This window comes from Enhydra lutris, unplaced genomic scaffold, assembly GCF_002288905.1.
Source record: "Enhydra lutris kenyoni isolate GAN:26980312 unplaced genomic scaffold, ASM228890v2 scaffoldscaffold10, whole genome shotgun sequence".
Taxonomy (NCBI): Eukaryota; Metazoa; Chordata; class Mammalia; order Carnivora; family Mustelidae; genus Enhydra; species Enhydra lutris.
Window position 1 is genome coordinate 39,815,044 of NW_019154094.1, and position 144,179 is coordinate 39,959,222.

Here is a 144,179-nt window from a genome sequence, read left to right on the forward strand (position 1 = left end):
ACCACAAACAACTTTTCATTTTTTGTTGACAGTTTCAAACACCTATTATGTACCAGACACTCTCTTAGGCACAGCAGACACAGCAGGAAACATGACAGCTCCTCTTCCCAGAGCTCACGTGCTGGTAGGGGAAAACAAATGATAAGCAGGCAGGCAAATAAATAACTTTGGACAGTATTTAGGAAGAAGAAAAGAAAGCCAAGCCTGGCACAGAAAGGGACTTGTAGGAGGGGAGCAGAGTGGACAAGGCTCCGGTCAGCCAGGGCGGTGTAAGTCATGGCAAGTCATTCCTCTGAGAAATTTGGGCTTATCTGAAATATATTGGAGGAATTGAAGATCCAGTATCATCTCTGCCACACATACTACATGTGTATTCTTGGAACACTTCTTGACTTCTGTCTCAGTTTCCCTCTCTATAAAGTTTTGTTGTAATGACTGAGTTAACACTGACAAAGCCCTTAGAACAGTGGCTGGCAAGCACTACACACAATGTAATAAACATGAGCTATTACTAACCCCAGTCGTTTATATACAGTGATTATCATGTATTTGGGCTTATCAGACCATCTTGTGTCATGTTTTCACCACATTTCTGAAGTCGTTTAACTTTCTTTTCTGTCTAGCGGTGGTTTGATCAAGTTTCCCTTAATCCCACTGTCTGACTTGAAAAATACTACATTGTTTCCACTCATGAATTAGCCCTAAAAATTTAAGAGATCTTTGACTTAAAATGTAAAATAGGTCAATGCCTCCCAAACTATACCTAGGGCCTCAGAATATCTTTCATATTCTGGCTTTCCTTTCCCACAGGCCATGGTACTGTGTAATACTGTCTTTCCACCCTGTATGGACCATACCACATTTTTCTTTTTCTTTTGGTTTGTCTTTGTTTAGATTTGCCAATGTGTTTACCAATTTCTTTGCTCAGAACTGCCTTTCGTATCTCACTCCTTTCCTCTGGGTTCTAGTCCCATCTTACTAAAGAACATCCTTTAGCAAGTGCCCTTAGCCTATCAAACTTTAAAAGAGTACAGCCCGGGTCTCTCGATCTATTATCTTGCATGGCAAACACACAAGTTTAAACACAACTATCCCCAAATTTATCACTATATTCTTTTACTTTGCAAGAAAAGCCCCAGCCCTGAACAGGGTAGGATTTTAAGAAACATATGATCATCTCTTTTCCACTTCTGGATAGCAATCAGCAGTAGTCCAAACTGTATGATCTTGAAACACATCTAGGCAAAATGTGTCTCTATGAAGCCTGTATTGCTAGATGCATAAGATGTCAGCTGTCACATATGCAACCTTAACCTACCTCCTCCTTCAGGTTTTCAGCCTTAGATAACACAATGACATGAACTGAAAATACAATAGAAATTGCTCTATAGAGATTTCATGGTTTCAGAAATTAATGCTGCCAAGTAAGAATGTTTTTAGCAGATACTCTTCAGAATTCAAACTGTTGTATTTAACAGCTTCATTCAATTACAAAACGTCCGAAGTGCATTCTGTGGTTCTGTATGTCTATACTGTTTGGCACAGAAAAGTCAGGACTACTTTAAATGCTACACACACACAAAATATATAAAATTCCTTAAAGATTGTGATGTGGTTCTTATGCAACCAAAATGAAGTAATAAACAATGCCATGTGAAGTCTGGGGTTTCACTTATGAAACTTAAAAGAGTTTCAAAGGTGTAATACTGGGACCAAAAATATCCTCTGCCTGCTGGTACTCCTGAGCCCACCTGGCCCTCCATTCAAATAAAGACATTCATGAGAGTATGACAACTTTCTCACCCCATCTGGCACCCAAAGCAGCTGGACTCTTCTCTGGACAGCACTAGAAAAATGAGAGCTCTAGAATCTTGCCAGAAAATGTATTCAGCCTGGCTATGGAATGCTATAAGAAGGTTCCCTAGCCATCTCCCTCAGAGAGCCTAAATACATTATTAGAATGCCCAAAGTATTTTGGCCTTTGTTTGCTGATAACCCTGCAGAACTGTCTGTTGTTAGTCCCTGTCAATAGTGGACCTATCAGGTTTGATAGCTAAACAAAAGTAGCAGCCATATGTAAGATTTTGCACTTGCTGTGAAATTCCCACAAAGAGCTCCAATATATTTCTTAATGACCACTATTTTAAAGCACAGACCAAATTCCCTTTAGAATTTAATATCCTAATGTCCTCTCTTTTGAAAAAAACCTGCCCATATATTTTGTTGAAGGCTAATGTTTCGAAAATTACATTTCTGGGAATCTAACTGAAGGAAGTAATTGTATTATTATTCATAACTTGGAAAAACTGGCAGTAAATTCAACATCCAGGAAAAGAACAGTGTAAATGTGGCACATGATCCAAATGGGTTCATGTCACAATAATGAAGAGTATTGATAATGTACTGTGAAAGTGTTCTGTGGCAAAGTGATGAAAGCACTGTGTGTGTATGCAGCATGGAGTCACTCCTGGCTGGGTCATATGTAATTCTGACTTGTCCAGCTTGTCTGACATAGTTGTGAAGTTAGCGGACACACAGGCACGGATTTGCATACGTTTACTTCAATGAGTATTTTAATATTTTATATTCTGAACCAAAAAAGTCACAAGAGGGGCGCCTGGGTGGCTCAGTGGGTTAAGCCGCTGCCTTCGGCTCAGGTCATGATCTCAGGGTCCTGGGATCGAGCCCCGCATCGGGCTCTCTGCTCAGCAGGGAGCCTGCTTCCTCCCCTCTCTCTACCTGCCTCTCTGCCTGCTTGTGATCTCTCTCTGTCAAATAAATAAATAAAATCTTTAAAAAAAAAAAAAAAAAAAAAGTCACAAGATACATGCACAGTTTCTGGGGATGAGGACATAGAGGATAAAGGAGGACTATGGTGATTAACCCCTTGGACTGATTTTTAAGCTCCTTATAGAGCTTATGGGGAAAACAAAATCCCTTTATTATGTATTTTCATAGGGTCATGTACCTCTGCTTTATTTCACTTACTAGAACGATAATCTGTGTAATTATTTAATTAATGTCCATCTGCCCATTTGGTCTATCAGTCCCATTAGGGCAGGGGGTGTGTAGGGAGTGTGTGTTCTGAACTATACTACCTGACATTTAGTCATGACAGCCACGGAAAGGCGGGGGAGGGAAAGAAGAGAAGGTAAAGGGGGAAAGGGAGAAAGAAAAAGGGAGAAGTAGCAAAAAGTTTATGAAGGATACAATGGTTCCAGGGGACAGCACGCACTATTAAATTAGGGGAACACATTTTCATTGCTTCCACTTAGAACACAGCAAGGCCAAGAATCAGTGAAATCAACAGGAAGGGGGCAGAGGGATGACTTGGCACATGGCAAGTCAGGATTCTCTAGCAGGACCAGCAGTGTGAGAGGGCACTGGCAAGGGTGACAGATGCCCAGCAGGAATGTGGCAGGAGAGCCCCAACATACTGAGGCATGGATTTGTTCCTGTATTTTCAGTAGCCTGAGGCCAGGTATACCTGGACATATGGGGAAGAGGCTGGGGAATTGTCCCCAGAAGGCCTAAGGGTAGCTGGGGATGTGAAGCCAGTAACAAAGAGATGTCAGTGCTGGTATGACCTATTTATTACCTCAATCGGCTATAGCTAAGGACATCTGATATGCCCCAAAACTAAAACCAAAGAAAGTTAAAAGAATGGTCATGAATTCAATGGTTGTGATGGTTTTCCCCCCTCTAATGTTCATAATTAGTTACTTTTATCATAAAAAGAAACACATAATAGGAAAAGGTGTTTCACTTGAAGAATTATTTTCTTTTAGCAGATGCTAAGAATTTTGTAATCCACTGTTTCTGCCTTTTCCCAAGTTCTAAGAAAACTCAAGAGTCAAATTTTGACTTCAACCACAGCAACGGTTAGTGAGATAATCTAGAGAATTGCCTTCTTCTCATTCTATAGGGCTGAGGGCCACCAGGAAAAAAAAAAAAAATCTCCAAAATCTTCTCTATTTTTTTTACTCCTGTTGACAAGAATCTTTACCGTGGTGGGGAGGAAAATTATTTCTTTAGCCTTCAGATTCTTCCAGCTGGTGTAACAAGTTGACATGAGACAGATTAGCAAGAGAAAATCAAATTTAATTTTATATGTATGGGAATCCCACATATATTGAGAGGTTCAAAGACAGAAAGGAATGGGATAGAGGCCTGGGGTTCCAAATTCACAGGGAAATAAGAAAAAGATCAGATGCTTTAGATGTAATTAGATGTTTATCTGAGAAAGGTTACACAGATAAAATTTTATCTCTGGTATTAATTCTAAATCTGTGAAAGATCCCCAGTTTAAATTCTTCCAGGTAGTTAAGGGAATTGGCAAAAAGTTTTTGGGCCTACAGGGTCTCAATTGCTTTAGCTGAATTACCACGTGCCAAAGGGGCACATTTTAGGGAGACCTGCTCTAAATCTCTACAACCACATGAGTTAGTTCTTAAATATACACTGTCATCTCTACACTGTTCACGTTGTCATGTGTATGAATTACTTTTTCAATGAGACCAGTGACTCTCAATGAGAGGTACAAAGAAGAGAGAAGGGATTAGAAGATGAAAGCATGGCCTGACAGATCAGATCAACCTGGAGGTCTCTTTCTGGATGACACAGCAGCTTACATTCACCCTCCCCAAACCATAAGCATTGCTGCCATTGTGGGATGACATACCCATAGGAGATGTTATACCCTCCCTAACCACCCTTAAGGGGAGTTAGGAGGTAAAAAGAATAACCAGTGATGAGGATCATTTTTTCACTAAAAGATGAACTTTGGAATCAAAAGCTTATTGGCTTCAATCCTGAATTTAACACTTACCCTATGTTCCTCACTTTCAAATAGATATAAAAATCCCTTTCTTTCAATATATGAGTATTAAATGTATTCTAAATGCTAATATATAGAGCTCAGTAAATGCCCTTTAGGCATTATTTTTCAAGGAGATTTGAGAGCTCCTCTACACAGGAGTTTCTCAATCTTGTCACCACTGACAATTTTAATGGACCAGATAATTCTTAATTGGGGCGGGGGGAGAGTTGTGCTATGGGCTAAGTTGTGTTCCCTGACCCTGCCACTCATATATTGAAGTTGTAAATCCCGGCACCTCAGAATGTGAATGCACTTGGAAACAGGGTTTTTAAAGTGATAATTACAGTAGAGTGAAATTGTATTACTGGGCCCTGATCCAGTATGATTGCTGTCCTTTTAAGAGGAGATTATGATACAAACATGTGCAAACAAAGAGGAAAGATCATCTAAGGACACAGTAAGAAGATGGCCATCTGCAAGCCATGGAGAGAGATCTCAGAAGAAACCAACCCTATTGACTGGTTGGACTGCTGCCCTCCAAGAACTGGGAGGGAAAAAAAAAATTCTTTTCTTTAAGCCACCCAGTCCATGGTGCTTTGTTACAGCAGCCTGAGCAAACGCTGCATGAGGGTTACCCCGTGTGTTGTAGTATGTTGAGAAGCATCCTTGGTCTCTACCCACTGATACTAGTGGCAATCCCCTAACACCACAGCTGTGACACCCCAAAATGTCTCCACACATTGCCAGATGTCTCCTAGGGGCAAAATCTTCCTCTCTGCCCTACTGAGAACCACCATTTCAGATGGCCTCTGGTCACCTGTTTTCCCAGTGCTCAGTGATATGGGAACCAAGGCAGAAAAAAAAAACTATTAAATTTCCTTACTACCTGTAGCCCATTGACAAGTCCTTTAAACAGGCAGAGTGGCATTCCTCTAGGAACTCAGCTGCTTCGATGTTAATACTTTGCTAAGGGCAAAAGACAGTCTTAGTCCGACCCCCAGGTTCCTGTAAATCTACTTTAACATATAAAAATTCCCTTGGTGGGGCGCCTGGGTGGCTCAGTGGGTTAAGCCTCTGCCTTCAGCTCAGGTCATGATCTCGGGGTCCTGGGATCGAGCCGGCATTGGGCTCTCTGCTCAGCAGGAAGCCTGCTTCCCCCTCTCTTTCTGCCTGCATCTCTGCCTACTTGTGATCTTGTGATCTCTGTCAGTCAAATAAATAAAATAAAATCTTAAAAAAAAAAAAAAAATTTCTCTTGGAAACTTCCTTTATCTCTACCCCCCCAAGATACAGGTTGGCAATCATCCTCCAAGCATTTGAGCCACCGATACACATCTGAAAAGTCTCATGACTGAGTTTTTACTAAACTAGCCCCTTTTCCTAACAACAGCTAGCCCCCTCAGGATCCTGGAAATCTTGTCAAAATACCTGGGAGGCTTATGCTATACCTAACCTCCTCCCCCAACTTGATAGTATATAATGGGCCACTCTTCCTGACCCCAGTGCAGTCTTTCTGCCCACAGGTCCTCTCCCCATACTTTAATGAAACCATCTTTTTACACCAAAGACGTCTGAAGAGTTCTTTTTTGGCCCTTGGCTTTGAACCCTAACATCATTCCTACATCACTCAGCACAGTGATGGCTACCTAACGAAGAAGATAATCAAATATTTTCTGAATAAAGTCACTTGCCTGACTCCCTATCATGGGTCTCACTACTCCCTTGCAAAATCCTTTTGTTGTGTTTAAAAGGAAGAAAAAGGAAAAGAAATAACAGGCCCAAAATGGAGTCACTTGCCCCCACAATAGCAACCAAAACTTAATTGCACTGCGGGAATGTGACCTTTACCCAGTCAAACTGGAATTTCCTGATCAGCATTACTGACATCATCTGCATCTAGTCTTCCCCCAAATGGTGAACTTGCCTACACCAATCCTTTCTTTTCTTTTGCTAATGGCTTCGGTCCTTCCTTCAACCTTGTTTCTGACTTTAAAAACTGTCCATTTTGTACAGCAACTTGGTGCTCCTTTCTACTTGTAGATGGGATGCTGCCTGATTCATGAATCCTTGAATAAAGCCAATTAGATGTTCACATTTACTTGTTTGGATTTTGTTTTTAACAGCTGCAATTAAAGTAATAATTACTTCCAGTTTAATTTATAGTAGGCTGTGCAATTTTTATTGGAACAGTTTTCATTTTGGCATAATTTCTGGCAATTCAGTGACGTAAATATCACATCAATGTTAAACCTTATTTTAGTTCATATTGCTCACTTACCTCATATCAGATCCTTTGAAAGATTCAGTGAGTGGTGCTTTTAGTTTCCTTAATGCACCACTCATAATTTAGCAGATGAAATGACTGTGACAAATTCTTATATAACCATTTGAAGCTCAGGGAACTCAAAAAGAAAATAAATGGCCATTTAAGTGTGGAAGCGCTGAACTCTAAGTCATAATGAGACTCCACACATTAACCAGAAACCCAAAAGCATACCAAAAAGCCAAAGTCAATGGAGACATTCTTTGGAAAGGGGAAGACACAAACGTCTCTCTGGTACATTCATAAATTTGTTTTCTTAGCACTGGCTCATGTGCTGTCATATCATTTGAACGGTGATGTGTTTGGGCCGGGAGTGATGTCGGGACAGGGGTGGAGAGGGCTGACTCTGGGATGCTGAAGAGTGGTCTTAGGAACTCTGGAAGAACTGGGAACTGGTGGACATTTTCACAGAGACAATTTCTGACCAAGTCTTTCCATTGATCTGTAGCTTGTACTCCACTATTCATAAGACACTATTTCCAGAATATTATTTTAAATTGATACAGTCTATTCATTTTCAAATTCATTTATTGCATTCTTTTTGTTTAATAGCTTGGAGTCAGAGTAGTAAAGATCTGATTTACCCAAGTGAAAAAGGAAAAAAAAGACTAATATCATTTTGAAGTGCCATTTCCAAAGAATATGCCCAATGTTTCAAAGTTAGTGTTTGTGACTTTTAGTTTCAATACCAACATCCTACTCCAAGTGACAAATGACTACATTAAAAACTCGGGCAATGACCATCACATAACTGCTGTGACAGGCATGCTGGCATCTGGGCATCAGGGGCTGATAAGCACCAAAGTGGTGCTGCCTTTCCAGAAATACAAAGGCTCTTAACTCCTCAGCTGTTCCTTGTGAGAGAGGTTGAAAAGAACCCTTTTCTCAAGTTAATTTCTACATGGAAGAGGAGAATGCTTTAAGGATATCCTGAAATTCAGAAACAAAACCACACAAAACTCTTTGTCAAGATCTCTGTGTACTCTGCAACGTAGGCAGACGTGCAGATGTCAATATTTTTAGACAGAGATGCTTTAGAGACAGTGAGTAATTGACCAAGTGAGGGTGTTTAGAACTTATTTTTCCCAGGAAAGGCAAAACGTATGAAAATCAGCTAACTATCATATTGAGAAGTCGACACTTGGGCATTTATGAATATGAAGTCTATGTGGCAACCCAAAGTGCCACACTCCAATCACCACACTGGAAAGGTCAGCAAAGCCCTCACTAATTCCTATTCCGCTTATTTCTCGGCTCAGTCTCAGCACCCTCTGCTGATCTGGTACGACGATTCTGTCTTGGACTCATTTCTGTGTCTTGAAGATCACTTCTGAAAACAGAAAATAGGAAAAAGCATCTCTGAAAATAATGATCATGATTATTCTACAGCAGCTTCTAGTTGACAAGTGCTTTCACATACACTAAACAGTTCTCTGCTCCACTGGCAAATCTATAGTAATTATTATTACTGTTATTATTATACACATTTTATAACTGAGAAAATAGTGACTAAGCAAAGATTACAGGCCGTAAGTGACAGAAGCACGAACTGAATGCCTTATGAATCAAAATCTAGAATAGCTTAACATAAAGAAAACTGGAAAAAAAAAAAAAGTGCTGGTATCCTAACAAGACAAAGTCAGTGTCTAACAAAATCATTCTCTTGAGCCTGTCTGAGAGCTGAGGTTGTAAGGTAATCAAGAAAACAAATTCCAAAGAAAGATAAGCCCCATGAAAGAAAGGTAGGCCACATAAATTCTGTCACTTTTGACACAGAACTGGGAGGAAGGTGGCTGTTGTACAACCAGGCAAGTGGACATGAGTGAACATTTTAATGAATTCTGAACTATGGGCTGGTACTGAAGGCCCCTGACACAAAGGATAGGCCACATGCATTGGCAAGCTCTTTTCCAGAAGCTTCCAACGGTGCTCATAAGAAAGACTGGGAGCAGGGTGGGAGACTGAGGAAAGCCCACTCTGGTGTCACAGGATAAAGCTGGTGAATGCGGGTGACAGGAATCAGGCAGAAAGCCCTACCTCTTCCAGGGACTCTTGTGTCCTATGAACTGAGAGCTTTCAGCTGCTGAGGGAAACTCACTGGCTCACAGGAACCAGGCAAAGATCTACTATCTCTATAGAAGGGACAGAATGTTTGAATGGGAAGTCTGCTTGAAAGGGAAGGATAGGAAATAATTTGCAAGAACACTGGCAAAGTTTCTTTGCTGCTGGGGAAATAGAAATAAAAATCTTTACCTCTGGAGGAAGGGCAGAAAATCATCTTGGGCTGGTGATCTCAAACAACACCAAGCAAAGACTACTTGGTAGTCTGACTACCAAGGGAGGTGGGAAAGATGGGAAGAGAAAGCTCCAACCCCGAGATCCAGGCACACAGGGCCTGCCCAAGACTGCAACTGGAACAAGACAACAAGAGAGCCCCAGCAGGCTCCCACCAGGAGCCAAGCACCAAGTAATAGGCAGTAGCAGTATACTGCTGAGGGAGAGGTGTAGACATGGAGAGTTGCACCTCTGGAATGCAGGCATGCAGACAAGGCTGAAAGGTAATGAGAACAAAATCAGAGAACAAAAGCTTCCCACAATCCAGCCCCCATACTAAGCACAAGGTAAAATCAGCCCACTGGTTGAGGAATTTGATGCCTCTGATACACTGATGGTCATGTTAGGAACCAGGAAATTCCAACCTGGGTCAACTTCCCACATTAATGGCCTAAGAGAAGAAGAAGCATGCTGTTTCCAGGCACAAACCCTATTTTTACCTCAGTATCTAAGGACCTCTGCAAGATGTCTAGCATCCACACAAGATGTACAACGCACAAAGAAGAAAAACCAAATAAAAAGTCCACTGTCAAGATATAAAGTAACCAAGAGACACAGACAGAATGACCCACATGTTGGAACCACCAGACTAAAACTTTAAGTAACTATGATTAATATGATAAAGGCTCTAGGGATAAGCTGGAGAATATACATGGAGAGATGGCTCCAGGGGTGGCTCTGAAGGACAAAGTTCATTATTGTCCCTCCCTCTCTGTAACTCCCAGAGTCTAAGAGGTTCCTCCCCCACTGTCAGCACTGTTACTCTTTCTCCCCCTCCACAAAACCAGCCTGTGCCTTTTTATTAGCTGTAACTGTACCTTTTCCTCAATTTCCTCAAAAAGTTTATTAAACTTTTCGGAGATTCCTTATGTTCCCCCTTTGACACATGTGGGCCATAGTAAGAAGACTCAGTGAGTACTGCACTCAGGCAAGTCATCACTAGCCTTCTGACTTAGGACAGGAGTTGGCAAACTCTTTGTGTAAAGGACCATATATTTTGGGCTCTGAGGGCCATACAGTCTGTTGTAACTACTCAGTTCTGTTATAATCGTGAAAAGAACCAGAGCCAACAGATAAACAAATGTGTGTGGCTATGTTCCAATAAACTTTATCAACAAACAGACAGCAGGCCAGATTTGGCCTATGGACCATAATTTGCTATCCCTGACCTAGAGCCATATCAGTCCAGAAAGTGAATCCAATAAGCCAAATCAGAATTAAGTGGGAATCCGCTAGAACACCCCCTCCCCACCCCCTGCCGGCCAAGCTGCTACCCAGAGGAGGTATCAATCTGGCCATTATACAGTTGCTGTTAGGAGAAAGAAAGAAGCATCATGCCCAGGAATAGTTAAGAAGGAACCCTGAGTTTCTGAAATAGGCAAATACATAACCTCAAAACCCTTTCTGTCCTAATCATTACCCAGAAAGTGGCCAAAAGGAAAGGATTCCTTTCTGGAGACAGCAGCATTCAGTGACCAAATTTCCTTACTAAGGTGTGTGGACTAGAAGGTGAGGGAGTTGACATTTTTAAAGGAGGCCATTCCAACACTCAGTAATATTATGCCTGCAGATTGTAGGGAGGATAAAAAGTCTAGCGAATCCCTTGACCATCAGCCCATTATTGATTCTAGTCATTTCCTTCAAAGAATGGGCCCTTAGTATTGATACGTACATGAATGACCCACATGGCTAACTCAGCACCATTCAGGTTTGTAGCCTCAAAACAGGAGATCTGCCAATCTGTGGCTTCATGACCACTTTTATGACCTGTTTAACCTTAATTACTTCTTTAAAGGCTCCATCTCCAAATATAGTCACATTGGAGGTTAGAGCTTCAACATATGAATTTTAGGGGTAAACAATTCAGTCCATAAGAGCCTCCATGGATCAGGCCATTCAGTTTTGAAAGAATCTAATAGCAAGCAAATAGCTATTTTTCAAAAAGGTGTATAACTTGTAGCTATGCTAGGCTGGACACAAGTCCAAAATCCCAAAGAGTGCCTCTAGGTTGAAGCTGCCTCCTTTCTCTGAGGCTCTAGTAAGGAAAATCATTAGTCTTAAGACTTGTAGCTATAAAGGGTGATTAGGGTTGTGGGAACTCAACTCACTTCTCTGTGTGTGGCTTTTCCCTATCAGAGAATTTGCTCTGGCATTAACTGGATATAGAATTATGAGTACATAACCCATCAATTCCTACATACATACAAATTTAAAAACAATAGTATAATGAATTAGCCCAAAGGGCCCCATCTAATGTTAAAGTCACATTAACTTCCCTTCCCCATTGTGAGTCTTACCCAAACCCCATTAAATCAATTCAGATGCTTCCTTTTCCCACAGGACAGGGTAGGATGGTGAATCTGGTACCTATATCCAATAGAACCACAAAATCCCTTCCCAAAGTTCAGCAGCACATCCAGACTGGTACGGATAGCCTTTACTCTCCCTTAGGGACAGGGGAACCTCAGCACCACTTTTTTTTTTTTTTTTCTTTTTAAGATTTATTTATTATCTGAGAGAGAGAGAGTGCAGGGAGGGGCAAAGGGAAAGGCAGTAAGAGTCCCAAGTGGACTCCACACTAAGCGCCAGGACTGACATGGGGCTCAATCTCATGACCCTGAGATCACGACCTGAACTAAAAGCGTCAGTTGTTTAACTGAGCAAGCCACCAAGCAGACCTAAGCTTCAATTCTAATCAACAAAACCAGAATAGCCAGAACAATTCTAAAAAAGAAAAATTTACATTGACAACACCAAATGCTGGTAAGGATGTAGGGCAAGAAAAAATTCTCATTCACTGTCAGTGGGAATGCAAAATGGCATAGCCACTCTGGACCAAAGTTTGGCAGTTTTTTACAAAATCAGATATAGTCTTACCATACAATCCAGCAATTGCACTCCTTGGTATTTCTCCAAGGGCACTGAAAACTTATACAAAATCCGTACTTTATTTTTAATTAGAATATAATTATGTATAGCACTTTAATCATAATCGCAAAAACCTGGAAGCAACCAAGATGTCCTTCAATAGGTGAATGGATAAAAGAACTATAATACTCCAGACCATGGAATATTATTCAGCACTAGAAAGAAATGAGCTATCAAGCCTCAAAAAGACATGGGACAATTTTAAATGAATATTAGTAAGTGAAATGAGCCAATTTGAAAAGCCTACATACTGCAGGGTTCCAAATAAACGACATTCTAGAAAACGCAAAACTATAAAGACAAAAAAATCAGTGGTTGTTGGAACTTGGAGAGAAGGAGAGATGAACAGGTGGAGCATAAAGGATTTTTAGGGCAGGGAAACTATTCTTTATACTATAATGGTGGACACGTCATTATACATTTGTTAAAACTGATACACTATAAAAAAAAGAATGAACTCTGATGTAAACTGGAAAAAGAAAGTTAGAGGCCTCATACTAGCTGATTTCATGACTTATTATAAAGCTGCAGTAATGAAGACAGGGTGTCACTGGTGAAAAGACAAACACATAAATCAATAGAGCAAAACAGTGATTCCTGAAATAGACCCACACATATATAACCAATGGATTTTTGATTAAGGTACCAAAATTATTAAATGGAGAAAGGACAGTTTCTTCAATAAATAAAGCAAATGGAGGCCCACATGTAAAAGAGAAAAACTGAACCTCAATCTATATTGTGTACCATTTATAAAAAACAACTTGAAATAAATTATAGATTTAAATGTAAATCCTAAAACTTCTAGAACATAATAGAAAAACCACTGGGTTAAGTATAGAATTCCTAGGTAGGACACAAAAAAAGCACCATATGTAAAAGAAAAGAAAAAATTGACAAACTAGATTTCATCAAAACTTAAAACTGTTCTTTGAAAGACACTATCAAGAAAATGAAAAGGCCAGCCATAAAGTAGGAGAAAATATTTGCAAAACATGTTTCTGCTAAAGAACTCATAAATCCCAAAAGTAAAAAACCACCCAATTTAATAAATGGGCAGAAAATTTGAGGAAGCACTTCATCAAAAGACACAGGAATGGCAAATATGCATGTGAGGGGAAGTTCAACATCATGAATCCTTAGGGAAATGCAAATTAAAATGACAGAAAAATACTACTATATCTTTATTAAAATGGCTTTAAAAATAAAGACAATGACAAAGTACTGGCCAAGAGATGGAGCAACTAAGAGGTCTCATATATTGCTGGTGGAATACAGCTGGGCAGTTTCTTACCAGTTGAACATACATGAACCATATGATGCCATTCCTAGATATTTACCCAAGAGAAATGAAAACCTATGTCCACACAAAATACTGCACTCAAATCCTTACAGCAATTTTATTCATAATCCCCTAAACCTGGAAACAACCCAAATATGCCCATCAGCTGTTGAATGGGTAAATAAAATGTGTTGCAAATGAACTCTCACGGGGTTAAGATGAAATTCAGATTAACAGAGAAAATTACTCCTTTCTGATTTTGTAAGAATATTAGAGAAACCTATTTCCTAAAATTTCCTCTTTAAGACACTATGAGATAGTTAAAATGATTCATAAGTGACAATCTTTATCCACTCACAGGTTCTTGAAGCCACAGAAGCTGTCACTAACAGCTAAATCCATTAATGAGTGTATTGAGAGCCAATAAACACTGACTGACATATTCTTTCACTCATATACTTACTGAGTGCCCAATATGGGCCACCCAGGCACTAGGCTACACACATGAAGATTCAAGGTCCAATGCACATGCTCTCTAGAAAGGCAGTCAAGTAAGTGCAGAGTGCTGGAGCAGAATCAGGGGCTTCTGAATGGAACTGTGGAGAAAGGAGTAACAATTGCCATCTAGATGAGGAAAGGGGAAAAGGCAATGAGGCAAAGCAAAGGCACAGAAGCAAGGTAATATGACTTCCTGAGGTGACTATGAGTAGTTTGGCTTAGATGAAACAAGGAGTTGTGGGGTGGAGAGGGGGTAGGCACATATGAAATTCCATGAGCCAGTAGGTAGGCTGGGGCCATGACAATAAGAGCCTTGGATGCTGGCAAGTCCCCAAAGGACTTTAAAGTCCAACAAAAAGAACACAGTGTGTTTCAGATCTCACCCGCAGAATGAACTGTAACGACTAGAGGCAGAGAGGCAGCTGGACAGCTGTTGCAGCAAGCTAGAGAGAAGAGCAAAAGGCCTGTAGTCAACTGCAGCACAAAGGGCTGATGGAGAGAGATATCACTAAGGTGCTGCGCTGGGTGGGGGCCCCAGGAGCAGCTTAGTGACACTTGGGAATGTGTTAAAAATGCAAACTATTAGGCCCCACCCCAAATGTACTGAATCAGACTCTTCGAATTCGGTAAAGCCCAATAATCTGTGTTTTAACAAGTCCTTCAGATGTCTGTGATGCATATTTAGATCTGAGCACCACCTACCCATATGACTTTGGCAGATGACTGAATATGAAAGGTCAGGGCGAATGAGAGGTTGAAAACGATTCCTGGGTGTCTGGCTTGAACAGTGAGGCAGACTACCACACTCCATTCACTGGGGGAGGGGACAGTGGAGGGCAAGCAGCTCTGGAGAGAAGGGACTTAGACTCTCTGGGGCAGAATATTATATATATAAAAAAATGAAGCCTAGAAATGTGAAATGATATACCAGGACCACTTCTCTTACTGTTTTCATTCTGTTTGATGTAAATATATTTTATAGCTCAAAACAGTAAGATGAACAAATATTTACAGACATAAGAACCCAAGATCAGTCTGCAGAAAATAGTTTTTGGGTTTTTTGCTGCTCATGAAAATACTGCTTTATATGGAGCACTGTGTTGCTAATAGAACCTCTCAATCATTTATGGAATTAAGAGAATGTGTTGGAACTGAAATAGTATGTTCCAGGACAAATATCTCAAATATGCCACTGTGGTACCATAAAACATGCCTATAAGCTTAAGATGTAAAGTGCCAAATTTTGTTTAAAAGTAAAGATATGGAGGCTTTTCCTGATTCTGCCTCTAAAGCTACATTATGGCATAAGCTTATCTGCACTGTTCTATGCTTAGCTTAAGTCAGGAGGCCTGGATTCTGATCTTGGCAGTGCCACTAACTAGCTGTGGACCTTGACCTAGTCAATATACCACTGTGGGGTCCAGCTTCCTTCTATAACATGAAGGGATTAGATGAGATGAACACTTAGATCTTTCTAGCTGTAATATTTATTATTTATGAGGATGAATCGATGGGATTGGTCTTCTCAGTGCTTTGTTATATGATGACTTTTTTTTTTAAAGGTTTTATTTATTTATTTAACAGAGAGAGAAATCACAAGTAGGCAGAGAGGCAGGCAGAGAGAGAGAGAGAAGGGGAAGCAGGGTCCCCGCTGAGCAGAGAGCCTGATGCGGGGCTCAATTCCAGGACCCTGAGATCATGACCTGAGCCAAAGGCAGAGGCTTAACCCATTGAGCCACCCAGGCACACTATATGATGACCTTTGGAGGCCATCATTATTGAGAATGCCTGGGGTGCAGAAACTCTGGCTACAAGGTGTCATAGCCATTGGTGTCAGATTTAGCTCAGCATGAACAGGGTGATTGCTGGTACAAGAGGAAATAGTTAGCTAAGCAGTGGCCTTCTTTCCCAAAATGCAAATTTAAATAATGCTCAGGTGAGAGTAATACAGCCAAAATCTCAAACTTTCATAAAACATTACTGTTTGAACCACCAAATAACTCATTGGCCTGATAAACCTCCTCATAATTCTTTCCCTGAATAAACACACTTCCTATTGTCCCAGTGATTCAGCTATGAAACTACAAAATCTCAGTACGGTAAACTTCTCCTTCTTTGTAAAGACAGTACACAGCTTAATGGTCCAAAGAGCTGACTTTTGACACACTGGTTACAATCTTAGCTCCATCACTGACCACTTAACTGCTGAGTGACCTTGGGATGGAAATTTACCTCTTTGAGTCTCAAAGAGGCTTTTAAAAAGGTGAAAAGGTCAACACTATCAAATCTGCTAAGAAGTCAAAGAAGGTCTTAACTTTGGATTTAGCAAGATGGAGTTCTTTGATGACCTTAGTGAAAATGAATTCAGATGAATGATGGAACTGGCTGAAAATGTGGAATAAGTGGGAGATAAGGAGGTGGAAAAAGCAGGTAGAGACCATCCATTAAGTAAAGGAAGGAGAGGGGTGCCTGGGTGACTCAGATGTTAGCCACCTGTCTTTGGTTCCTGTCACGAGCCCAGGGTCCTGGGATCAAGCCCTGCATCGGGCTCCCTGCTCAGAGGGAAGCCTGCTTCTCTCTCTCCCACTCCCCCTGCTTTCCTGTGTTCCCTCTCTTGCTGTGTGCCTCTCTCTGCCAAGCAAATAAAATCTTTAAAAAAAAAAAGAGAGAGAGAGAGAGAAAAGAAAGGAAAGAAAGATACAACAGTGGCTGCAGGATGAAATGGGAATGAGAGGAGACACTGAATGAAGTGTTATTTGTTGGCTGGTTGGTTTTAAGATGGAAAGATTTGAGCAGTCTGAGAAGCCAATGACAAAGATACAGTTGAGGGGGAACAGCTGCCAGACAAAGAAGGGATAAAGTTCCTAACAAATGGGTAGGAACAAGGAAGAATTAGCCTCTGATAACACATCCCTTTATTATAAAAGGAGGCAAATATAAAAAGAGGAATAAAATATGTACAAATATAGACAGATTTATACATTTGGTGTTGGAAAGATGAGGACTCCCACATAATGGCTTCTATTTTCTCTACAAAGGAAGAGAAAAGGTCTCCAGCTGGGGGTGCAGCCACTGGAAAGAGGTGAGGTTTCAAATAATCCTTGTGAAGAACCAGACAAAGAAATGACCACAGAAACAGTAAAACTGCTAGGCAGTTTGGAGGGCCCACTGAAGTGTAATCACAAAATTACAGTGGAACAAAGCTGCCCCATTGTACTGCAGATCACTCCTGCAGGTGGAGATTAATGAAAATGTAATATTCTTTGGCATTGTTCCTTTCTTCCTTACTTACCGGTAGGACCTGGAATAGGTCCCCTCCACCATTCTCATTTCCCAGACAAATTCCTAAATGCTAACAGGAAAAGGAATCAAACTGCTGCATTTATTCTACACTAAACATGACTGGGAACATCTAGGAAAGGACTGAAAGTTTTCTAAACTCTGAGTCAGTGCCTATGGCTAAACTGTAAATTTCTCGTTGGAACAATCTGTCTTTTGAAAACAACTTCTGACAAGTAAGCAGAATTATTACAGTGGGATTCCACTTCTAAGCAAAAATGTATAGAAACAAGTAGTAAACTGGAAATCTTTACCTTAATGTGTGTGAATTATTACCTTAAATCAGAAAGCACAAATACTCTTTTGTTTGAAAATCAACTGCATGGAATTATAATTTCTCAGAGTACACACTACTTCTTGATGATGAGAACTCACCTATGTGATGCTTCCCAGGCTTCCTCTTCTTCTAGAAGATCTCTTATGATATCTGAACTGGAACTAAAAGGACAGGTACATCAATATTGTCAGACAATAAAAAGACCATAACCACATGGTTCCATTATATGAAATTCTAGAAAACACAAACCAATCTCTAGTGATAGAAAGCAAACTAGCAGATCAGTGATTGTTTACCTGCAGGGGGCAGAGGGTGGGCAAGGAGGGATTACAAAGTGGCACAAGGAAACTCTGGGAGTGGACAGGTTCATCGTCTTGATTGTGAAGATGAATTCATAGCTGTATACATGTATCAAAACTCATCAAACTGTGTGCTTTAAATATTTGCAGTTTATTATACATCAATGTAAAAAAACTTAATAAACTAGCAATAATAAAGAAAAAATCATTAAAGTTTAAATAAATCCTTCAACATAAAACCTGCATTGAAATGGAATATAGTCACAAACCTTTTTAATCTCCCATGGCAACCAAAGATCAAACTGTGTTTAAAAAACTGCACTCTAGTAATGAGATTCACAAAGAGACATTAAGTTCCTAAGTGGCTTTTAGTCCCTTTGTAACCAAAGTAAGGTAAAATTTAATTAATTTGAACTGTGCTAATAATGGAATTTGTTATAATACAACCTGGCTTAAAGTGTCGTATAATCTTTGGTCTATCTGGGTAAAATAAGGTTATAGAGGACATGTATAATTTCTTAAAAAGAAAAAAGTGTTCCAAAGCTTTTAGCATCTTGTTCTTACCCAAATAATTCTTACCAAGTAAGTAAAAAGAAAAAAGAAACAAAGATGTACATCAATAGCAAAAAAGCATTTCTTTAGGTATCCAAGACAAAAAATGTGAAGGGCATTTCATGGGACAACTCAGAAACAGGAGTCACTACCCCAGGGTGGAGAAGGCTAAAACAAAGGAATAACTTTCTCCTGGATGAGAAACAATAGGATTGGCTATGTCTATGCCAATCATTTTTTTCTTTTTTTTTTTTTTTTAAGATTTTATTTATTCATTTGACAGAGATCACAAGTAGGCAGAGAGGCAGACAGGGAGAGAAAGGGAGGGAAGCAGGCTCCCAGCTGAGCAGAGAGCCCAATGCAGGGCTTGATCCCAGGACCCTGAGATCATGACCTGAGCCGAAAGCAGAGACTCAACCCACTGAGCCACCCAGGTGCCCCTATGCCAATCATTTTCTAATGATACTCAGATAACATAAGGTTAAAAATTATGGAGCTATAAAGCACCAATGAATCATTCTCAACTACTGACAAATCACTTTGAAGCAATGTTTGCCTGTAGTACATGAACAAAACAAGGCAACAACCATCAATCAACAACACTCCTCTGTGCCAAATATTTTACTCAAGGGGTAACCCCCAAACCCTAAGCCTCTCAAGGAGCTATATGCACGAGCCCTTCTGACTGTGGTTCGTTCATGTGTGCAATGGCCTCTGTGTGGCGATTCCATGTGCTGTGCAGGGGTAGTGACCCTCCAACACAGCTAGCTCAGTGGTTCTCAGGTATTTCAGGATAAGGATCCTCAGATGGAAGCAACAATGCATTCAGTATAGGAGGCTTGAGAAAATAAATAATAATAAAGTATTGTAAATTTAGTAAGTCTTCTAGTCTATATTTTACTCATTACAGTGGCACATGCAGGACAGTGAAAAAACAGTAGTACCTGGATTTGTGAGATACTCTTTAAAGATAATTCTTGTCTAAAGATAATTCTTGCTATGTATGTGCTCTTGCAGGCCCAGTGAATCATTCCTTCAAGCCCCTGGGTTGGGAAGATCTGATCTAAAGTATCAGAGTAACTAAGCATCTGCTACTCTTCTACATTTGAGGGTGCCCCCCCATGCAAATGCAAGTGCCCCATTAAATAATAACATTCATTTTAGTGGTAATTTGTACTTTACTGTAAACTGTCTTAAAACAAGCTTTCTTATTAAATAGCTAGCTAAATGTAGTATTAGGAGAGAAGGGAGAGAAGCAGAAGGTCCTTAAGGAGATACAAGGCAGATTTCACCAACTTTATGAATTTTCTAAGAGACAGACCCTCATAGCCACTTACTAGGGAGGGCTAATAGCTATGGCCACCCTCACCCCCACAGAAGCAGTCTACCCTTTCCACTCCCAACAGCCCAACCTTTGTTATTCCTTATTTCACTTTTAACTACTACAACTTTATAAAGAAAACTGAAGTTGTTTTCATGGACCTTTTTTTTTCCTCTTCTCTCTCCTGTTACACTGATACCATCACCCACTCTTCTTCACCTGGACAGAGCTACGGCAATGTTTCTCAACCTTTTTCTTTATCGTCCCCCACCTAAAGATCTTTTTTAGACTTTTTACTTTTCCATAATTGCCTTTCTATGAGATTTTAATACTGAAATATTATGTGTACCTGTTTATATATTGTATGTGTGTATATATATATATGCTTTATATAGAGAGTAAGTTGGTTTTTTGTGTTTTGTGGTGTGTGTGTGTGTGTGTGTGTGTGTGTGTTGGCCATCCAGCCTCCTTGCTGCCAAGAACCAAGTTCCATCCACTAGGGAGCTCCTATCAAGAAGCCATAAGCAAAGGGAATGGGAGTTAAAGGGTGGTCATGAGCTCTGGGTCCCGGTAGGTGTCACAGGGCTAGAAGAAATAAAGTGTGCTTCTTCCCAACATCCCTAACAACACAAACATACAGTTGTGGGTTTTTTTGTTGTTTTTGTTTGTTTGTTTGTTTTTAACAGAAAGGTTACAAAGCATCCCTCCTGTTCTAGCTAAGTAAGCAGGACAGCTGGGCCTGTCAACTAACCTAGTCGTCTTGTGGTCAATTTTCCTACAGGCTTTCAAATCACCAGTAGAAATCATTGATTTGTTAAAAGAAAATATTTGCAGTACATTAGTGACATAAACCTAAGCAGTTTTTGCTACACTACCTCAGTGAAAACAGATGGTAGAGGAGGTTCACAAAAAACACTTCTCAAAAATGGTCTGCAGTCTCCTCTTGCTCTGTGACTTCAATACCCCTGACTAGACATGCTGCCCAGCTAGCTCCCAACATCCTCAATTCTCGCCTCCTTTCCTTCCACCCCAGTTTAGTTACCAATCTGAATGACATAAATTTTACCTACAGTGATATTTTAGGATTATCTGCTATATCTGCTACTCTGATTCTAGTCACCACTAAGAAACTGAGAGTTGGAAGCCTGAATGGCTCAGTTCGGTGACCATCTGATTCTTGATTTTCTGCCCAGGTCATGATCTCAGGATCATGAGATCAGAACCCAGGTAGGCCTCTGAGCTGGGTACGGTGCCTGCTTAAAAAGATTCTCTCCCGGGGTGCCTGGGTGGCTCAGTGGGTTAAAGCCTCTGCCTTTGGCTTGGGTGATGATCCCAGGGTTCTGGGATAGAGCACCGCATTGGGCTCTCTGCTCAGCAGGGAGCCTGCTTCTCCCTCTCTCTCTGCCTGCCTCTCTGACTACTTGCGATTTCTACCTGTCAAATAACTAAATAAAATCTTAAAAAAAGATTCTCTCTCTTCCTTTTCCTCTGTCCCTTCCACATCTCCCAAAAAACAACTAAGAGTTGACGCTAATACAATTAAAACAGCAGAGAGACTTGTTCGTTCCTCTTTAAAGTAATGCACTCGCCAAATTCTACTTAAAAACCACATTCCTGAAATTACACATACAGTTTCACAAATAGGATTTTACAAAGAGACTACTGGGCACAATAGTCAGTATTACGAAAATTAACACTCAGATCTCTTCCTTGTGGATAGTAATTAATATTTTTGAAGTCTTAGTCATTTTACTATGCCTTGGAGATCAAAAATTCCTTTCATATACTTTCAAGACATCTAAAAAACCCTCCACAGGAGAAAATATTCACTCTGTTATACAAGGGGTCAGAGCATGTATGAGTCTACACAGCTATAGCTTTTAATTCTCAGACAACAACTTTTCAGAGTAAATCTCAGCTCCTCTACTATTTGGGTTTGAACATTCTGGTAGACCATGTTTTAAGAAGCTGGATGAACATGAGGTCAGGTACGTAAAAGTCACAGCTCCCTATATAAGGGTGTTTAAACTGTGTTCTCTGATGTTACCATTAGTCCAGGCTAGACCAGGAATTATTCTATAGACTAAATAGACATAAGAAGGACTCACAGACAAAAATATTAATCTTGAATTCTATGGAATTCCCAACCTCTGTTCAGAAAGATTCTAGTAGATCTATTTAAAACACCCATACTTAATTTTCATACCATTTAATCTTTATTTTCAGCTCAAACCTTCAGAAATATAAGCTAAACTGTTTTTGGCTTGTTGGTCTTGGACCTAACTGGACTTTCTATAACGTTTTACTCTTGTTATTCTCTTACCAAAAGTAGTAGCACAACATTTTAACAGGCAAAGGAAAACACATTTTGCATCTTTCTATTGCAGTATCTGATTTCATCGTACTAGTTAAGATTTTACCACCAAAGCTGAAAAGATACCTAATACCTCTCACAATGGTATATGACTGATAAGACTACCCAGAGAATAAGAAATCACAGATTTTAGTAACAAACAGTCGAGTTTCAGTGCTGTTCCTGTTACTTGATATGTAATACTGGGCAAGTTACTTAGTCTTTCCAAGTCTTAATATTCTCACCTATAAGGTCAGGATGGTAACACATGCAGTTCATGAGGATATTTTAAAGTTTAATCAATAAAACATGGAGAATGGTTAGCACAGAGCTTAGCACATAGTAAGTGTTCAATAAATAGTGCTTCCATTTTCATATAACAAATCTGGGTCTGAATTACATGAATAACTGCCTCAGCATTATGCTTCCATTTGCACTAGGAAACCGGATCACTATGTGCTCTATTTTAATCTCCGATTTCCACTGTTTCTATGACACCAGGGTGCAAATTCATCAGAACTTGTTTTTTATCCAGCATGGCAGGTACACAGGGTACAGTGGGGTAGAAAAAATGCAAACATCTGCTATAAAAAATCCTGTGGATTAAAGATTACTTACAAGTGGGATTTTGCTATTATCTAGTAGTTACTCCACCACCCTCCCCCACAGGCCCATCTCTTCTCATAATTATGGCATTAACTTGAGCATGCTTGAGTATATCAAACCCAAAAACAAAAACAAAAACCTCCTTAAGGATAGACCACTGGAGGACTGATAGAGAGCACACAGTGCCACCAGACAACAGTATCTAACTAAATGCTGCTGCCTCCCATGAATCCTTCCTCAGACCCTTATTTTTAGTAATCTGTTCTTATTCTACAGGATAAGCAGCAGTTTATATGCCCAATGTTAGCAGCAGGCTAACAATAAAACGTTAGAATAGTAAACATCCTATGTTCAAACAAGAAATCACTCAATGCTGACAATGACAAAAATGACCATTTTTTCGAGCAACTACTTCTACAAACCATTGTAATAATCAGCCATATAAGCAGCCTAGGTTTTATCCCCACAGATGGACAAAGGATCAGGGACATTAAAGTAAGTTAAAAACAACAACAACAACAACAACAACAAACAGGGATGTGAATGCAAAGCTCCTCTTCTTTTTACCACACTGTGCTGCTTCAACCAGTAGCAGCAGAATGAAAAATGCTATTAATCCACAAGAGTTAAAAAATACTACTTTCTCCTATACACTCATCAATAAGGTTTATCAGACAACCACCAATAAGGCTCATGGATAAAGCAGAGCTAAGTTTCACTGCTCTCCATTACATTTAGAAAAATATAAAATGAAGCTAGATTCAGATATAAGAATAACAACTTTTTTTTATCAAGTAATACGTGATAAATCCTTAAGAGATGAAAGCAAACCTTACTTAAAACTAAGATTATGTTTAATTTACAAAGCATTCACAATATATAACACCTCATTTGTTTTTTTTTTAGAATCACCCAGGGAGGTTAGCCCGGCAAAAAAACAAACAAACAAAAAAAAACCCACAAAAAAACTATCCTTCCATTTTATCAACAGGGCAAGTGAAACCCAGGGAAATTAATCCAATAATCAACTACATGCTGGGAACTACTCTAGTGTCAGAAAACCATGACTGAGATGAACTTCCACAAACAGGCAGGCACACCTGCCTGCTAGGTATGAGGATCTCACAGACACATACATTTCAAGGACTTGATGTCATAGTATCTTAGGTGAAGATGTATTCCCCCAAAACAATGTTGCATTCAACCAAAGGACAGTAGGCTCATTTACCACCTAGTTTAAGTTCTTCTGAAAACGCAAAAGGTCCGACAGAACTATTTGACATTCCCATATTTCTCTAAAAACTTTCAACAAATAAATATCACCACCTGAAACACAGGGAATCATTTAGCTTCCAGAGGTATTTTGAAGCTCATAAGTGACATATGGCTATAATAAAGGCTATAATAAAGTACAGTAAATACAGAAAAAGATTTTGTGGCAACATTAAATTCAATAAATGTCACATTCTTAAAAGTTAAAAGACAAAATGTATTGGCAACCTTCCAAAAGCAACCATGAAGATTTTTAAAAATACAAGATATCACTGAATTATAGTAATATACTTATAACTTACGTTACTGTTTACTTTAACTATTTTCTCTTGACCAGAAACATAAACTTATTTAGCAATTTTTCCAATAATCCCAATGCCTCCTAAATTACAAAATCTCTTTAATATCTTTTTCTTACCTTATTGCCTGCATCATCCAACTTCATTAACCAATTTATATTAACACTGAAGGTAACAAAGATTTCCAAACTTTAAAGAGTACAGACTTTTTTCCATTTAAAGTAGACTAATCTATTTACAGGGTTCAAAATCAAAATGACATAAAAAGATGTGCACTAGGAAATCTCACATTCTCCTCACTCCCCTACCAACCCATTCCCTTTTTTCTCCAAAATGTAATCACTTATTAGTTTTTTTATTCTTCTGGTGTTCTTTATGAAAAACCAAATAAATATAAGTTTAGACATCCCCCACCCGCCTTTTAGAAAGGAAACCACAGGCTACCTACGCTGTTTTGAACAACGGTCTTTTCACTTACAAATCTATCCTGGGAATCTCTCCCTTATTAAGCACACAGAGACTGTACTTTTTTTTGAACAACCACACAGTATTTCATTGTATGGCTGTTCAATCAACCAGCCCCAATGATTACCTGAGTAGTTTCCAGTCTTTTGTTATTATGTACACAATAAATAACCTTGTGTGTAAGTCACTGTGTATATGTGCAGGCGAAATCTGGAGAACAAATTCACTGAATACTGACTAAAAAGCAAAACAACAGTACTTTTGGTTGATCCCATCAGATTCTTCTCCTTCAGAATGGTATTAAGTAGCACCAGCCAGTAATAAATGAGATTGTCTGTTTCCTCACAGCCTTACAGCAGAGGATGCAAGAAAATGTTAAGATTTTTTGTCAACCTATCAGATGAGAATTGGATTTAATTTGTATTTCTCTTTCAGCAAACCATCTCTATTCATGACTTTTGCCCATTTTTCTCCTGGGTTTGTGGGTCCTTTCCTTATCAGTCAGTCCTTTCCTTATCAGATGCTCAAAAAGACTATCTACTCCTGAATATTTTCTTTAAAAAGGTACTATTAAGCCTCTATAAATGATAAGAAAAAGTATTAGCACGTCTTCGTTCATTGTCAAAAAATAGTTCTATTAAGTTATATATCAAAGTTGAATATTACTTCTTTAAAGCTACATATTTGACATTTTCTCGGTGGATGAGAAAGAATTTCAAAGCAATCATCATTATATTTATCTTAATTTTAATTCTAGCTGCAATTCAATATCAAATTTGTCTGATTCTTTCAAGTACCCTACACTATCCTCTATAATTAATGCAGGAATTCTGGCTAACCAAAATTAACTATCATTCTGAGCTGTACATGAGCAACTAAACATGCCAGAAAACAAAAGAAAACATCTATTCATTTGACTTTATCTGCTAACTAATCTCATTTGAAATTCTTTTTTTTTTTTTAAGATTTTATTTATTCATTTATTTGACAGAGAGAGAGCGCGTGCGCACAAGCAGGGGGAGCAGCAGGTAAAGGGAGAGGGAGAAACAGACTCCTCACTGAGCAAGGAGCCTGACACCGGGCTCAATCCCAGGACCCTGGGACCACAACCCGAGCAGAAGGCAGATGCTTAACCAACTAAGCCACTCAGATTCCCCTCTCATTTGAAATTCTTGACCACAAATCTGAAATGGACCATCCTTGCTACCAGGCAATCCTATAATACTTATCTGGCATATTCTAAGTCCCACTCTCAAAAGGACTCATACCTTCCCAAATCACCTATCAGGCACCCTACTCCCACTCTCAGCTGATGAAACTGCCTTAGCTACATTAAGAAAATAAAAACCACCAGGCAGACTTGCTGGTCATGCCTTGGTCAGATGCTTACTGAGTAAGCACTAAATTGCTAAAACTATTCACCTAATTGCTAAAGATACAAATTTAGGATTCATCTTTGATGCTGAGCTTTTCCTTGCTCACCATATACAAATCATCTGCAACTTCTGCAGCTCCTACCTCCAAAATATATCCCCAATCCCTCCCATTTCTATCTTCACTATCATTATGCAGATGTACCCCACTACAAACCCTAGAATGGATCACTACAAAAGCCTAACTAGTCTCCTTGTTTTCACTCTTGCTTCACCTCCAGCACCCTCTCCCCCAATCCATTCTCACATTTGGAGTTAAACTTTTTTTTTTCTTTAAGATTTTACTTGTTTATTTGACAGACAGAGATCACAAGTAGGCAGCGAGGCAGGCAGAGAGAGGGGGGAAGCAGGCTCCCTGCTGAGCAGAGAGCCTGATGCAGGACTCAATCCCAGGACCCTGAGATCATGACCTGAGCCGAAGGCAGAGGCTTAACCCACTGAGCCACCCAGGCGCCCTTGGAGTTAACCTTTAAAAATACATAAAACAGACCGTTTGGGATAAGAACAATATTGATAAATCATTTGGTCTCTAAATTGACATGCAGATTCAATTGAATCTCAACCAAAATTCCCTTTTTTTTTTTTTGTTATAGCAATAGACAAGTTGATTTTAAAGTTTATATGGAGATGCAAAGGACTAAAAGAGCCAAAACAATTTTGAAGGTCATCATAGGCACCTCTGGCCTCCAGCATCACCTCTTCATAACACACAAATAACTTTTCTGTGTGCCAAGAAGGGTTAGAAAACACTGTATTAAAGAGAGAAGCAGACCTTTAGGTCAATCTCTTTAAATTCTTCAAAAAAGTTAAGAAAGTACTGTGTGTTGGTTTTTTAAGAAAGAGAAATAAAAGGACTTTAGTTTAATTCCAGACATTGGAATCCTCTTGGCTGCCTCAAAAAACTCTATTTCAAAATATAATTAAACATGTATGCTTACGTTTTACTTACGAACTTAAGAAACAAAAGAAGACATCAACTCTGAGAGTCTAATGTAAGGGAAAATTTTTTTAATTGGCAAAATTTTCACTGCTACAACTAGATACTAAATCCAACTCTCAAGTTCAATGGGCAGGGGGGAGAAACCATGATGCTTCATTTTGTTTCTATTCTTTAGAGTGTCAGCAGTATAATGACTGATACAAATAAAAAAAAAATACTGGAAGATAACAAGATCATACTAACAGGTTATAATATTTACCTCCATAAGGAGAAATAAATGAAAAGACAAGCAACATTGCAAAGATGAGAATCTCCCCTATAACTTAAGAGGAAGCTTTCATCTCATTACAAATTTCTGTAATAACAGGGACCAAGGGGCTGGATATGAAGCTCATACTGAGACTAGCATGACTTCTGCACAGCTAGGCCAACTTCTACATCATCTACCCACCTGTCTACCCCGAGAAGGCACATTCAACTGTGCAAATGTGAGAAGCCAGGCCAATACTAATCACACAAACCACAGAAATCCAGTATTAAGTCAAAGTTGAGGCAATAAAACTCCAGTCTCATGATAAGTTCACAGAAGAGAAGAATCTGAAAACTACCTTATATTGCTGGAATTTAGGCAGTGGACATTGAACCTTCTTGCAACTCAGTTCCTAAAAAAATGAAGTGTCAGACTAAATGACCTAGTGCATGAGAAAGAATAATCCCTCCAAACTGTACTTACACCAAATTTTAATGTTCTGATACAGTTTTTTAATTTTGTATTCGTACTATTACCCATACTCCAATAACACATTCTAAATGGCTCTAATAAAATGCACTTATTAGGACAAGAGAAGCATACTATAGCACACATTAATGCAATATTAAAGGCTTCTATAACTGACTTCTGTAGGATTACTTTAAAAAAAAAAAGGCTTCTGCATTTGAGGCCTGTTACACTTTAACACTCAAATCTCTCTGAGATACAAGAACAATGTGCACTACTCATGTGGTAAAATCAAAGGAGAAAGCAAAATCAGCAATTTTATATGTACCCATGTTCCAGAATGTTTGTGTGGGAATAAAGAGAACATGTTCAAATTAACACTGCATGCCCTAACAAGGCAACCGTACAATCTAGCTTCTAAACCCAGACACTCTGGAGAGTAATATTATGGCTATTAATAATGATACCAGGACAAGAAATGAAAACTGGCCTATCTCAGGGAAATCAGAACATATGCTCATTCTTATCTAACTGATATTTTGAACAATTCCATTAAAATGTTACAAGCAAAGAAAGCAATGGTGCCTAAGACAAAAGTCCTGATGCAACTCCCGTTGTCATGGGCGGGGGTGGGAGGGGTGAGGGAGCGGGAGGCAAGATGGGGAACCTGGGCTGAGAATTACTGGCTTCCACTTTATTCATTGACTTTGGATAAGTCCCCTCATCTGTCCAGGCCTCCATTTCCTTACCTGTGGTATGAAGTTATTATAGTTAGTTACCTATATCACCTTCTAACTTGAAAATATTTGTATTCTACCCTAATATGTCTTTTCTCCAAATTCTGAAGGCCTCCAAGGAGACCTCATCTATCTGTTCCTGATTTAAAAGCAAAGGTAGTATGAAATGAGAAGGCAGAGGGGGGAAAAAACTTCTGACTTTAACTTCCAAGGTGACTGTAACAAATTATAAACTAGATCAACTGACTAAAAATATAAAATTCCAATGGCATGATATGTAAATTATATACTTCTGTTCCATCCAAATTCATTCACCAGAACAGGACTCTGATTTTAAATTTTATTTATTTGCTTGTTTTTGTTTTTGTTTTTGTTTTTTTACTGCAGAAGGCTCTTCCCTGGCTGTCCACAGTTGGGGGTCTGGGAAAGTTAATCCAAAATACTGACTGCATGCCTATTAACATTTAGAAGAAACTGGTAGTTCCTTCAAGGTCTCATACTTGCTCTTCTGAAAGCATTCTGAAAAATACACTATCAGCTACTCTATTTTTTTTTTTTATGAAAAACTGAATTCTGAGCCAGTCAAGCTTGTATTCTCAGTTTTATAGGTCAAGCTAAATACATCCAGAAGCATAACGAACAAGAATTCATATGTAGTTTATGAAATGTCTGAAAACTAAAAAAGGAAAACACCCTTTAAAAATGTCAACTTTATGCAAGTATTACCTTGTTATGCCAACCAAAACTCTCAACGCTACAGTCACAGTACCAAAACCTTGGGTGATGATCAGACACTGCTCCAAGCTATGGCAATGAAGGTATCATTTGATAAGTATGGAACCTGGAAGGAACTGCCAGTTTCTATAAGCATTTCAGATACACAAGTAATAATAATATAAAAACTCTCTCCTGATAAAGGAAATTGAAGGGCTCAAAGTAATTTTACAGAGGACTTCTGTATTATGGCAGTTCATGAATTTGATAAAAACAAACAAAAATATCTGCCACCTGGGATTGACTCAGAAGGCTGAAAAATCAAGAACTTATTATAAAACAACAACAAAGGTACTCTAAAGAATCTCCTATTACCCAATAAAAATGCATAATAAAAAAACTCCTTGCAAATGTGCTAACATCAACTGCCTGAGAGTAAAAAAAAAAAAAAAAAAAACCTTATTAATGAACAACAAATATCCTTTGGCAATGAGTACTGGAGAAAAGATAAAACTATTTCTCCTTTCACGTTGTTCTTGGAGGATCACTACTGAAAACAGTTTTACAAGTATATATTCACAAATAAAAATATGGTAACTAAAGGGGATGAGGCATATTGTAAATTGTACATGTTTTCTCTTATGATGAAATGCAAAGGCTGGGCTACATCTTTGGAGGGGAAATCATTCTACAGAATAAAAATATTAGCACAAGAAAGCAAACTGATTTAAAAAAAAAGACAATGGAAAGGAAAGTAGAATTCTTCCCTCAGGCCACATTTATGGATTAAATTTTAACATAGCAAAAAATAATAACACATTTATATAATGCATTAAAACAGGGTTTTATTAATTAATTTATATGACTAAATGTAACAAGTAATGTTAAATGAAAGGAAAAATGGAATAGTTCAATAACTAACCTTACTACAAGCCAGAAAGTGCCCAATTTGATGTCCTAATTATTTTTTTTAAAATAAACTTTTTATTTTAGGATAGTTTTACATTAACAGAAAAGTTGCAAAGATAGTACAAAACATTTCCATATTTCAATTTCTTCTACTATTACCAGCTACACTAGTCTGATTCATTAGTTCCAGCCAAGGAAGCAATATTAATGCATTATTATTAACTGAAGTCCTACACTTGAATTATATTTCTTTCAGCTCTAATTAATGTCTTTTTTGTTGTTGTTCCAGGATCCAGGTCACTACATTCCATTTAGTCCTCAGGTCTCCGGAGGCCCCTCTAGACTGACAATTTCTCAGACTTTCCTTGTTTTTGATGACCCTGTCAGTTGGAAGTGCTGGTCAGGTATTTTGTAGGACCCTCAAATGGAGTTTGTCTGATGTTTTTCTCACAATTTGACTGAGGTTATTGAAAGTGTCATTCCCACCACATCATATCAAGAACACATGCCATCAACATAACATCACTGTGGATGATGACCTTGATCTCCTGGCTGAGGTAGTGGCTGTCGGGTTTTTGTTTTCTCTTCTTTTCCCTTCCTTTTCTTCCCTTTCACCCCTCCATACTCCCTCCCCACACCTTCCTCCCTCCTCTATTTCTCTCTCTCTCTCTCTCTTCTTCTAACACTTTCTCTAGCACTGTCTTGCTTCCTGCCCCAGCTGGGGAATCAGCCATTTCTCCAAGAAGCAGTAGTTCCTTCTTTTGGGGATTGTTATGAGAAACCAAATCAGGGAACTAGGTGTGCTGGTTCAAACTGCAGTGCCCTTGCTTCTTGGCCCTGGCAGCTGACAGAGCAAGGAAATACATGTTTGTACATTAGCTCACTTCCTTACACAGATCTATAAATAGCTCTGTATGTATCCCTCTGAATTTACAGTAAACCGGCCATGAGTTCACCCTGTACCACAATGAAAGCTTTAACCTTGCTTTTCTGTAATCTCCCACTCCAACAACGTGACACCCATTTGCCACCCATTTTAAGAGAAGGGCATATAGGGGCACATGGGTGGCTCAGTCAGTTTAAGCATCTGCCTTCAGCTCAGGTTATGATCCCAGTGTCCTGGGATCGAGTCCCATATCGGGCTCCTGGCTCAGCGGGGAGTCTGCTTCTCCCTCTGCCTCTGCCTGCCGCTCCCCCTGCTTGTGCTCTCTTGCTCTCTCTCTCTGTCAAATAAATACATAAAATCTTAAAAAGAGAGAGAGAGAGAGAAAGAGAGAGAGAGAAGCACACATAGCTAACATGACAGAAAAAAATTATGCTCAACTACAGGTGCGTAAGATTTGATAAAAGTCTTCTAAAATAAGTCAGGGAGAAACTTCAACCCATATATGTTGGAGAAGTATTTAAGGCCCACACAACAATGCAAACCAAATAATACAGGTAAGTATACTTCAAAATACCACTTTCTACTTCTTAAACATAAATAAGAAACTGTGTGTAAAAATAATTTTTTTTAAATGATTACCATTAGATGTGCTGAGTAGTAGGTTTTTTTGTTTGTTTTTTTTTTAATATGTCCAAGGAGGGTTCAAAGTCATGCAATATTGTTACTTATCCCTAAGGTACTTCAAAAGACCTTCCCAAAAAAGACCAGCAGGCCTATTGTGCTACAGCCAGCAGAGTAACTTCAGAAGTGGGAGAGGACGTCCATACACACAAGGGTCATTAACAATACAGTTATCTCTATTAAGTAGAAACAAAGCGGATGGTAAGGAAATATATCTGACAATCAGAACTCCCACTTTTGTGTTTGTGATTTTCTACCTAAGGCCAAGAGATTTTTATTCAGTATGTTGGTAAACTTTAGTATGATGACAGATTATTTCATACTTCAGTTTACTATCACACAAGATGAAAAAGTAAACTCTTTCTCATCAACAAGCACATTTTCTCCCATCAGTTTGCAAGACGCATTTGTCTCAGAGCTTTTTAGATAATGTCCCTTTCTCCCCCTGACATTTCCTTCTCTATCACTTCTTCAATAGCCCCCAGACATCCTTATCTCTTCCACTCCTGGCAGCAATGGGCATGTGTGCTTGGCAAACAGATATGCAGAGGTACAGTTAGCTCTGGAATGCCTAGTCTGTAGGCATCCCTACACTCTTTTGGACTAGAGCTCTAGGCAAAAGCCTACAGCACCCCCATTTGTACTGATAAAGCATACATAAAACCAAACCATTTTCTTATCTTCAGTTGGAATCACTGCTTTGGCAGATCCCAATGGTACCCTGCCTGATCCCTTTACCCTTATCCCTTCAGTGTACGGGCTTGACTTACAACGGTCAGAGCCTTTGTTGGATTGTCCTCTCCCTGTTGGAGCCTGCTCTGTCACCAGCATGGGAGGCTGCAGGCAGCAGAGGGCAGACACAACTAAATAACTGGACTTCCTTACCCTTTGTCTGGGTTAACTCAGCTCCTAGTTCCAAGGAGTTTTGAAAAAACTCCAGTTGCTCACAGTGCTATCTGCTTTGATAACATAGCCCCTTCAATACTGTCCTCACCTTCCTGTCTCATGTGTTCACTCCCCATAGTGGTTCCTTCACCTTCCAGATTAACCATTTCCATTCCAATTCTTATCTCGGGGTTTTCTCAGGAAATCTAACCATTTCAATGCCTGCGTGTTTCCACTCTTTCAAGAATGTGAAGAGCAAGCAAGTTTGGTCACAGTAGCATTATCAGTCAGGAGAACTTGGATCTAGGGTAAACTATACCTGGATTTAAATCCTGATACTGCCACATACAACACATACCACCCTAAGCAACTTATTTAACTCCTTTAACCTTTCATCTCCACATCTTTACAATGTTTGCCTGTAAGCTAAGTGATATAACATAGGCAACACTCTTAGCTCTCAAGTAACATTTATCAAAATTACACACCCTACTGCCCACATTAATAAGGATTTACCAACATACGTCACTATTCCAGGGGGCTCTTGTCTAGGAACATGAAAGTTGTGAATAACTTTATTTTTGAATCCAAAAATTTAAAAGACCCCATCAGCTTTTCAATAGAAAGCATGATAAACCAGGATTCTTTGTACTCCTCACTGCTTAAAATTCCCATATTGCTGTATTCACCAATTTTCAACTTAGGTCTACCGAATCCTCACCAAGACCTGCAAAGAAAGACCTGCCTGAAACTAAACTTTGAAATCTCACACATCTCAACTTTGACCTTCCGGCTAGAAAGGACCACTCTGATCAGTGATAGAGGTAGTGTTTCCCCTTCCTTCAGTAAGTCAAAAGTTCTACTTGGTCTTATCAACAGGCTGATGATGCCAGTATTCAATATTCCTTAGATGAATGTCACAATACTATCTTTTCTCCTAAGATTGTGCCATCATTCTTCGGTTTACTCATAACTTATGAAAGGCTGAAATTTATCCCTTAAATTTTCCAATAAATAGTAATCAAGATTTCTTCACATTTCTGTGTTTTTTGTTGTTATTCTCTTGCTCTCAAGAACTCTGGACAGACAGCTTTTCCAAAAATGACTGAAAAGTGAAGAAAAGTTGCACCAACATATATCAAATACATGACCAATGGTTAATTTAAGCCATTCAGTCAAAGAGCCTGGTGTTCTGCGTCTATGTCTGGGTTGGACTTCCTACAAAGTTACTGCTAATTTAGCATCAGAGAGGAGGTAAGTTTTTGCCAGAAATTGTGAAAAGTTAAAATGTATTCATTCACACCTTATCTGACTCAGATTCTTTTATGACCGACACCCAGAATCTGCAAAAAGGTTCACCTACATTACCAAGTGAAGAAATTAGTTGGTCTTTCTAAGTACCAAAATCCCAGTTGCCACTTCATTAGCCCAAGTTCTCTAACACACCAAAGCAGAGATAACCTAGCTGGGTTGGTCCTGAACTGACTGACTGAATTACGTGAAAACCATACTCACCACCCTATGTAGCACTGGCTATCACTTTTTTGGGTCAATAAATCAGAAGTATAAATCTTTCCGTTAGAAAATTTCCTAGTATAAACAAACTTCTTTGATTATGGACAATGACTTTTCAATACATCTTTTAATTTTAATAATTTCAAAGCTACAGTAAGTGACTATGTATGCACATACGTGCTCACACACAAATTATTTTTTTTAAACACTGAAAGTATATTAGAGCCATCATACCCCTTTCACCCATAAGTGTGCACTTCTTCAGAACAACCACATTCAATAATATGACCACGATGAAATTATCAAAATCAGGAAATTAAATACTGACATAGTTACTATTATCTAATCTATAGATCTTATTCAAATTTCTCAATTAGGCCAAAACACAGTGTCTCTTTATAAATTCTTTTGCCTAGAACTAAATACATATTTTTAAAATAATTATCTGGAGAGTCTTCCAAAGAAAAGCATGACTACTATTCATCTCTGCATGAAGATAAAGCTTTCTCTAAAGGGTCATAATCAAAAGCATCTTTTTTTATAATGTAGCACTCAATAAAAATGCATTTTTTTTCTGCTTGCCAAAACTCAGGGAACAAAAGCTCTCTTTTTTTCATTAAGAAGAACAATAAGTTAATTTACAGAAATCTGGACAAGTCTCTTGAACTCCCGGAAATCATCTAACAAGAAGGTGTACAAAAATATAAACTTCTAATCAATTTGCTTATCATCTGTCTTCAGGTTGGCAACAGAGAATTAATACAGCATTCATAATTCAAATTCTAAAGAAGTATTTACTTAAGAGTTAAGAAACAAGTTAGCAACAAAATAGCTTCATCCTAATAATTATTTGGATTGAGGGCGCCTGGGTGGCTCAGTGGGTTAAGCCGCTGCCTTCGGCTCAGATCATGATCTCAGGGTCCTGGGATCGAGTCCCACATCGGGCTCTCTGCTCAGCAGGGATCCTGCTTCCCTCTCTCTCTCTCTGCCTGCCTCTCTGTCTACTTGTGATCTCTCTCTGTCAAATAAATAAATAAAAATCTTTAAAAAAAAAATAAAAAAATAATTATTTGGATTGAATATACCTACTGGGTCTTAACATAAGATTATTCTTAGTTGGGGTGCCTGGGTGGCTCAGTGGGTTAAGGCCTCTGCCTTCAGCTCGGGTTGTGATCCCAGGGTCCTGGGATCGAGCCCTGAATCGGGCTCTCTGCCCAGCAGGGAGCCTGCTTCCTCCCCTCTCTCTGCCTGCCTCTCTGCCTACTTGTGATCTCTGTCTGTCAAATAAATAAATAAACAAAATATTAAAAAAAAAAGATTATTCTTAATTGTCAGTCTGCCATATTATGTAAGTATGAATATTGTTCTAATACAAAGAAAACTAGTATTTTTATTCAACAGTCTAATAGTATGATCTGTACTCTGTATTAAAGCATGACTGCATGAGTTCAAAGCAATTCACAATATATTTGAACTCACATTAGACCTGAAAAAGCGTGACTTTTTCTCTTTAAAAAAAGTAAAAAAGCATAAAAAATTATAAAATACTATGATCCTTTTGTTTTAAAAAGGTTCACCTATCTATCCATCTGTCCGATGGATATCTCTCTATCTTCAGAAGGATCTACACACGAAAATGTTAACATGAAATTATTTCTGGTTGATAAAATTTGGAAATTTTATTCTTTTTGTTTACCTAAATTTTCTATTCTTCACAATAAACATGCATAACATCTAATTTAAAGGGGTTTTGAAAATTTGGGGTTTTACATTGAAAGCAACAAAACTATCATACAAAGGGAAAAATAAGAAATTTTTGTAAAAAATGAAAGGGATAAAGATAGAAACATTTTAATATACAGGGAATAAATATACTCCAGAAGGTTACCTCATGATCTGAAATGAACAAGTGGTAAAAGAACACAGGTAACTTACCAACTAGTACACTCATCAAAAATAACAGGGTTATGGAATTTTAGGGTTGGAAAATATCTCAATAAGGGTAATAACTTTCCATCTAATCCCTGAATATTATGGAAAGTAAAAGTTGGACCACATAAATAAAGACGACTTACCTCTAATAAGCTAAGAGTCTACTAAAAGCATTTGGTTGTGATGGGTCCTCTTCCCCTTTGAATTCTTTTCCTGGTTTCTATGGAGCTAATTACCCCAATCGACTAGGTATTTCTTTTGACTATTTAGGTTTTGTAGTCACTAAATAACACTGGCATTAATCAGTGGATCACTATTCTTCATGACAGTCTTCTGACAGGTTACCACCAACCAGTATTATGACATACTTTTTTTTTTTTTTAAGATTTTATTTATTTATTTGAGAGAGAGACAGTGAGAGAGAGCAGGAGCGAGGAGAAGGTCAGAGAGAGAAGCAGACTCCCCGCGTAGCCGGGAGCCCGATGTGGGACTCAATCCCGGGACTCCAGGATCATGACCTGAGCCGAAGGCAGTCGTCCAACCAACTGAGCCACCCAGGCGTCCCATGACATACTTTTTAAGTTTCCAACTAGGTGATGAAATTGTATTTGAAGTGAGTGAAACCTTATTCATATTCAAATACTGCATTTCAAAACACTGATGGCAAGGCAACACTGATGGCAAGATGAACCATTACTTAATGTCACTTAGAAAAAAATCAAGGTCAATTCAACTATGATATAAGACTTCCTGGGGCACCTGGGTGGCTCAGTCAGTTAAGTGACTGACTCTTGGTTTCAGCTTAGGTCAAGACCTCATGCATCATGAGACAGAGCCCCACACTGGGCTCCACCCAGCAGGGAGTCTGCTTAAAGATTCTCTTCCTCTGTACCTCTCCCCACTCACTCACTCACTCTCTCTTTCTCAATAAATAAATAAATCTTTTTTAAAAAGACTTCCTTTTCACTTAGAATTTTAAATTTACATATCCAGATAGTTCTATAAATATATGTAGATAAAAGTTTTTATTTTATACCACCATTGTGCATATATTAAAAAAAAAAAAAAAGAACAAACTGAAATAAACTGGTTAAAGTATTACCAAAATGTCTTCAGATTTAGAGCCGGCATCTTCTTCATCACATTCTGACTCATTATCTACGAAATGTGAGTTTTCCCTCACAAAGTAACCCTTTGTACTACCAAAGGCACCAGAGATAACAGCATTTCTTGAAAATACTTGACTACTGTCTCCAGGAATTTCTTCTAAGGCAAATTCACTTCCTAAATTTGTCTGTTTCCTCAATCACATCGCATATGACTAGAAGCAGTTTCTGTTCAAAGACATCAGAAAGGGGGCACCTGGGTGGCTCAGTGGGTTAAAGCCTCTGCCTTCGGCTCAGGTCATGATCCCAGGGTCCTGGGATCGAGCCCCACATCGGGCTCTCTGCTCAGCGGGGAGCCTGCTTCCCACTCTCTCTGTCTCTGCCTGCCTCTCTGCCTACTTGTGATCTCTGTATGTCAAATAAATAAATAAAAATCTTTAAATTAAAAAAAAAAAAGACATCAGAAAGCGTCTGACAAATTGATGTGGGACACCCTAACAATAACGTTTTCCAACATGTGAATCAGTCATGCTGTTATTACTTTGAAATTTCATCTATATATTCCAAGGGATTTAACTATTTCTCCTGCATTCAGTTGGTCATGTAAGAGAAAATCCTCTGCACATAGTTCATTAACAAAATTATAACAAGTCTTCAGACTTGTGGGTATCTTTCTTCCCTACGTCCTGTAAATCACTTGATTGTTTTTCAAGAATGGAATTGCAGCCATTCATCCAATGATGAATATTAACTTGTTAACATCAAACTTACACTCTGTTGCACTTTCTTCATACTTTTATCTTTTTTACTCTCATTACTTTGTGGAAGATATTTTAAATGACAAACCAATGTAACGCTAACAATGCATGTAACTCAAGTGAAATGACAGTCTGAAGATTCATGATGCTCACAAAGCAGTAATACATCATGACCAAAACTTGGTGGGCAGCAACTGTAAGACGCCATTGATTGTAATACACATCACAATTTCAGACATTAAAATGTAAAACAAAAAATGTTATGCTTTATAATCAATAAATCATTCACCAAATAAAGGTCTAGTACTAGCTGCAGACTAGTGGTAAACCACTGGCAGGAAATTTTTCTGAAAATGAGAGACAGACTCAATTCTTAAGGACTCTGATGGATAATTATAGGAATGACAAGATACTCAAATGACTATAATACAAGAAAGGATTTGATTTAGATAATTGCAATGGAATTCAGGGGCGCCTGGGTGGCTCAGTCAGTTAAGCGTCTGCCTTTGGCTCAGGTCATGATCCTGGGGTCCTGGGATAGAGGCCCATGCCGGGCTCCCTGCTAAGCAGGAAGCTTGCTTCTCCCTCTCCCCTGACTTGTGACCCCTCTCCTGCTGTCTCTCTCTCTGTGTGTCAAATAAATAAATAAGTCTTTAAAAAAAAGCTGCTATGGAATTCAGATTCACTGTTACATGAGTTCATAGAAGTAGAAAATACTTCCTGCTTAGTGGGAAGAATGAGAGAGAAAGATTAAAGGAAGGGCTGAAAGAGGCCATCCAAGAACCAACCTGAGGGACGACTGGCAAAGCAATGTCTTAGAGGAGGTAGATAAATTTACCATAAGAAATAATATGTCTCCTTTACAGCAGCATTATTACAATAGTCAAGATATGGAAGCAGCCCAAATGTCCATCAATTGATGAATGGATAAAGAAGGGGTGTGTGTGTGATGGAATACTATTCAGCTATAGAGAAGAAGGAAATCTTGTCATTTGCAACAACATGGGTGGAGCTATGAAGTATAATGCTAAGTGAAATAACTCAGTTAGAAAAAGACAAATACCATATGATTTCACTCCTATATGGAACTGAAGAAACAAAACAAATGAACAAAGCAAAAAAAGAGACAAACCAAGAAACAGGCTTTTAACTATAGAGAACAAACTGATGGTTACAAGAGGGTTGGCAGGTAGGGAGAGGAATGAAACAGGTGAAGGGGATTAAGACTACACTTAGCATGAGGAGCACTAAGCAGTGTACAGAATTATATACTATACTGTACACCTGAAACTAATATAATACCTTATGTTAACTATACTGGAGTTAAAATTAAAAATGTAATAAAAATTTTTTTAAAAATGTCTTTTTCTCACTGACAGGAAATATTTTTTAGAAATGTCTTAAGAAATATGTCTTTCTCTTATGGTAAACAGGAAAGAAGAGATCAGAAATTTAAAAAAAAAGTTATAAGGGCAAAGTAGAGCTGGAGGCAGGTCATATTAGCTGGCCTTGGTGAACTGCAGACACGGCATCTATTGAAGGTGAGGAAACACACAGACAATGGCGTGGAACAGGTGCCATGGGAAATGCAATAGAGAGTAACTAAGAAGACTATGCCTCACTAGTCAGCACCCAGCTGAGGCCAGATTACATGAATTTTGAATGGAACTAATTAGCCCAGGCTCACAGCTTTCTCTAACAAAATTCAGAACAGAAATAGGGAGGGGAAAAAAAAAAAAAGAAAAGAAAAGAGAAAGAATAAAAGATAACCTGTGGGGGAAAAAAAAAAAAAAGATAACCTGTGGGACTAACTCTATGATACAGCTGAAGATTCAGAATGAAGGAGATGCAATGTCCAGCCAGAGTCCCAATTTTTGCAGCATCACTGAAGGAAATGTAACTGATTTCATTTTTATAAAAGTAGAATAAACACCATTATCAAGACTCTCTATTACTTGAATTCATCTTTCCAACAGATCTGAAATAATAAGATGTTTTTATATGTTTTTCATAGATATGTGAAGACTTCAAAAATTGATTCCCAAATCACCCAGCAGTTCCTGATGCAAAGACACTCAACTCTAAGCCTGCTACTTTTCCTGCTACACCAGAGTGGCTTCTGCTGCATACTTACTCCTCTAGAGTCTACTCTTGAATCAGTTGCCCAGTGGTCTGTCCTGATATCAAACCAAATACCACTAGTAAAGGCTCACCTCACTCTTTACTACCCCTTTAACCATGGTTTTGAGGTATTATATAAGGAACACACTCCACCTTTTAAACTTAAAAGTCATCTTAGTTTGACAAAATGACAAGTAAATTTACAAATTCAAAGATTAGCATATTTAATATTTACAATGTATTTAACAGTTACTCAAACTTGAGGTATGAGTAATGGACACTGCTCACTTTCTCAAGGGTAAGCCAAGCAAATCCTCATATATGGTCTCTAAAGCTCTGCTTCCAAGGGGTGCAAGCAAACTCAATGATTCTTTTTCCTTGTAAGGCTGCAATTAGAAGCCACCCAAATGTCCATCAGCTAGTAAATGAATAATAAAATGTATACCCACACAATAGAGTAATATTCTGCAATGTAAAGGAATCTAGCACTGAAACATGCTACAACATGAACCTTAAAAATATTAAGCTAAATAACAGAAGCCAGTCACAAAGACCAAACACTGTATGACCTCACTGACATGAGCTGTCCAGAACAGGGAAATCTACAGAGACACAAAGTAGATGAGTAGCTGCCAGGGGCTGGAAAAGTTGGGGAGAAATGGGAAGTGACTGCTAATGGGTATGAGGGTTCTTTTTGGGGTGATGAAAATGTTCTAAAATTGTGGCAGTGGTTGTACAATTTTGTGACCATACTAAAAACTATCAAATGGTACACTTGCACAAGTGAGTTGTATGGTACGTAAATTACCTCTCAAAATACAGCTGTTAAAAATTTGTAATAAGTAGTTGCACTGGATATGGGTGTATGTGTGTATGTAGACACATACACGTGCAGAACTAATTAAAATGAGAAATAAAATATGAGGTTACATTAAAAAAATGTTTTTAGTGGTTTAATAATCCGCTCACATTTCACTGATGCCAATAAATCTGTCTGAGGCTAAGACCTCCAACAAACTCACCCTACTAAACTATCCTCTCGTCACCAAATACTTAAATATACATCTGGCTGCCATGCATTTCCTCCTCACTTTCTTCCATTCCCCCACTTCAAATTCAAACTCACCCTGGCATTCCCAGAGACTCACGAATTCTATGACTATGGTTAAAAATGAACTCTTACTCCCCTGCTCTGATTTTCCCCCATTTTTACCCTGCATTCCTACACGACTTGTATTTAAAAGCAAATACTGCCTACTGGACTTGGAGAACAGCCTGATGTAGAGAAACCTTGCAGCAGTATCATGCCCTCAGACAAAATGGGACAACACACAGGTCACTTACCCAACTTGAGATATGCTACTGACATTGGAAACATTAGGGGTGAGGGGAGAATATTTTCCCTTCCTAATATCCAACCTGGAATAATATGAAACAGTTTCCCAAGAATCCTAGGAAAGCAGAGGGTCTTTGGGTATACTCCTCTTACAAAAAAATTTCTTCTTAATTTGATGTTTCAGTTTAGACATAGATATATACAATGATATATACACATATCATTCTAGAGCATTGTTAATTTTTAAATGAAGAAATTATCAAAGATTAAATAATTTCTAAAACATATTTACATGCTGATGGTAGCATTTAAAATTGGTATAATTCACTCAGAAGGCAGCAACACCTACATGGTCAAAATATAGTTAAAAATAACTTATTAGAAACAAAAGGCTCTATATAGAGAGAGCTTTACCACAGTTTTAGGTATAAGTAGAACACTGAGGAAAATCTGGTCATTTATGGTACAAAACTAGAAGAGAACGCTGCACCGACTGAAAAACAGCTACAAAAGATGAGGGAGAAAAGATGAGATGATCGTACAAACGATTTATGATATAAAATGAAAAACACAAAAGTTATAAACACACACACATATCTATGCATACATTGTATACATACATACAATGATTTAACTCTATGTCTGTTATCTTTTAAAGACATGTCATCTTTTAAAAAAAATTTTTTTTTTTTTTTTTAGATTTTATTTATTTGTGAGAGATAGAGCAAGTGCACAAGCAAGGACAGTGGCAGGCAAAGGGAGAAGCAGGCTCCCCGCTGAGCAAGGAGCCCAATGCAGGACTTGATCCCAGGACTCCGGGATCATGACCTGAGCCAAAGGCAGACACTTAACTGACTGAGCCACCCAGGTGTCCCTTATAAACATCTTTTAAAAAATCATTTGGGAGAAAAAAAAAAATCATTTGGGGGGGGAAAAAATCATTTGGAAAAACAACTCACCTCTAAATCTCTCATTTTTAAAGCTTTCCCATCCGTTCTTACTTGGCTCAATTAAATTATTCTTTTTTGTTTTAGTCTCCTACGCATTGTCTTTCTGGTCATTTTTATTTTCTAGTGTAGCTGTCTTTATCTTCTTCACTCATTGTCAACAAACATCAATGCCTATCATGCTCCCTTTTCCAACTCCAGGAAAAATACATACGGCTACTGCAATACTCTCCCACATGCTTCCCTGCTTGCTGTTAGTGTGCAAGTTACAAAGCAGAAGAGGAGACTGAAGTGGAACAACAGTGAACTACCCTGAGTCTCAAAGTTATTTTCTAATAATTTTTGCCTATCTATCTTAACATGCACAGGAAATAGAAGTCTAAAACAATCAGGTAATACAGGTTTCTTACCTATTGAATGAGTCTGATTCTGATGAAGAAAGAGCTTCTTCTTGAATATCAGTACAACTGGAAGAATCATCTGGTCTATCAGGCTCCATTCTCCCTGGGGATTCCAGCTTTGATTGAGAGAAGTGGTTTGTTATGGGGGAAGTATCTGAGAATTTCACTTTTTTATCTTCCTGTTCTAAAAAGGAAAAAAAGAAAGAAAAAAAAAAAAACATTTAAGAGTACCAGAAAATCTATGACCTATTATTTCTTCAACATTTAATATTATTACTTATACTTAGTAAAATGGAAGTTTATCTAACATTGATTCCAAAACTCTAGCAACAGAGAATAAGAATCAACACTACCATGGGCCATCTATTTATACTGTCCACCCCAGGTATTTCCATTTTAATTTAATGTAAAAACAAAATTTCTGGGGCAGCCTAGGTGGCTCAGTTGGTTAAGAGTCTGCCTTCTGCTCAGGTCATTAGCCCAAGTCCCAGGATCAAGCCCATAAGATTGAGCATCTGCCTTCAAGTCAGGTCATGATCTCACAGTCCCAGGATTGAGCTTGTGTCATCAGGCTCCGTGTTCAGCAGGGCATCTGCTTCTCCCTTTCTGTCTGCCACTCCCCCTGCTTGTGCTTTCACTCACTCTCTCAAATAAACAAATAAATCTTTAAAAAATAAAATATAATAAAAAGTAAAAACAAAATTTCCTTTTAAAATCAGGAGTAGTGGGACGCCTGGGTGGCTCAGTTGGTTAGGCAGCTGCCTTCGGCTCAGGTCATGATCCCAGCGTCCTGGGATCGAGTCCCACATCGGGCTCCTTGCTCAGCGGGGAGCCTGCTTCTCCCTCTGCCTCTGCCTGCCATTCTGTCTGCCTGTGCTCACTCTCTCTCCCTCTCTCTCTCTCTGACAAATAAATAAATAAATAAATAATCTTTTTTTAAAAAAATAAATAAATAAAATCAGGAGTAGTGAACTGTGTCATTCTAATGAGGCTTCTATACAGTATCACTGAAGAATTCCTGCATATTTCACAGATGAGAAAAGATGGACAAACATATGAAGCACAACAAAAAAGGATTAAAAATTCAATTAATAAAAGAACCACGGGCTTGGGGCACTTCGGTGGCTGTTGGTTGAGCATCCAACTCTTGGTTTCGGCTCAAGTCATGATCTCATGGGTCCTGGGATCAAGGCCTGTGTTGGGCTCCCTGCTCAGCAGAGAGTCTGCTTAAAGATTTTCTCTCTCCCTTTGCCCCTCCTTCCACTCTCGTGCTCACTCTCTCTCAAATAAATAAATAAATCTTAAAAAAAAAAAAAGAACCATTATATTTGTCACTGACTACTATGTGGTAGTGAATCCATCTGGATATTTCTCTTAGTCCACTAAATAGGATCTAATATTCAATACAGAAAAAGAAAACTAATCAGACATAACTAGTATTTCTGTTTGATCTAATACATGTCATATTTCTATGTATCCCTTGTCATATTCTGAATTTCTGAGGTCTCTTGCTAAAAATAAAATAAAAATAAGGGAAGCTGGAGGCATACAGACAGTGTCTGCAAGAATATACATACAGGTATGACCAAATATTTGCAAATGTAAGTGCAGAAAATAATACCCATGAAGGATTCCTCAATGCCCAGGACTCTCCCTCATGACCCGTTCCAGGACTCTGCTAGGATTTCAGCTGCACTGTTTTTAAGATTCAGGAACTGAGTAAGTACTTAGCATGCAAACCACATGTGCTAGTAGTATAGAGCCCCCTTTCATAAGTTTCCTCACAGAGAAGCAGAGCTTTCACACATCACTCATCCAGTGTGCTTGCACAGGCAAGCAACCTTCAACAAAAGACACTAAAAAAACTGTCAAGGCTTTGTCATAAAGAGAAAATTTATGGAAAAAGAATAAGACAGCTTCTTCAAAAAGAAACCTTTCCGAGTCCATACAGTCAAGATTTCTCCAGAAATAAACAGTTTTTGTTATACTAAAGAACAGCATACATCACAAAAGTGTAATTTCTATAAATACACTCTTGATATCGGGCTTTTAATATGCCAAATCACTACCAAAATTGAATTGTACCCTCTAATGTTTATCTGGGAAAAGAAAAGAAGAAGCTAACCACAAAAACCACCCAGGAGCTTGACGATCTCTTATAAAAGAGACACCCCGGATCACATTAAGAAGAATCAATCACCCAGTAAACTCAGTGAACCCAGACAATTCAACACTCAGCTGGACAGGAGAATGCAATCAAGCTGACAAACCAGGGAGCAGGGATTCAACCTAAAACTATCTTTTATTTTTGCACCTGACTTATATTCTTTTCATACTTCTTCCCCTCTTATATAAGCCTCTCCAATATAAATTCCGTCTTGGGGGACAAGTATCGTACAACAATTAGTGCGCACTAAAAGTCAGTTATCTTTCGTATCTGTCCACAGATGTCAGAAAAGAACGTCAAACAGAGCAGACCACTCTGAAGCTCTGACATTAAGCATCCCGGAAGACATGCGACAAAAACAGATGAAGGATTTACTGGAGAGAACATGTATCTTCTTCACTTATATTGGCACTTCAATGACCAAGTTGATGCCAAAGAACAAAAATTACACTGGTTGTATGATGCTGTACAAAGCTCAACTTCCCAGTTAGTTGTGCTAGTCTGTCTGTCCTCCTATCTCCCACACTCTCCACCCTTCTCAGACACATGCATTCATGTACAACAACCTAGAAGCAGCAATCCTCTCTGAACCCCACAGACAGCAGTATTTATGGCCATTTACATATATAATGCACAGCCCTGAGTATAAGTAATCAATCATTTTCAAGAGACATTCAACTAGTAAGCAAAATGTTCTCCCAATCTGAGATATTAAGCCAGATTTTTTTCAGGAACTAAACTACTTTCTAAGAAAATCCTTCAACACGAACACATTCAAGTTGTTCACAAAGAGCATGAGGTACATACTCAGGCAGCAACCTACTAAATGTTACCAGGAGACTTGGGGCGGGGGGCAGTGGAAAAGAATGCACCAGCATGTAAAACAGTAACACTTAGGAATAAATCTAAACAAAGAGGTGAGAAACTGAAGTGCTGAAAACTACAAAACATTGTTGAAAGAAATTAAAGAAGACATAAATAAAGACATCCAGTTCATAAACTGGAAGACAATACTCTTCAAGATATCAAAAGTACCCAAAGCAATCTATAGCTTCAATTCCAAAGGTACTTTTGCAGAAATAGAAAAATTCATCCTAAAATTCACATGGAATCTCAAGGGACCCAAATAGTCAAAATAACCTTGAAAAGGAAGAATAAAGTTGGAATACTCATACACCTTGACTTTGAAATGTATAACAAAACTACAGTAATTAAAACAGTAGAGTACTGACATGAGAACAAACATACAGACCAGAGAGTAGAACAGAGGGTACAGAAATAAACCCTTACATATACAGTCAATTCATTTTCAACAATATCGAGAGCATCCTCTTTGGAAAGGATAGTCTTTTTAGAAACTGGTGCTTTATCTACACATAAAAGAATGAAGTTGGACCCTTACACCACTCACCAAAATTAACTCAAAAAGGATCACATACCTAAACATTAAAAGCTAAAGCAATAAAACTCCTAGAAGAAAACAAAGAGAAATATCTCCATGAACAATTTGGCAACAATTTCATGGATGTAACACCAAAAGCACAGGTAACAAAAGAAAAAAATGGATATATTGGACTTCATCAAAATTAAGCACCTTTGTGCAACAACAAAAAAAAAAACTATGAAGAAAGCAAAAAGACAACCAAGAAAATATTTACAAATATATGCAAATATATTTTGCATGGAAAAGGATTAATATCCAGAATATATAAAGAGTTCCTAAAAAAAAACTAACAAAAACCCCAAACAAACCAAATGAAAAATGAGCAGAGCATGAATAGACATTTTTCCAAAGAAAAACACATAGCCAGTAAGTATATGAAAAGATGTTCAACATTTTTAGTCATTAGGAAAATGTAAATCAAAACCATAAGATATTCACTTCACACCTACCTTGATGGCTATGGTTAAAAAAAAAATAGGAACGGGTGTGGCAAGGATATAGAGAAACTGTAATCATTAAGCACTGCTGGAGGGGTGTAAAATGGTACAGCCACTTTGGAAAGAGTTTTGTGGTTTTTCAAAAAGTAAACATAGAATTATCCTAAGAATCAGAAACTCCATCCTTAGGTATATACCCCAGAGAATGGAAAGCAGACACTTGAACATATATTTGAACACCAATCTTCATAGAGCATTATTCACAATAGCCAAAAGGTGAAACCCATTACAGATGAAGAAATAAACAAAACGTGGCATGTACACACAATGGAATATTATTTGGTTATAAAAGCAATGAAATTTTGATATTTGGTACAACAGGACCTTGAAAATATTATGCTTAGTGAAATAAGTTGATACAGAAGGACAAATATTAATATGATTCCACTTATATGAGGTACTTAATGTAAGCAAATTCACACAGAAAATAGAACAGAGATTACCAGAGTGTGGCTGGGAAAGGGCAAGAGAGTTACTATTTTTAATAGGTACAGAGCTTATGCTGGATGATGAAAAAGTTTTGGGTCTAGATGGTGGTGGCTGTTATAAAACATTCTGAATGTATTTAATGCTGCTGAATTGTACATTTATGAATGGTTAGAATGATAAATATTATATATAGTTTATCACAATAAAGGGAAAAAAAAGGAATTTTTATGTGCACTTTCCTCCATTGATTCTGTTTTGTTCATTGGCCCAAAGCCCTGACAAGAGAAATATGATATTAATCTCTAAACTTAAAATGGACCCAAATTAAGGACGTGCTGTATTTCACTATTTATTTTTAATATGAAAAGAAAGTAAAACAATGGGAATTTACCTGAAGTTTATAAGCTTCAGACTTTTTAGCAGAACATTCCATCCAAAATACCAGTGACCTATAACAAAAACTATTCTAAAATAACAATTATTTGTACAATATGGGGCACCTGGGTGGCTCAGTTGGTTAAGCAACTGCCTTCAGCTTGGGTCATGATCCCAGGGTCCTGGGATCAAGCCCCATGTCAGGCTCTTTACGCTGCAGGGAGCCTGCTTCTCCCTCTCCCTCTGCCTGCTACTCCGCCTGCTTGTGCTCTCTCTCTCCCTGTCAAATAAATAAATAAAAATAAAAATAAATTATTTGTATAATATTTGAAGATGTGCAGCAATAAATCCTACACCTAAAAAACTTCCTTAGGCTGAAACAACTAAGAATCTTCCTATTTACCATTAAACCAAAGATTTTAGAAACTTGTCATCAGGGCATCTCCCAATCATTTTTCCCACAGTAACAAACTTAGTTTACATTCAACAACAGCTGTATGTCTAAAAATACTTTTTTCCACTTCAGATATCTAATAAAAAGGTAAATTCCCATTGTTTTACTTTCTTTTCATATTAAAAACAAATAGCGAAATTCAGGGGCACCTGGGTGGTTAAGTGTCCAACTCTTAGTTTGGGCTGAGGTCATGATCTCAGGGTCATGAGATCAAGCCCTGTGTTGGGCTCTGTCCTCAGCAGGAAGTCTGCTTGAGATTCTCTCTCTCCCTCTTCCTCTGCCCCTCTCCCTGCTCTCACACATACACATGCTCTAAGTTAAATAAATAAAACCTTAAAATAAATAGTGAAATTCAACACATTTGTTTTTAGTTACTAATTGTAATTAGTCTCTTACCCACACAAATAGGTAATAGCTTTTCTGTAGATCCATCTTCTTCTTTTGTTACTTTTTTTTTTGATATTTCAACAGTTTTCTTGTATCCTTTTTTGGCCTGATCCACCAGAAGCCGAAATTCATTCTGATGTTTTTTACCTAAAATTCAAAAGATCTTCTCAGTAAAGCAAGGACTGTAAAAGCTGTATTTTTGTTATGCTGACATACTGAGTATCAAGACGTGTACAAACTTGCTCAAGACATTCTTGTTGGGGCGCCTGGTATCTCAGTTATATGTGGGTTAACCATCTGCCTTCAGCTCAGATGATGACCCCAGGGTCCTGAAATGAAGTCCCAAGTTGGGCTCCCTGCTCAGCTGGGAGTCTGCTTCTTCCTTTCCCTCTGCCCTCCACCCCCGCTTGCTCACTGGTACTCTCTCTCTCTCATAAATAAATAAAATCTTAAAAAAAATCCTTGGGAATCACTTGCAATAAATTTACAAACTGGAAAGCAGAAAAATACAGAGAGTTAGGGGTCATGGAAGCCTCTCTTTCTTATCTTCTCCTTTCCTCAGGTACAAACATGGAAACAAGATATTCCTAGTTTGCTACTATAGGTTTTCCCCCCAAACCTCATACTCTGAAAGGCTTTTGATAAAGCACGAAAGATACCACTTTCTTAAATATATCCAAAAGACACCATTCTAACACCCAAGAAACAAAAGAGTACTAACATGAAGAACACTATCTGAGTATAAAAGCAGAAGCCTCCAGGAAAGTTGGATTATAAAAACAAAAGATATCTATTTGGATTCCCTTTCTCCTTCGCATTTCTTGCAAAGATCCCTTTAATATCCCAAAAGATCCCTTTAACATCCACCTCTTACCCCCAATCCACCTTATCTCAGGATATCGTAATTACGCCAATCTTAAAAACACCTGCTACTCTTCAAACCCTTCAGATTGTTTTTCAGAGTCCATAGTCTCTGGGGGGGTGGGAGGTTGGGGGAACCAGGTGGTGGGTATTAGAGAGGGCACGGATTGCATGGAGCACTGGGTGTGGTACAAAAACAATGAATACTGTTATGCTGAAAATAAATTTTTAAAAAATGATTAAAAATAAATAAATAAATAAATAAAACATAACTCAGGTAAAACACTTTTATAAATAAAAAATCAATTTAACATAAAAAAACACCTGCTAGTTTAATAATCTGAAGATAACGTAAGCCTGATTCAATGTCACCATTATTAATGTACATTCATTTACTCAATAAAGAATAGCCACGCATTGTTAGAGCACAGCCTTTAGGACGTCTATTTGTGATCCTGAACTATAGTTCAGACAGCTGAGGTTGCACTTGACTTATCTACACCCTCATACACTTAAGTCATGGTTCAAAATGATGTCATAAACCCTGTAAAAATGTATTTTAGAGTCATACTGTAAATAATTCATGTTTTGAGACCATTTTCATCCAGTAACCAACACTTTCCCTGTGGCACAATATTAAGAATAAATGAGTGTAAGAAAAAATTTGTGCTTTTATTGAAAACTATGCCTTTCCTAGTGCTACCCTTCCAAGATTCCAGGCATTTGTTGCCTTTGAGCTATGTTACAGTTCTGTAAATTGTAGATAACTGATGGCAACGGAAAATGATTCTTGTCTACAGACATGCAAAATCCTGCAGGGCGAAGGGTCAAACTGACTTCCCTCCCCACTGTGGAAGAAGCCAGTCCTCCACTTGCACATTGATTTCAATATTCCTGACCTATAAATGTGACTATACTTTGGACATTAAGGAGATACTGCTCCTAATCCCAATATATTTATGTGTACAGTACATGTAAAACTCCCCATGAAACTGACATGTTGGCTTGGTTAAAATTCCAGCAAAAGAAATCTGGGCTGGCCATAAAAATTATTGGTAAAAGTTAGCTCTTCAGAAATAGGTGAGATCCTACCTAGGAAACAAGCCAGGTGATTTCTTTCAGGTCCTATTTAACTCTTTGTACTTGAGGATAATTATTTTATACTTCCTTCAGCTCCCCAGAGTCAGTGGGAGACCACCACCATCACTATATGGTTTCTGTTAGGCAAGGGTAACACAGCACTATGGGGTCTATGAAATTTGGTCAGATCTGGTCTAGGTCTTCTCCCAGGAAGATCGTTGCATACATGGAATTATGGGTGTAAGAATTACTTAAGAAACTTGCTCAAGTAATCTCATTAAGAGTTAAGAAGGCTTAATGACCTTCTCCTCTGAAGTAATAAAAGCCCTGGTTTAAAAGAGATTTTCTCTGTTTGATCTGATTACCCCTATAGCTAGTCTGGAAACCAAAAAGTAAATGGCAGCCACTCCTCTGGCTTTGGCCCAAAGAGTCCAATAACCTCTACACAAAAGATGAACAATGCTAAGAGATTATGACTAATAAAATTGTCCCCATTCATCTCTTCACCTCATTTTAGGAGCTGTGCCATCTGGCAAGGAGTACTTTAGAGTTTAAAATCTCAGTTCTGCTAATTAGATGCCCTGAATTTACCTCTTAAAAATATTAAGTGGCTGAGATAATTGTGGAAGCTGAAAAATAAGCCCCACATTCAACCAACTGATATTCTTCAAGATTTTTAATACTTGAATTCTATCACCCTTTCTGCCTCTCCAAGTCAAGCCCTTCACTCCTTCACCACCCCTTAACTACTTTTTTAGACAAGCTCCTACAGCCAAAGCATCTCTGGACCTGCCCGTGAACCCTACGGTACACAAGACCAAAGTCAGGCTGTCACAAGAATAGGACAGACTCATCCTCCAAAAGGATGATACTGAGATACTCACTCAACTACTTTAAGTCACAGAACAAGTCTGGAGTCAGTGTCTCCCAAAGTAAAATCTCATGCATTTTTTTCACCAACCACCTAGGACACCCAAGCATCTAAAACCTGGATGGAGAAGAGAGTAACAGTAATGGCTAACACTCACTAAGGGCATATTCATTTAGCACTGAACTGACCAGTTTCACTGTAAATTCATGACATAAGCCTAAAATGGGCACTCAACACTGCTGTACAAATTTCTCACCTTTCTCTAGCAAACACTGCTTTACTATTCTCCAAAATGACCATGTCACACTTTTCCAGACCTGCAACACTCCCTTCTCAGCTGGCCTCACACTACTTTGAAAACACAGAAACATTCTTTTTTTTTTTTTTTTTTTTTTTGAAAACACAGGAACATTCTAACCAGAGCCCTGTCATCTTCCAACTACCATCCCTTCATCTGTGCATATACGCTCTATCTTCCTTGTATTGAGAAGCAACTGTCCTTGCAGCAATTAAATGCCAACACCTGGCCATCTTGGAACCTGTGGAGGTCTGCTGGGAACAGGACTCCTAAAAGGACAAATAGCTCTGGAGGCTGTGGTCCAAGGCCATTTTTGCTGGCTATAAGCCAGGTCTCCGGAACCAGAGGGAACACGCAGCTCTTCTTAAAATTAAACGTATTTATGCTAGAGATGAATCTGAACTCTACCTAGGCAAGAGATGTGCTTATGTGTACAAAACAAAGAACACCACAGTGACTGCTGGTGGCAAGCCACACAAAACCAGAGGAATCAGAGGAAAGGTAACTCGTGCTCATGGAAACAGTGGCATGGTTCATGCCAAATTCCGAAGCAACTTTCCCGCTATGCCATTGGCCACAGAATCCGTGTGAGGCTGTACCCCTCAAGTATTTAAGGTAATTGGAAAGTAAATAAATAAATGTGTAGATCTATTCTCTTGGGGGAAAAAAAAAAAAGCCAAGCCCTAAATTACCCTCTGGATTCCATCACTAAGGTTGTCTCAAAAAGACAGCACCTGTGCTTACTTACCCTCTCTCTGTCTCACATCAACAATTTCCTCCTCTTATGCACCTTTCCCGCTGGCATACAAATACACCTGAGACTGTTCTGCTAGAAGTGAGAGTGTGGGTTATGAAAACAATTAGGTATAGACCAGCATTTTTTTTCTTAATGAAATAATAAGAGTAGTATGGAAAGTGCCAGAGTACATTAAAAATGGCAAGAGTAAGCAACTAAGATGTCCTTCAGTTGTTGAATGGATAAGCTATTAGTACATCCAGACAATGGAATATTATTCAGAACTAAAAAGAAAAGCACCATCAAGTCATGAAAAGACATGGAGAAACTTTAAATGCATATTGCCAAGTGACAGAAGATAATCTGAAAAGACTACGTATTACATGATGGCAAATATGTGACATTCTGGAAAAGGCAAAACTATGCAGGTAATAAAGAGATCAGTGGTTGCCAGGGGTTTGGTAGCAGAGGGTATGAACAGATGAAGCACAAAGGATTCTAAGGGCAGTGAAAATACTCTGCAGGATACCACAGTGATGCATGTCATTGTAACTCTCTCCAACACCAAGAATGAACCCTAAGTATGGACTTCAGGTGACTATGATGTGTCAATGTAGGGTTATCAACTATAACAAGTGTACCCTCTGGTGGGGGTTGTTGTTAATGGGAGAGGTCATGCATGTGTAGGCGTGGGGGATATATGGGAACTTTCTGTAACATTTCCCTGCTCTAAAAACATAAAGTCTTATTTAAAAAAGAGAGAGACAGAGAATAGGATGCAATATGGGTGGTTTGGATAAGCATAACTAACAGGCTTTGGAACATATTTATCCCACTAATATTTTTTTCAAAGTCGCTGAAATTTTGAGAGAAAAATGACAGAAGATAATTTTTTCTAACGTCGGGGCCATTTAAGGTTGGGGGAGGGGGAATGCAAACATCATGTGAAAACATCTCAATACAATCTTTTAAAAAATGAGAAGGGTAAATATTACTTTGTGAAACTTTTATTTCACAATAAATTATCTAATGAATTATATCTAAAATATAATCCTTGGGGTGCTGGGTTGGCTCAGTTAGTTAAGCATCTGCCTTTGGCTCAGGTCATATCCTGGGGTCCTGGGATTGAGCCCCATGTCTGACTCCCTGTTCAGTGGCGAGTCTGTTTCTCCCACTCCCTCTGCTACTCCCCCTGCTTGTGCTCTCTCTCTGACACATAAAAAAAAATATATTTAAAATAAATAAATATAATTCTCACCGTGGGCTGCAGTCAAAAAAGATCTGAAAGCCACTATGTTATCTCCCAACTTGAAAAACAAACAAAACCATCCCTTGACCAACACCCACCTCTAGCTATGCCCTCATTTTTCTCCTCTCCCTGATATAGTAAAACCTCCCTGAAAGGGCTGTCCACCTTAAGTCTCACTTCCTCACCTCCAATGTGTTTCAGCTGACATGGAGTGCTTCTGATGCCTCCTCCCTAATGAAACTATTCTTGCGGAAGTTAGCGTACCACTTGAGTTGTGAGATGTACTGATGCCTTCCATCTCTTACTCAACCATCTACAGTAGCATCTGACACAATTCATCATATCTCCTTTCTTGAAACACTTTGTTTTCCTAGATTTTCTGACACCACATCTCAAAGTTATACTCCTATCTCTAGGCCACTCCTTGAGTTTTCTCCGCTGCCTCCCCACCCATCCTCTACACTCTGAAACAGCAGAATTTCAAGTGCACTGGTTGACTGCTGAAGATCTCTGAGCCTCTTTCAGAGGGCAAATGAGGTTAAAACCTATTTTATTTGCCTTTTTTTTGTTACACTGACATATGTGTAACAAAAATATTGCACAGACAGTGCAATAGTAATGGTAGATAAAACCGTGAGTGTCTTAGCATAAGCCAAGGAAGTGACCCTGAACTGTACCAGTAATCAGTATATTCTACATGACCATATACCACCCATTTTAAAAAAGTCAATCTTACTTAAGAATATCCTTGATGAAGCAGTAAGAAAATTATTAATCTTATTAAATTTTGACCCTGGAGTACCTTTTTAATAACCTCAGAGGTAAAATGAGAACTATAACTATAGCACTTCTGCTACATACCCAAAGTGCCCTGCAGAAGCATCTGTGTTTATTTCAGTTGTGAGCTAAATTAGCCACTTTTTAAATGAACATTGTTTTTATTTGAAAGAACAGTAGACAAACTGTGATTATTCATACTTGGATAATATATTTTCTCAAAAATGAATGAGGGAAGGAAGTTGTCACTTCAGGAAAAACAAGTAACAGTATTTGCTGCCAAATATAAAAGAATAGCTTTCAAGGAAACTCAGAATTTTGGACAACTTGTATCCACCATTTTGTACAACTTCCCATTCTTAACTTTTCTGACAAGACTGGTGGTGAGAAAGGGAGACAAACTATACGAGACTCTTAATCTCAGGAAACAAACTAAGGGTTGCTGGAGTGGAGGGGGGGTGGGAGGGATGGGATGGCTGTGTGATGGACATTGGGGAGGGTATGTGCTATGGTGAGCACTGTGAATTGTGTAAGACTGATGAATAACAGACCTGTCCCCCTGAAACAAATAATATATGTTAATTAAAAAAAAAAGACTGGTGGTAAAACTAAGGAATGCTATTTTTTACATTATATAATATAAATGCAACATAAACATGCAAACATTTGCAACTCAATGAATCAGTATTTTCCAAATAACCAACAAATGATACTACAAAATCATTCACAGGTAAAAGGTCCATTCAAAGCACATGACAGACCAGTGGATTTTTATGCAATAGAGGACAGAAACTTCATTAACAGATTTCAAATTCCATTGTAAATAACCTTTCTGAAATAACACTTGCCAAGAATATCCATGATTACCTTAAAAATCTACTGAAATACTTCCCTCTTTTCAATTACCTATCTGCATCAGGCTGGTTATTTTTCATATACTTTAATAAAAAAAAAAACACATGGCAACAGTTTAAATGCAGAAGCTCATAGGAGACTCAGGATTTCCTCTATTAAGCAAGACATCAAAGAGATTTGCAGAAATAGAAAAGAATGCCACTCTTGTCACTAAGTTTTTAAAGTCAGACTTCCTGAGAAATAATTTACACATAGTAAAATTCATCAATTTTAAGCAAACAATCTGATGCATTTTTTAAAAAAATGTGCAGTCGGGGGTGCCTGGGTAGCTCAGTGGGTTAAAGCCCCTGTCTTCAGCTCAGGTCATGATCCCAGGGTCCTGGGATGGAGCCCCACATCGGGCTCTCTGCTCAGCAGGGAGCCTGCTTTCCCCTCTCCCTCTCTGCCTGCCTCTCTGCCTACTTGTGATCTCTGTCAAATAAATAAATAAATAATCTTAAAAAAATAAAATAAAATAAAATAAAAAATATGCAGTCATGTAACTATCAATGCAATCATGAAATAGAAGATTAGAAGAATTAGGTCACCTATGAGAGTTCCTTCGTGACCCCCTTTTCCTCCAGCCACAGCAGCTGGCAGTACCAATCTGGTTTCATTACTAATCTTTGCCTCTTCTAGAACTTCATATAAATGGAGTCATTCAGGATGCAGTTTGGCTTGTGTTTTAACACAATGTTGTTGACATCCCTCCATGTTGAATCCTATGTGTAGCGTTAATTCTTTTTTATTAAGTATTGTCCCATTGTATATGGATGTATCATAATGTATTTATGGATATTTAGGTTGTTCTTAGTTTAGGATAATATGAATAAGCTGCTATAATATTTGTCAATAATATCCTTCAAATTGTTCATTACAACTAATTAGTTTTTTTTTTTTATTTTTTTTTTTTAAAGATTTCATTTATTTATTTGACCCAGAGAGAGATTACAAGCAGGCAAAGAGGCTGGCAGAGAGAGAAAGTGGAGGGGAAGCAGGCTCCCCGCTGAGCAGAGAGCCCGATGCGGGGCTCGATCCCAGGACCCTGAGATCATGACCCGAGCCGAAGGCAGAGGCTTAACCCACTGAGCCACCCAGGTGCCTGATTAGTTTTATTTTTTGGAAATTATATCTCAACAAATCTGATTTGCTCCACATCCTGACCAACGGTTTGGTATTATCCTTTCTTGTTTTTTTTGTTTGTTTGTTTGTTTTTTTTCAGTTAAAATAACTACATAGTATTTTTTTTTTGGTAGTATTATTTCATTTAAAATTATATTTTCCTAAAGACTAATAAGATTAACCATATATTTTCATGTGGTTATTTGGTTTTTGAATACCTATTTTGCTGAAGAATGTTTAAATCTTTTGCTCTTGTAAAAAAAAGTATGGCCTATACTTTACTAAATTGTAAGAGTTCTAAAGAATATAGTACATATATAGCATATAGAACATAGACACTAGTACCTTGTCAAATATAAATTTTACAATATTTTCTCACAATCTTTAGCTTGATTTTTCATTTTCATATTTGCCTTTTAAAGAGTAAAGGTTTAATTCTACTGAAATATAATTTATCACATTTTCTTTAAGCTTTATCTTTTATGATTCAAACTATGAAAGATGATCATCTTGACTATAAATATAAAGTTTTACTCCTTCTGCTCAAATCTGTATCCTATTTATTTCTGCTTCTTCACAATGTTTAGGACCTACAGAACAATGCTAAACAAAAGAGCTAAGAATGGACACCTCTACCTCGTTTCTAATCAGAAAAAAAGTATTTACTATTTCATCATTAGTTATCATGTTAGTTGTAGGTTTCCTATAGATATTTTTATCAGATTGAAGAAATTCTATTTTAGTACGAGTTTTTAATATTAACGGGTGTTCAATGCTTATTCTGCATCTACTTAGAGAATCATTGAGTGTTTTTTTTTTCAGTCACTTGTTATAGTGAATTACAATGATTAATTTTCTAAAATTAAACCAATCTTGCCTTATTAGGATCCATCCCACTTGGTTATGATGTATAATCCTTTATATGTATTGCCAGATTTAATTTATTAAAATCTTGTTAAGGATTTTTGTATCCATGTTCATGAGGAATACTAGTAAGAACTTTTATTATACTGTCTTTGGTTTGTAGTTTCATGGAAACTTCATCCTCATAAAGTGGGGTAAGAAGTATTCCTTCCATTTAAATCTTCTAGCAGAATACGTATGGAATTGATATTACTACCTTCTTTACAAATTTCACGGAATTCACCAGTGAACGCATTAGGACCTGGCATTGCTTCACGGACTGCAAATTCAACTTGCTTATCTACTTCTTCTTGAATACAGTTCAGTAATTTGTGTCTTTCAAGGAAATGTCCATTTCATGTATTTTTTTAACTAGATACAGAGGTTTATTTTAGGGCTAAATGCATTAATTTAATACAACCTATCTAGTAAAGTTAGACTTTCTTTTAGATATGTAAATGGAGAGCAATAGATAGTTGTATATTTTCTTGCCTAAATCTAATCCACATTTTTTTCAGTATGGCGTTGTAAGGTAACATTCTTTTAGTGGTTTAAATTACTTTCTCTAAAAGCAGATTTTCCGGTTTCCTTATTTTTACAGGGCTTATTTTTGGCAATTCAGTGATCATTTGATAGTCTCAATCTCCTGTCTCAAGAAAAATCACATTGACTTCCCAAAAATTGATTAAGGAGGCTCCCATCACACTTTCTAACAAGAGAATAAAAGTGACTTTTGTTGTTCTGTGGTCCACAAATACTCAAGGCTTCTTTTCTTACTCTAGTAAAGCACAGGCCATGACACCTGTATCTAGGGCCTGTGTACTTCATTCCCCCCTCCCCAAACAGATCACTGTTGAACCTACACAAAGCCCAAGAACTAAAAGAAGAAAACAAAATTCTCTTAGCACAACTTAAACATATCACATGTGGAATACTCATTCAATAAATATTTATTAAATACCTGTTTGTCAGGCACTTAAATTCAAATTTAAACTAAAAATGCAACCAACCAAGCAATATAGCTACCAAACTGACAAAAATATTAAAGTGCTGACCCTGGAAAAGATATATACAAAGGCTTAATAAGGAAAAGGAAGTAACTTGGAAGTTGGTAATAATTGATAAAATGAAAAATATTTTTGACACAAATTTGGAAGCCACAAAAGTGCTGAAATTCTTCACAGAAGTGTTGTCAATGAGTGGCCTGAGGACAGGACAGAAAGTCAGGAACGTTTCCATTTTAATTCCATTTTATTTTCACAGAGATGCTTTGAGAGCAACTAATTAATATTTTGCAAAGTGCTTAGTGATAAGCTCAAAGAAGAATGTTGGAAATCAAAAAGCAGGCACACAGAATTACAAAAAAGGTCAATGAATAAAAACTCAATTAAAATTCAGTTGCTTAAGTTGCTTAACAAGTTTATATCAAACATTACTATAAATATTTACTTTAAAAAATTACTTAAGATGAAAATCTGCAACCCAAGTTCTCTGTAAATAAAGAAAATGTCACACAACTTACGATATTTACTGTGAATTTCATCTATTTCCTTTTCTGTTTGGTCCTTTGTAAAAACCATTATCTAAAATAATCCAAAAAAACTTAATTAAAAATTTAAAATATTACAGGAACAAAAATTAGTAATACAAACTTTAAAATCTCAAATGTGGATATTTAAAATAGGAGAAAATAATCTCTTTATCTCTGTTTTATATAAACCTAGGAAGAATAACTCCTGTGGATTTGCCTTGAATAGCATAATAAGTATACCTTTCATTCACTACTGTTTTCTCATCTATAGAAAATGCAACACTAATATACAGATTAAGGCTAAGATGAACTATTAACACAATGATCAATTAAATTTCTACTTTCAATATTTAATTTTTCACATTCATTAATACAAGTAACACTTGAAACCACAAGACTGAAAAAGCATTTAGCAGATCATTAATAAGGCAGATTTTCTTGCTTGTCTTCTACCTTTTCCAACCTAACTTCTCCAAGTCTACTGGAAAAAAGAACATATAAAGAAAATATGACAGTGTAAGATTTTAGTGTTTTAAATTTCTACTTCCACTTTTGAAAATCTTAGACTTAAAAGATCAGAAATCTACTTATAGGATTCGTTATAGTTTCCATCTTATAGTTAGTGCACAGATAATGATAAAGTCAATGAAAATCTCATTTTTTTTCTACTATCTGATTATAAACTTACTTCCCTAAGGTCGTAGCTTTCCTTACAGACACATTACCGATGGTCTAGGAAAAAAAGTCTACTTGGGAGAGCCCCAAACACTTCCTCCAGTGTCATAGGACACAATGACTATTTTCTTCTTTGGTATCCTTTCCTCAAGTTTTGGACCATCAAGCTAGAGGAAGGCAATAGTGAAGAATTTTAAGTCTCTGATTCCCTCAATAAGCTCAACAGATACTCAATCCTCATAAAGTTTTACAATTACTTAATTTCTCCATCAATATAATCATAGAATTGCAGAATGCCAGAGCTAAAGGAGGTTCTTAGAGATCATATAGTTCAATTCCTGAGTTTTACAGACGAAGATCCTAAGGGCCACAGATATTAAAGAGCTTATCAAACGCAACCAGCAGAGAAAGGACAAATATCAAGGTCACCTGATGTACAGACATATGCTTTTTCCATAGGACTATAATCGTATTTTGTCCTAGAAGATTGCTAAAGGACAGAATTCTGTTCTAAAAATAAGCTGCAATAACACATTAAATGGAAATGTGTCCCAGGATATTTCCTATTGAACAGATTTAAGTCTGGCAATCTTTTTAATTTTGGGGGGGGACTCAATTTTTCTTTCCATCATTTCTATGCAGATAATGAAACAGACCATCAACATACACTTTCATTGAGTTTACTAGCTTCAAGACGCATTCTAGTCTTCTCCATATTTTCAATTTCTTGAACTATTTCAGCAGCTGTTAAAATAAGGACATACAGCCAATGTTAATTACATGGTTTTCATCATTATACTATGGATATATAAGGTGTTAACTCTAAAGGTAAAAGGTGGGTATTCATGAACTCCCTGTCCTATTCTTATAATTTTTCTCTAAGTCCAAAGTTATTTCAAAATAAAAGATTACAAAAATAACATGGAATAAAACATTGAACTCTTACATCTTACACATGCAGAACAGTTGAAGACAACCGTAAGAGTAATTTTGCTCTTTCCTTTAAGTAAATAGGTATAAATAGCAGTCCCAATGGAATATGAAAATTAATTTGTTAATGTAAATCCAATTCTTAGCAGATATCCACTCAAACTCCAATATACGTAACATAAATACACACTTTTATATACAGAGCATTAAGACTATGGAGCAATAACAAAAAGTCTAACATACATGTAACAGAAATCCCAAAAGAGGAAGAAAAGGGAAGAGAAAAAAATATTTTCAAGACCTAATGGCCAGAATTTGCCAAATTTAATAAAAGACATCAAACCACAAATGTAAAAAACTCAAGGAACATTAAGCAGAATAAAAGCAAAAACAAAACAAAACAAAAATACAAGAATAGCACATATACACACTGACACACAGAGAAAAATCTGTGAGAGCCAGAGAAAAAGAGTATATTACATAAAGAAAAATCAAGCATTATATCATGCTTCTCATCAGAAACTATTCAAGCCAGAAGACAATGGAGTAATGAATTAAAAGCACAGAGGAAAAATCCTGACAATCCAGAATTCTCTATCAATGGAAATATTTTTCAAAAGTGAAGGAGGAATAAAGATTTTCTGCAACAAACAAAAACAGAGAGTGTATAATTAGCAGATCTATTCTATAAAAGCGTTAAAGGAAGTTGCTTAAGCAGAGGAAATATGAAAAAAGAAACTTATGTCTTCTTTATCTCTTCCTATAAGAGAAAATGAAGAATGCTAGAAATGGTAAAAATGAAGGTAAATACAAAATATATTTTTCTTTTTTTACCTCTCTAAAAGATAACTGTCCTTTTAAAGGAAAACAAGATTATTATGTTAACAGCATAGGTAAAAATGTAAAACTCATAACAACACCACCACAAAGAATTAGGGATTGGGACTACACTGTTGTTAGGTTCTTATACTACAAATGAAGCATATCATTTGAAGGTAGACTGTGACTACTTGAAGATGTCTATTACAAACCGCAGGTCAACCACTAAAACTTTCTAAAAAGAGAAAATAAACCCAAAGAAATAAAATGTATTAGTAAAAAAAAATACTCAGTCCAAAAGAGAACCAATAAATAAATAAATGGAATAAAAGCAGATAAAACAAGCAAAAAACAATTAGGAAGACTTTAACTGTAAAGCCAACTATTACCAATAATTACATTAAATGTAAATTATCTAAAAGCAATAGTAAGAGATAGAAAATGCATATTAGATTAAAAAAAATCAAGAACAAACTACATGCTTTCAGCAAAGAATCCTTTTTATTTTATTAAGATTTTACTTATTTTTTTGAGACAGAGAGAAAGGGAGCATGAGATGAGTATGGAGAAGGGCAGAGAGACAAGCACACTCCACGCTAAGTTGGGAGCTGATGTGGGGCTCTCTCTGAGGACCCTGAGATCATGACCTGAGCTGAAGTCAGATGCTTAACTGACTGGGCCACCCCAGTACCCCCAAAGTACCCATTTTAAATAAAAGACATAGGTTCAAAATAAAGGTATGGAGAGAGATGTGTCATGTAAATACTAATGAGAAGAAACAAAGAATAGCTATATTAATATCAGGCACAACAGACTTTAGAACAATGAATGCTGTCAGGGATGAAGAGGGAAATTACAGGGATGCCTGGGTGGCTCAGTTGGTTAAACGTCTGCCTTTGTCTCAGGTTATGATCCCAGGGTCCTGGGATGGAGCCCCACAGGAGCCTGCTTCTCCCTCTGCCTGCCACTCCCCATTTGTGCTCTCTTGCTCTCACTCTCTCTCTCTCTGACAAATAAATAAATAAAATCTTAAAAAAAAAAAAGAGGGAAATCATAGAATGATAAAGGGGTTAATTCACTAAGAAAACATTCCTACATGTGTTTGCACCTAGAACAGAAATAAAAAATTAACAAGAACTTCTAGTTCTGAAAATGGACTAGACTCATATCTCTTCTCATATTTTTCCTAAGTATAATTAAAACCCTTAGATGTAATATAATAACAGACAACTGTAAGAGAACTATGAAAGAAGGAGGAAGATGGACTGCCTAAGGGTCTCAGAATTTAAAGAACAACATGATGATGAGTTCCCTAGGCTTTCTCTTTATCTTCTATATATCCCAGATTGGGCACTGGTGAAACCTGCAACCCAGAATCATCAACCATCTCTCTCTCTCTTTCTCTCTCTCTCTCTCTCTCCTCTCTCTCTCTCTCACACACACACACACACACAAACTCCAAGAAACCAATTTTTGTTCTAGCAAAGGACTATGAAAGGAGAAGACCAATAAACTTTTTGATAATACCTGATCTAGTCCAACTAAACACTGCTGATGCTTCTTGCCCACCAAAGTATCATCAGAGAACAAGTGTAGAGTGTGGATTCTACCCCCTTAATTCCCCCAGCAGTAGCTGGAAGACTGGGGACAGCTTTTTTCTTTCAGGAACACTGTGCCAGTAAAGACCTAGTGAATAACCTAGATCTCTATCTCTTACCTGCCAGTAGCAGGTAGCATCCTCATCCCCTAACAGTGATTGGAGGGAGGATCTCAAAGAGAAAACCATCCTTTAAACCTGCACAGCAAATCCCTAACACATTCCTGACCCACTCACATGTGAAATATCCTAAAATTAATAGGCCAGGGATGCCTGGGTGGCTCAGTCGGTTAAGCGTCTGCCTTCGGCTCAGGTCATGATCCCAGGGTCCTGGGATCAAGTCCTGCATCAGGCTCCTTGTTCAGTGGGGAGACTGTTTCTCCCCCTGACTGCTGCTCCCTCTGCTCATGCTTGCGTGTGTGCTCTCTCTCTCTGACAAATAAATAAATAAAATCTTTGAAAAAAAATTAAATTAATAGGCCAAAAAGGTCTGAGAATTAAACCACAATATCAGTATTTCTGAGTGCCCCCCCAGGTAGCAATTAAATGAAGCAGACCTGAACAACACTGCAAGAGTTCTGAAAACTAAACTGTCATTAGAACCATAGTCCACAGGAGGAGGCCTGGATCTGAAGCTAAACCTTAACAGGGTGACTGCCTGCTATAGTAGAATATTTTAAAAGGAGCTAGAATCTCATATTACAGTCAAAATGTCCAGGACACAATAAAAACACTTATCAACTAAGAAGCAGGAAAATGACAACTTCAATGAGAAAAGGCAATCAACAAATGCTAACACTGAGATGACTCAAATCTTGAAACTATAAGAATTTTAAAGCTACCATCATAAAAATTTCAAGAGTACACTGCTATGGCATATGAGTATTATTCTTTGTATATTTTGGAATACTGTGTATCAAAACTGGTAAAAATTAATGCAATTAATATTTTTATGAAAATAACACTTTTAAAAATCCTAGTTTCAGTGGCATCTGTGTGGATCAGCTGGTTAAGGATCTGTCTTCAGCTCAGGTTATGGTCCCAGGGTCCTGGGATCAAGCCCACATTGGGCTCCCTACTCAGTGGAGAGACTGCTTCCCCTTCTCCCTCTGCTGCTCCCCTACTTGTGGACTCTCTCTTTCTCTCTCTCACTGTCTCTGTCAAATAAATAAAATCTTTTATTAAAAATCTTAAAAAAAAAAAAAAGAGTACACTGCTATATGGAATTTAAGAAACAAAACACAGGATGATAGGTGAAGAGAGGAAAAAAATAAAACAAGTCAAAACCAGAGAGTGAAACAAACCATAAGAGACTCTTCATCCTAAGAAATAAACTGAGGTTTGCTGGAGGGCAGGAGGGTGGAAGATGGAGTAAGTGGGTGAAGGACTTTAAGAAGGGCATATGATACAATGAGTGCTAGGTATTATATAAGACTGAGGAACCACAGGCTTGTATCTCTGAAACCAATAAAACATTATGTTAATTAATTGAATTTAAATTAAAAACTTTTTTAAATGCTTCAAGAATAATTAGGAGCACTCTCAAAACAAAAGAAAATAAAACTGCTACTGTATGTAATATTTTTATGACAGCCGGTGGTCCATTAAAAAGTATAGCTTTTTAAAGCAGTTTAAATGTTACATTTCAGTTACTAATGTCTTAGAAGGGACAACTGAGTAACAAGAATTAGAAACAAAGTGAAACAAATGAACCCCACTCTATTTCAGTAAAAAAAAATCAAGTCACAATGAAAAAGGTAAAAAGGAAATTATGACCACATATTTGACTATATACCCTCAGTCTAACTAAGGGAGGAGGGGAGAAGCAGCCTGGGAGAGAGAACTAGAAAATATCCTGAATTCTTTTTTATAGGTAGGTCTGTTTTGCCGTGGTGTAGTAGTATTGATGAAGCAATTTTAAAACTATTTTAATTGTGCAATAGAACTGAACAAATCAGTAAATGTGCTGATGCTACTAAAGGGAGGATTCTCTCTGTGGGGGGAAAAAGGGAAATATAAATATGTAAGAGAGAAAGGTAACGAACTCTGTCAGATTGGACTGTAAGCACAGGTTCAGTATGTCCTCATAATTTCTAATGCATATAAGTGTAAATGGATTTACATGTGTACTTACATATATAATACATAGGAATACATGCATCAGGAGATACCACTACATATCCAACAGAATGGCTAAAATTAAGAAGACTGGAAATACTAAGTGTTGGCAAGGAAGTGGAGCAAGTGGATCTCTCATACAATGAAGAATAGTGTAGCCATTTAAAAAACAGTTCAGCAGGATGCCCGAGTGGCTCAGTGACCTCTGCCTTCGGCTCAGATCATGATCTGAGGGTCCTGCGATCGAGCCCTGCATCAGGCTCTCTGCTCAGCAGGGAGCCTGCTTCCCCCACTCTCTCTGCCTGCCTCTCTGCCTACTTGTGACCTCTCTCTCTCTCTCTGTCAAATAAATAAATAAAATCTTAAAAAAAAAAACAGTTCAGCAATTTCCTTACTTTTAAGCATACACTTACTATATATATGTATATATATATAATAAGTGTACTCCTGGGTATTTATCCAAGAAAAATGAAAACATATGGCTATACAAAGATCTGTAATCCCATGTTCATCACAGCTTTATCCGTAATAGCCAAAAACTGGAACACTGCTTGACAATAAAAATGAGTGAATTACTGATAATGCAACATGGGTAAATTTCAAGAGCACTGCACTAAGTGAAAGAAGCCAGATACAAAAGACTACATAATGTACAATATGTATAACTCCATTTGACTGGCATTTTAGAAAAGGTAAAACTAGAGAAACATAAAAGATCAGTATACCTCAGGGCCTTAGTGTAAGGAAGAGGGAAATGACTACAAAAGGGCAGAAGAACATCTGGGGAAGAAAATGTTCTATATTTTGACTGAAATGATAGCTAGATAACTATGCATACATTTGTCAAAACTCATCTAACTATACACAGTAAAAAAATGCATTATAGAAGCACACGGGTGGCACAGTTGGTTGAGCATCCAACTCTTGGTTTCAGCTCAGGTCATGATCTCAGGGTCATGAAATCGAGCCCCTTGTGGTGCTCGGCACTCAGTGTCAACTCTGCTTCAGACTCTCTCTCCCTCTCCTTCTGCCCCTCCCCGCTGCACTCTCCCTACCTCTCAAATAAATAAATCTTTAAAAAATAATAGGATGATTATGTGCCAATTTTAAAATGCACACATAAAAAGTGAATAAATAACAAGGTGCTGGATATAAGACAATGTATAAAAATTAGCTACATTTTACATGCCAGTGACAAAAAAATAAAAATTGACATTTTAAAACAAGACACCAATTACCACTGCATCAAAAACATCAAATACCAAGGAATAAGTCTTTAAAAAAAGCCCTTCATACTGAAGACTATAAAAACATCACTGACAGAAATGAAAAACTAAAGGGATAAACCAAATTCATGGATTGAAAGACTCAAATAGTGTACCGGTATCAACTTTGATACCAAACTGATTACAGATTCAACATAGACCCAATCAAAATCCAAGCAGATTTTAGTTTCTTGATGAAATTTTACAGGCTTATTCTAAAATTTACATGGAAATGCAAAGGGCCTAGAAAAGCCAAGGCAATTTCAAAAAACAAAACTAGAGGAACTACATTGCCAGGCAGCAAGATCTATTATAAAGTACTCATAAGGGGCGCCTGGGTGGCTCAGGGGGTTAAAACCTCTGCCTTCGGCTCAGGTCATGATCTCGGGGTCCTGGGATGGAGCCCCACATCGGGCTCTCTGCTCAGCAGGGAGCCTGCTTCCCCCTCTCTCTCTGCCTGCCTCTCTGCCTCCTTGTGATCTGTCTGTCAAATAAATAAATAAAATCTTTTCTAAAAAATAAATAAATAAATAAATAAATAACTCATAAAATAATTAAGACAACACACTACTGACAAAAGGATTAACATGACTTAATGGAACAAAACAATGTCCAAGACCCACACATACACAGTTAGCTGATTCTCAATTAAGATGTACTGACAATTTCGTGGGGAAAGGACGGTTTTTCAATAAATGGTGCTGCATTAATTGGCTATCCATATGGAAAAACAGGAGAATCTTGCCCTTACCTCACAATATATGCTAATATAGATTCCAGGTAAAATCTAGGTCAAAATATAAAAGCAAAAACAATAAAACTTTTAGAAGAAAACAAAAGATCTTCCTAATCTTGTAGGAGGCAAGGACATAGAAAACTCTAACAAAAGGCAAAATGCAAAAGATTAAGTAATACAATTAAGAACTTATATGTTTTGAATGAAGTCAGAGGAGAGCCTGCTTCTCCCTCTGCCTCCCCCATCAACCCCTCTCGTTCTCTCTCTCAGACAAATAAATAAAAATCTTTAAAAAAAATTGTGCTAAACATTGTAAGTCATTGGGGAAATGCAAACTAAAACCATAATGAGATACTACCAAGAACCCACCAGAATAGCCAAAAAGGAAAAATGACAATACTGATGTTGTCAAGGATGTGAAAAAAACTGTAACTCTCTGAACCTCCTGATGAAAGTGCACATTAGTAGAAATGAAAACAAGGAAGAAAAAAAAGGAACTAAATGAGGGGGGAAAAAAGCACCCTCATACTGAGCTTTTTGCTATATTCATGAAAACTGAACAGCTGCAGAAATATAACAACAGTTTCACTACTAGATATATATACCCCCAAAATATGTGTGCATAGGTGCATCAAGAAATAAAAAATATTACTCACAGCAGCATTATTCTTAAGAGCCAAAGAATAGAAAAAAATCCAAATATCCATCAACCACTGAATGGAAAAATAGTATGAAATACGTATACAATGGAATACTCTACAGCAACAAAAATAAAAAAAAAAATCACACCTGCACATGAAAACATGGATGAATTTTCTAAACGTAATGTTGCACAAATGAAGCCACACTCAAAAGAATAGCTAAGCTATTTATTATTCCATTTACATAAAGATAAAATATAGGCAAAAGCAGGCAAAATGAATAATCCCTACTGTTAGAAGTCAAGATGGTGATCACCTATGAGAATGAAGGTGGTAGTGACTGGAGGTGAGGAGCACACGGGCTTTTGGGACACTGGTTCTGACCTGAAAAGTGGTAACAAAGGTATTTTCCCTCTGTGAAATATACTGTGATAATTCACCAAACAATACAATTTGTATATTTTTCTGTTTGCATATTATACTTGTATTTTAAAAATTAGGTAATTCTTGGGGCGCCTGGAAGGCTCAATGGTCAGAGTGGCCTCTGCCTTCGGCTCAGGTTATGATCCCGGGGTTCTGGGATCGAGCCCCACATTGGGCTCTCTGCTCAGTGGGGAACCTGCTTCTCCCTCTCTCTCTGCCTGCTTCTCTGCCTACTTGTGATCTCTGTCTGTCAAATAAATAAATAAAATCTTTTAAAAAAATTAAAAAATAAAAAATAAATTAAAAATTAGGTAATTCTTTATATACTAATAATTCAAAGAACTCCAAAATATGTGTGTGGCTAAATGAAACAGGACAAACCATTAAAGAGTGTATATATAATACTAACATTTTTACCAAACAATAATCAAGGACATATGTTTGTGTATAATTAATAATCGTAATGATAACATTTACTGAATGCTAATTACTTGCTAAGGTATGGGGCTATGCATTTTTCATTTATTCCTTTCAAAAACACTATGCAGTATGCAGTATTATAACCCTTTATTTTATAGATAAGAAAAGTGAGAGAATAAGTAACTTGCCCATAGTCTCCCAGTCATAAAGCTGCAAAACTGGGATTATAACCATGGCTCTCTAGATCAACTCTTCATGCCACATTATCTCTGGAAAGATACACAAAAGAAACCAGCAGCAGTGGTTACCTCTGAGAGAGAATAGTGACTGAGAGACTGGCTGGGAGAAAGGCTTATCAGAGTATAACTCTAAGTACCTTTTTTTTTTTAAAGATTTTATTTATTTATTTGTTAGAGAGAGAGAGAGAGAGAGCACGAGCACAGGCAGAGTGGCAGGCAGAGGCAGAGGGAGAAGCAGGCTCCCCGCCAAGCAAGGAGCCCGATGTGGGACTCAATCCCAGGACGCTGGGACCATGACCTGAGCCGAAGGCAGCCGCCTAACCAACTGAGCCACCCAGGCGTCCCCTAAGTACCTTTTGAAGAAATACATCTGCATGTCTCATCCATTATCAAAATTGTATTTATTAAAATTCTGTTCTATGACTTATAATCCCTGAGCTACACAAAACTGCTTTAACTAGAAAACAAGAACTCATTGCTTTATTAGTTTACCTGATTTAGGATGCAAAGCATCGCACTGGGCATTGTACATGTGTACAAATTCTTGGTGCCTTTTAATGAGCTGTTGTTTATTTCCTTGAACAGATAGTCCATGCTCTTTTAGCTTTTTCTTTAAATCACGATCTGAGAGCAAGTTATATACAGTTTTGGGCAGAGGCTTCCTTTTGTGAACAGAACTAAAAAGGGGGGAAAAAAAGAGATCACTTAAAGTTACTGTGAACTATCAAATGTTCTCCATATAAAACAGTTAATTGGCCTTCTGATGGAGTACCAGTGTGGGAAAATAGCGGAACCATTAAGATAAAAATGGGAAAGAGAAGAAGAATTAAATTTGCAAATAAGGTTGACAGTGTTAGACATGATGCATCTGAGGTGCCCACAGCACATTCAGATACCGGGGTCTAGGTGGCAGAAAAAGAGGTCTCAGAAAGAGGTCAGACCTAAAGATGCAGACTGGCAACCCATGGAAGGCCTGTGCACTAAATGCTGCGAGAATCTCACTTCAGAATCACACTTACATAGACTTCCTCAGTTCTCCATTGCTTTAAAGCATCTTTGTCCCAAAATGTGCCAGTGATTTCTATGCAAAATCTCTGCAAAAAACTGTTACCTCGGATGATCAGAGTACAAACACTATTGAGATTTAGAATACAGATTTAAGAATATAGCTGCTTTAGAAAAAGTGCCGATCCACAGGCAAAACTGCTTCCTTAAAGTGTAGGCAATCATTGTACAAAAGCTCTAGATTAAATAAAAGATGTGTTGGGATGGTTAGTTTTAACCAATTCATTACTGCCAATGAAAAAAGAATTCTGAAAGTTGACAGGAAGATAATATTCTTATGGCATCATCTTCAAAGAACATGACTGAAAACAATAGCAAGAAATACAAGAAGGTTTTGTTCTCTTCAACTTCAATTAATTATATTAACAAATATATAAGGATTACAAGTGTATTAGCAAAACCACCACCTGTCTCTTCATTTTATTTATATAACTTATACACTGACAAGCACTAAGCTACAATTTAATATAGCAAAGCCCTATGAAAAGACATTCTGCTCCCTCCAAAAAACCAGTTAAGAAACATTACTTCTTAAAATGGAACAGAAGTCAAGCTACTTAAGGGTATCAATGATTTGGACAATTTTAAAAACAGAACTCCTTAGTAAGCTTTAAACTATTGAATCTGATTATAAGCTGGCTCTCTGAGTACATTACTTGGCTCAAAACCATGGCAATTAGGTGCTTAATAAATACGCATTCAAAGTAGTCATTAAAATTCCAATATTCCAAAATTTAAATACCAAAGTTTCCAGTAAAAACTAATAAGCACTTGAAAGTAAACAGTTTATCCCAAAACAAAACAAACCCGAGATTTTACAAAGGACTTGCATATAACTAGTTCACCTTCAAGTCCATGCTACACAAACTGGAGTAAATCTTGGAATCACCAAGGGAGTTTATTAAATTGCAGATTCTTGGTCACATCTCCATACCATCCCCCAATTTTGATTACATTCAGAAGTGGAGACCTAAAAATCTATGTTAACAAGCTTCCATAGAGTAAATCTGAGGTAAATCGCCCAAAGACTACACTGAGAGAAATAATACAATTGAATATATGTAGAATGAAAACAACCAAACATTTTTCTACTAACCAACAGTACCATTCCCTAAATTATTTCTTTTATGCTTTATCAATAACGTCTAAAAGCCAGAGATAACTATTTATCGTAAAAAGACCTACAAACCCTCAAGAAAGTACATTTTTCTGAAAACTGCCCAGTGGGCTCTATGAGACAGGTAAGATTACAGCTAAATAAAATCACAGTGGGTAGCAAGAGCTAAAACATTTTGTAGGAGTTTGTACAAGCACACTGTGAGGGACAGTTCAGTAATTTTATCAAGGATAGACAATTAAACTCATGACTGTGAAATTCGAATGGGAAACTCAACAGTTTAATGGCATTTACCATGAAAAGCACCAACAGAAATCAACAATTTCTATCCAGAATTTTTAAATATGAAGCCTGACAGATGATTCCCAAAACGTGAAGATAACACTGATCCTTCATCCATGATTTAGTGAAAGTGCATTTAGGAGTCTTCAGAATCTGAAGACATCAAAAGGAAGAACAGTCTTTGAATCAACTCTGACACGATTCTACATAGAATGGGTTAAGGGTTGTCACCCTTATCAAAGAAATGGCCTGCCAGGGTGTTGTGGATAAAATTTTCTAAATGTCATAGTATATTTATGTGACCAGACCCCAGTTGAGAGTCACATGATCTCCTGACTAAGCCAGCCAGGCGCCCCAGGAAGAAACACTTCTAAGGAGAAATGCAGATCACCGGATTCTCATGGCGTATGGGAAATAACCCTCAGGATGAAGAAGCCAGAATGGAAGAGGTAGAAAATAGTTTATAAAGCATAAGAAGTACCTTGCTAAAGTAACTTAAAGGTTATGCTTAACTTTCTTACCTTCTGAGGCTTTCCTTCTTCTCCTCACGTGTTAAACAGCTGTCTAAGTGCTTATTAATGTGATTTTCTGGAATATTAACCCCGCAAACAGGACAATCCACTGTAATTTTTAAAAAGAGAGAGACTTTATTATTTACATAAAGGGCAAAAATAATGTATAACCTGTCATCTTTCAGCAATTAATATAAAAAATAGAATCCCAACCTTAACATGCACTTAGGAAAGCAGAAGAAAAAAAGAATGACACCTCAGGGCAACAGGACTGGGAGAGACTATTCACTGAATAATGGCTAAATTGTAGTAAGTCACATAATTAGAATCCAGGGCTTACATAAGAGATTGCAAAGAAGTCTGGAGATTCATTTATCAGAAAATGATTTGGTTAAGTCTTTTCTACTGAGGCGTGACTGACCTATAGAACTAATCTTAAGTTTTTCCATCTTAGGAGCCATTCATCTGCAGCACTATAGCAATCATAACAACATGAATAAAATAAACCTGCTGGGGACAGGAAGCTATGCAAAGATAAACTGAAACATTTGTTGGTTTGGGCCAACTACTATCAAAATTAACAATGGTTACAAATTTAATAACTTAGCTCTTATTTGTAATTACAAATGTAGTATTGCCTTTAGGAAACACAATCACTGTCAAACTGTTTGATGAAGATGCAGAGAATTGTGGAAGAATCTTGGGGCCCAGAGGCCACCATGACAATGGCAGGGATGAAGCAGGAGGTCAGGCCCTCCATCTCTACTTCAATGGAGCAGGACCAATTTTAGCGATTTTATGTGTTACAGTTCACGGTTAAGATTTTATTTGAAAAAATTGGTCTGTTGGGGAAAAAAGTTAACTATCAAGCTAAAAACACAACAAGAACTGTCAACTGATAGACTAACAAAATATATGGTAGGAAATGCAAGATTCACATATCCTTACAAAATTTTTTTTTTTACAATTTTATTTATTTATTTGAGAGAGAGAGAATGAGAGAGTGACATGAGCAGTGGCAAAGGGAGAAGCAGGCTCCACTGCTGAGCAGGGAGCCTGATGCAGGGCTCAATCCTGGGACCCTGGGATCATGACCTGAGCTGAAGGTAGACCCTTAACCAACTAAGCCACCAAGCGCCTCTCGTTACAAAATTTAAACCTTTGACTACTAATATGCTAACTTTAACCTAAGTTTAATAACCACTAATAGTGGGGCACCTGGGTGGCTCAGTCAGGTGAGCATCTGCCTTCAGCTCAGGTCATGATCTCAGGGTCCTGGAATAGAGTTTGCGTCACCAGGCTCCCTGCTTAGCAGGGACTGTGCTTCTCCTTCTCCCTCTGCCCTTCCCTGCCATTTGCGCTTTCTTGTGCATGCTCTCTCTCTCTCCCTCTCCCTCAGATAAATAAATAAAATCTTTTTTAAAAACTAAAATAAATAACCACTAACTGCCCTGCACTATGTGTGATGTGGGCGTACCAAAGATATCTTAGTGTCTGCCTAAAAGGTGCCCTGAACTTCACAGGTAAGAGGAGACATGGAAACATAAGTTAAACAAGCTAATTCATCAAAAAAGCAAACTATAGGGGTGCCTGGGTGGCTCAGGGGGTTAAAGCCTCTGCCTTCAGCTCAGGTCATGATCTCAGAGTCCTGGGATCGAGCCCCACATCGGGCTCTCTGCTCAGCAGGGAGCCTGCTTCCTCCTCTCTCTCTGCCTGCCTCTCTGCCTTCTTGTAATCTCGGTCTGTCAAATAAATAAATAAAATCTTAAAAAAAAAAAAAAAAAGGCAAACTATAAACAAAATAGCCCAGAAAAAAAGTGCTGTAACACTTTCATGATGTGAGATGTCAATATCATTTAACATAACTAAAGAATAATTAGGATCTTGGATAGAGTCTAAAAAGGTAAAACAGGGGTCAGCAAAATTTTTTTTTTTTTTTTAGAGAGAGAGAGCAAGAGCATGCACATGAGTGAGCACTGGGGGCAGTGGATATCTCAAGCACGCTCCCTGCTGAGCAAAGACCCCAACACAGGGTCCAATCTCACAACCCTGATATCATGACCTGAGCCAAAATCAAGACTTGGATGCTTAACATAATGAATCACCCAGTCGTCCCAGCAAACCTTTTTAGTTAAGGGCCAGCTAGTAGAGATTTTAGGCTCTGCAGGCTAGATGGTCTCTGTTATAACTACTAACCACTGCCATGGAGCATGAAAGCATTCATAAACAGTATGTCAACAAATGGGTGTGGCTATTTTCTAGTGAATCTTTACTTACAAAAATAGGTGTCAAGCCAAATTTGGCCTGTAGCTTGTAGTTTTTCCAATCTCTGGGTTTATTCAAGGAATAATGGGAAGATTAGGGTGGCTACTGCAGGAGGATTTTTGAGATGAAGAGGTAAAAAATAAGATCAGACATCTAGGGGAGGGGTCTAATTGTCTATGGCTATAAATGCCAGTCTGAACAGCTTGGAAGTTTCAAAGAGGAGTATAAGAAGATAAAAGGAGCTCTTTAAGATTAAACTGGAACTGATATGACAGATGAGGAGGGAAATTAAAAGCTGAAAATTAGAAAGCGACTGCCATAGTTAAAATATGAGCTAATTAAAATTGCTTCATTTTTCCAGCAATCAGCCTGAATTCCTATTCTGTAAGAGAGAAAGAGTATAAAAATATCTTGCAGCACTGCTTACATCAATTCCTGAGACTGTTATAATGTAAAATGTGGTTTGTCCTTTCCCATTCCATCCCCCTCATGATGCTTATTTATTCTCAGGTCATATGGGATGAAAAGATTTCCCTTAAGTAAGAAAATACATATATGAAAATAATTTCCTACCTTTCATAACCTGTTTCAAAGTTGATGTAGAGGGTGTCTCAGGAACATGACCATCTAAGGAACACGGAGCTGCCTTTTCTATGGAAGGTGTCTCCTTGGTCTTTGAAGAAGTGCTCACTTCTTTCTGAGGGATGAATTTAATCTCATTCTCTTTTATCAACAACTCTGATGTAGAACCACCAGTTTCTCTGATCAAGAAATTTTCCATTAACCTGCTTCCTTGCTTTAAAGAATGTCTGAAGGCTACAGGAGTGTGTGCTTTGGCAGCAAGGTTCTTTGAAGAGGAGGAAGCAGGAGATATGGGTGGTGACTCCAAGGCAAACTGCAAAAGATGATTCCTTGAAGCACAAAAAACACAATGGATAATGAAGATATCAAGTTATATACAATAAGTAAACTGACATAAGCTGTTCATCCAATTAACACTTGCTTCTGTGAAATACCAAACTTACTCCATAATGACAATGAAACCAGTATTTCTTCAAAGCAACAAATCTGACTTAAAAGGCAGTTAATCTTTTTTTTTTATTTAATTATTTTTATTAACATATAATGTATTATTATTTTTTTAAATTTTATTTTTATAAACATATAATATATTTTTATCCCCTTTTTAAATTTTATTTTTATAAACATATAATATATTTTTATCCCCTTTTTAAATTTTATTTTTTATAAACATATGATATATTTTTATCCCCACAGTTAATCTTTTATAAAGAAAAATGGAGATACTTTAGCATCTGGCCATAAAGAATACCTGGTGTGAGACTTATTCTCCAACCATATACAACTTTAAGATTTGAGCAAAACATACAAAACAAATGTTTATAGCATGGACTACCATCAATGCAAGGCTGTAGTCACTGAAAGAAAAGGGAAACATGAGGTGACCCAACATTCCCCTAAGAATTTCCCCTGGAAGCATCTTTTGGAGTCAGGTTTTGAAATGAAGTCCAAATAGAGACCAGAGGGAAGAGAGATGAGAGTTCTGAGCAAAGATGGCTAGGATTGAAGGGATAGGGTGCTGGACTGGCGGTACCCATAGAAAAAGAACCCCCCAAATCTGCACAAATTCTCATCCATTCCTGATCATCTCCAGGGCTGCAAAAGCCTAAGAGAGAAAACAAGAGAATCTCGTAAGAAGCACATGTTGAGAAGCTGAGATTCCCAAGGTCAGTGAAAAGTTGTTGGGAGTCTGAGCCCAGCCAAACTGGAAAGATATTGGTAAAGATCCCAGACATTCAGTGAAAACCCCACAAAGGCCGTATCTCAGGATAAAGGACCATACTCTGGAAATATAAAACATAAATAGACCAAACCAGCAAAAAACTAAATAAGGCCCTAACAGAATAAAAGTGAAGAGCTGGTGGGATGCCTGGATGACTCAGTCAGCTAACTGTCTGACTCTAGATTTCAGGTCAGGTCTTGATCTCACAGTACAGTGCGTTAAGCCTCACATTGGGCTCCATACCAGGCCTGGAGGCTACTTAAAAAAAAAAAAAAAAAAAAAAAAAAAGGAAAAGAAAAAAAAGTGAAGAGCTGGTAACTTAGCCACCTGTGAGAACAAAATCCAACATCTTTCAAAGGAAGATAATTCATAGCCTCTATAACATTTCATCAGAACACATTTAAAAATGACTAGACATACAAAGAAGCAAGAAATTAGCCACCAATTAAAAGATCAAATAGTCAATGGAAGTGGATCCAGAGGTGATCCAAAGAGTGGCATTAGAAGGACTTCAAAATTACTGTGATGAATATTAAAAAAAAAAAAGATGAAAAAAAAAAAGAATAAAAAGGTAGCATACTGTTAGGAGGAATTAAAATCCATCGCAAAAAGGATAAACAAAGAAAATAAAACCTAGGCATGTATTACTCAAACTGTTAAAAAAATAAAATAAAGAAATTCTTGTACATAACCAAAAAAAAATAAATAAATAAAAAGCCATGGTACCTCTAAGCATGGTTTCTCAACCTTGGCACTACAGACACTTTGAATCAGATACTTTTTTTGCTGTTCTGTGCATTGTAGGAACATCAGTAGTATACACCCCACTCTAGGTTGAGACAACCAAAATGTAACCAAATATTACCAAATGTCCCCTGGGGGAGGGGTAAAAGGAAAGTAAAATCACTCCCAGCTGAGAACCACTGCTCTAAGAAACAATAAAAACATTTACTTCTCAACAAAAACAATGAGAGCAAGAAGATAACAGAATGACATCATGACATATTTAAAAAGCAAAACTACCAGGAGTTCTATTTTCCATTGAAAATAATGCTCTAGGGAGCCTGGGTGGCTCAGTCCATTAACTGTCTCCCTTTGGCTCAGGTCATGATCCTGATCCTGATCATGTTGTCCTGGATCCTGGATGGAGTTCCCCATGGAGCCTGCTTCTCCCTCTGCCTCTGCTTCTCTCTCTCTGTCTCTCATGAATAAATAAAATCTTTTAAAAAAGAAAAAAAAATAGTGTTCTAAAATGAAAGCAAAATACACTCTCAAACTAAGAAAAGCTAAGAGAATTCCTCACCGGCAGACAAGAAATACTACAAGACATGTTCTTCAGCTTAAGGGAAACAATTCTAGAGGGAAGCACAAAAATGTCGGCAAGAATCAACAACTCCAGAAACGGTAAATATGTGATCAAAAACAAAACTACTGGGGCACGTGGGTGGCTCAGTGGGTTAAGCCACTGCCTTCGGCTCAGGTCATGATCTCAGGGTCCTGGGATCGAGCCCCGCATCGGGCTCTCTGCTCAGCAGGAGCCTGCTTCCTCCTCTCTCTCTGCCTGCCTCTCTGCCTGCTTGTGATCTCTCTCTGTCAAATAAATAAATAAAATCTTTAAAAAAAAAAAAAAACCCAAAACTACTGACTGTTTTCAACAACACTAACAATGTCTTACAGGATTTATAACACACATGGAAATAAAATACATACAAAAACATAGCAAAATAAGGGAGACTGAATAATATAAAAATACTGTAAAGTTCTTGAATTGCTCAGGACATAATAAAAGTACTAATTTATGGTACATTATCATTAGGATATATTTTATCATTTTTTTAGTAAGGACTTAAAAGAGTGACACTAAGATATAATGTAAAAACTAACAAAGGAAATTAAATAATAAAAATACTCTTAACATTGAAAAGAATGGGCAGGAATAAAGAAATAATTTTTTTTTTTTAAAGGAGCAAATGGAGAAAGAAAACAAAAAGCAACATGGCAAATTGTAATCACATTAAATGTAATGGATACATACTCCAAAATACAAAGATGGTCAGACTAGATTAAAAAATAAGATACAAAAGATATAACTATATACTGTTTGAAAGGAAACACTTTAATTTTGTTTTTAAGATTTTATTTATTTATTTATGAGAGAGAGAGAGAGAGCGCGCGTGTGCACAAGCAGAGAGAGTGGCAAGCAGAAGGAGAGGGAGAAGCAGACTCCCTGTTCACTAGGGAGCCTGATGTGGGACTCAATCCCAGGACCCTGGGATCATGACCTGAGATGAAGGCAGATGCTTAACAGTCTGAGCCACCCAGGCGTCCCAAAACACTTTAAATATAAAGACCCAGGAAGGTTAAAAATAAAAGGATGGGGGGACGCCTGGGTGGCTCAGTTGGTTAAGCAGCTGCCTTCAGCTCAGGTCGTGATCCCAGCGTCCTGGGATCGAGTCCCACATCGGGCTCCTTGCTCATCAGGGAGCCTGCTTCTCCCTGTCTCTGCCTGCCATTCTGTCTGCCTGTGCTTGCTCTCTCTCCCTCTCTCTCTGACAAATAAATAAATAAATAGAATCTTTAAAAAAAAAAATAAAATAAAATAAAAGGATGGGAACAGATGTACCACGAAAACACTAATGAAGAGAAAGCTGATATGGCAACATAAGTAACAGATAACATTAAGGCAAAAAATATCATGAGACATAGAAGGGGATATCTCATTTTGACAAAATGGTCAACTTAATTCAAAGCCATAAAAATCATAAATTATATTCACTTAGAAGCATAGCTTCAAAATATATAAAGCAAAAACTCACAGAACTAAAAGGAGGAACAGCCCATTCATAATATTGTTTGGTTTAAATAATAGTAAACACACCTTTCTAACTTACAAAACAGATAAAAATCAGTAAGAATACAGAATATCTGAACCAACCCAATTAATCAAATTGATGTACTTAACAAAAAGTATTACAACTGACAAATGCAGAATACATATCCTTTTCAAATATACATGGCCCATTTACCAGCATAGACCACATTCTGGGCCATAAAATAAATCTCAACAAATTTACAAGGGATGAAAAAATTCAGTGTATCTACTCTGACCACTGTGACTTCATGTGACACCCAGTAACAAAATAATTAGACAATCTCCAAACTTCTAAGAGACACATTAAGTGTGTGAAGCACCACACTTTCAAATAACCCTTTAGGTCAAAAACAATGCAAATTGGAAAATATCCTGAGTTGAATGACAACTTGGATGTTTGCTAAAACAACATATAGCTTAATAGAAAAACTGAAAATCAACACTCAAAGCTTCCAACTTAAAACATTAGGTAATGAAGAGCAAATAATGAAGTAAATAATAATAGATACTAATGAAATAGAAAATAAGCATTTAAGAGGATTTGAGCAAAGCCAAAAGTCGGTTCTTTGAAAAAAATTAACGAAACTAGTAAACTTCTACCAAGACTGAACAAGAAAAAACAAGTGAAAATAAAACTATGAAACAAAGAATTACAAGGAGACATCATTATGAATCCAAAAGAAATTAATATGAGGATACTATCAATAAAATCAAAATTTTAAATGAAATGGAGAAATTTCTTGAAAAAGACTACTCATCAAAAACTGCCAAAAGGAAGAAGAGAAAATCTGAAGAGTTGTATTATCTAGTAAAGAAACTGAGCTGTAATTAAAAACCTTCCTACAAAGAAAACTCCAGGTCCAGTTGGTTTTGCTGGTAAATTTTACCAAATAATTATGGAAGAAATAATATAATATCAGTGTTACACAAAATCATCCAGAAAATTAAAAAAATAATATTTCCCAGTTCATATTAAGCTAGCATAACCTTGATAACAAAATCTGACAAGTACATTGTAGGAAAATAACATTATAGTCTAATATAGACAAAAAAATCATAAATGAAATATTAACAAATAAAATCTGGACACAAATAAAAAAAATAATGCATTATAACCAAATGGGATTTATTCCAGGAACACGAGGTTGGTTTGCTATTTGAAAAATCAATCTAATTCACCACATTAGTAAAATAAAGGAGAAAACTATACAATCATTACAATAAATGCAGAAAAAGCATTTGATAAAAATTCAATATCCATTCATAATAAAAACACTTTAGAAAACCAGGAATGGAAAGAAACTTTTTTCTTTTTTTTTTTTTTAATTAAAGTAGGCTCTGTGCCCAGCATGGAGCCCAACACAGGGCTTGAACTCTCAAGCTTGAGATCAAGACCTGAGCAGAGATCAAGAGTCAGATGCTTAACTGAGAGAGCCACTCAGGCCCCCCAAAAGGAAACTTTCATAATCTGATAAAAGATAACTTCAAGAAAACTATGCTAATATTATAGTCACTAGTAAAACTTTGGATATCTCCCCCTAAGACTGAAAACAAGAAAAAGATATGTCTACCACCACTATTTCTCTTCAAATTATACTGGAGGCTCTAGCTTTTGTGGTAAGGCAGAAAAAAAAAAAAACAAAATACACACACACACACACACACACACACATACATATACACACAAACACACATATACACACATACACACACACACAAAAACAATGGGAAAAAAAGAAAACTTATTATTTGCAGGTGACATGATTATGTTCAAAATAATCTAAAGACTCCACATGCAACTAGAATAAGTGAATTTTTGCAAGACTCTGAACGTAATATCAGTTAACAAAAATTAATATCTATATGTTAGCAAAGAGAAAATGAAATTTTTTTTTTTTAGAATACATTTTTTTTTAATTTTATTTTTCATAAACATATAATATCTTTTTATCCCCAGGGGTACAGGTCTGTGAATCGCCAGGTTTACACACTTCACAGCACTCACCATAGCACATACCCTCCCCAATGTCCATAATCCCATCCCCCCAACCCCCCTCCCCCCATTAACCCTCAGTTTGTTTTGTGAGATTAAGAGTCACTTATGGTTTGTCTCCCTCCCAGAGAAAATGAAATTTTAAAATAAATACCACTTGAAATACCATCAAAAACTTTAAATACTTAAGAATAAATTTAACAAAAATGTGTAAAATTTATATCTTGAAAACCACCAAATTTGCTGAGGGAAATTTTATTTTATCCTATTTTTTAAAAGATTTTATTTATTTATTTGACAGAGATATAGAAAGCATAAGTAGGCAGCAAAGCAGGCAGAGGAAGGAGAAGCAGCTCCCTGCTAAGCAGGAAGCCCAATTCAGGGCTGGATCCCAGGACACTGGGATCATGACCTAAGCCAAAGAGAGATAGATGCTTAACCAACTGAGACATCCCGGAGCCCCTGCTAAGGGAAATTTTTAAAAAAGACCTCAGTAAAGAAATATCCTATGTACATGGATTAGAAAACTCAACAATGTTAACACACCCATTTTCTCCATATTTATTTATAGATTCAATAAAATGCCAAGCACAATAAAGGCAACTTTTGTGGGGGTGGAAATGATACATTCATTCTAAGATTATGGTCCATATACACAATGGAGTATTATGCCTCCACCAGAAAGGAAGAATACCCAACTTTTGTATCAACATGGACAAGACTGGAGGAGATTATGCTGGGTGAAATAAGTCAAGCAGAGAGAGTCAACTATCATATGGTTTCACTTACTTGTGGAGCATAAGGAATAACACGGACGCCATTGGGAAACGGAGAAGAAGGGAGTTGGGGGAAACTGGAGGGGGAGACGAACCATGAGAGACTGTGGACTCTGAGAAACAAACTGCGGGTTTTGGAAGGGAGGGGGTGGAGGGCTGGGTGAATCTGGGGGTGAGTATTAAGTAGGGCACGTATTGCATGGAGCACTGGGTGTGGTGCATAAACAATGAATTCTGGAACACTGAAAAGAAATAAAATTAAATTAAATTTTTAAAAAAAGAAAAAAAGAAATCAAAGGCCCCAAAATGAAAGTAGTCTTAAAGGAAACCAAGGTTGAGTACTCATACCACAGATGTTAAGAACTTAACGAGCACAGCTATTGCATTAAAGACACTGTAGTTTTAGCTGAAAGAGACAGAGAATGTGTCCAGAATGTCCAGAATTAGCCCAACACATGTAGTCACTTGATTTACAACAAAGGAGCCACTGCAATTTAGTGAGTCTTGATAAATGGTGCTGAAGCAACCAAGTATCTGTCGAGGAAAAAAAATGAATCCTGATTCTTAACCTCCATCATACATAAAAATTAACCTGAATAGGTTCACAGGCCTAAGTGTAAAAGCTAAAATTGTAACAATTCTAGGGGGGAAAAAATGGGAAAAATATCTATGACCTGAGACAGGCAAAGACTTTTTAGGCAAGATTTTTTTTTTAAAGTAGTAATCATAAAAAAGAGACAGAGAGAGAGAGAACGGACTTCGTCAAAATTAAAAAAATGTCTGTTCATCAAGACACCCTTTAGAAAATGAAAAGGTAAGCCAAACACAGGAAGAAAAAAATACATATATACGACCAAAATACATAAAAAACTACAAACTGATAAGAAAAAAATACCATTTCTAAAAATTGGGTCGAAATGTAACAGACCCAAAGATATAAGAAGAGTCAGTAAATACATGAAAAGGTACACTAGTCATCAGAAAGTGCAAATTAAAACCACAATGAGTTATCACTTCACATCCAATGAAATGTTTACAACTAAAAGGATTAATGTTACCAAATGCTAATCGGGACATAGAGCAACTGAAATTCTCATAAACTGCTGGTGGAGGTGGTCCAATCCAGCTGGAAAACTATGTGCCAATTTCTTATGATGTTTAATATACACCTAGCATTTAAGCCAGCAATTCCATTCATAGACATGTACCCAAAAGAAATGAAAACAGATGCACACAAAGATGAACACAAAGACTGGACACAAATGTTCACGGCAGCTTTTGTCACACTAGCCACAAAATGGAAATAATCCAAATTCATCAACAGATGAATAGATAAGCAGAAGGTTTTCAAATGACTTTACACAGATCCATCAGAGGAATCACTACCTACAGCAGCTATAGCCTTATAAAACGTATTTCTTTTTTTTTTTTTTTTATTTGACAGAGATCACAAGTAGGCAGAGAGGCAGGCAAAGAGAGAGAGGAGGAAGCAGGCTCCTTGCTGAGCAGAGAGCCCGACGCGGGGCTCGATCCCAGGACCCTGAGACCATGACCTCGATCCCAGGACCCTGAGACCATGACCTGAGCCGAAGGCAGAGGCTTTAACCCACTGAGCCACCCAGGCACCCCAAAACGTATTTCTTTAATAATAAGACTTGAAAGTTGAAATTACTCCTTGATCCATGGGCTGCAGAATGGATGCTGTGTTAGCAGGCACAAAAACAACATTAATCTCATACGTCTCCATTGGAGCTCTTGGGCGACCAGGTACATTGTCAATGAGCATAACCATGTTGTCCACAGATGTATTGTCATCCAGGCTCTGTTGTTCTATTTATAGAGCACAGGCAGAGTAGATTTAGCATAATTCTTCAGGGCCCCGGGATTATCTGTGTGGTAAATGAGCACCGGCTTCAACTTCAAGTCACCACCTACATTAGCCCCTCACAAGAGAGTCAGCCAATCCTTTGACGTGTTGAAGCCAGGCACTGACTTCTCTCTAGCTATGCAAGTCTAGATGGCCTCTTCTTCCAAAAGAAGACTGTTTTGTCTATTTTGAAAATCTGTTGTTTAGTGCAGCCGCCTTCATTCATGATCTCAGCAAGATCTTCTGGAGCACTTACTGCAGCTTCTGTATCAGTACTTGTGTCACCTTGTACTTTTATGTTAAGGAGACAGCTTCTTCCCTTAAGCCTCAGAAACACCCCTGCCAGCTTCACACTTCTCTTCTGCAGCTTGCTCACCTCTCTCAGCCTTCACAGAATGACAGAGTTAGGGACTTGCTCTCCACTAGGGTTTGGCTTAAGGGAATTTGTGGCTGGTGTGATCAATCCAGACCAGTCAAACTTTCTCCATATCAGCAGTGAGTCTGTTTGCTTTCTTATTATCCATGTGTTCACTGGAGTAACACATTCAATTTCCTTCAAAAACGTGGCTGTTTGATACAAGAAGCCTAGCTTTCGGCCTATCTCAGTTTTCAGCATGCCTTTTTTTTTTTTTTTTTTTTTAAAAGACTTATTTATTTATTTATTTATTTGAGAAAGAGAGAGAGAGATCAAAAGTAGTCAGAGAGGCAGGAGGAGGGAGGGGGGAAGCAGGCTCCTGCTGAGTAGAGAGCCTGACGCAGGGCTCGATCCCAGGACCCCAAGACCATGACCTGAGCTGAAGGCAGAGTCTTCACCCACTGAGCCAACCAGGCACCCCTCAGCATGCCTTCTTTACTAAACTGAATCATTTCTTGTTTTTGATCTAAAGGGAGACTTGTGACTTCTCCTCTCATTTGAACACTTAAATGGCTTGGAGGGTCATTTAACTGGCTTAATTTAAATACTGTTGTGTCTCAGGGAATATGGAGATCCAAGAAGAGGGAGAGAAATGGCCAGTGATTGGAATAGCAGAACACATACAACATTTGTCAATTAAGTTTGCAGTCATATGTGGCTGCAGTTTGCAGTGCCCCCAAAACAATCACAATAGTAACATCAAATATTACTGACCACAGATCACCATAACAATAAAGAAAAAGTCTGAAATATTTTAACAATTACCAAAATTTGACTCAGACGCAAAGTGAACAAATACTGTTGGAAAAATGATAATAATAGACTTCGCTCAATGCAGGGTGGCCAAAAACTTGTAATTTGTCAAAAAATTAAATATCTGCAAAGTGCAATAAAGCAAAGTACAATAAAACAAGGTATGATTGTACATGCTGAAAAAAAAGTGGGAGACAGGGGCACCTCAGTGGCTCAGTGGGTTAAGCGTCTGCATATAGCTCAGGTCATGATCCCAGGGTCCTGGGATCAAGCCCCATGTCAAGCTACTCCCTCAGCAGGAAGCCTGCTTCTTCTTCTCCCTCTGCCTGCTACTGCCCATTTGTGCTCTCTCTCTGTCAAATAAATAAATAAAATAAAATAAAAAAAAATAGGTGTCAGACAGTTGCACTATTGCACTGATAAAATTATGCCCCTCACCAAAACCGAAACTCATTAACGTCTTCATGTGCCTGCTACTTTCAGGGTACTTTCAGCAGTGGAAATAAAACAATGAACAAAATCACCTCTCCTCACAAACCTTATACTATAGTAAGGGAAAAGATGTGAGATGCTCACGACGTATATGAAAGTGCTACAGCAAAAAAATGAAGCCAGTGAAGCTGTGCATGAGGAGGGGATGAGCTTGATACTCCTTACAGAATGGTCACAGTAGGCCTCACCGAGAACAAGACCTATGAAAAACAGGGCCTGAAGAAACTGAAGGACTAAGCCATGTGACTATCTGGGGAAACAGTGTTTCACCAAGAAATAACAGTAAGTACAAAGTCTCTAGGGTTAGAGTATGATTGACATGTTTGAGAAACAGGCAAACAGGTGCCTGGCGCAGAATAAACGAGGGACAGAAAAGTGGGAGAGAAGTCAGAAAGGGACAGTGGACTGTCACTGAGGGGAGAGGACTCTGGCTTTTGCTCCAAATGAGATGGGATACCACCTCTGGACAATATTAAGTATGACCTGACTTCTTAAAGGACCCCTTTTTAAAGGATCACTTTGGTTGCTGGCCTCAGAAGAACTATCAGACGGCAAAAGTGGAAATAAGAAAGACCACCAGAGGGGCACTTGGGTGGCTCAGTGGGTTAAAACCTCTGCCTTCAGCTCAGGTCATGATCTCAGGGTCCTGGGATCAAGCCCCACACCTGGCTCTCTGCTCGGTGGGGAGCCTGCTTCCGCCTCTCTCTGCCTGCCTCTCTGCCTATTGTGATCTCTATCTGTCAAATAAATAATAAAATCTAAAAAAAAAAAGGAAGACCACCAGAAAGTGACCACAAAAGTCCAAGCTAACACTGGCTTGGGTAGGATAATTCGGGCAGGGTGATGAAAAGCTTCAGTTTCGGGAAGTCTGTTAGTGATAAAGCCAACAGGATTTATTGATGGAATGACAGATTAAGTGTGAAAGGAAAGAGTCAGGGATGACTTCAAGGTTTTTGGTCTGGACAAATGAAACGACAGAGCTGCCATTTAACAAGATGAGAAGACTGTGGGGACAATACATTTGGAGTAGGGGACTACAGGCAGCATAGAGAAATCAAGAATTCCTTTGAAGAGGTCCAAGCAGAGATGTGAGGCAAGCAGCTGGATATATAAGTGTGGAGTTCTGGGGTGAGATCTAGCTGAAGATATAAATTTGAAAGCCATGAATGGACATATGGTATTTAAAACCATGAGACTATTGCAATTCATATACCTTAAGTAATGAGCTATGTGAAAATATTAATTCCAAAATGGATACTTAAACTAAATTGGTAACCTTTCTTTCATTCCCATCACTCCTATAAATTTAGTTTAAAGAAAGTTGGTATTATAATGCCTAATAGCATTCATCATAGATGCTCAGATTTTGGGAGTGAATTACAGACCTTCAGAATAACTGTGACTCCATGAAGTACAGGAAAATCTTGCCCATTTATTAACTATACAATAACCTTACTTCTTCAGAATGCAGCCAAGAATCAAGAATCAAAATAGGTTTTTAGGTAGACATGGTCACGAAATCCATGCGATTAAGTCCATGGATTTCATTAATTAGTAAAAGTCCCTGCAAATGCTCTTCTGATCCAAAACATGCAAACAGCAGTCTAAGACCATTTGGTTAAACAGGCAGAGGCCCACCAAAGCACAAATTCTTATTAATACCTTAGGACATCAATCTATAATATAAGTGAAGACAATATAAGTGCAGGTAAACTACATATGATAATAATGACAGCAATCTTTTTTTAGGCTCCTTGTTCCAGGTATTATGCTGGGTATCTTTTAGTATAACTTTTCATTTCTAATCCTTAAAACAATCCCTGAAATTATCAATATTATTATTCCCACTTTTCAGATGGGGAATAGAGGCCAGAAAGGTTTAGTACTTTGATCACAGTCACATCACAACTAGAAGAGCTGGGACTAGAACCCAGTTGTGCTTGAATCCAAAGCCAGTATGCTCTAATCGATATCATAAGAAAAGGTATATTCTACATTCTTTTATAAGATGCTAAGGGAATTATCTATTACAATTATCATCTAAAATGTTTAAATTCTGGGACACCTAGGTGGTTCAGTTGGTTAAGCATCTGCCTTCGGCTCAGGTCATGATTCCAGGGTCCTGGGATCAAGTCTCCCATCCGGCTCCTTGCTCAGTGGGAAGCCTGCCTCTCCCTGCTGCTTACGTTCTCTCTCTCACTCTCTCTGACAAATAAATAAGTAAAATCATAAATAAATAAATAAATAAATAAGTAAAATGTTTAAATTCTAAACTTGGAGTAAGAACCTGGAGAAAAATTTGTACCTTGATGGGGATAAATCAAAGCAGTAAATGATGCTGTACACTCTCAATATGTAAAAATGACATTGAGGTAGACTGACTGCCACACAAAAACACAGAAAGAGTATTTTCTTACTTAGATCAAGAATGATGTTCCACTTAAACAAAAATATTCTAAATAGTTTTGTTCAACACCACCATTTCTGAAGAACATTATTTTATTTTAAAGATTTTATTTATTTATTTATCAGAGAAAGAGCGAGAGAGTGTGTGTGCACAAGCTGGCAGAGAGGCAGGCAGAGGGAGAAGCAGGCTCCCCGCTGAGCAGGGAGTCCAAGGTGGGACTCAATCTCAGGACCCCGAGATCATGACCTGAGCTGAAGGCAGACACTTAACAGACTAAGCCATCCAAGCATCCCTGAATGTCAGGCTTTTATCTGAAAAAATATCTGGAATTATTTCCAATACTCTTTTATTTCAGTTGAGAATATTAAAGTTTTTAAAATCATCATGTCTTAACATGGCAATAACAGATAAGAAAGAAACAAAATTGACAAACAACACAAACGTCTTATATTTTAGTCATAAAATTAAACTACTTCTTTCATCAATCCTAAACCAGATGTCAAACAAATACTGAAATTGACTAGCCTAAATTTCATCCCTACTAATTTTGCAAATAAGGTACAATAGCACTTTAGAGATGACAAATGTCCACTATAAGGCAATTCCAAGGCAAACAGAGGGAGAAAGAAATGATAAAATCCATCCCAAATCCACAAAGAATGTTTCTTACCCTGCCACACCCACTTTAATAAACAATTAAACAGCCCATTCCTTTTGGGAGGAGGCAGGAAAGGGGTGAGTTCTATCATTCCAAGGCCTCCCTTTAAGTTATCAAAAGGTCTATAAACCCAAAGATACTGATTACTTCTCTTCAACAAACGTGTGCTTGCTTTGTGACAGTCCCTTCCTCCTAGCAGGGAAGTCATTATACTTTCAGTACCAGCTAAGAAAAAAATAAGCCTTGAGATTCCATTTTACTGTCTCAGGAAAAATCAAACAATTAATAAAATCCTTTCTAGACACAAAAACTGCTAACAGATGCATGAAAAAATGCTCAACATCACTAGACATCAGGGAAACGCAAATGAAAACCACAATGAGACACCACTTCACGCTGGTCAGAATGGCTAAAATTAAGAACTCAGGCAACAAAAGATGTTGGCGAGGATGCAGAGAAAGGGGAACCCTTATACTGTTGGTGGGGATGCAAACTGGTGCAGCTACAGGGGAAGACAGTATTAAGTTTCCTCAAAAAGTTAAAAACAGAACTACCCTATGACCCAGCAATTGCAGTAAATTAGGTATTTATCTGAAGTATACAAACGTACTGTACTGATTTGAAGGGGCACAGGCACCATGATGTTTATAGCAGCAATGTCCACCATAGCCAAACTATGGAAAGAGCCCAGAAGTCTATCGACGGATGAATGGATAAAGAATATGTGAGATAGATACACACACACACACACACACACACACACACACACACACACAGGAATATTACTCAGCCATCAAAAAGAATGAAATCTTGCCATTTGCAACAATGTGGCTAGAACTAGAGGGTATTATGCTATGCAAAATAAGTCAGTCAGAGAAAGATAAACACCATATGATTTCACTCATATGTGGAATTTAAGAAACAAAAGAGATGAATATAGAGGAAGGGAAGGAAAAATAAAGTAAGAGGAAAACAGAGAGGGAGGCAAACCATAAGAGACTCTTAACTACAGGGAACAAACTGAGGGTTGCTGGAAGTGGGGCGGGTAGGTAGGCGGATGGGGTAACTGGGTGATGGCCATGAAGGAGGACACTTGATGTAATAAGCAGCACTGAATGTTATATGCAACTGATGAATCACTGAATTCTACCTCTGAAACTAATTATACAACATATGTTAATTAAATTGAATTTAAATTAAAAAATTTTTTAAATTTCTTTCTAAAGACATGGCTCCATCCTTTCTCATAGACTGCAAACTCTAACTGGTGAAAGACTTTAAAATAAGAAAAGCAAAAACTGTAATTGTAAGAATGGGAGACTCTCAGAGTTTCTTAATCTAGGAAATAGCATCCTTTTAGGATTCTGTTTAGGGAAATGACTAACCAAGCCAATTTCTAGAATGTCATAATAGGCAAGTTCAGAGGACTAAACCTGATCATTTTTAGGACACAACCCAATGAAATAAACGTGTGATTCTATTGGAAGAAACCTCTTTACATTTCAGAACCATTGTAATGTATCTCCCAAACTGTCCCCACAGCTAAGAAGTCATATACTTAAGGAGATGGGCACCTATTATCTAAACACAGTACCTTCATAATAAAAGTGCCTGATTGACTTGCACGATTAAAACTAAAAATAATTGAAGATACTGCTTGGTAAAATATGCCTTTTTATATCCCTTTGGGAGACCAGACTTACTTTTACCATCATGCTAAGAAATAAAGCTACATTTCTGAGCTGCATAAAGTACCAGCAATTAACCTATTTCACATGGCACACCATCTTATACATGCTGAGTAAATCAGATTAAGAATTAATGGGTTAATAAATAATAGCCATAGATACAATTATAGATAAGCGTGTACACGTGGGTTAGTATACACATATGTATACATGCATATGTTACTCAGCTCTGTCCACTGAGAGCTAGCAATGACATCTCAGTAACAATGATCATACCTAGCTCCAGATCCTGATCCTAAATACCATTCTCCAATAAAAGGAACTCCTTGAAAAAATGGATGATTCTAGGGGTAGGACAGGAAAAATAAAAGATGAAGCTGGAGGATCTTTGTAGTACCCAATAGTAAGTGCTCAAATCTGCATTTTAACTTTTGTTTTTCATGATGAGACTTTCTGTTAAGTAAAGGAAGAAAATATTATTACCATTAGATTGTCCATAAGTGATAAATGACTGTTGTCACTTCCTTTCTTTTACCCAAAATATCCAACCCTGCATTCTCTAATCCCCAAAGGTTCACAGAGTAAAGGGACTCATATAAAAGGCCAAAGCAATTAGGGGTTAGTCACAAAATTAAATCATACCGTGCAAAATTCAAGCTTTTTACCAGTTCATCTAATATGCGGTTATTTTTTAGGTCCGGCTCTGTGACTGTCTAGAAAGGAAAAACAACAGATGGAAAAAGGTCAGAAATAATAAAATAACTTGTCATAATCTTGTTTTGAAAATGTGTGACCCAACCTCCTGAGACTCCCCATCCCACTAAGTCTTCCAGGAAAGCCTCAAAATAAAGTTCATTTATCTCATACTAATATGGAATTTTAAAACAGTGAATCAGCATCTGCTGACTGAAAGTCTGATAAAAGTTCTCCACAGCCTCTGATAAAATCGTATACGCTCTGTACCAACTAAGATAAAACCTAACATGAGCAAGAATCGTTATTCAAAATACCATTCCAAAAAATTTCTCCTGAAAAAACAGAACAGAGATGATCTTTTAAGTGACCACATAGGGAGAGGCATTAGGTGCTACAAGAAAGGTAAAAACAAGGTTGGTGTTGGGGAATGCAACAGAAAAATGACAGATTCCGTAGTTATTTGGCATGAATGGTATTCAGTTCATCTCCTTAATGATATCATCTTGGCTATGGCAAGACACCAACTTGTAAAGAGATTAAACTTGGGAGCCAAACTGCATCATTTCTAATGTAGGGAAATAGTTCAGAGAAGTTCAATGACATCTTAACACCATGTACCTTCCAGAGGCACCGAACTAGAACCCAAACCCTTCAATTAGTCCCATTATCCTTTCTATTAGACCTCACTGCCTCTTTTTTCTTTATTCCTATTTATGTTTACTTGTCCTTTTACCTACCTTTTTGCCTACTTGAAATGCTTCAGAAACTCTAATATCAATTTTCCTACTGTTTTCCATGAAGGTCTAATTTGATAAAGAAGTAAGGGACCGTTATGAGACACCTGGGTGGCTCAGACAGTTAAGCGCTTGACTCTTGATTTCAGCTCAGGTCATGATCTCAGGATTGTGAAACCGAGCCCTGGATCAGGCTCCTTGCTCACTGTGGAGTTTGCTTGAGTTTCTCGCCTTCTCCCTCTGCTCTTTCCCCCGCTCACTCCCTCCCTCTTTCTTTTACTAAAAATAAATAAATAAATAAATATTTTTTAAAAAAGAAGAAGAAAAAGAAGTAAGGAACCAGTCAGGCTGGGCTCAACCCAATGGCCATGAATCTTTGGCTTCCACACAAATACTTAAATACCAACCCTATGCAAATGAATAATCCTACCATCAGATTTTCTACCCAGGGTGAAAAATTATAAAACATGAGAAGCCAAGCCATTAAACATAGATCATAAGACTTAAAAGTGCTACATCCTGATCTTAGAATTAATTTCTACTTCCTAAATACATTTAGGTTTTGAAATCTTTATGAAAAATTGAACAAAGCCCAGGTCTCTATTTATGTGTTTTAGAGGTTCTTTCTGAAAATGTCTTTTAGGTAGCTTAATTCAATTATACCTCTTCCCTTGAGCTTCTGTGTATACATGATACAGAAATTTGCACCAATCAATTAAGTTTACAAGAAAAAAACAGGAAAGAAAAACTTACCACACAACAAGTTGGACATTGTGTTTTATAGGACAGGAATTTTCTTATACAAAGAGAACAGTCTGCAAAAAAACAAATGCAACATAATAAATTAGTTAAGCTACATTAATAACATAGGAATCTGACTTCTAACAAAATCTGACTTAAGCCCTAGAACATTTCCATCATCTAAGGCATATCATTATAATCTCAAAATTCTAACACCTCTAGTCTACCTATGCATACTCGCAAAGTGACAAAGTAGCATTTTTAGGACAGGGAAAGATATCAAATAATAATAATTGTGAGTCCCTAGGATATCACAACTCCATAAAATGTAGGATGGATACTGTATATACATGTCAGATACCCCTATGCCTAACATTCTAAAATATAAATTTTGAAATAAGATATATACACGTTAAAAAATAATATATACCTAGGTTATCAATTAGGGATTTCTACATCCTAACTCTACAAATGATGTCGAACATCCCACATATAACAAGTACTTTGTGGCAAGCACTCAGAAAAGAAAAATATATAAGGGAAGATTCTTGACCTCAAGAAGCTAACAAAGTAGTGAGGTAATTTCAGTACCATTCATTGTAATAAATCCTAAGGACTTAAGCAGGAAATTGTCATTAACTAAATTCTTCACATCCAAGGCAGTATAAAATGATCTCCCAAAGGAGGGGAAAATGTGACTAAAGAGAATGCTCCCTTAATGGTAGCTAATTTGCTATCAGTCCAAATTCAGCTTAGTGAAGGGGCCTCACTAAAAAGGATTCAGTTTAGTTTAAGAGGAGGAGACAGTATGATTTTGGGTATAGATAACCAGGAAATGAACAAGTCCTGGCAGTCTCAGCATCCAGGGGGAAAAATGAAAGAACACGTTAAAGAGAAGATAAAATAGGCAATGGGTTAAGTTTTGTGGGGAAGCAAAGATGAATAAAGGGGAAATTCCGGTTTACAGGTTTACAGGTAAGGAGTTAGAAAGTCATCACCCCATCTCCATCTAATAACAAGTAAAAAGACTGAAAAATCAGCTCTTCCTAGCTCCATCAGAGAAGTTAGGTTACCAGACAAGCTGTTGCTCCAAAATTAGAGAGTGAGAAAGACTGGACACAGAGAATCAGAACTTACCAGAGCAGAAACCTCCAAAAGAACCAGAGAAAAAGCCTCTGCTAGAACCAGTGCTGGGGCAGGAAAACTTGAATTATAATTGGCAAATCAATGGAAGCTCAGCAGGGTGGAGTCTGAGAGTTAAAAACTCCAGGGGATCCAAGATATAGGGTAGGCCCACACATACATTAATTTCAGCTCCAAGGGTTCTACCCGGTACTCAAAGTGACAACCTGAAAAATCCCATGGTCCTTCTGTAGAGGGAAGGGGAAAGTAATCATTCTGCAATACATCAGAGCACTCTGTTCTTCTTAACAAGGCCTGCCCTCAAGAGAAACTTTACCAGACCCAAGTCTCTGGGGGTATTATCAGAGCCCAGCTAACCTCAGGAAGGGAAATAAGCAACTCCAGCTATTTCTACTCATCCTGTACCACCAAGGGGAAGAACAAACTTGAAGTTTGTTGTGAAGTTCACAGTCCAGGGCACAGGCTCACTAAATGATAGATATAATCATAGAACTACAGAACATGGCACTTCTGACATCTCATGGCCACGTTACTTTATAAAGATCTATTTATTACAGTTCCATTTCCCTAGTACATCATGACTGGTTATTAGGAAAAAACTACAAGGCATACTAAAAAGCAAGACATAGCTTGAAGAAACTGCACTCATCAGAATCATAGTCAAATATGGCACAAAAGCTGGAATGAAAAAGCCAGGAATTTAAAACAACTGGACAAAGTTGATGACATGGAAGAACAGATGGGTAATGTAAGCAGAGAGATGGGAATTCTAAGAAAGAATCAAAAAGAAATGCTAGAGATGAAAATCACTGCAAAAAGAATAATGAATACCTTTGATGGTATCAGTAGACTGGACACAGCTTAGGGAAAAAAATCACTGCACTTGAGAATATCTCAATAGAAACTATAAAAGTGAAAAGAAAAAGACTGGAAAAAAACAGAACAATATTTAAGAACATTTTGTAGCAGGACATTATACAAGGTGTGATATACATGTAATAGCAATACCAAAAGGAGAAGAAAGATGGGGAAAAAAACAAATATTTGAAGAAACAATGACTGAGAATTCCCCCCAAACAGAAAGCAAACCAGAGATCCAGGAAGCCAAGAGAACATAAAGCAGGAAAAATGCCCAAAAAACTCACAAAACCCTACAACCTGGTATATCATATTTGAGCTGCAAAAAATCAAAGATAAAGAAAATAATCTTGAAAAGAAGCTGGGGTGGGGGGTGGGGGGGACACCTTAGCTATAGATAACCAAAGAAAAGAATTAAATCCAACTTCTCAGAAACCATGCAAGCAAGAAAATAATGGAGTACTGAAAGAAAATACCCACCACCAACCTAGAATTTTATGTCCTGTGAAATAATCCTTTAAAAGTAAAAGAGAAACAGACCTGTTCAGACAAGTGAAAATGGAGGACTTTGCTCCCAGTAGACCTGCATCACAAGAAATCTTTTTAAAAGTCCTTCAGAGGGGCACCTGGGTGGCTCAGTGGGTTAAAGCCTCTGCCCCTGGCTTGGCTCATGATCCCAGGGTCCTGGATCGGGACCACATCGGGCTCTCTGCTCAGCAGGGAGCCTGCTTCCCCTTTCTCTCTCTCTCTCTGTCCACCTCTCTGCCTACTTGTGATCTCTGCCTGTCAAACAAATAAATAAAATCTTAAAAAAAAAAAAAAAGTTCTTCAGAGAGAAGGAAAACAAGTCAGAAACCTAGATCTATATAAACAAAGGAAAAGCACTGGAGAAGGAATAAGTATAGGTAGAATAAAAACTTTTATTTTTCTTATTCTTAATTGATCTAACAGGTAACAGTGTCTTCAGTTTCTTCATATATTTATTATATTCACACATATATAAACATACATACATATTTTCATTCTTTTTTTTTAAAGATTTTTTTTTTATTTATTTATTTGACAGAGAGAGATCACAAGTAGACAGAGAGACAGGCAGAGAGAGGGGGGGGGGGGGAGCAGGCTCCCTGCTGAGCAGAGAGCCCGATGCGGGACTCGATCCCAGGACCCTGAGATCATGACCTGAGGCGACGCAGCAGCTTAACCCACTGAGCCACCCAGGCTCCCCATATTTTCATTCTTATGTGTGCTTATGTGTAAGCGGAATGAGTGACATCAGTGATACAAAGTACTGGAGGGAGGAATTAGATGTAATCTGCTCTGGCTGCCACAACAAAATACCATATGCTGCTGCCTTAAAGAAAATAAATTTATTTTCTCACAGTTCTGGAGGCTAGAAGTTCGATATCAAGATGCCAATATGATCGGTTTGTGGTGAGGACTCTCTTCTTGGCTTGCAGATGGCTGCTACTCACAGTGTCCTCTCTTGGCAGAGGGGAGAGAACAAGCTATATATGTCTCTTCTTTCAAGGGCACTAACTTCCTCATCAGGGCCCCACCTTCATGGTCACAACTAAACCTAAATAACTCCCAAATACTCCCAAATACACTAGGGATTAGGGCTTATGAATTCTGGGAGGGACACAGTTCAGTCCACAGCATTCTGCTCCTTGCCCCCTGAAAATCCATGCCTTCTCCTGTGCAAAATGCACTCATTCCATACCACCAGTCCCAAAAGTCTTTAATTCATTCCAGCACTGACTCTAAAGTCTATAAAGCCCAAAATATCACCTAAATCAGATATAACTGAAACATGAGGTATGATTCATTCTGAGGCAAAATTTCTCCCCAGATTCATTCTCTTGACTATCAGTGTTATTCCCTTCACAGTATAAAAAAATCTCCTAAGCAATGCTGTAAATCAAGAATTCCCAAACCCGGCTACTTATCTGAATCACCCGGGAGAGATTATTGTTGGTTTTAATTTAGTTTCCCAGGCCCTACCCCCAGTCATATGGATTCAATGCATTTGGGCCAGTAAATTGCATCCATAATATGTGATTCTGATTGAACAACAATTTTTTTTTAATTAGCATGTTTTTTTGCTACTACATTTAACTATACAAAGTTGTCAGTTTTCAGTAAATCAAAAAAAGAACAAATACTGGCAATTACATGTGGTTTAATGTAACACTGTACACTTACTATGTGCTCTGTTTTAAGCATGTTTTATGTATTAACTCTTTTGATCCTTACAACAACCCTGAGGCTGGTACTAACTACTATCAGTCCTATTTTACAATAAGTAAAATGCAGTTCAGGGTTCACCCAATTCTACCAAGATCACAAAGGAAATAGGTGGCAAAGGCAAGTACCAGAGCTCATGCTCTTAACCTATTAATTATTTAAAACATATACAATTTGTTTATAAAACACATTTATTATATATACCTATATAATACAAATAAATATTATTTCACTAACAGGATCACATGTACCAGAGTATGCATAATGAGACTACTGCTTTCTCTTCTGCATAATCTTGAATGTGTTTTGTTTCACATAAAGAGAACCAGACACAGGCCCAAAGTAGATTAAGCTCTTGGGTTACTTTCAGTCTACTAATATGTACTGATGAACTGCAGACCAGCATGATGCATTCTCTAGTTAGCAACTATGATATTCCAATCAAAGTTAGAGCTGTTGAAGAGCTCTGGACTATGTATTCCTCAGTGGCTTTATTTAAATCACCTGTGAAGTCTATTTTTCCTCCCAAAATCCAACTATGAGCTTTAATTCTGTGGACAGGGTGGAGGAGAGTAGAATAAAACAGTGATGTAATGGGTAGCTTCAGTTGGTTAAGCATCAGACTCTTGATTTTGGCTCAGGTCATGACTGCAGAATCATGGGATCAAGCCCCACATCAGGCTCCAAGCTCACAGGGAGTCAGATGAGATTCTTTCCCTCTCCCTCTGCCCCTCCCCAGCTCACATCCTCTCTCTAATAAATAAATCTTAAAAAAAATAAAAAGTGGGGGGGTAGCTTCACAGAAACACCCAAGCCTTGGGGAAGGAAGCATTTCTAATCTCAAACAGGATACAGCCAGCTGCTAGCTTTCAAATATCGAAAGAGCCTAGCATCCTAACAGTAAAAAGCAAATTTCTAAAAGTTAAACCAATTATTTTTGTGTGTGATCTTAAAGCTTCTATGAGAAAATGAACCACTTCAAAAATTGTTCTCCAGTGTCGAGTTAAAATAAGAAAATCTAGTTCCCGGTTTGAAAGGAATAGGTCCTGGAAAGCTGAGAAAGCTGGTCTCTGCCTCCAGTTCTAGGGTTAAATGACCAGCTAGCTGCTAAGAAAGAACCATCCCTCCTGACAAGCAGCAGTCCAGCATTCCCATACATGCAGTTCTGCATAACTGTATGTCCCATCTGTATGTGCAGCTATCACTCTTCTCCCATCTTGCTCACAGTGCTGCCTCATAAGAATATAAAAGAAGAAAAACACAGTATTTGGGTCACCAATTCTAGTTGATCCAGAACAACAGCAGAACATGATTGCCCTACCTAGTTCCTATTAAGTTCTGTGGGCTTTTGTGTCATTAAAACAATACCATAGACCACAGAGCAACCTCTGGTCTTGCAGGAACTGTAACAAATGTGTTTAGTAGCAAAGGCCTATCAAATCATGAGAGGTACAATATGAAAAATAAGTACTCATAAAATAATTACTGAAAGTACCCTCCACTGACTTCCTCTTAAATAAAAAATTACATCAATGACAACTGTAAGTGACAAAGAAATAATGAAAAAAAAAAAAAAGAATGGAAGTACAGCCTAATTTTTTCAGCTAAGTAGAGTTCACAGAATTCATAAAAAGTAGTCTTTCATCTACAGAAGGGACACCCATCTCTGTCCATGAGAAAGTAACAGGGTCCAGAATTACGATCCTTCCATAAACAACTAAAACACTGGAGGGATATATGAAACACAACTATTTTCAGACTTCGGACAAAGGCAGAAATGAGAAAGTTCTATCACAGCCCAACCTTTGTCTGGAGGCATTTTCATGACCACAGTATATGGAGAAGAGCCAAGCAGCCCATCAGTCTTGCTAGGTGAAGCAGCAAAGATCAGAATGCAGGGCAATCCAGGTAGCTAGAATTTCTAGGGCTGAGTACCAGAGAGAAAGAGGCTGTCCCACACATACACAGTCAAATGATCTTTGACAAGGGCACCAAGGGTACACAGTGGGTAAAGGGCAGTCTCTTCAACAAATGCTGGTGGAAAAACTATATTTCCACAGGCAAAAGAACGAAGATTTGAAACTATAAAGCTCTTAGAAGAAAACAAAGGGGGAAAGCCTCATAACATCATCCTTGGGAATGATTTCCTAGATATGATAACAAAGGCCCTGGCAAAAAAAAAAAAAAAAAAAAAAAAAAAGTGGAAATAGTGGGACTTCATCAAATTAAAAAGCTTCTGCAAATAAAATTAACAAGTCAGGAAATGAGAGATGTTGGTGAGGATGCAGAGAAAGGGGAACCCTCTTACACTGTTGGTGGGAACGCAAGCTGGTGCAGCCACTCTGGAAAACAGCATGGAGGTTCCTCAAAAAGTTGAAAATAGAGCTACCCTACGACCCAGCAATCACACTACTGGGTATTTACCCCAAACATACAAATGTAGTCATCTGAAGGGGCATGTGCACCCGAATGTTTATAGCTGCAATGTCCGCAATAGCCAAACTATGGAAAGAACCTAGATGTCTATCAACAGATGAATGGATAAAGAAACACACACACACACACACACACACACACACACACACACACACACAATGGAATACTATGCAGCCATCAAAAGAAATGAAATCTTGCCATTTGCAATGGCATGGATGGAACTAGAGGGTATTATGCTGAGTGAAATAAATCAATCAGAGAAAGACAATTATATGATCTCTCTGATATGAGCAATTTGAGAGGCAGGGAGGGGAGTTGTGGGGAGTAGGGAAGGAAAAAATGAAACAAGATGGGAGTGGGAGGGAGACAAACCATAAGTGACTCTTAATCTCACAAAACAAACTGAGGGTTGCTGGGGGGTGGGGGGAAGGGATAGGGTGGTTGGGTAATGGACATTGGGGAGAGTATGTACTGTGGTGAGTGCTGTGAAATGTGTAAGCCTGATGATTCACAGACCTATACCCCTGGGGCAAATAATACATTATATGTTAATAAAAATAATTTTTTAAAAAAAGTTCCTGCAAAGGAAACAATGAACAAAGTAAAAAAAACAACCTATGAAATAGGAGAAAATAATCTGTAAACCATATACCTGAAAAGGAGTTAATATCCAAAATATTCAAGGAACACCTGTAACTCAACAACAACAAAAATACCCCAAAACAAGATTTGCAAAGGGCAAAGCATCTGAATAGACATTTCTCAAAAGACATACAGTTGGCCAACAAGTATATGAAAAGATGCTCAACATCACTAATCATCCGGGAAATGCAAATCAAAACCATAATGAGATATCACTTCACACCTGTTAGGATAGCCAATTATTAAAGAAAGCAGAAAATAAAGTTGGTAACACTGTAGAGAAATTAGAACACTTGTATACTGTTGATGGAAATGTAAAATGGTACAGTCACTATGGAAAACAGTATGGTGGTTTCTCAAAAGATTAAAATAGAATTACCATATGAGCCAATAATCCCACCTCTGGGTATTTACCCAAAAGAAATGAAAAAAGGATCTCAAACAGATATCTGCACTACCATGTTCAAAGCAGCATCATTCACAATAGCCAAAAGATGGGAGCAACCCAAGAGTCACCAACAATTGAATGGATAAAGAAAACGTGATACATACATACAATGGAATATTATTCAGCCTTTAAAAAGAAGGAAATCCTGCCACATGCTACCACATGGATGAATCTTGAGGACATTAAGATAAGTGAAAAAAACAATCACAAACAGACAAATACTACATAATTCCATTTTTATGAGATATCTAGTCAAATTCATAAAAGAAGAAAAAGGAATGGTTGTTGCCAGGACTTAGGTAAGGAGAAATGAGGAGTCTCTGTGCACTGGATATAAAACTTCAGTCACACAGAATAAAAAAAGTTCTAAAGATTTCTTATATAGCAATGAACATATAGTTAACAATACTATACATGCAACAATTTGTTAATATGGTAAATTTCTTCTTATGTGTTTTTTACCAACCCCTCAGCAGCCATCCCCCCAAAAAAACCCAGCCCTATAGAAAAAGCTACTCTAAATGCACACCAACAAAACTTAAAAACAAAACTTGACAGAATCAGTCTAATCCACAAGTGACTTACCCGCCTGCCACAACACAGCCTGACACGCCAATAAGTTATACAATAAAACTACCCAATCAAAAAGGTAAACACTATAATGGCAAGCATCTAATCAAAAATTACCAGTCATGCAAAGAAATAAGAAAATATGATTTATACACAAGAAAGGTTAAAAAAAAAATCAAGTCAACAGAAACAGACTTAGAAATGACACAGATAATGGATTAGCAGATAGGGAGGTTAAACTCACTATTAGAAATATGTTCAGTGGGGCGCCTGGGTGGCTCAGTGGGTTAAGCCTCTGCCTTTGGCTCAGGTCATGATCTCAGGGTCCTGGAATCAAGCCCCGCATCGGGCACTCTGCTCCTCAGGAAGCCTGCTTCCCCCTCTCCCTGTGCCTGCCTCTATGCCTACTTGTGATCTCTCTCTCTCTCTCTGTCAAATAAATAAATAAATAAATAAATAAAAAAGACTATGTTCAGTATGCTCAAAGCTTAAAACACACACATAAACCTAGTGAGAAAAGAAATGGAAAATATTTCTTAAATGAAACTTCTAGAAATGATCAATATAATATCTGAAATGAAAATTTCATTGGAAGAGACTAACAGCTAAGATACTACAGAATAAAGTGGATAGACCTGAAGGCATAGCAAAAGAATTATCCAAAACTAAGCACAGAAAGGGAGGGTGAGTGTGGGGAATAGGGGTAGAGACCAAAACAGAAAGAGAAAAAAGAAGAGTCTCAGTGTCTGTAGATAAATATCAAGCAGTAAAGTAAAAATAGTTAAGATCTAACAAAATTTAATTGGAGTCAATACTGGAGCATGGGATGGAGGTATGAACAGAAAAATACTCAAAAGAAACAATGGCTTACACCACACACGAAAATAGACTCAAATGGATGAAGGACCTCAATGTGAGAAAGGAATCCATGAAAATCCTTGAGGAGAACACAGGCAGCAACCTCTTTGACCTCAGCCACAGCAATTTCTTCCTAGGAACATCGCCAAAGGCAAGGGAAGCAAGGGCAAAAATGAACTATTGGGATTTCATCAACATCAAAAGCTTTTGCACAGCAAAGGAAACAGTTAACAAAACCAAAAGACAACTGACAGAATGGGAGAAGATATTTGCAAGCGACATATCAGATAAAGGGCTAGTGTCCAAAATCTATAAAGAACTTAGCAAACTCAACACCCAAAGAACAAATAATCCAATCAAGAAATGGGCAGAAGACATGAACAGACATTTCTGCAAAGAAGACATCCAGATGGCCAACAGACATATAAAAAAGTGCTCCACATCACTCAGCATCAGGGAAATACAAATCAAAACCACAATGGGATATCACTTCACAACAGTCAGAATGGCTAAAATTAAAAAGTCAGGAAATGACAGATGCTGACGAGGATGCGGAGAAAGGGGAACCCTCCTACACTGTTGGTGGGAATGCAGCTGGTGCAACCACTCTGGAAAACAGCATGGAGGTTCCTCAAAATGTTGAAAATAGAACTACCCTATGACCCAGCAATTGCACTGCTGGGTATTTACCCTAAAGATACGAACGTAGTGATCCGAAGGGGCACGTGCACCCGAATGTTTATAGCAGCAATGTCTACAATAGCCAACTATGGAAAGAACCTAGATGTCCATCAACAGACGAATGGATAAAGAAGATGTGGTATATATACACAATGGAATACTATGCAGCCATCAAAAGAAATGAAATCTTGCCATTTGCGACAACATGGATGGAACTAGAGGGTATCATGCTTAGTGAAATAAGTCAATCAGAGAAAGACAACTATCATATGATCTCCCTGATAGGAGGAAGTGGAGATGCAACATGGAGGGGTTAAGGGGGTAGGAGAAGAATAAATGAAACAAGATGGGATTGGGAGGGAGACAAACCATAAGTGACTCTTAATCGCACAAAACAAACTGAGGGTTGTTGGGGGGAGGGGGGATCAGGAGAGGGAGGTGTGGTTATGGACATTGGGGAGGGTATGTGCTATGGTGAGTGCTATGAAGTGTGTAAACATGGCGATTCACAGACCTGTACCCCTGGGGATAAAAATACATTATATGTTTATTTTAAAAAATTAATTAATTAATTTTTTAAAAAAAAGAAACAATGGCTAAAATCTTTCTAAATATGAACCCAAAGCTCAGGAACCCCAAACAAAACAAATACAAAGTAAACCAAACTAAAGCATATTACAAATTTCTCAAAACCAGTGATAAAAAAGAAAATATGAAAAGCAGCCATGGGGCGCCTGGGTGGCTCAGGGGGTTAAGCCTCTGCCTTCGGCTCAGGTCATGATCTTGGGGTCCTGGGATCCCGCATCAGGCTCTCTGCTCGGCAGGGAGCCTGCTTCCCCCTCTCTCTCTGCCTGCCTCTCTGCCTACTTGTGATCTCTCTCTGTCAAATAGATAAATAAAATCTTTAAAAAAAAAAAAAAAGAAAAGAAAAGAAAAGCAGCCAGGGAAAAAAGGTACATTATACACAGAAAGCTATAAATAAAAAGATCGCACCTGGTTTCATCTGAAACCAGTAAAGTCAGAATGACATTCTGAAAAGGAAAAAACATTAACCCTGAATTTATACCCATTGAAAACATCTTTCAAAAAAAAAAAAAATCTTTCAAAGGGCAATGAAGTAACTTTTTCAGACAAACAAAAGCTGAGAATTCTTTAGCAGCCTATGTATACTACAAGAAAAGTAGCGGAGAGTATAAAAATGATACCAGAAGTTAACTTTGATATGTACAAAGGAGAGTATCAGAAATGATAAACATGTGGGTTAAACCAAAAAAACATTTTTAATTGTTTAAAAGATAAATGGGTGTCTAAAGCAAATATAGAAACAATGTATTTTAGTGTCTATAATACATGTACACATAAAATGAATTACAATAAGATGACAGGAAGAGGGCAGAAGTACACATCTGTAACACAGTTCTACACTATTCAGGTAGCATGATACTGTTTGAAAGGAAGTTGTATTAAGTTAAAGAGGCATTTTTTTTTTAATTTATTTTATTTAACAGACAGAGATCACAAGGGAGAGAGGCAGAGAGGCAGGCAGAGAGAGAAGGGGAAGCAGGCTCCCTGCCCAGCAGAGAGCCCAACATGGGGCTCGATCCCAGGACCCTGGGATCATGACCTGAGCTGAAGGCAGAGAGGCTCAACCCACTGAGCCACCCAGGTGTCCCTAAAGAGGCATATTTTAAACTACCACTAAAATAATGAAACAGAGAAGGAAAGCTAGTAAGGCAACTGTGGAAAATTAACTTTAAAAATGTTCAACTATTTCTTAAAAAGGCAGAAAGAGAGCAAAGAATAGATGGACAAATAAAACACAAAATGGGAGTATATGTAAATCCAGCCTTATCAATAATTACTTTAACTTTCTGCAATAATGGAAATGTATCTACACATTTTAACACAGAAGCCACTAGCCACATGTGGCTATCCTGTGCCAATAAACTCAACCACTAAGATTAAACAGGTAAATTTAATGAAAGGAATAAAAGGTTGTTTTAGCAAACAAAAAGCAATTCTGTAACATTATGAAGGAAGAAATCTGCATCTCCATAATGCAGAAAACATACTTGACAAAATTCAACACATATTTATGATTTAAAAAAAAACAAACATCTCAGCTAATTAAGAAAGGAATTGCCTCAACTTGATAAATTTATGAAAATGTATCATGAATAACACTCTAACACAATATTTAAAAAACTAAATGATTTCCCCATAAATTAGGACTAAGAAAAGGATGTCTGCTCACATCACTTCTACTTAAAATTGTACTAGAAGTCTTAGCCTCTGTAAAACAAGAAAAAAATATGAGGCATGGAGATTAGGAAGTAAGAAATAAAGATATTTTTATTCTCGGATAACATGATTGTATATGTAAAAATTCTGAAGGAATCAACAAAAAAAGATGCTGGAATTAAAAAGTGAATTTACCCAAGATCACAAGATAAAAAATCAATTAAAAAATTGTATTTCTATGTTCATAGGCTGTGCAATGAAAGCTAAACCATCCTGTTGAGAGAAATTAAAACTACAAAATGGAGGAATATGCCAAGTTCATATATTGAAGACTCAACATTGTTAAGAAATCATTTCTACCCAGATTGATCTCTAAATTCAGAACAATCCCAATGTACATACCAGCAGGTTTTTTTATAGAAACTGACAATATGATTCTAAAATTTATATGAAAATACATATAAAATGCAAAGATCCTAAAAGGTCCAAATAATTTTGATAAAGAAAAACAAAATGGGAGGCCTTAAAATGTCTAACATCAAGATGTAGTACAAAGCTACAATAATTAAGACAACAAGGTATTGCAATGCACAGGGATAAACACAGAGAACAAGAGAACAGAAGAGTCCAGAAACAGATACACACATTATTGCCTGAGGCTATACTGACTAAGAAGAGCAGTACTCTATCATGGGATTGAAATGTACTATATCTTAACTATACTGGTTACATGGTATATATCTTTGTCAAAATTCACTGATGCTTGTATACTTTACTGTGCATTTAAAATGGATGTGTTTTATTATATGTAAATTACATCTAAATAAAAATTATTTTAATAAACATTTCAAAACAATCCCCTAAACTTATCTTTACTAATGTGAATCTAACCTAGAAAGGAACTAACAATTATTAAGGGCCTGCATCATGCCAGACACTGGGTTCTACACATTTAATTTTCACAATCATCTTCTAAAGTAGAAATTATTCATCAAATCTTTACATTTGAAGAAATGTTAACATTTGCAAATTCAACCAGCTGTAAGCTGGGGACTCAAGAGTCAAGCCTAAGTACACCCCTAATGCCCATGTTGCTACCACCACCACCCTCTTAGGTCTTTGCTATAGAAACTTCTATGCTACTACCATACACCAAAATAATTTTTTAAGCCTACCTTGATTTTTTTGTTTGTTTAATCTTCTAAGACAGATGAAAATAGCTCCTAAACAATGACAATGACAGGCTCACCACTACGTGTTAAATACCTTAAGCTACACAATTTAAAAAAAAAAAAAAATGATAGACTTGGAAAGCTAAGTACAAGCAAAGTTCAATTTAAGAGTCTTTCCAGCCTCACACAGCAAGGTAAGTGATAAATTGCCTGCAATACTCTTTACTGGTAGATTTCCCACTGGGATTTTTAAACTTCAAATGTTTTTAAACTTTGAATTATATATATTCATGTTAAGGTCTATATGATTGAACTACCTAAGTGTTAACCTGTTGCAAAACAAAAATTCTGAAATTTAACATCTAAAAGTACTAGACAAATAAATAACTACACATAGTGACCAAGATCTTTATTGCCTTAATGTTACGAGAGGCATAAAAATATCCAAGAGGGAACCCAAGAAAAGAATATGGGAGAAGATGTGATCTGAGAAGAACAAGAAAGGAAGAGATCTGCACATGGCCTGAGGACAGCTGACATCAGGAACACTCCCTGTCCTATGGACTTCCTTAATTCATAAGTCTTAACTGGGAACCACAGGAGATGATAGATCCAGGAAAACACACTTTTGCCATCTTTGCTTGTAATAGCAAGAAATAGTGCCACCAGACCTCTGCTGGCAATATTACTCCATCTTCCATCTCTGGTTCTTCACTTCCATCTCTGGTCCCAGAAACACCCCTTGGAGAGATGAGTGTGATGACTAAAAGGGAAATTGATCCTATCCTTCTACCACCATCTTCAAATCCAAAAGACAATCTTCATAATGTACAGATACTCCTCTTTTATATGCTGGAGTGGATGTTCCTCACAGATCAAAAAACTGTACTAGGAAAGCTCATGTTTGAAAGTTGCCTGAAGGGTGTCACTAGAGAGAAATGTAACCAGACATGCTGACTGCTTTCATTGTTGACACTGGACTAAATCTTGGGAGCTTGAATGATGGACATGTTATATTACACACAAGCTCAGGACGGTGTCATTGCAAGGCTTCATTTGAGTGTTGCCATAAGTCTCAAGTGCAGAGATTTATAATTTCCACTTATTACAAGGTAAATTTGAAATTGATTCATAAAAAATTATCTTTTTCCAGATTTCCAAGGACACAGGAATTTGTGAATAGTATTTTCACTTCTTAAACGCTTTTTTCCCTTCCTAATTCTACTCCCCAACATTATCTGTCAATGGAGTTTTGTGCATATCTGTTTGGGGTGTACGGATAAACAAACTGATATGCAAGTATTCTTATGGGCCCATACATTAGCTACAAATTTTCTATGCAGTGAACATGCTTATATAAAAATTATTTTTAATTTCTCCACCTAATTTGTTGAGGTAGTCCCAGTAGTTCCACTTCATTGGAATTAAGGATATCCAAAATTTGTATTTTAAGTCAAAAGCAGAGGTTTCCCCAAAATTGTATAGATTGTCATCAATCTTGTCCCTTGTTTGTCTATGAGACTTTCTCTAAAACAGTACAAACATTAAATGTCAGTGTTTTAATCTTTGACAATATGACATTACAAAGATTGCTTTTCTTTTGTTATTGCTCAGTTCAAACATCTTCATATATCCTTAAACCTTTCTACTCATTTGTTATTTCACTTTCTTCCACAGTTTTTTTTTTTTTCATATCCCTTGGAATATTAGTGTCTTTGTTCCTGGTTTCTAAGAGATCATTTATGACTAAGGATGTCAACCATTTGCCATACAATGCAAATCAAATACCATGTTTTCTAACCAACATTTTACAATGATGTTTTACTTTCTGGTTGTACAGAAGCTGCATATTGAAATATAGTAATTTTCTGCTTTAAAAAAATACATACCCAAGAGTAAGGCAACAGAAAATATCATCTGAAAACTTTGAGATAGAAGAGCTAAAGGTGAGAAATAAATACATGTACTCATCTGGGGTGTTAAATTAACACTACCTTATGTAAAAATCACATTTTTACTAACTCAGAACGACAAGGCATACTTACAGTTATGTGAACACTGAGGAATCATCATTGCAATGTTGAAATATTCAAAGCAAATTCCACACCGCAGCAAATCATCTATTGTCTGAAATGCAAAAATAAATATATATCTATCAGAAAAATACCAAGACTGGAATGCCTGCCACAGAACTCTTTCTCCACACTCTTAAAAAAAAAAAAAAAATTTAAGAATATTCTTTTATTAGGGCGCCTGGGTGGCTCAGTGGGTTAAAGCCTCTGCCTACAGCTCAGGTCATGATCCCAGTGTTCTGGGATCAAGCCCCACATCGGGCTCTCTGCTTCCCCCTCCCTTCTCTCTCTGCCAGCCTCTCTGCCTACTTGTGATCTCTGTCTGTCAAATAAATAAATAAAATCTTAAAAAAAAAAAAGAATATTCTTTTGTCAAACACAAACTCAAAATTAATTCCACATAAACTGCAAGGAATCTTGACAAATCAAGAAAAATCTTCCCCATATAACTTAAACATTCAAATGTCAAGTTACCAAAAAAGCTTTCAACAGATAAAGTTGACACTGTACAGATTCCTGCTCCATACTGTCAACCCTTTACAAAATGGCCACTGCCCTCCTGTTCCATTTCTTACGTGTTTCCAGCCCTTACTCCAAGCTTCTTCTTCTTCAGACCCCATTCCCTGGCCCACACTCACTGTTGGGGGAAAGGTACCAATAACCATTCACCACACAGGTTAAGAACAAAATCAAAGAATACTAAAGCCAAACACGAGAAAGTATCTACTTAAAACCTTTACTTCACTGGGGCACCTGGGTGGCTCAGTGGGTTAAGCCGCTGCCTTCGGCTCGGGTCGTGATCTCAGGGTCCTGGGATCGAGCCCCGCATCGGGCTCTCTGCTCGGCAGGGAGCCTGCTTCCTCCTCTCTCTCTACCTGCCTCTCTGCCTGCTTGTGATCTCTCTCTGCCAAATAAATAAATAAAAAATCTTTAAAAAAAAAAAAAAAAACAACCTTTACTTCACAAATGAAGAAGCACACACAAACATGGGGTATGAGTCAAGCCAGGACTAAAACTTCCTGTCTCCCTGCGGGCAGTCAGTCCAGTGCTCTCTGCACAGTACCACATGTTAGTTACTACAGGGTAGAGCCAACTGAGGAGGCCCTGGAAAGAGCTGCAGCCAGCAGCGGCAGAAGGTAGTAAAGACATGGTCAATCTGGAAAGTCAGACATATGTGTGTCAGCCTGGAATGCAATCCAAATAGGAACGAAAGGATCTATTCTCACAATGCAAAATCTTCTAAATCATTTAAAATAAGATGTTATTCTATCCAATAAGAATACTGAGCAGTTTTTAAGAGGAAAAAAAAAAGAAGAAGAAGGAGGAGGAACTCACTCCTGTACCAACATGGAAAGAGTGCCAAAACAAGTGCAAAAAAGAAGTCAGGTAGGGACGGCGGGGTGGCTCAGTCTGTTAAGTGTCTGCCTTTGGTTCAGGCCCCTCGTTGGGCTCTCTGCACAGCAGGCAGCCTGCTTCTCCCTCTCCCTCTGTCCCTCTACCCCAAACATGTGCATGCACTCTCTGTCTAATAAATGAATAAAATCTTTAAAATGAAATATTTTAAAAAAGAGGTAAGGTATGCTACCATTTGTTAAAAAAAGAGGATGGAATAAAAACATATTATATTTTTACCTTGTATATAAATAAAGAAATTCTGAAAAGATACACAGTAAAGTAATAAATAATAGTAACAGGAGTCAGAAAACTGGATAAGGGACAGATTGTGAGGGAGACTTTTACTTTTTGTTTTGTATTTTTTTAACCATGAGTGTATTACCTAAATTTTAAAAATACAAACAAAAAAAGACTAATGTCACCAACAGTCTATATGATGAAATATTATGTAGCCATTAAAAAAACACACATACACACTTTAGAGCGGGTGGCTCAGTTGGTTAAGCAACTGCCTTCAGCTCAGGTTCCCCAGGTCCTCGGATCGAGTCCCTTATGGGGCTCCCTGCTAGCAGGGAGTCTGCTTCTCTCTCCCCCTCTGCCTGCCATTCCCCCTGCTTGGGTGCTCTCTCTCTCTCTGTCAAACAAATAAATAAAATCTTAAAAAAAAAAAAAAAACACACACACACACACTTTCAAAGAATAACTAATGCCATGGCAAAGTATTGTTTTAATGGAAACTTTAAAAAAATCAGAGAACAAATCTACAATGCATTACAATAGAACTATACAGTTTAATCTGCCTAACAATCTTATGAAGTCTATAGCATCAATATCCCAGTTTTACAGATGAAGACTATCATGCTATAAGTGGATGAATTAAACCCAAGAAGTCAATTCCAAAATGATCCCAAATTTTAAATGCATATACACATCATACACGCACATTAAACAGAGAAAACATTAAAATATGGTTACCTCCAGATGACAGGGTGATGGGGAACTTTCATTTTCTCCTCTATCTTACTCTGAATTTTAATTTTTTCTACTATATACACATATCCATTTATTATCTGTCAAAACCAAAAATTCCTGCTACTGTGAAACCAAGGAAATAAACATGAAAATGCCAACATCTTCCATTATTTTGGATGGTAAGCCACCACTGATACAAAAAGCTAGAGGACTGTGTGGAGTATCAATTAAGAGCAGAGGTGGGGCTGGAAGTCAGAGTCCTGGCATCCCTATTATGCTTTTTTTCTATATAACCATTCTCTCTAGAGGAGAGGTGCTGACACATACTGAGCAAGATTTGTGGAAGGTGACAGTGCATCAGATGAGCTGTAACATTCTTTTTTTTTTTCAGTGCAGCCAAATATGATGTCTTTGTTTTTTTTTTAAGATTTTATTTATTTACTTGACAGAGCCAGAGAGCACAAGCGGAGGGAATGGCAGAAGGATAGGGAAAAGCAGGCTCTGCACTGAGCAGGGAGCCTGATATAGGGCTTGATCCCAGGCCCATGGGATCATGACCTGAGCCGAAGGCAGATGCTTAACCATCTGAGCCACCCAGGTGCCCCAGAGCTACAACATTCTTTTTTTTTTTTTTTTTAAGATTTATTTATTTATTTGAGAGAGAGAGAGAGAGAGAGAACATGAGGAGAGGGTGGGCAGAGAGAGAGGGAGAAGCAGACTCTCCGCTGAGCAGGGAACCCAGTGTGGGACTTGATCCCAGGACCCCCGGACCATGACCTGAGCCAAAGATAAAGGCTTAACCGACTGAGCCACCCAGGTGCCCCCAGAGCTATAACATTCTTATACAAACTTCTAGTCATGCCATTTCAAGACCATAACATGCACTCCACTAAACAGAGAGCAGTCAAGTGGAGCCTCTAGGACTTCAACTTAGAAGAGGGGAAAGTGGAAAACGAAAGTAGGGAATGAGTGAAAAGACTTAATAACTAGAGGAAAGGTTCTTGAGTTTTTTGGGTCACAGATCCCCTTAAACATATGAATAAAAACTAGAACTCTCTGTTCAGAAAACACACACAAACAAAAATCTTATAAATAATTCTGGATACAAGTCTTTCCATGGTTCTTATGTTAACAACCATGGATTTGGAACCAAGTTTCTATGCAGTATAAGAAAGAATTTCAAACAGAGCTACTTCTGGGAGCAGCTAATTCCTTGTCCCTAGAAAAAGTTCAAGAAAAACTAGATGAGAAATTGACAAATACATGACAAAGGGATTAAAATACATAGATCAATGGAACAGGATAGAAAGCCCACAAATAGACCCACGGTTATACAGTCAATTTACAACAAAGTAGGCAAGAATACAGGAAGGGGAACAGAGAGTCTTTTCAACAAATGGTATTGGGAAAACTGGACAGCTACATGCAAAAGAATGAAACTAGACCACTTTCTTATACCATACACAAACTAAATTCAAAACGGATCAAAGACTTTGAGTCCTAAAGCCACAAAACTACTAAAAGGAAAAATAGGGGGGCACCTGGGTGGCTCAGGGGGTTAAGCCTCTGCCTTCGGCTCAGGTCATGATCTCAGGGTCCTGGGATCGAGCCCCACATCAGGCTCTCTGCTCAGCAGGGAGCCTGCTTCCCCCTCTCTCTCTCTCTGCCCGCCTCTCTGCCTTCTTGTGATCTCTGTCTCTCTGTCAGATAGATAAAATCTTAAAAAAAAAAAAAAAAAAGGAAAAATAGGCAGTAATCTCTTGGACATCACCTGAACAACATATTTATAGCTACATCTCCTCAGACAAGTGAAACAAAAGCAAACATTAACTAGTGGGACTACACCAAAATAAAAGGCTTTACACAGCAAAAGAAACCACCAACAAAACAAAAAGGCAACCCAGTGAATGGGAGAGATGCATTCAATGCAAATGATATATCCAATGAGGGGTCAATATCTAAAATACAGAAAGCAGGGACGCCTGGGTGGCTCAGTTGGTTAAGCGGCTGCCTTCGGCTCAGGTCATGATCCCAGCGTCCTGGGATCGAGTCCCACATGGGGCTCCTTGCTCGGCGGGGAGCCTGCTTCTCCCTCTGCCTCTGCCTACCACTCTGTCTGCCTGTGCTCATGCTCTCTCTCTCTCTCTCTCTAACAAATAAATAAATAAAATCTTTAAAAAAATAAAATAAAATACAGAAAGCACACAACTCAACACCAAAAAACCCCCCAAATAATCTCATTAAAAAATGGGCAGAGTACCTAAATAGACATTTTTCCAAAAAAAGACATACAAATGGCCAATAGACACATGAAAAGATGCTCAAAATCACTAATCATCAGGGAAATGCAAATCAAAACCACCATGAGATATCACCTCACACCAGTCAGAATGGATAGTCTCAAAAAAAAAAAAAAAAGAAAAGAAATAACAGGTGTTGGTGAGGATAAGGAGAAAGAGAACCCTCCTGCACTATCAGTAGGAATGTAAATTGGTGCAACCACTATGGAAAACACTATGGAGTTTCTTAAAAAAATTAAAAACAAATATTATATGACCCAGTAATTCCACTACAAGGTATTTCCCAAAGAAAATGAAAACACTAATTTGAAAAGACATATGTACCCCTAGGTTTATTGCACCATTATTCATAACAGCCAAGATATATATACAATGTAATATTACTCAACCCTAAAAAAGAATAAGATCTTGCCATTTGTGACAACACGGATGGACCTGGGGGGTATTATGTATGCCAAGTGAAGTAAGTCTGACAGAAAGACAAATACCATACAACCATATGGAACCGTCACTTCCAGGCGGTATCTAAAAAATAAATGAACAAACAAAAAACAGACTCTTAAATACAGAGAAATGGTGGTTGCTGAGGAGGTTGGGGGGTGGGGGGAAATGGGCAAAATAAACAGTACTAACAGGTACAAACAAAATAAAATAAAGAGCTATTAGAAAAATAGAAAAGAAAATACTGGAGGGGGCTGGTTTTCACCATGATTCTAATATGGCTTCAATCAACTCCATCACTAAACACTCTCAGGTGCTGAACCCTTTTTTCAGTGCTGTGGTGAGACATCAAATCCGTAGAAGACATCGAACCTGCCTCTAAAGAACTCTGAAAGTTGTGGTAAATTATGCTTAAATCTACAAAGCAAGAAGCTTTACAAGCTACAAAGCTTTTACTTCCTTTATACAATTCAATCTTCACAATAACAAATAAAAGGGGGGAAGAAACAACACATGTTAAAGTGCTATTGATTATAATAATAAAGACATATTAACTGAATGCTTACTACCTTCCAGATACTTAGAACCTTCAACCAATTAGCAAATGATCTTGAAGCCTGCACTATGTGCCAGACATTGTGTTAAGCACCGTGAATAAGCCAGATAGAATCCCTATCCACACACATCAGCTCATTTAACCAACCCTATAAACTGTTTATTTTTGTCTCCACTTTACAGTAGGCTCAGAGAGGTTAAGTAACAAACCCAAGATCCCACAGTTAAATAAGAGCCAGAGACCAGATTTAACCCAAGACCACTGGAACTCAAATCTATGTTCTCTGAAGTACCTTGATGCCAAGGCCACCACAACTCCAAACCACATCCTTCCTAGATCCTTCCCCATTGTCAGCTTTTCACCATGGGGCTATTTCAAGTACCCAGGCACTGTAGATGACACTGGTGATGGCAAGAAGAAAGGCCTTATACTTTAAGCTTCCCCAAGTCCCTTCCCTTAATCCTCAAAAGTCAGTCTTATGACTGATACCACAATCCTCATATTTACCAAACTAAGGAACAGAACTAGAAAGTGATCTTGCACACAGTCAAAAAAATACATAATTATAGAGCAAGAAGAAAAACCAAGTAAATGATTCTTAGCTAGTACAGCAAAATGTGTTTGCTCTTCTTGATCAAGCACACAGGGTTCACTGCTACTGTAAATGGAACTGGAATGCCTTGCCAAAACCACCATGTTATTTAAGTTAGGTAATATAATGAAATACAATGAAATAACAGAATGAAATATAAATGCAATGAAAGGTTCTAGTGCTAAGCCTGAGCCCTGATCTCCTTGTTTAAGAGATGCACGACTGTTACGAGTTAGGACACGTCAGGGAGAAGTCAGGGCCAACCAGCACTAGGTAATCAGAAGAAATGAAAGAAAGTAAAAGAAATGGGAAAATTCTCAACCAATGTACTGCGAGAGTTTACTTATGCTTGACAAGTAGCAGGCCCTCGGAAAGGGTCAGTTGTTACTGAGGTTTTCACCGTTTAGAGTGACTATTTTTCTCGAGGTCATTTTCACCGTTGTGGCTGAACCGCTTAATACCCGGTTCCATAAGACGGCCAACCTAAGTTTACCACAAGGGACCGAGGCCTGATCCCGCCACTTCTCAGCAGGAGGAAACTGAGGCGCATCTACCACGTCGGTAAGCGGCAGAGCAGAACCGGCTACCCTGGCCCAGCTCGCAGCTCGCGTCTCCGCCTTTCTCCTTCTCACAGCGGGACTGGCCTCCTGCAGACAACCGAGTGCTCCCGACCTCCCCAGAGCACTCACCTTCATGACTGCCAGACTTGGAGGCCACCGAGGCTCGACTAAGGAGTCCATGGTCTGCCCTAGGTAGGGTGAGGGGGCTCCCGCACCCACTGGCCTCCGGCGCTCCACCGCTACTCGAAATTCCCCGCGCTGCGGCGTTACGTCAACAGTCAGCGACGCGCCTGAGGCGTGTGCGGAGCCTGCTGGGAGTTATAGTACAAGGGCGGAGCCAGGCAAAGACTCTCCCACTGCGCACGCGCCACGTTGCCCCTTCGCGTCTCAAGGCATGTAAGTGGTTTAAAAAGCCCGCACTAGGTTTTGCAGCAAACCTTTGTTAAATAAATGCCTGTTGACCGTTAGGAAAAGACAGGCAGGAATCAAACCAAATCCAGACCTTGCCAAACCTTTCAACATCTAGGTTCATGCCTCCTCCTCACGTTGCTCTCTGTGATTGCTATAGCGATCTGTCCCTTCTCTGAGTAGTCCATATTAACCACTACAGAATAGTTTCATTTAAAAAAAAAAAAAATCATCATGAGAATTATTCCTATTTTTATAGATGCAGCAACTGAATTTCAGAGAGGGACTCATTCAAGATCACACAGCTTGTCAGTGGCAAAGTCCAGCCTTCAATCTGGGTCTTTTAACCCCAAACCATAAATGATCATCCGCGGACACTTTACGGAGGAGTAATTGAGCAGATAAGGCCACAGGTCAGAGGTCTGAGACTCCCAGGATGCTTTACTTTGTGGGGCTCCAACAGGATGGTGGGGAGTGCCAGAGACCGTGCAGGGTGAGGGGTTGCAAAGGGTTTGTATCAACCAATCAGAAAAGAGCATGCAGTTGAACTCGTGGGGTTCCCTAGTTCCGGAAGTGGGTAATGGGGTGGGGGACACAAGCTTGGAGAGACTAAGACCAGGTCCCAGACCTGGTAGTGAACTTTCTTTCCTTTATAGTACTTGTAGGTTGAAGATGACGGAAGGCTGAGAAGGTGAGAGAAAAAGAAGAGAGAGAAAAGAAGAAGAAGAAGAAGAAGAAAGAAAGAGAGAAAGAAATGCATTCTTCCTATTGGTTCAGCCAGATTTGGTACAGGCATCACTTGTAGGTCCTGAGCTCCAGATCCATCTCAACGTCTCTGGAGAGCCTCCGGGGCAGCGCCCAGTGCCATTCATCTCTGAGTTCCTGCCACCAGCTGCTCAGTGAGACTGAATAGGTGAATCACCCAAATCAGCCCACATTCCCGGGAATCTTTTCCTCGCAGGCAGAACGATATACACTTCCTGCCATCTTCTGCAGTGCCCACTCAAGCCCACCTCTGGGCTAGGAAAGGAAAGTCCAAGCAATAGCACAAGCGATTCTGAAAGCAGCTTTGACTTCAGGGCAAGGCATTTGTCTTGCCCTCCGCATGGTATTTATCCACCCCCTTGGAGCTAATCTGCCTGAACAAGCTGCTGTTTTCACAGACGTTCTCCTTCTGTTAGATAATAAAGAGACTGTACTTCCTTATTCAGGAGTGAAAACAAAATGTTCCGTATTAAAAAAGCAGGCTAATGCTCAGAAGAATCTCCCTTTGCACTGAGCACAAAGTGACGATCTGGGGTAGGGCCACCAGAGAAAACACAGGAGGCCTTGTAAATTTCAATTTCAGATAAACAGCAAACAATTTTTTCAGATGCCAGGGTGGCTCAGGTGGTAAGGCGACTGCCTTCAGCTCAGGTTGTGATCCTGGAGTCCCAGGATGGAGTCAGCCAGGAGTCTGCTTCTCCCTCTGACCCTCCCTCCCCCCATCTGTGCTCTCTCTCTCTCTCTCTCTCAATCAGAGAAAGACAATTATCATATGATCTCTCTGACATAAGGAATTTGAAAGGAAGGGCGGGGTCGTGGGGGGTCGGGGAGGAAAAAGTAAAACAAGATGGGATGAGGAGGGAGACAAACCATAAGAGACTCTTAATCTCAGGAAACAAACAGGGTTGCTGAGGGGTGGGAGGGTAGAGGTAGGGTGGCTGGGTCATGGACATTGGGGAGGATATGTGCTATGGTGAGTACTGTGAAATGTGTAAGCCTGATGATTCACAGACCTGTACCTCTGGGGCAAATAATACATTATATGTTTAAAAAAAAAAAAAAAAAAAAAGGTTCACTGGAGTGCCTGGCTGGCTCAGTTAGTAGCACATGTGACTCTTGATTTCTAGGTTAGGAGTTCGAGCCCCAGATTGGGTGTAGAGATTATTTTTAAAAATAAATAAATAAAACCTTTAAACAAAAAAAGTTACATTGTTTGTCTGAAAAGCAAATTTAACTGAGAATCTTATCGTTTTATTTGCCAAATCTGACAACCTTAATCAGGGAAACATCCTCGCAGCCAGGCTGCACCCTGAGGCCTCCCAGGGCCCTGAGTTCCTTTGCAGTGTCTCACTTCATCACACTCCTCTCTGTTCTCCATTCTCTCCCCATGAGGACCCATCCTTGCTCTGGTCCTGGGAGGAAGGACATTGAAGGAGCTTAGGACCTAGCCCTTGCTTCTTCTTTTCCTGCCTTCTTCCCTTTCCCTGTGGAGCCACTAAGGGGTGCTAAAGCAGCCCTTCTTGTGGAAGGCTGTGGACCAGGCCTGGTCCCTGCTCTCAAAAAAACTGACCCCCTGGGGGGAGGATGGGGCCCAGACAGAAACAAGCAAGAATGTAAGAAAGTGAATAGAGAACTTAATAAAATGCTTAAGTGATACACAAACAAAAAGAGGTTGGTGTAATAAAGAGTAGGGAACACTATAAAATGCCTGATGTGGGAAGTCCTCTGTGGGAGGGTGACACTGGTGCCAGGGCCCAGCTCATAAGACAGAGGCAGCTGTACAGAGACCTGGGGGTGAAAGGCTCTGGGCCTTGATAAAAAGTTTGGATTTTAATCCATGTTAACTCAGGCAAGTTATTGAACATCCCTGCATCTCAGTTTCTCATCTGTAAAATAGGGATGATTATAATAGCATTTGCCTCATAGTCGTGTCATGAGAATTCCATGAGTTTTTATAACGAAGGTGTCTGGACCACCTGGCAACTAACGAGCACTGTGTAAGTACCAGCTGCCATTGTTAGTATGCTGCTGTGGGCACAGAGGGAAACCTTGGGAGGGTTTTAGGCAGGAAAGTAACATGATTTGACTTACATATTCTTTTTTTTTTTTTTCCTTAACATTTTTTATTTATTTATTTGACAGAGAGAGAACGAGCCAATGCAGGCAGGGGGAGTGGCAGGCAGAGGGAGAAGGACAAGTAGGCTCTCTGCTGAGAGCCCAATGCAGGACTCCATTCCAGGACCTTGGAATCATGACCTGAGCTGAAGACAGACGCTTAACCAACTGAGCCACTCAGGCATCCCCAGCAAAGACAGAATTCTCACCAACCATTACAGTCTTTAGTGTCTCAGGGACAGGACTGAGAGTCACACAGACCCCAGTTTGCATCCACGCCCTTCCACTTACCACATGAACTTGCATAAACCACTTCTCTTTCAGAGTCTCAGTTTCCCTTTCTGTAAGGTAAGAATAAGAATGCCTACCTCTGAGGGTTGCCATAATGATTATGTTTTTTATTTTTTATTTTTTTATTTATTTTTTTTAAAGATTTTATTTATTTATTTGACAGACAGAGATCACAAAGTAGGCAGAGAGGCAGACGGAGAGAGAGGAGGAAGCAGGCTCCCTGCTGAGCAGAGAGCCCGATGCGGGGCTCGATGCCAGGATCCCGGGATCATGACCTGAGCTGAAGGCAGAGGCTTTAACCCACTGAGCCACCCAGGCACCCCTGATTATGTTTTTTAGATGTTGGGAAGCACTTAGCAGGGCATCTGACAGTGGCTCTGGCAATAGGAATAACAATCACAATTATCGCTGTCATTGTCACTATTACACATTATTAACCAGAGGGCATGGAAGTTAAGAGCGCTAGTTCTGAAGTCAGGCAGCCTGGGTTCCAATCTCAGCTTCACTGTGTGCTAGCACATGGACTGTGGTCTCTAAATACTGTTTCCGTGGAAAGGAATCTGGGCTCCTTAGAGACACGGCTGATTTGAGGTCTGGGGGCAGAAGAGGTACGAGATGAGCCTGGAGAATCTTACTGGGTCCTCAAATAAGGAAGGTGTCAAAAACTAACTTAACTGGGGCGCCTGGGTGGCTCAGTGGGTTAAGCCTCTGCCTTCGGCTCAGGTCATGATCCCAGGGTCCTGGGATCGAGTCCTGAATCGGGTTCTCTGCTCAGCAGGGAGCCTGCTTCCTCCTCTCTCTCTGCCTGCCTCTCTGCCTGCTTGTGATCTCTATCTGTCAAATAAATAAATAAAATCTTTAAAAAAAAAAAAAAACTAACTTAACTGGATATTTATCAGTTTCCAAATGATCAGACCACAATTTTCTTGCTGTTCAGAGGGAAAACTCAGTTTTTCAGTGGAGGAATGAGGGTGAATCCACCTGAACCTACTGGCCAATCGTATCATCTGTAGAAGTGGGTACCACATGAAAGCATGTCCAGATGTGATATAATATGAAGCCCACATCATCTAGGGTGCATTCCTCCCAAAAATGGTGAGCCTAAATCTAATCAAACATTTGGACCCAACTTCCAGTTTATAACACATACATGGAGGACACCATGTCCTCCAGGGAATTGAGGAAGTTGAGAAAGCACCCAGACATATCCAGACCATGGAGCATTCTACAAGAAAATGAATCAGAGTAATTCAACAGGACATGAACAGAGGTCACTGTGCTAGAATAAAAAAGAGCTGATAGCCATAACCCCATTACACCCTTGTTTATACCCCGCTTGGAACAAACTAACCTTTCAAAGAAATTTTTGTGAACAACCAATGAATTTTGAATTTGAATTATGTATTAAATTATACTGATAAGTTATTATTAATTTTATTAGGTTGACAATGGGATTGTCATTATGTAGAAAAATGTCATTTTTAGAGATACATGCTGATGTATTTCACAGTAAAGTGTCATGATGTCGGCGACAGTTTAAAAAGATAAAGCAAATTCAGAAAAATTCAGATAATTGTTAAACCAAGGATAGACATAATGGGTTAATTATACTATTCCCTGTATTCTTTTACCTGTTTGAAATTTTTCGCACTGAAAATTGGAGACCATTGATCCTACCTGCCATTTTACAAATGGCCACATGGGGACAGTAGAGTACTGAGCTGGGTGTACACCCAAGCTTTGAGTTAGAAATAGAGTAATCTCCCCATTCATTATTTATTCACTTCAACATCCTTGCATCGAATCCACCTTTAGTAAGAGCCAACTTACTAAACAACTCTGAGCTGGACCTACAAGGGATAAAGAGTCAAACTCACCCCTACCTGCTCCCTCCTGCAGACAGTGGTGTATCTGGGGGCTGGGACCAGGCATCACCAGGAACATCCGTCTTGGTGGGGAGGGTGTCTGTGCTCACATGTGTCTCTATGTTTGATGTCACTGGAATGGAGTCTTTGGCTGGGCATGCTGGAAACAAAGACATTAATATGGATGCCGGGGCATGGAGTGGGGGGAGGGTTGCCATTTGTGTGATGTCTCTTGATCTCTTCCACACTTAGCAACTATAAGATCTTGGGCAAGTTCCTTTACCTTTCTGAACCTCATGGGGCTAAGCAGAGTTCATACCTTATAGCTTTTCTGTTGGAAAAGAATGAGTCTATATAAATTGTTTTGAATGGTGTGTGACACATAGTAGGTGCTCAGTATGAACATATTTAAGTCTTTCCCTGTTCCCCTGTGGAGCCCTAGGTTGGAAGCAGGAAGTCAGCTTCTCTGATTTACATGAAGGCCTCAGGTCTACTGGGGAAAATGACGACTGGGGCCTTGAGACTGGGGCACTGGAATTAAGACCGTCCAAAGAGCAAGATAGTAATCATAGGGTTAGAGCAGCTGCTTCTCTTGAGGATTTTCTTTGTGCTCAGCACTATCCCATGCATTCTACATGTACTAACTTAACTTCTCTCAGCAAGCCTACAAGGCAAGTACTATCACTCTCTCTACTTTCGGGCTGAGGAAACTGACGGACAGAGCTAATAAAGAACTTTTCTGAGTTTTCTCAGATGGTGAGGAGGGGAGGCCAGGATTTAAACCCAGGCAGTCCTCATTCATATCCACTGTACCCTTCTTTGGCAATGGGTGCTGCAGAAAAACGAAGCATTTTGCTAGAGAGAGAGTGTGTTTTCCTGTCATTGACAGGGGTCTGTGGACCTGTGAAAGGGTGACAAGAAGGGCCAAGATCATGTTCTGAACACATTTCTCAAAAGCACTCCCTGGGTGACACCTGGGTGGCTCAATGGGTTAAGCCTCTGCCTTCAGCTCAGATCATGATTTCAGGGTCCTGGGATGGAGCCCCACATGGGGCTCTCTGCTCACAGGGAGCCTGCTTCCCCCTCTCTCTCTGCCTGCCTCTCTGTCTACTTGTGATCTCTCTCTCTGTTAAATAAATAAATAAAATCTTAAAAACAAAACAAACAAACAAACAAAAAAAACGCCTGGGTCCTTGGCGACCATGAATCGGCTCCTGGGGTGTGGTTGCCCAGCATCATTTTTCTGATAATAGACTCCATCTCTTCCTTTCAGAGAACCACTCTTACCCTCTTCTCAACCAGGTGGTCAGGCAAGGCCCATGACACCAACCACTAGTTCAAAAATGACCAAATGACAAGGCTTGGTCAATGACAGTAAGGTCTGCCCTCCATTCAGGGATTGGTTCATGGGAAGCTTGTGACCCAAGCCAGACCAATCAGAGAAAATTCTGGGACTTTCACTCCTCTATTGGGAAAGAGGATACACCCCTTTTCTATGGTGTAGCTGAATGTAAGATATACACTGAATTGCTTTGGGCCATCCTTGTTATCATTTGGAAAGAGCCAGCCTGAGGAGAGAAGAGCTGAGAGGTAGAGAGACAGAAGGTTGTTGACATTGTTGGAACAGCTGGATCCAGTCCTGCCTGAATCTTAATTTTCTTTCACTCAGGTGAGGGGCAAAAATTATTCCTTTTCATTTACTCTAGCTGAGTTGAGTTTTTGAGTCCTAACTTAATACATTTCTCAACAACATGATGTAAAACAGAAAGAGCTGAGCTATTTATGAGGGCATCAAAGACCTAGGAGCACTGGTGTGGGAACATGAAGAAGGAAAATCTTGTTCCATACATGACAGGACTCTGTAAGTTGCTTATAAAGAAGGTCTGCAGGTCTGCTCCATGCCTGGGCTGTTAATCTCCATATTGGGAAGAATTCAAATACACCTCTTAGAAGGTTTGATGGATGGTATGTGGATGGAGAAAGGGAGCAAAGCTGGAAGTCCAGAAACAAAACTGAGTGGCAGTGCTTATAGCTCATAAATAACAGCAACAATTGCCCCTCCTCTTTCTCCTCCAATAGATGTCAGGTGAAGAGAAGCAGATTCATTATGACCTGGGCCCACGCCATACTGGAAGTCCCAATCATCACCCATCCCCACCACATCTGCCCTGGGGCCAGGTACAAGGGATCCCCCCATCCCCTGTGATGTTTCTTGGGTGAAATACACCCAGACCTGCGAAGCTCATAGTTACATGCTGGGCCCTGTTCTGAGTCATGCTCAGGGTCTTGTCTGGTCCCCCGGCCTGGGAGGGAGATAGCTTGGGCATGTTACATAGCTCTTACTTTCCAGACTTCACCCACCCTGAGAAGTAGTCTCTCATTAGCCCCCACATTCCTGAGGAAAAAGAGGCTCTGGGAGGTTCATCGCTTGCCAAGGTCAACCAGCTGCTACCAGCCATGGCTGGTAGCCACACTCATGTCTTTGCACTTGCACCCATGCCCAAAATCTCACCAAGATCAGCTAGTCAGTGTAGAATGTGGGAGTAGGGTAGGCTGGGGTGGGTGTTGGGGGGAGTAGAGAGATCCCAGGGAACATGGGCCCAGGGCCAGGAAGGCCAGAGGTGTCTTCTCTCCCTTAATGTAACCCTGGGACTTTGAGCAAGTCTGGCTCCTCTCTGTTCCTCCACTTCCCCATCTGGAAAGTGAGTATCTCATTTCCTATAAATCTGTATGTTCTTTGGGGAATTGGAGTAAAAAAAGAGAGAGAGAAAACAAATATGGCATTAATGCAAAGAATCCCTAATAATCACTATCCTCAATATTAGAGTTTAAAAGACATTGATAAATAATAGTTATCATGGGTTTCCAGGAGAAGCTGGCATAGACTTTAATCTTAAAATGGTGGCCTTTAATCTTAAGATGGGGTGGCAATGAGGCCTCCCCATATCCAGGATTAAAGGGACCACATAATCCTGCCTGGCTTGAAAGGGCCGAACATGTAGGTGGTACCTATATTTCGTCTGGCAGGCAGTGTGGCTAAGGGGATGGGTTTGGGCTGTGGCACTGGGGCAGTGATGGAATCCTGGACTGAAACCTCCTACACATCCATGTCCTCATATATAAAATAGGGATAGGAACATAATTCACCCTTGTGGGTGGTTTTAAAGGTTCAGTGTGAAGTGTGCAAAATATTTTGTACTTTTTTCTTAGGAAGAGCATAGAGTATGCACTCCATGAATATTTGAATATTAGCTTTATTATTAAGTTGATCTGTAGTCCATGCATAAGTGCAAAGTTTTACCATATTTACATGAACATTTTTCTAGAGTATCAGTTAACTCTTGCTGTATAACTAATCACTCTAAAACGTAGTCACTGTAAACAAGCTCCATTTATCATTTATTATGGGTCTAGAGGATGAGGACAGCCCCTGGGATCTCCTTTGGGCAGCTCTTATTTACTGACAGAGGGTTTGGGTGAGGTCAGCACTGGCGCACGGCAAGAATATGCTAGGTACGGAGACTCCAAACGTGGCCGTGCACCAGAGATACAAACACTTGGTCACAGGCTGGATGAGCACAGAACACAGCTGGAGGCCAGGGAGATGGGAGTGATTGACTGCTTTTCTCTGAGGGCACACTGAGAATTGGGGCCCTGAGCTCTCAGCTCCTTCGGGCTGGAGATTGGGAGGCTGCCATTTTCATTCCTGTCCTCCAAAGTTGTATGGAAAGTGTTCAGGGAACAAAAGCACCTGACAGTGAACCCAAGCAGATTACTTAGCCTGGCCCCTGGCAAGGGCAGTGCAATTCCGCCTCAGACAAAGACATTTGAGAATCACTACAACAGGCCCCTCTCCCAGAAGATCAGCAAGAACATCTAGCCAAGATCAAGTTCACCCATCAATGAGAACTGTAGAACTCCAGAGCTAGAGGAAAGCAACACATAGAATTCATGGCTTTTTCCCCATGATTCTTTAGTCTTTCAAAGTTAAATTTTTTAATTTTATTTTTTCCTTATTCTATTTTTTAAAATCTTTCCTCTTTCCTATTTTAATGTTTTTAAACTATTTTATCTTATCAATACCTTTTTAAAAGTCTTTTAAAATTTTCATTGTTATAGTCATATATTCTATCACTTCATTGTATTTAGCCTTATTTTTCGTATACATATAGATTTTTCTTTCTTTAAAATTTTGGGACACAGTTTCTTCTAACAGATCAAAATATATCCAAAATCAAGTGTGTGGCTCTGTTCTATTCACCAGTCTAATATATAAATATGTGTGTGTGTGTGTGTGTGTGTGTGTGTGTGTGTGTGTGTGTGTATTCAACCTGGGGTCATTGCTACCCTTTTAGTATTTTGTTCTCTCATTCATCTATTCTTATCTGGATAAAATGACAAGGTGGAAAAACTCAAGTCAAAAAAAAAAGAAGAAGAAGAAGAAGAAGAAGAACAAGAGGCACTACTGATGGCTAGGGACCCAATCCTACTAATGTAAGATGTCATATCTAGAGTTCAGAATGACAATTATCAAGGTGCTAGGCAGGCTTGAAAAAACCATGGAAGATACTAGGGAATCCCTTTCTGGAGAAACAAGATTTCTAAAGAAATAAAAGAACTAAAATCTAACCATGTTGAAATAAAAAAAGCTATTAATGAGGTGCAGTCAAAAATGGAGGCTCTTACTGCTAGGATAAATGAGGCAGAAAAGAGAATTAGTGATCTAGAAGATCAAATGATGGAGAATAAAGAAGCTGAGAAAGAGAGAAATAAACAACTACTGGACCACAAGGGGAGAATTCAAGAGATAAGTGATACCATAAGATGAAACAATATTAGAATAATTGGGATACCAGAAGAAAAAGAAAGAGAGACAGGGGCAGAAGAAATATTGGAGCAAATTTCCCTAATTTGGCAAAGGGAACAAACATCAAAATCCAGGAGGCACAAAGAATCCCCCCTCAAAATCAATAAAAATAGGTCCACACCCCATCATGTAATAGTAAAACTTACAAGTCTCAGAAACAAAGAGAAAATCTTGAAAGCAGCCCAGGACAAGAGATCTATAACATACAATGGTAGAAATATTAGATTGGCAGCAGACCTATTCACAGAGACCTTGCAGGCCACAAAGGACTGGCATGATACATTCAGAGCACTAAATGAGGAAAATATGCAGCCAAGAATACTATATCCAGCTAGGCTATCATTGAAAATAGAAGGAGAAGTAGAAAGATTCCAGGACAAACAAAAGCTAAAAGAATTTGCAAACACCAAACCAGCCCTACAGGAAATATTGAAAGGGGTCCTCTAAGCAAATAGGGAACCTAGAAGTAACAGACCAGAAAGGAACAGAAACAATATACAGTAACAGTCACCTTACAGGCAATACAATGGCACTAAATTCATATCTTTTAGTAGTTACCCTGAATGTAAATGAGCTAAATGCCCCAATCAAAAGACAGGGGGTATCAGAATGGATCAAAAAACAAGACCCATTGATATGCTGTCTGCAAAAAACTCTTTTTAGACCCAAAGACACATCCAGATCTAAAGTGAGGGGGTGGAAAACAATTTACCATGCTAATGGACATCAAAAGAAAGCTGGGTGGCAATCCTTATATCAGATCAATTAGATTTTAAGCCAAAGACTATAATAAGAGATAAAGAAGGACACTATATCATACTTAATAGGTCTGTCCAACAAGAAGATCTAACAATTTTAAATATCTATGCCCCTAACATGGGAGCAGCCAATTATATAAGCTACTTAATAACAAAATTAAAGAAACACATCAACAATAATACAATAATAGTAGGGGACTTTAACACAAATACATGGAGGCTAAACAGCATCCTACTAAAGAATGAATGAGTCAGGAAGTTAAAGAAGAATTGAAAAATTCATGGAAACAACTGATAATAAAACACAACGGTTCAAAATCTGTGGGACACAGCAAAGGCAGTCCTGAGAGCAAAATATATAGTGATACAAGCCTTTCTCAAGAAACAAGAAAGGTCTCAAGTACACAACCTAACCCTACACCTAAAGGAGCTGGAGAAATAACAGCAAAGAAAGCCCAAACCTAGCAGGAGAAGAGAAATAATAAAGATCAGAGCAGAAATCAATGAAATAGAAACCAAAAAAATAGTAGAACAAATCAATGAAACTAGGAGCTGGTTCTTTGAAAGAATTAATAAGATTGATAAACCCCTGGCCAGACTTATCAAAAAGAAAAGAGAAAGGACCCAAATAAATAAAATCATGAATGAAAGAGGAGAGATCACAACCAACACCAAAGAAATACAAACAATTATAAGAACTATTATGAGCAACTATATGCCAGCAAATTTGACAAACTGGAAGAAATGGATGCATTCCAAGAGAAGTATAAACTATCAAAACTGAACCAGGAAGAAATAGAAAACCTGAACAGACCCATAACCAGTAAGGAGATTGAAGAAGTCATCAAAAATCTCCCCCCCGCCCAAAAAAAAAGAAAGAAAAAAGAAAAGAGAAAAAAAAGAAAGAAAGAAAAAAAAAAAAAAGAAAGAAAGAAAGAAAGAAAGAAAGAAAGAAAGAAAGAAAGAAAGAAAAAGAAATCTTCCAACAAACAAGAACCCAAGGCCAGATGGCTTCCCAGGGGAATTCTACCGAACATTTAAAGAAGAATTAATAGTTATTCTCCTGAAACTCTTTCCAAAAATAGAAATGGAAGGAAAACTTCCAAACTATTTTTTATGAGGCCAGCATTGCTTTGATCCCAAAACCAGACAAAGACCCCATCAAAAAGAATTACAGGCTAATACCCTCGATGAACAGGGACACAAAATACTGACCAATAGGATCCAACAATACATTAAATGATTAAAAGGATTTTTCACCAGGGATTTATTCCTGGGCTTTAAGGTTGGCTCAACATCCACAAATAAATCAATGTGATACAATACATTAATAAAAGAAAGAACAAGAGCCATTTGATACTCTCAAGATGCTGAAAAAGCATTTGACAAAGTACAGCAACCTTTCTTGATCAAAACTCTTCACAGTGTTGGGACAGAGGATACATATCTCAATATCACAAAAGCCATCTATGAAAAACCCATCCTCAATGGAGAATATCATCCTCAATGGGGAAAAACTGAGAGCTTTCCTCTAAGGTCAGGAATATGGCAGGGCTGTCCACTATCACCACTGTCCTTCAACATAGTACTAGAAGTCCTAGCCTCGGCAATCTGAAAACAAAAAGAAATAAAATGCAGGGGCACCTGGGTGGCTCAGTGGGTTAAAGCCTCTGCCTTCGGCTCAGGTCATGATCCCAAGGTCCTGGGATCGAGCCCCACATCAGGCTATCTGCTCAGCCCGGAGCCTGCTTCCTCCTCTATCTCTCTGCCTGCTTCTCTGACTACTTGTGATCTCTGTCAAATAAATAAATAAAATCTTTTAAAAAAAAAAGAAAGAAAATGCATCTGAATCAGCAAAGAAGTCAAACTCTCACTCTTTACAGATGATATGATACTTTATGGGAAAACCCAGAAGACTCCACTCGAAAACTGCTATAACTCATACAGGAATTCAGTAAAGTGTCAGGATATAAAGCCAATGCACAGAAGTCAGTTTCATTTCTATATACCACAAACAAGACAGAAGAAAGAGAAATTAAGGAGTCAATCCCATTTACAATTACATCCAAAACTATAAGATACTTAGGAATAAACCTAACCAAAGAGGCAAAGAATTTGTACTCAGAAAACTACAAAGTACTTATGAAAGAAATTGAAGAAGACACAAAGAAATGGAAAAACGTTCCATGCTCATGGATTGGAAGAAAAAATATTGTGAATATATGAATAATATGAATATGTGAAAAATATTGTGAATAGATTCACAAAAATATTGTGAATAAAGAAATCTACAGATTTAATGCAATCCCTATCAAAATACCATCAAATTTTTTCAAAGAAATGGAACAAATAATCCTAAAATTTATATGAAACCAGAAAAGACCCCAAATAGCCAGAGGAATGTTGAAAAAGAAAACCAAAATTGGTGGTATCACAATTCCAGACTTCAAGCTCTATTACAAAGCTGTAATCATCAAGATAGTATGGTACCAGCACAAAAACAGACACATAGATGAATGGAACAGAATAGAGAGCCCAGAAATGGACCCTCAACTCTATGGTCAACTAATCGTCGACAAAGCAGGAAAGAATGTCCAATGGAAAAAACACAGTTTCTTCAACAAATAGTTTTGAGAAATTTGGACAGCATTATGCAGAAGAATAAAACTGAACCATTTCTTTACACCACACACAAAAATAGACTCAAAATGGATGAAAGACCTGAAAGTGAGACAGGAATCCATCAAAATTCTTGAGAACACAGGCAGCAACCTCTTCAACCTCAGCTGCAATTTCTTCCTAGAAACATCGCCAAAGGCAAGGGAAGCAAGGGCAAAGATGAACTATTGGGACTTCATCAAGATCAAAAGATTTTGTACAGCAAAGGAAACAGTTAACAAAACCAAAAGACAACTGACAGAATGGGAGAAGATATTTGCAAACGACATATCAGATAAAGGGCTAACATTCAAAATCTATAAAGAACTTATCAAACTCAACACCCAAAGAACAAATAACCCAATCAAGAAATGGGCAGAAGACATGAATAGACATTTCTGCAAAGAAGATATCTAAATGGCCAACAGACACATGAAAAAGTACACAACATTACTTGGCATCAGGGAAATACAAATCAAAACCACAATGAGATACCACCTCACACCAGTCACAATGGCTAAAATTAACAAGTCAGGAAACGACAGATGCTGGCAAGGATGTGGAGAAAGGGGAACCTTCCTACACTGTTGGTGGGAATGTAAGCTGGTGCTGCCACTCTGGAAAACAGCATGAAGGTTCCTCAAAAAGTTGAAAATAGAGCTACTCTATGCCCCAGCAATTGCGCTACTGGGTATTTACCCTAAAGATATAAATGTAGTGATCTGAAGGGGCACATGCATCCAAATGTTTATAGTAGCAACGCCCACAATAGCCAAACTGTGGAAAGAAACTAGATGTCCATCCACAGATGAAGGGATAAAGAAGATGTGGTATATATATATATATATATATATATATATGTATGTATGTAATGGAATACTATGCAGCCATCAAAAAAAAGAAATCTTGGCATTTGCAACAACATGGATGGAACTAGAGGGTATTATGCTGAGCGAAGTAAGTCCATCAGAGAAAGACAATTATCATATGATCTCTCTCATATGAGGAATTTGAGAGGGGGTGGGGGGTTGTGGGGGGTAGGGAGGGAAAAAATGAAACAAGATGGGACTGGGGAGGAAGACAAACCATAAGTGACTCTTAATCTCAGGAAACAAACTGAGGGTTGCTGGGGGATTGGGGGGGTAGGGATAGAGTGGCTGGGTCATGGACATTGGGGAGGGTAAGTGCTATGGTGAGTGCTGTGAATTGTGTAAGACTGATGATTCACAGACCTATACCCCTGAAACAAATAATACATTATATGTTCATTAGAAAAAAAAAAGCTGTTTGGATTGGATAGTTTATCACTTGCAAACCAAGAGTCTTAAACAGATAAGACCAGAAGTGGACAGTTGAGCAATGGACTGCTTTGTCGCCAGCAAAGCCCACAAGCACTTGAAATGTGCCCTTTCTTTGTGCCTCAGTGGCACAAAGACACTGTCCTATTAATCCTTGTTACAAGGAGTCAAAGTAGACTTCAGAATCCCGGAGTGATCATTTTGTGCAATTAGACTGAGAGCAGCTTGAGGGTAGGTCTTACCCACCTATTTGCCAGGAGCTAACTCGGGGCACGATGCACACAAAGGTGCTTCCTACACTCTTGAATGAGAGGCCTCTGATCTGAGTTTCTCAAGTGAGCATGGTTGCTACAAGCAGGTGAACAGGTGGTGGAATGCACAGAAAATGTAGCCTGTCAGAAAGTTTCACAGCACTGGGGCCTGGCATTAGCAAGAGACCAGCACTGAGTGCTGAGAGCTCAGGGTGAGAATAATGAAGTCCCTGAGCCTGGCAGAAGACCTCATTCTCTTCTGCACAGAAGCCTCTGCATGAAGACCCACCAGAGAGTTCATCAGAAAGGAAAGACCCTGGGGCACCTGGGTGGCTTAAATGGGTTAAGCCTCTGCTTTCTGCTCAGGTCGTGATCTCAGGGTCCTGGGATCGAGTCCCACATCGGGCTCTCTGCTTGGCAGGGAGCCTGCTTCCCTCTCTCTCTCTGCCTGCCTCTCTGCCTACTTGTGCTCTCTCTCTTTCTCTGTCAAATAAATAAATAAAATCTTGAAAGAAAGAGAGAGAGAAAGAAAGGAAGGAAGGAAAGGCCTGGAGGCTTCTTGGACTGTGGCAGGCTGCACACTACCTTAATCATGGGATGTCACCATCAACGCTGGTGTAATGGGCATGCTCAATGACAGGCAGTATGATGAACTTGTACAGAGCATGGCTTTGGACTCAGACTGGGCTCCTTCACTTCCTAGCCTAGCCTTGAGAGAGCCACCTAACCACTTAGAGCCTCATTTCCCCATGTGCAGAATACGATTTAGGAAGGGTACTTACCTTCAATAACCATTGTGAGAATTTGCTGAGAAAATGCATGTAAAGGGCTTTAATCTAGTGCCTGGGACAAAAGTAAGTGATCAATAAACACTACACACACACACACACACACACACACACACACACACACACATTTTTTTAAAAATCCAAGAGGCAGTATCACACGTGTGAAGACACAAATGCTAAAATGTTGCATATGCCTTCACAGGGAACTCAGTATCCTGTGGCCTCTGGAGACCTGTCTTAAACTTCTGAAGGCACTCTTGCAGATGACAGCTCCTTCTCCCATTTGCCCTTGTTTTGACATTTGCAGCTTCTGCCTTCCCAGAGGGCCTCCCACAATGACCTTTCTCAATTAGCTCTACCACTGAAGCAGTCCTCCTTGAAACCTTGGCCTTCCCCCTCGTTGGATCTGAGCTAAAGGAGATTCAGGGACGGTTCCCAGAGGAAACACACAGAAACAACCTTCTGGGACCTCCCCACCTCCCGTATGTCACCTCGCCCTTCCAAAAAGCCACAGGAACGTGTTTGAGAAAAGTTAAGCTGTTTTATTTCACAGGATAGCTCCACGTCAAACCAGCAGGCACCATCAGAATACGCAACAGAGGATCCAATCAGACACTCTATAGGACGGGCGTTTGGTTTTTAAGGTAGAGAAACGATATCCGGAAGAGGGTGACACTTATCATCACGTGGGGACAGGCAACCAGCAATTTCCTAGGGTTGTTTTTTTGTTTGTTTTTTGTTTTTTTGTTTTTTTTTCCTGACACAGTCTGGGGAGGAAGGAAACCAAAGGAAACTAAATTGACCAGCCACTCTGAAGCAATCAGAACCAAATCTATTGCCAAACCGTGTAAACAGTCACACTGCCCAGAACTAGAGTCTGAGCCGAAACTCTAGCCAGAATCTACTTCCGTCTAAGGGAGGCAAAGTGCACTCTGGTTGCTCTGGTTCAAGGAACAGCTTTGTTATTTGCCTGGGACAGTTCACACAGGAAGGTGGTGTTGGCAAGGGGCAGCGGTGGTCATTCGGCCAGTCCCAGAGGATGGGAGAGTGGGATGCTGGCAAGACCGACCTCAGAGAAGCCAGGAGGAGTCCAACACAACAGCGAAGTCCCTTCTCTCAGCTCCCCCGGGGCAGCTTTGGGTATGTGGGGAATTCTCTACACGGCTGCTCCGAGGAGAGGAGGCCCCAGAGAACCGGGGAAGTTGACATGAAACATCAGCATTAGCTCTGCATAGCAGAAAGTCAGCTAAGCAACACCTCGCTCACCCCCTCCTGCCCTGTCCTCCCCGCCCGTCCTCCCAAGGCCAGCGGGGGGCCCCCCTGCCATGGTTGTGAACCAGCCACTCTTCTTTCTGGGATTCTCAGGAGAATGAGGCATTTGCTCAAGTGTGGAACCATCTGGATGTGTGAAAAGTTAGGAATAGAAAGACTGAGAGGAAGAACCATCACATTAGTCCTTGTGGTTTTCCATCAGCCGAGTACGTGTGCTGAGTGCCAAGGAGCCACCAGGCCACAGGAAGTCCTCTGCATTCATGCCTCCTGAATGAGAAAGAAATATACCCAACAAGGCACTCCAAGGGACTTCAACAGAGAGGCTGGCCCCACATAAGGCTCTTCCCCACATTGGCTCCCCTTCGTGTACCACAACCCAGTTCTGAAGTGTTAATAAGGCAGATCTCTGAGCTGCTGGTTCCAGCCGGGAGCCAAATGCTGGCTCCGATTCCCTGCGTCTCTTCCCACTCGGATTTCTTCATTGAATAGAAACCTTTCATCCCTTGGGAATCCATTTCTCTCCTGCCCCTTGGCCTGGTGACCTCAGAGAAAAGACTCCCAAGTCTAATTCCCAAGCTTACAATTCCCTCCAGTTGTGCGCTCTGTCCGGGGTTCAAAAGGCGCTTCAAGGTGAGAAATCGTTAGCACTGAAAACAAGGAAAGGCAAGAATTTTTCATAGAATCCCACAGCTCAGAGCAGCTTTTTAAGAGGAAAGGGGAATAAAGGGAGAGAGGGAGAGTGGGGTAGGAAGCACTGCTTGTTCTCAATTTTATCGGAGAAAGGTCTTTAGCGGTGGCTGGGCCCCAAGGCCCAGGAAACTAGACCAGGAATGAATTGTCTTTGGTCAGTTTTAAATGAACATCTTGCTGGTTCATTCCTAAAATAGACTAAACATCAGTTACACATAAAGACAGAAAGCTTGACCTCAGGGTAAGTTGAAGGTTAAGAAAAGAAATCATTCCGTGAAGAAAAAAAAAATAAAATGCCCGTTATCAACAAACTGATCAGTATAGCTCTCAGTAATGGCGATGAACAAGTAGGTAAACACCACTCCCCCTTGTACAATTGGTTATATTGAGGACTACTAACTAGGTTACTACATTTCCCCCACACTCACTGTACAGTTAGGTTTCTGGTATTTGTTTTTTACATTGATCTATCTACTAGGTGCAAAGATTTGGTGAGTGGCATTGGCTATAATTTAATCGTAGCCTTTTTAAAAATTACAGTTTCACATTTTAACAGTTACTTTCCAGCATTTAAGCAAATACAGCAATATATAGTGGACTAACACAGGCAGGAGTCAAGAAGAGAATGCCAGTGCTCCGTGACCATGAATGGGACCGGGTTGCGCCTGGAGGGTGGCGGAGACATGCATAGTGCCGAATGAGGAAGTGGGGGGGGGGCGTGGTGCAGGAAAGGATTTTTCCATTTGGTTCTGTGTCAAGAATCGGATCTGGGGCTGGATGAATGGGGTGTGAGCTTCCCTAAATGTGAACTCATCAGCCGTTTCCCAATGGAAAAATAGGTGCTCAAAGAAAACAGCTAAGGCTCTGCCTTTAGGTCATTTGGTTAAGGGCAGATCCATTTTCAGGAAGGAAAAGATGCAGTCAATTCATAGGAAAAGCCACATGGTCTGACTGGTGTTCTGTATATCAAGCAACAGATTCGTCAACTCAAATTTTCTTTTCATCTTGTAGTCATGGCAGAGAATGTGACATTTTGCACAGGAGGCTACTGCATTAAGGTGTGGGAGTATCTCTGGGGTAGAAATGAGAAGCCTGTGTCCTGGTTGGACAGCATAGCGTCCTTGCAAGGAAGTGCCTGACACGGCCCTCACTCCCGGCCATCCATTAAATCTTGGGCACGTCACAGCACATCCCAAGGCCTTGCTTTCTTTGCTAAGCTATAAAATGGGGATGTCATCATCTGCTCAAAGATGGAGGGGCTCCTAACTGGTTCTGAGGCTCTTTCATTTCCCGGAGCTCAAACAGAATGATTGGTTTTAGGCTAAACAAGGAGGTCGAGTTTGTCACTGATCTCTCTCTGACACTCTTTTTGTGCCCTTTCTCGACTTTTCCACTGAATGTGCAAACTGCCAATCCCTCCGACAAAATGTAATGGCTTACCACTCCCACACACCCAGGTAGTAGTGACTTAATAGGTCCCTCCCCCTGGGGTGTATTTACCTTTTTATGGAGGACCAGAGGAGGGGGTGAAACTTAATCCAGTGGGGTGAAATGGTCATGACAGAATTTCAAGCATCAATAAGTGGTATCTCTGTAGGGCTGTGCTTTAGGGCTCCTATGAAACTGTTAGGAAAATTCCACCACCCCGTTCTCAAATGCCATTAGGAGACTTCAAAAGGAAGGTCCTGGATGGGTTTTGATCTAAAAGACTTACCTTACTAATGATAATGAAAAGAGCAATCATGTTGGCACAGTGCTTTCCAGCTTAGAGCTTTGCTCCTTTACATTTTACCTTTATTGCCTTCATTCTCTGGAGCAGGAAACTGGGGCTCAATGAGGTGGAGTGACATGTCCAGAGTCCCACAGCTCCTATGGGGTGGGGAATGAGACTCAAAACACAGGACTTCTGATTCCAAACCACAGCCATGGAGACGCCACTCAGAGGCCTCAGGAAAAAGAAAGGAAGCTTGAGAACAATAAGGAGGAGACCCTTGGCTTGGCATGAGGGGATGAATAAAAGTGGTCCCCATAGGATCTGACCTGTCTGTGTTCCGTTAGCCAGAAACAGCCTATCTCTGGAAAACAAAGAGATCAAAAGAGGAAGTAAAATGGAACAAGAGTGATCCAGAAGTCCTTTTCCCAGGTGAGAAGCAGAAGTCTCCTCCTCATTCCTAAAAGTCACTCACCTTGGTTCTATCACCATATTTTGTGATTACATTAAATGCTCTGGAGGTGGTGGTAGGGAGTGGGGAGCAGCGGTTGGGAAGGGAAGGGGAGAGAGGGAAGCCATTTCACCTGCATAAGCTCAACCAGAGTGTTTTCTGGGTCAGAAAGGACGGCCCCTCTCTGGCCCCTGCTGGCAGGCTCCTGCGCCTCACACAGGAGGGCACCAGCCAAAGTAGGTCACAGACTGATTTTAAATTAAAATGATATGACTGAAAGCCTCCTTGCCTGTTTAGTTCCAGATCTGACACAGTATAATTAGTAGAAAGAAGAAAAGAAAAATTAAATATTTTGAAAATGGTATAAGTTAAACCTCTATAGTTACCACAGGTTTATTCCTACATCGTGTCTAGGTTTTGAAGTGTTTCACACCACTGTTTTTGTTTTTTCTTTTTCCCAACCACACAGAACACTGTGCTACGACGGGGCTTAGGTTCTCACTATCCCCTTTATCTACGTACAAACACAAGGATGTTGTGGTCAGGGGCTATCTCACCAACACCCTCCCGTGCCTTCGGGAGTACAGTTGGCCCTCGGCCTCTGGGTGGAAAGGCAGGGTCTCTGGGGTGGACGGGGGGGTTCTGTGAAGGGTTCCCCACCTCTAGGAGCAGCCTGCTTGGGGTACTGCCTGCCCCACCCTTCCGTTAGGGGCAGACTGTTCTGGAAGGCCACAACTTCTGGAGACAGTGGGAGACTATTTTTGTGTGTTTTTCTGCAAGTTAGTGGTGTATTGCTTCGTTCGCAGTCACTGAGGCCTCTAAATTCTCCCAGAAAGGTCCCTGCAAGTCCCACCAAGTAACTCAGCGGGAGGTGTTTGGTGGCATGGGTCTGAGGTAAATCTAAGTTTCATAAAAAGAAAAAAGGAGATCCTATATACATTTAGTCGTGTGTCCAGATCTAGTATATGTATATAGATGCATAAATATATATATATACACACACCTACAGACACATACATACATGTATGTGTGTATATATGCACACATATATATACACACATATTTATGTATGCAGAGAGAACGTTGAGAGAATAATTTTCCAGTGACCATATGCGGGGAAGCCATCGGCCGTTTTGCCCCAAGCTCAGGAGATGCTCTCTGGGGGCCTCCTGCAGCCCACTGGATGCCTGCTTACACACGGGAGGTCTGTGGGATTCACATGGCTGAACGTGAGCTGTGGCCAGCATCTGGGCCTCAGCTCTGCACAGACGCGCTTCCAGGCGACCTTCTGGTCCCTGCTGGACAAGGCCAGGAGCCCCGGGAAGGCCGCCGAAGTCAGAGAGGCCAGCCTCAGCCGTGGCGGGCCACGCACGGCGGGCCAGGGCGGTGCCGCCCCGTCCTGTAGGTCACATGGTGCCCGATTTGTCCGCTGAGCTGTTGGGGAACATCTTCTCGGTGGGCGTGACAGCCGGGCTGCCCACACCCGAGCTGCTGCTGCTGCTGGAGCGATGCTGCACCACTGGCCGCACGGGCCGCATGGGAGGCGGGCGCAGCTGCGCGCCGGCCAGACGGGCAGACAGGGCCGGCTTGAAGGTGGTCATCATCTCGGTGGATGAGCTGCTGCTGCGGCGCATGGCGGCGTCTGGGTCACGGATGACGATGGTGTGGAGGGGGCTGGCGGGCTCTGAGCTGATGGGGCCTGGCGGGTTCTTCAGGGGCTCCAGGGTGTCCAGCACCACATCTGGCGCCTGCTTGACTGTGTTCTGTCTCTCGAGCTCCCGCAACTCGTGCAGAGCCGTGCTCATGGTCTTCTCGATGTCCTGCCGAGGGAAAGAGCTCTGGTCAGCACAGAGGCTGGAGGCCTGGGCGCCAGACCAGCTGCTAATCGGCCTATGGGCTTCTTAGGGTGGTGTCCGCACACACGAGCTTCGTGGCTGGGATGGAGGTGAAACCTCCAGGGTGTCCTACGACCAACTGAGGGAATCCGTGTGGGCATCACCTGTGCACTTGCCTGCACAGGCAGCCGACTGCAATGAGGGCAGGTGAGACTACTGGTAGGCTCTGGAGTCAGACAGACACGGGTTCCAACCCTGGCTCTGCTTCTTCCTTGCTAGGTGACTTTGGGCAAGTTAGCTCACCTTTCTGAGCCTCAGAATCCTCATTTGTGAATACAGATCATGATAACACGACCTCAGGGGGCTGATGAGTATGTTACATGAAACAGTCCCTGTGAAGAGGTTGGCATGGCTCCTGACGGTAAGCACACATTATCAATGATAATGGCAGTAACAGTGGTAATGACAGAGCACCAATCCAAGCCCTTCCTTTTTGCAGCTCATTTAATCCTCACACTTATAAGGTAGGAACTACCTTTACACTCATTTTACACATGAGAAAATTGAAGCTCCACCTGGTTGAGCAACTTGCTCAAGGTTACACAGCTAGTCAGTAACATAGCCCAAGTCTCAACTTAGAGCCCAGGTCTCTAACCATTATTGTTATTTTTAAAAAAATTTATTTGAGTAATCTCTGCCCCCAGTATGGGGCTTGAACTCAACCCTGAGATCAAGAGTTGCACACACTTCCAACTGAGCCCGCAAAGCACCCTACAATTATTAATTTTTTTAAATATCCTCACCCATTGAAAAATTCCTTGGTGGTTATATATTAGAATATCCCACAATGTTCACTCCAGAATAATGCAACTGTCACATTCTTCTCTGTATTGTAATCAGAAAAGTTTGCTTTTTTCAAAATTGTAAATTTTAAAAAGCAACAAAACCGCTCTCACCTGCCTATGTAATTCCTGGAGAGTAAGAGCTCACCAGAATGAGAGCACTTTGAATGACACAGAGACCCACTGAGGCAGTCCAGAATCTGGGCGCGGTGGGGCTGCCTGGTGGACTGGGCTCATCACTCCACCTTCCCAGGGCTTCTGTTCCTCCTTGAGCCAGGAGGGGGCGCTGCAGCTGGAAGTCAGCTTTCAAAACAGGAGCTCTGAGCTAGGGCAAAGGGCCTGGATTTTTTTAGCAGGAAGACCCCTCTGCCATTTGCTGGCTGTGTAACCTTGGACAAGTCTCAGGCTCTGTGCACCAGGCTTTGCTTCTCTGCTGAAACCTTCACTTCCTGTGAAGATGGGATGAGATAATGGATGGGATGGAACTTTGTGAACTGCCTGGCAGTGGTTCCACATTCCCTTTAGCCAGAGATCTTGGCTCACACAGCTGTTGCAGGGATGCCTCCACACAAATAGGGCACAGCCCAATCGACCTGGCTGCTGAGGGGACAACAGGGAATATTACTTAAAATCACTACAGGATGGGGCGGTGCACAACCCCTGGTGACCCTGAGCACTATTAGGACACATTCCCTTTTTTGCCCTGAGGCAAAGCCAGAAAAATTGCAAGTCTGGTCACACTGATGGGAGTTGGGACCTGGAGATGTTCTTCCAGCCCCTTTTCACAGCCACGTCCCCCTGTACCCTCTTTCCTCCCCAGCCCACAGGCGGCCTCCTGCCTGCCCTGGGGCCCCCAAACAGGCTCCAATCTGGCACAAGCAGGGTCCCTGCCTATCCCTTTTGCTAAGAGACTATGGGATATCTGGTTAATGGCTAATAACTTTTATGCTTCTTCATGACATTTTATCCCTTGCCCAGAACACTAGCTACTTTAAGAATGGGATTTTTGTTCTTTTACCCAAAGGATTAGCTGTGGGGGACTGTCTATATAGGGGAGAGATGGCAGTCCTCTCCCCATCTTTACTATATCCCAGCCCGGCAGTGATAACTCCCGCTTTCTGTGTCCCGTTCGCTTAAATGAAGTCCCCTATGGACTTCACTGTTCTCTCTGCAGTGCTCCAGCATGAACTGAAAGGTAAAACTGTAAAAAATAAATGCAATGGTTACCCCTCTACCACCATCCCCACCACCATTCTACCCTGGCAGAATGTGAGCCAGAAAGACAGAAAGCTCAGAGAAAGAGCAGCTGAGTGGTTTAGGCATGAGCCTTGCATTAGTCTGAGAGATAATGCAGCAATCTGCAGAGTGGGGATGCAGAAAGGCGCTCCGGGAAGATGGGACAGCCGGGGGCAGGGTCTGGGGCCATTTTAGGTCATCACTGTACTGTCGGTGCCTAGTGCAGTGACTGGCACACAACAGTGGCTCAATCAATATTTGTCAACAAAGGAATGAATGAATGAACAGATGAATGAATGAATGATCAGACGAATGAATGAATGAGCCATCTTATGGAGACACCTGCCATTACCGCATCCCTCTCACCAACCCGCCCCCAGGGCAGGCATGCTGCACCCATCCAGCTTCTGCTCCCCTGGGGAGGCCAGCAGGGGGACAGGAAGCCACCTTGCTTAACCTTGAGCCTGGTGTGAAGGGCAAAGTGGCTCCCCAGTCTGCAGGCTCCCACCCGGCCGCCCTCTGGGGTTCTCAGCTGGCCCAGCCTGCCTTCCCACTGGCCCTTACTTCTGCCAGGGCCTCAGCCTCCAGGGACTTGTGGTCCCCCAGGCTGCTGTGCCTGGTGGAGCCGCATGTTGACCTCATCGAGTGCCCTTCCGAGAGAGCCTTCTTGTCAGGGTAGTTGATGCTGCCGGCACTCCCAAATGTCGCCATCCTCCGCTTCTCAGGGCTCTCGATCCTCCCCCGGGTGAGGGGGATTTTGTGGGGGCTGCTGGGGCAGGCGGCGGCCCGGGGTGGCGTGTCTATGCTGGGGCCCAGGCCCCGGGGTGGGCTGTGGGTGTCGCCCCCGCTTCGGCGCCTGGGGATGGCCGCTCCGTCAGATCGTAACCGCACTCTGCAAAGGAGCCAGGGGGCAGGGGCATGGGGCAGAGGTCAACCCTGGCAAGTCTCAGAATGGATCAGCTAACCCCAGGCCACACACTACACACTAGTCTAGGGAGCAGGTATAGTAAAGCCTCATTCAGCCAAACTCAATTATGCAACAAAAGCACAGCCTGAGTAGGTAACTCAGTGGCAAGGGGCAGGTTTAATCTGCACACGCGAAGGAATCGGAAGCATTCTGCTTTCCAAACTGCAGACGGTGGTGCTACTAATTACAAAACAAAACTTGTCTACACGTCAAGTCAAGGCCAGGAGAATTTCAACCTGAGAATGCTTTGGTGATGGTTAGTTGGGCTCATGATATGTTCTTAAGTGGTTCAGACATTTCCATGATTCTGAAGGACTTCTTAATTGGTCTGAAGCATTGAGGCTTGACTGTACCGAAAAGTCACCAGTTCCCTGTAAGCACAGGAGGGGGACCCTGGGAACTGAACATAGTCCAGTGTTGTCGCCCACCCCCAATCTCCCCAGCAAAGGGCGATTTCTATGAGGCTTTTCCAGATCTTGGAAAATTAGGTATTCAGGAGTGAAAACTCAACATGCCTTGTCCATGCATCTGGCTACCTTTCACTCTTTAGGGAGGCTCTGTGGGAGTGAAAAGGGGACTAGAGTATCTATCAGGAGGGCTGGCTTTGTCACAAACTTTCCTGTGTCCTCTTTCAGACCCACTTTATTGATCTGGTAAATGGACATAACATTCCTTGCCCACCTTCCAGGGAGCTTTGGTGGGTGTGAAAGCACTCTGAAGATAACAGGCTCCACCCATGGGCGATTTTGCCACATTCTAGGGAGGTCAACAAAGATTTGAAGGGAGGGGAGGCTGGAAGTGGCAAGGGGGTGGGAAGGAGGGGCAGACTGTTGGAATGGACTGTGACTAAAGGGCCAAGTTCAAAGTGGTCAGCAGCACTTCAGATCCCAGAGCCACCAGCCAAGCTAAGCACTGCCCGTGCATACCCCAACAGGACCAAAGCATAGGTGTTGGAGAGGAGGAAACATGGAGAAAGAAAAGAACCAGAATAAAGTAGGGGAGGGAGGGAAGAGGGAGAGGAAGAGTGAGGCAGGAGAAGGTATGGCCCTCTTAGAATTCAAGGAACCATGGCTTTGTCTTCTACCTACCCCAGACTTCCATTGTGGCCCCAATTCCATTACCTATCATGGTGCCTTTGCTGTTTGCTGAACTGAACAGAATATATGGAAAGGAGGCACGGAGACTTCTGCCGAAGTAAGTTCATAAACATATGTTCGTGTTGCGACTGTATCTCAGGCTCTATCTGCAAGTACCTATATGTGGGAGCTGATCCCATGACCTCTCCAACGAAAAAAATGAAGACTATGACATTTTGAGAATCTGACTGAGAAAGCAGCGAGAAACTGTCAGCTTCTCTTTTCTTCTTTTTCTTAAAAGTTTTTAAGGGCCACATTCTTTGGACCACAGGGGCAGGCAGAATGACAAGCACAGGGGCGCCTGGGTGGCTCAGTGGGTTAAAGCCTCTGCCTTCGGCTCAGGTCATGATCTCAGGGTCCTGGGATCGAGCCCCACACTGGGCTCTCTGCTCAGCGGGGAGCCTGCTTCCCTCCACCCACGCCTGCCTCTCTGCCTACTTATGATCTCTGTCTGTCAAATAAATAAATAAAATATTTAAAAAAAAAAAAAAGAATGACAAGCACAGCTCCTTGCCTGGCAGAAAGGTCATGGGACACAGCCCAGCCCACACAGGGGGAAGGGAAGAAATTGGCAAATGTGCTCCCACCCAATAAGTGGGTGGAGCTGAGTGTCAGTTACCCCCACCACAGCGTGGGTGTGAGTTTTCTGTTTGTGCAGTGCACTTCAGGGAGTATGTGAGCCTTAAATTTTTAAATATAACACAACTTGGTCTTCAACAGAAAATGGGGAGGAGGTGCAAGAACTGGAGAGAGGTAGGAAAAATACTTGTCTGTTTATAACTCTTTCTCCCTATTATTACTATTTTACATAAAAGGCAATGATTTGCCATTATATGTCTTTTCTCCTCCTTCTCCACACCCCAATTCCAAGCTGGACGATTTTATGCCTGGTATTCTGGGCCAGCTCCAGCCAGACCCCCCAGTGTGCCTCCTATCCCATCCTGCAGGGAACAAGGGGCCACAATAGCCTCCCTCTCTCCCCTCTGCTCCCTGGCCTCTCCCAAACCAGACACAGCTGGGCATGGCACTAGCAGGAAAAAATGAATCCGCGTTTCCTACCGGCCCATCACCCCCCCAAAGCCGTAATCCGAGATGTGCTCCGTGGGCGACTGGAGGTCATTTTTGGAGGAGGCCTTGTCATCCAGCAGCGGCCCGCTGCTGGCCTCGCTGTCAGCCTTCTGGCTCAGGCTGTCGGAGAAGGCATCATCCCTGGGGAGGAGGACAGATGTGAATCGGGAGTGCTTTGCTCCAGAGAAGCCCAGATGCGCAGGGCTCCTGGAGACCTGTCCGAAGGGTGGATCCACACACACTTTATGATTAACTTATGCCCATTCTCGGGATGAGGCCCTTCCCACTCTGCGCCTTAGCTCCACACACACGCCCACTGTCTCACTCCCTCCTGAGTTACTTTCTCCAGCAGGAGACCACCCTGTTCCGCCTCAGGCCCTCCTCTAGGTTTTTCTCCCCTAGGCTGCTCCAGGCTAGGACAAGCTAAACACAACAGGGAGTGCTAGAGTAATGGGGGGAGGAGCCCACAAGCTGAGCACTGAGAGCTGAGTCTCCATGTGGGGCCCTGGGCAGCAGTTTAGGGCTAAGCAAGGGAGGAAGAACAGTGCCTCTATCCCTCAGCTCCCCACCCAGGGTTTTGAATAATCATGAGGTGGCGGTCAAGGTTCCTCCACTGGCATTTCTCTTGTTGCCTGCCTGGCCCTGGACTTTTCTCTGGTTTCCACCATCTCCCCTGCCATCAAAGCTTATGCCTTCCCTTGAGGGCCAGCATGGTGGCTGCTTCCCTGACAAATCAGTTCCACCTGGGCCTGACTCAGAAGGAGAGTGGGTTGTAGGAACCTTTGATGGCTTCCAAAGAAGAGAAGGTGTGGACTTTCTGCGTCTTCGGGTAGGGTTAGGTATTTGGGATGCAGGTCTTTCTTTCTTAAAAAAAAAAAAAAAAGTATGAAAAAAATAATAGTACCCCACTAACTGTAAATGAGGGGATGACTGTTTCTGTGCATCTTCTGAGCGAGCCCCCTGGGGGAAAGAGAATGGTGGGCAGTGAAGGGGGCAGTGGGTTGGCCGCTGAGTATAGGGAAGGCCCAAGAGGGCAGAGGAATATGGTAAGACCCCGTGGAACCTGAGAACCAGGGCAGGTGATGAATGCCCTGGAGGCTGTCCGGGGGTCAGGATGGTGAGCCAATGGTACCAAGCACTATCTCTGTGTGCTCTAAAGGATGAGCAGTTTGCTTATTCATTAAGTGGATCATCACTTAAGGCGAAGTTAGAAAGAATCCATTCTTACAAAAGACCAATGTATCATACCAGCGAGAGCAAATGGTTTGCATACAGCCCAGCACTCCTATTCCTGTGCCCATTCAAGACATCACTAATCAATTACGGCATTCTCCACAGAAGGTCTTGAGTCCCACTCACATGTCCTGCACGACTATGTACTGGTGTGGGATGAGTCCATCCACACCATTGTGACGACCCTCCCACCAGTCCTCCGAGGCGCGGTGGTACAGTAGCAGCGAGGCCCCCTTCTTGAAGGATAGTTCACGCGGGGACCGCCCCACGTAGTCAAACTTGGCGATGGCCTCGATCTGCTCCACTTCTAGAAGGAGAGCAAAGGAAAAGAGCATCCATGAAGTGAGCAGGATGGCAGCCAGGAGCCTTGCTCAGATGGCTTTGGCTTCTGTGAGGCAGCACAGACAGGAAGCCGGTGGAAACAGGGTGGGCTAGGGCTCAGAATACCAGGTTCTAGCTCAGATCTGCTCCCCATGCTGTGGCCTCAGGCAGGCCATCTACTACTTATACCCACCATATACTTATTTTCCACTACCCCTCTTGTTTTCTACTTTCTAACACTAATTAAAATAATATCTTAAGAAATCTCTCTTTCTTCTACCTCTCAATACAAGTTCCATTTCTATTTGTCCGTGAACCCTTTCTCTCTTCGTCCACTTGCAATACTTTTAGTGGTTCTTATCTTTTGGGTGTAGATGGACTCCCATCGATGCAAAGTTGCTGTACACAGTTTTCAAGGGCTCACGGTAACTCTTCAAAGCGCATTGTTATGGACTGAATTGTGCCCCCCACTCCCACCCCTCCCCCAGCTAATTCATATGCTGAAGTCCCAACTCCCAGTGTGATGGTATTTGGAGACAGGTGTTTAGGAAGTAACTGAGGTTAAAGTGAGTAATTAGGGTAGGGACTAATCTGACAGGACTGGTGTCCCTCTAGGAAAAGGAAGACACACCAGAGATCTCTTTCTCTCTGTGAACGTACACAGAGGAAAGGTCGTGTGAGGACACAGTGAGACGGCAGCTTTCTACAAGCCAGGAGGAGACGCTTCACCAGAAACCTGCCCTGACAGCACCTTGTTCTTAGACTTCTAGCCTCCAGAGTTATGAGGAAATAAATTTCTGTTGTTTAGGCTGCCCAGTTCTGTTCTGGCAACCTGAGCTGAGTAACACATTCATCCATGGATTTAATTTTGGAGGAGAGACAATTCTTACTGGGGCCACAGCTCTAACCTATCTCTACACACGCACATTTACCAATCATACCTTTATTCTTCACTGTCACTTTATTCACACAGTCACAAGCCCTGACTGGATTAAGCAATAAGGATATGGCTCTTGCCCCTGGGGCACCCCTACTGCCCAGTTCCATCACCAGGGGCAGGTCACGCAACCTCTGTACACCTCAGTTGATTTTGGAGGATTAAAAGATA

General features: G+C 39.5%; 2 protein-coding genes and 1 pseudogene across 5 annotated transcripts in view; 1 reads left to right on the forward strand and 2 right to left on the reverse strand.

The window, feature by feature from the left end:
- Window positions 1-7,393: 7,393 nt before the first annotated feature.
- LOC111144077 (RAD18, E3 ubiquitin protein ligase) lies at window positions 7,394-114,488 on the reverse strand. The gene is made up of 13 exons (XM_022498177.1): window positions 114,375-114,488; window positions 107,403-107,484; window positions 92,074-92,135; window positions 90,533-90,603; window positions 74,739-75,076; window positions 71,910-72,009; window positions 69,417-69,601; window positions 60,404-60,480; window positions 59,053-59,113; window positions 48,749-48,886; window positions 42,996-43,170; window positions 17,899-17,961; window positions 7,394-8,472 (listed from the first exon to the last, which is right to left on the reverse strand). The coding sequence occupies exons 1-13, from the start codon at window positions 114,423-114,425 to the stop codon at window positions 8,370-8,372; spliced, it is 1,506 nt and encodes a 501-aa protein (XP_022353885.1). The 5' UTR covers window positions 114,426-114,488; the 3' UTR covers window positions 7,394-8,369.
- On the forward strand, window positions 51,673-52,463 carry LOC111143909 (annotated as a pseudogene).
- A 21,351-nt stretch (window positions 114,489-135,839) lies between the features above and the next one.
- Window positions 135,840-144,179, reverse strand: part of LOC111144113 (SLIT-ROBO Rho GTPase activating protein 3) — a 287,770-nt gene continuing 279,430 nt past the window's right edge. For all 4 annotated transcript variants that reach the window (XM_022498256.1, XM_022498253.1, XM_022498255.1 and 1 more), the window contains 4 exons: window positions 142,877-143,057; window positions 141,509-141,658; window positions 138,911-139,238; window positions 135,840-136,253 (listed from right to left, as the gene is read on the reverse strand). In XM_022498256.1, the coding sequence (XP_022353964.1) occupies window positions 135,840-136,253; window positions 138,911-139,238; window positions 141,509-141,658; window positions 142,877-143,057 (1,073 nt within the window). The remainder of the gene's footprint in view (window positions 136,254-138,910; window positions 139,239-141,508; window positions 141,659-142,876; window positions 143,058-144,179) is intronic.

Bases quoted from the DNA above. Each gene is read 5' to 3' on its own strand.
- LOC111144077 (XM_022498177.1), bottom strand. From the start codon at position 114,425: ATGGACTCCTTAGTCGAGCCTCGGTGGCCTCCAAGTCTGGCAGTCATG. The intron at 92,136-107,402 runs GTAAGTATGCCT...GTTTTTTTGCAG, and splicing joins TCCTCAGTGTTCACATAACT to ACTGTTCTCTTTGTATAAGA. The intron at 69,602-71,909 runs GTAAGAAAGTTA...CCCCCTTTTTAG, and splicing joins AAGAAGGAAAGCCTCAGAAG to TTCTGTTCACAAAAGGAAGC.